Source organism: Pezoporus flaviventris, unplaced genomic scaffold (assembly GCF_033815535.1).
Source record: "Pezoporus flaviventris isolate CSIRO_AGI_PZ_B2104156 unplaced genomic scaffold, CSIRO_AGI_Pfla_v1 ptg000015l, whole genome shotgun sequence".
Taxonomy (NCBI): domain Eukaryota; kingdom Metazoa; phylum Chordata; class Aves; order Psittaciformes; family Psittacidae; genus Pezoporus; species Pezoporus flaviventris.
This window is the reverse complement of record NW_026892563.1, coordinates 11566074-11689911: the sequence shown is the minus strand read 5'-3', so window position 1 is coordinate 11689911 and position 123838 is coordinate 11566074. Positions and strand designations below refer to the sequence as shown.

At 40.9% G+C, this 123838-nt stretch overlaps 2 protein-coding genes across 3 annotated transcripts; one reads left to right on the top strand and one right to left on the bottom strand.

Annotated features, from left to right (window-relative positions):
- Positions 1-16352: 16352 nt before the first annotated feature.
- LOC133269308 (amine oxidase [flavin-containing] B-like) lies at positions 16353-70046 on the top strand. Of its 2 annotated transcripts, none has more exons than XM_061453423.1 (16): positions 16353-16598; positions 34509-34603; positions 35582-35719; positions 48026-48130; positions 48877-48968; positions 51744-51885; positions 53174-53323; positions 53991-54150; positions 56017-56113; positions 56906-56959; positions 61109-61166; positions 62222-62319; positions 63419-63530; positions 65272-65334; positions 65749-65909; positions 68627-70046. In XM_061453423.1, exons 1-15 carry the CDS (start codon positions 16553-16555, stop codon positions 65902-65904), a joined length of 1566 nt encoding a protein of 521 aa, XP_061309407.1. In that variant the 5' UTR covers positions 16353-16552; the 3' UTR covers positions 65905-65909; positions 68627-70046. The 2 variants fall into 2 exon arrangements, with proteins under 2 accessions (XP_061309407.1, XP_061309406.1); XM_061453422.1 differs by having other exon boundaries at positions 16447-16598; positions 68588-70046.
- Positions 70047-79399: 9353 nt separating this feature from the next.
- On the bottom strand, positions 79400-117398 carry LOC133269307 (amine oxidase [flavin-containing] A-like). The gene is made up of 15 exons (XM_061453420.1): positions 117252-117398; positions 105744-105838; positions 103421-103558; positions 96095-96199; positions 94710-94801; positions 91530-91671; positions 89744-89893; positions 88350-88509; positions 87058-87154; positions 85722-85775; positions 84730-84787; positions 84201-84298; positions 82638-82749; positions 81236-81298; positions 79400-80744 (listed from the first exon to the last, which is right to left on the bottom strand). Exons 1-15 carry the CDS (start codon positions 117328-117330, stop codon positions 80589-80591), a joined length of 1599 nt encoding a protein of 532 aa, XP_061309404.1. The 5' UTR covers positions 117331-117398; the 3' UTR covers positions 79400-80588.
- Positions 117399-123838: the final 6440 nt, after the last annotated feature.

Genomic DNA, 123838 nt, shown 5'->3' with positions numbered 1-123838 from the left:
TACCTGAAGGACAATGAATGACTGGAAATAATTGCAGTAGGTGGCTGTTAAGACATTTCTTTAGGCACCTTTAAGAACAGTTTAGATAAATGTTTAGGTATAGTCAATCCTACCTCAGACGGTGCAGTGAATTAGATTATCTCCTCAGCTGTCGTTCAGTGCCTCTGTGTGTAACAGTGCATCATGACCATTTTGTGACAGTATCTTTATCTTGGATAAGTTCATGATGCATGACCCCTAAGGAGAGGGTTAAAAAAATGTGCCACTAAGCTAAGCAGAGGAGGTCAAGGCATGTGTCCTCATTGAAGCAGCTGCCACAGAAAAATTATGTCAAAACGATTCTCTGATTGGGAAGCAGAAAAGGAGAGTCACTTGCAAGCTGCTGTTGAAACTGAACTAAAAAGACAGAAGAGCTGCAACATTCAGAAAAAGTAAATAGACCATGAATTTGTTTCACATAACAGGGCAGCCTGCACAGGCCTGGCAGCATTTGGCTTGCTAAGGTGTAGGCTAAGGTAGCCTATTTGGCCTGACTTTTCTTTGGCAAGAGGTAATCTAGCTTTAGCTTGCAGCTGTGAGCTTGAGCTCTTGGCACCCACTGCAAATACCTGTAGATCTGGGGTAAATTTAACATCAACAAGTCTTGAACATACCTCTATGCATCTGTTTTTACCCTTTCCCCCCCACACACACTTTTTCTCTCTGTGAATGACCTGATTCTTTTCCTCATGGTTTTCATTTTCTACTACTGTTCTTGCCTATACTCTGCACTTCCAAAGACCTTAAAACTCTTATAATGTAGCCAGGAGGCTTAGAAATCTCTTGAGGCTTGAAGTTAGGTCCTTGACACAGCCAGTATCAACATTAATCCTTCCTTACTATAATGCTCCAGCAATAAACAGATATGCCAGTGGTCTAAAGTACAGTATCAAGACCATAAGAAATAAGATATCATGGTTTTGAATAAAGGAAGGGAGAGGTTTAAGCTTTATAGCTGTGAAGGTCTACTAGAAAGGGGATGGGCAAAAGGCAGGGAAAAAAGTGTTTTGAAACCTCAGAAAACAGCCCAGGAGAAAGTATTTGAGGGTAGAAGGTAGTGGTAAGGCGTAGGAATATGACTTCCAACTGCAATTCAAAAAAAAAGATGCAAGTGCTGGTTCCACAGAGCTGCACTGTCTGTAAGAGCAGTCATCTCCTGGAGCCTCTGCTAACAGCAAAGAGCAAAGGTTAAGTGAAGTTGTGTGAGGAACTTCAGTCTTTCCAAAGCTTTGCCATGTGTACGCCTCTGCTAAAGCACCATAGCTCTGAGATACCAAGTCAGGAGGCTCCTGGGCAGGTTTGCAGACTGCTTGTAACACAGTATCACCTTTTACTAAACCCTGTTTTTCACTAGAACTGATCAAAGCAAGTACTTCCGCTGTTAAAAAGAGCTGATCATGCTTTTCTCCTATTTTCCACCTCCCTACCATACAACCCCAGCTAAAGAGGGAGTTATGTGTGTACCCCCTGCTTTTCTCCCTACTTATGGGTACTCTGGAAACAGCTTTCAACTGAAGCAACATTAAAATGCCCTCTCCTGTATTCACAGACAAGCTAGTGGGGAAAAAAGAAAGACCACAGAAACCACCAGGAAGGAGCAAGGCCCAATTCCTCATCCTTTGGATTCAGCAGAGCACTTCATCGTACAACATAAAGATGTGTCACACCATACTTTTTCTGGTTTTAAGGTCTGTGAGGTTTCTTTTCCCTGTCTGCATGGACAGATAGCAGCAAGAGCCTGCTGGACATTGGCTCCTCTGCTACCTTCCAACATGTGAGGCAAGGAGCAGATCCATGTTGCAGGAGGCTTGTGATACAAATTGTTCATCTTATGATATTCCTCTTGAGTATTTATTTGTTACAAATATTTACAAATAATTCCTCTTGTAGAGCACTAATAAAGTTGAAACACAACAAAAATTGCTACAGTCTACAATTAATATTAGTGCAGGATTGGATGGGACTAATGCTAACTGCAGAATATACACAGTGATGGCTTGCCTTTGAAATGAACTATATGATGCTGCATGTGGAATATATGACTTTTAAGCTATAGCTTATATCTTGAAGTGCTATAAGTATTTCTTCACAGTAAGACTTTCAAGACCTATACTGTTTCTAGTTGATAGAACTGAGATATGTATTTCATATCAGCCAAAGGCAGACATACATTTATGAAGAGAAAGGCTTTTTTTTTTTTAAAGCATCTCTAATAATTATCATAGAATGGTAGAATCACAGAATGGTGAATGGTTTGGGTTGTAAAGGATCTCAAGATCATCTAGTTCCAACCCCCCTGCCATGGGCAGGGACACCTAACACTAGACCATGTTGCCCAAAACTCTGCCCAGCCTGGCTTTGAACATTGCCAGGGATGGAACATTCACAACTTCTCTGGGCAGCCTGTTCAGTGCCTCACTACCCTCACAGTAAAGAACGTCTTCCTTATACCCAATCTAAACTTCCCCTGTTTAAGTTTGAACCCATAACCCCTTGTTGTATCAGTACAGACCCTGATGAAAAGTCCCTCTCCAGCATCCTTGTAGGCCCCCTTCAGAAACTGGAAGGCTGCTATGAGGTCTCCACGCAGCCTTCTCTTCTCCAGGCTGAACGGCCCCAACTTTCTCAGCCTATCTTCATACAGGAGGTGCTCCAGTCCCCTGATCATCCTCGTGGCCCTGCTCTGGACTTGTTTCAACAGTTCCATGTCCTTCTTATGTTGAAGACACCAGAACTGCACACAATACTCCAAGTGGGGCCTCAGGAGAGCAGAGTAGAGGGGCAGGATCACCTCCTTTGACCTGCTGGTCACACTCCTTTTGATGCAGCCCAGGATACGGTTGGCTTTCTGGGCTGCGAGTGCACACTGAAGCTGGCTCATGCTCAGTTTCTCTTCAACCAACACCCCCAAGTCCTTCTCCACAGGGCTGCTCTGAATCACTTCTCTGCCCAGCCTGTAGCTGTGCCCTGACCCAGGTATAGGACCTTGCACTTGTCTTGGTTGACCTTCATAATGTTGGCATCAGCCCACCTCTCAAGCATGTCCAGGTCCCTCTGGATGGCATTCCTTCCCTCCAGCATATCAACTGAACCACACAGCTTCATGTCATTGGCAAACTTGCTGAGGGCGCACTCAATCTCACTGTCCATGTCACGAAAAAAGATGTTGAACAGGATCAGTCCCAACACCAATCCCTGGGGGACACCACTGGTCTCCAGCTGGACATTGAGTTGTTAATTGCAACTATCTGCATGTGGCCATCCAGCCAGTTCTTTATCCATCGAGTGGTTCATCCATCAAATTTATGTCTCTGCAGTTTAGAGACAAGGATGGTGTGTGGGACAGTGTTGAATGCTGTGCACAAGTCCAGGTAGACGATGTCAACTGCTTTGCCTCTACACATCAGTTCTGTAGCTCCACCATAGAAGGCCACCAAATTGGTCAGGCCCAAGTTGCCCTTTGGGAAGCCATGTTGGCAGTCACCAAACACCTTGTTGTTTTTCATGTGCCTTAGCGTGGTTTCCAGGAGAACCTGCTCTGTGATCCTGCCAGGCACAGAGGTGAAGCTGACTGGTCTGTACTTCCCTCGGTCTACAAGAAATAATAAAACAATTCCTCTCAGAAACAATATTATTCCATACTTGGGAATTAATGTCATCATTTAAATCTGATGTTGTATCATTAAGCTGTCCCCAGACATTAATATTCATTTATATTTTATCTTCACTCCTCCATGACACCCAGAAATTATGGAGTCTGGCATTCTTTGCTTAGTGAATTCCAGATTTTTATCCTTCAGACCCATGTCACTTCTCAGAATTTCTGTAGGAAACCATGCATCTTCAGCACAGTTTTAACTGGGAATACTATGAAGGTGATGACAGCTGCATGATCATCTGCAGATCACTTGCCACAGTCTTACAGAACACTATGATTTCAAGACAAACAGTTCCTATGGACTCATTTATGGGGTACAAAGAATAATTTCCTTTAAAATTCGGAATAACATTATTTGGCGGATAATAAGTAACACCATTGTCTCTGGAACAGGCCCTTGTTCAGGATGCATTTTACAGGCAGTCAACGATGAAGACAAGCAGGCTATGAAGGTTGTAAACTGAAAGAAATTACACAGTTACTGCCCATGACATCATATTATCTAACCTCAGTCATTTGGGGAACGATGAATGCACAGTACCATCTAAATATACAAATCTCAGAGCCAGGTTACTATGTTCCCAAGTTTAAAAGGTCCTCAAATCTAACAGTGAGTGCCCTAGCCACATAAGACTTACTGTATGCCTGCAAAATTATACACAGAGGAACTGTGCTTGAGTCTGCAGAATCCTTGTGCTTACCTTTATTAGAGTGTGTCTTATTCACAGGTGCCATACCTGTTTCACTGGTCAGTCACTGGTCAACACTCATCTGGAGCTCAGGACACCTATCATAGCCTGTTTTCATGAATATTTTTCAGAGGGGACTGAAAACAAATTACTGCTATTCCTAATGAAGACATGAGTCAACATCAAACAGCTGTCATGACAATACTACATGTCTGGATTGATTAAATGTCAGTGCATGCTCTTCTCTACAGTACCTGTGCGTATACTTGAGCTACCTCCTGTCATCATAAAGTCCTTCATCTAAGCTTCCTTGTTTACTGTTCATTGCCAAAATCTTGCACATCTGCAGCTTCATTTTCAAGCATAGAAAACCGCTGTGAAAGTAGGTGCAGCAACAGTGCCAAGTCACAAGATGAGGAGATACAAAATTTCACAACACAGTTTAGAAGGCACGAACACTGTTTACTTTAAAAAGGCTTATGCAAAGGAAAACATGACATGAAAAATTGCAGGCATGATATTGGGAACAATAAATCAAACTTCTGAAAAAGCAAAGTTCCCTGGAAGGAGTCTGTGACTCATATCCCTTCATATTCAGAGTAGCTAGAAAGACTGTTCAAGTGAACAGCACCACTGCTTATTTTTCTGGGTTCCTCTACACCTTCTTAGGCCAAAGTCTCATTATTTCGTCACATGGATTGGCAACATGTTCAGTATCAGCACTGCCTGAAATAGTGTGAATGCAGCCTCCATCCTGGCTTCAGAACGTCTCTCTGGCCCTCCATCAACACCGAGCTCATGTGCAACCTGCGAGTTTATCTCTGACCTTTTGAACAACCTGAGTAAACACAGACACTACTGGCCAGCCCAGCTCTGCAACACAGTTTTGCAGTAGCACTGAACCTAGAAGACAGTTTTATGCATAGTGATCTCCTAGGGCTGTGAAAATGCTGCTGGCTTTCTCCAGGAGACAGCTCAAGGGGAGGACAGAGGGCTTTAAGAGTTTGACTCTCAGGTATATAATTCAGTGGCTACTGGCCACCTTTTGCAAGATCTCCCACCACTCACCATGGGACCAAGTCTATGGAGCCCAGACCCCAGCAGTTGTGCAATGAAGTGCTAATCCATGCTGTGCAACACCTTCTTCAGAGTAAAACCTATTCCTGTTTCTCAAGAGAATGAGATTTTAAAAGCCAGTATTCATGGGGATATGGCTACTAAGTGCTGGTTTAAAAGATACAGATACATCAGAGAACCTTACTTCAGAATACATTCCCTCATTAAGCAAGCCACAGGGTTATACAATGTTTACAATCCCATAATCTCCTATGAAAATGTCAAGATTTTTTTTCAGAAATACCACATATATTTGCTAATTAATCATAGTATGTTTACTTTGCTTATCTCTACTGTTTCTATTGGTCAGTTAATCCCAAACAAAATACCCTAATGAACTCAGGGTATTTCAAATCACTAACCAATATTCAAAAGGCCGTTTCTTTCTGTTATCGTCTATCTACACATACTCTCCAAGTATGAAAGTATGCAAATATACTTGGTTTATTAAAATCTTACATCAGTGCTAAGACATTTATGACTGTGAATTTATAAGACCTGACTGACAGACTTGCTTCAGTTGCTTTACTTGAGTGACATAACTTAAAAGTCACATTTATTTGCCAGAAGAATTACCAGATGAGATATTTCTTGTACCTTTGTCCAGATATCTCTTGACAGGCACCAGTTCCAGAAAAATGTGTGGCTTAGACAAAAGTCTGTCTAACATCAGTGAACTGCTTGCTTAAGTTAATGTTCTTTTTATCTAAAATTTCGCTTTTGTCCAAAACCCCAAGAATTTTAGAATAGCAATAAAAACCTTAATACAGGCTCTCAGAAAAGAGTCCCTGACACCAGTACAAATCTCTCCACCAACCTTGACAGTCACCAGGACAAAACCACAAAATACGTCAGTGATCAGCAATATACCAAGCAAAAAAAACAGTGTGGCAGAAGTTGCAGATGAACGTAGAGAAGAAGCAGCCCCTCACACCACCGTCTGTGATACTAAAAAATTTCAAACCATGAAATTTATTTTCTGACCTATCTCCAAACTGGTGGACATAGCTGATGGACCAACCTACAGCTAAACTAGACATATGCACAACATAAACAAGAGCAGTAAGCAGTGCTACTATATGCAGAAAGATGTCATAGCCATTTCCCTGACCACTATGCTTATATTGAAGATATATGCAAGTAACAGGAATAGAGACGAAGTTCAAGCTTATTCAGCAACAGTAGAGAATGCCAACAATGGGGAACCAGAAAAAAACAATGCAAAATAAGATAGTCCAAAAGGATGCTATGGAAGCAGGCAAGACTTCAGAATGATTACAAACTCAAATCAGTGCAGTCTGAACCCAGGGCATCATCTGGAGTTCTAATAGAGCATTTTAAATAATAGAATTCCTGTCTGAACCAACAAAGCAGCTGGAAATAGTCTTGCAGAGTACTCTGCTGCAAGTGCCTGCGTACAATGAGGTACAGAAGTCTGACACACCACCACTGGGTATCAAACGTTCCCCAGAAGGGCATGGGAGAAACCAAAGGCCGCTGCATACAGAAAGGAAGCAATCAGTCTAATGCACATGATGGCTCAGGACCAAGATTTTAATCCCAACAGAGAAAACACAGAAGGCTCACCTTGATTTTTTCTGCCATCTGCTATGAAATGATAATTGCCAAATGAAGGATCACTGCAGTTCTCCCAAGCATTCAGACATTAGGGTCAGGTATTTGAATGTTACAAGCTTCTGTTTTCATACCACAACCTAGATGGTTGGTGATATTCTAGATTCTAGATGATATTCTGATTCAAGAATCTAGTTCATTAAGGTAGATACAGGACTAGGTGAGGTCTTTAGGTAAAATAGTTAAAGTTGGTCTCAAACCTAACAATTCCATTCAATGTAGTCACCAGCAACAAGAAACTAAACTGGCATGGGACAGAGACAAGACCTCCTGGTGCTGTCCATCTGGTTGCTCATCTCTGTAGAGTAACAGCTTTTTTAAATATCCCATCTAGAAATGACCTCCTCTGAAATCCAACTTCTGTGAAATACAAGCCACAGTAATACTAACTACATGCTGGCTACCTCATGAAACAAAAATACTGATCACAAGACATGTGAGAGGACGTCAAATAATAATTTTATCTGAAAACTATTGTTCAGTATCTATATGTGACAGTTAAAATTCTGAGGTACCTAAACTCAAAATATTTTTATTTTGTTGAAACTAGAATATTGGCTTCTGTAGAAGATCTGTAAACATAAAGTGAATGCAGCAGGCTCATTTGGCAGAAAACAGAATTCTGACTGATCCTAGCTGTACTGTAGAGAAGTGCTAATATAAACATAACACCTTTGCAAGTTAGGCTTGTTAAAATAACCAAGCATTTCAAAATAAGCAGGCTATAAAATCAAAGACAATAAGTGAAGACAGACCTAAATACTTAGAGCAAAAAAATAGCATGGAAACAATATGAAAAGCCCTGCTCATTATTAGACCATATTCTACAGATACTTTTGGATTTTTTAGTTATCTATGTGTAGGAGGTTTATCTTTTACGGAAATGAGTTAAAGGAAGCATACAAGGAAAAGTTGTTAAGGAGCTGGACTTGGGAATTTATAGAGTAAGTAAAGCTTTTGGAAAAAGTTTAGGTCTGAAAAGAATGAAAACTGTGTATACAATGGAAAGGAAAAAGGAGTATGGAAAATCTACCCCAGTCCTCAAAGAACAGGATCAAGTTCTGATCCAGAGGATATCGCACAGAAAGACTCAGATTAAACTCAGAACTTTGCAATGCTGGTATTTTGAATGTTTAGAAAACACAGAGTGCAAAGGGCAATTATAAGATAAAGACTTGATTCCAATCCAGCACACAGCTAATGCTGTTTGTCTCTGTGGGTGATTAAAATCTGTGCTATGATGTTAATAATTATCAAGGTCCCATTCTTCCTATGTAAAGTGGTTTTCCATGGCCATTTAAGAATCTGTATCAGCTTTGCTTCAGGACACTGAGGGGCACTGATGAAAGGCACAAAGGATGAGCAGGACACACAGGCGTAATCCTAGCCTTGAGGGAACATCAAGGAGCCAATTCATCTTGAAGTCACAACCTTCTACTTCTCAGGAGGAAAGACAAGATTCTATGGTCTGTACAAAATAATCTGAGTGGTAAGTTTCCAGGGAAGATTTTTATTGGTTTCTCATTTTTTTCTAGGTAACAAGTATTAGCATTTTTGTCACCTTCACTGAAGAACAGCACGAGTAGCAATTTGCTCCCCAAGTACATACCTGGATTACGACTTAGTTCACTAGTTCTAATCATCTGAACATTGAACTAGATAAAGTTCAAGTCAATTAGTTAAGTGTCCTCGGAGAAAGCCAGGCATCTCAGGAGGAAAGTTATCCCACCTCTCTTGATTAACTATTGTATAAATCAGTCTACAGACCTACCTATTTCTTCCACTGCCCAGAGAAGGGATCTTCTTGGTCAGTGAAGATGGTCAACATAAGGAGAAATGAATCCCACCTGTAAAAGCTATAACCTCTTAACATTCTCCTCTTTAAATTTAGATTTTTCACTAGCAAGCATATTTCCCAAAGTTAATTATATTCAGGCTTTTCAATGGAACCACTTCAATTTATACAGGGCCAGCTTGGATAATAGAAGTGTGCACAGAAGTGTAAGCAATGCCCCCCCAGTAGTCACAGCAGCATTATCGTATACACACATAGTAATACATATATACATGAATAATAACCTCCTCAGTGATAGTAACCTCCGTATCAATACATGATAGCCCATTGTTCATTATATCAATTCTTTCCTAACTTTGCACTGTAGTAGCTTCCAGAGTAGCTTCCTGAATACTTTTCCCTGCAGAAGGACATGAACTTAGCTACTGATGTCAGTCTATTTCACCAAAGCTAACAATTAGAAAATGAGGCATTAGAAGAAGCATGGGGCAAAAGGCATAATAAGGAATCATAGGAATGCAAGCCTAGGAACTCCTTTTGACTCCACTTCAGGTGAAATAAGTTAGCAGCAAATTAATGAAGGTTGGCAGTGGCCAGACTGAGAGGGAGCTATCTTTCAAGTGACAGATGGAAACAATGTGCTGTGACTTCTATAGATGCAAAGCAGCAGGACCAGCACGCTTAAGAAAAAATAAAAGGTCACCTGCCTTATTCACTAAGAAAATATTTGACGTGGGTGAGAGGCATAACCTGTCTCTTCAGGAACTCTTCAGATTAGGCTATTGGTGAAGGACATGGCAGGTATTTTTGTTAAAAGGATGAAAGTGTTTTATCTCCTCGTGTGTTTTAAAGTATGCCAATGCATACTATACAAGCACTGTCTGTTTAGAGGTACAAGAAGGAATTTCACTGCTGTCATCTGCTTTGCATCTTTAGCCTTTGCTCATTTGCTTCAAGAAAAAAAAAAATCTCAAAGCTGAAACAGACTCTAAACAAGGATCCAGAATGAAAGAAAATAGGCATTACATAGTAAAAACTATTTTCAGTTTTCAGATTTTCAGTTCAGAACATATATCCTTTGGTCACTGCTTTAAAAATGTTGATTATTTTGGAACAATGCCCTTTGGCTGCAAATTTAAGTCTGCTCTGACTGAAGCAGAAAGATACTCACTTGGACTGCACTCTGCCATTTCAGGTCATGCTCTGCCTGGTTGTCAATTTTGTTACATTTAGGCTATAAGTGATCCGGAGGGCTTAGGAGCACCTCATTCAAACTCATTCTCCAACATGGACAATGGGGGATCCAGTGCTCCACCTTGCCATGATGCACACATGGAGCTCAGTTTAGCTGCTGCTGCTGAGATATTTTTTTTTTTCCATTTTCCATTTTTATTACCTTCTAAGGGATTTTAATTTTCTAACTCCTTTAAATATACTTAACACGTTTCTTTCCATTCTGTCTTTATCTTTTTCTGCCTGGGTTACCTGTGGACCTGTCTGCTAGTTTCCCTGCATGGCATGAACTGGCATTGCCTGTGAATGAATGCAAAGTCTCTTTAGAAACTGGTAGAACTCTACATCATAGATGCTATGGCAGTACCAGGCACTTGTGCCAGATATGCATGCTAATACCAATAGTAAACATCACTGCAAATTGGATGGTGAATTTCTTTTGGAGGCTACAAAAGGAAAAAGGTGTAGGAAACTGGACCAGCCTGAACTTCCAGCTAATACTGAGGAAGAGATTAGCATAACACAAGGATGAGTTTGATCCTGGTAAAAGAATTTATGCTGGGTTTTTTTCCCTGTTTTTATTGTATTTGCTATACTAATAAGTATGCACATACTTGTACGATTATCATAATTGTTATTAATCCCTGCAACAGATTAGTAAAAGCAGGCTTATTAAGAGTGGGAAAGGGAACTAGAAACTATGAAATAGGACTAGATGGAATGGTTTGAGACATCGCATTAACTTGCCTACACTCCTTGGGATTTCATGAATGGGTTCTCCATGAGATCTAATGTTCTCATCTGAATGAATGGGTTCTCCATGAGTTCTAATGAGGGAATATGTGATTGACTTATCGTTATGTTACAGCTTATATGTCTTTCCTCCACTGAGCTGGAGGCTGCCTCTGTATTCATTACAGATGCTTTTGGCCAGGAGGATCCTTAAGTCTAAATAGATGAAGAGCTAATAAGAAGAAAGTCAAGATTATTTGGTGTTACAGTGCCGTGGTCTAGAAACTTGTGCACTTGTGTTTAATAGTTATGGTATCGGCAGGGACCTAATTTTGCTGGTCTTTCTGATAAATCTGAAAATATGCAAAGCAGTTTTCACTCAACTTGAGGGCCCTGAAGTTACCATCAGCTCTGACTGCCTCTTGGAAGCTCCCCAGTGCTCCCCATATCTGTCAATGGCCCAGGACCCCATATCACCCCTCTGTGGCTGTCAGCCACTGCCCCAGGGACACCAGAGCTGGTCTCCAGCTCCTAACAGCCCTGCTCTACCTTGCCATAAACCCAGCTAAGCCAGGCCCATTTGCAGGACTACGGCCTTGCCCTGCCTCACTAGTCCCCATTCCACAGGGATGTGCCCTATGCCTGGGGCTGGGACTGCCTTGGTGCCCTCAGCTGCTCCAGGCTGGGGGTAGGATGGGGCTGCCAGGGCCTGCCCTGTTGCCATCCCATGGGGTCTCCCATGATCCCACCCTACGGCCTCAGGCAGCTGCTGGCCTGGCTGCACCATGGTACTCAGACCCTTGTTCTGTTCTTGCGCTAAGGCTCTGTGTGCTGAGGAGTAATGTGTTTACATTCACTCATTGCTTCCACTAATGGGCTTAATCTTGTAGGTTTTACATTTAATGATCAGTCCTACTTCGAATGGAATCTGACTGGTAAAATATTCAATTTTTGCTTATTAGCTCCAGATTAATGTCAGGCTGTTTCACGGATTAAAAATCTTGGCTATTAACATTTAACCTCTCCAGTTAACATTCACTGCTAATTAAGCTGATGCCACCACAGGGCAAAGGGACAGACTAGACAACCTCTGGAGACTCCTTCCAGCAGTTTTCCTTTATTGGAAAGCCTGGCATGGAGCTTATGCTCATCTAATTGTATGCTATTTCAATAGCACTGAGATGTGCTTTCAGGTTTTCTACACTGATTGCTTTAAAGAAAATTGAAATTATGTAAAATATATATTTTAAAAAATTATTGAACCCTGCCTGTTTTCTGTAACATCAGTATTCAGAAGACACAAAGGTACTAATCAGAAGAACAGCATGACCTGGCTGCAGACTAGAAGAAGCAAGCCATGTTCACCCTACCTTCAAGGGATTCTCCACCACAAACTAGTAATGAAGTACAAGTGCCAAATTCACTAAGTGCCTGAAAGCACTAGTCTCAGTGTACACTCCCTGCTAATGGAAGATGCAGCCTTGCTTTTAATGACCAATCTCTTTGTTATCTTTCTTTTTGCAGTTTCCCTGTATGTGATGGTGAAGGCCTAAGGTTGTGTCTAGACTTACCTGTACTCCTGAGCCTGAATCTCTGATCATCAAACAGCCTAAAACCTGTCAAGTCCTTGTGCCCTGAAGCAGTTACGAAGGTCTGGGACCCACTGCAGTGTACCATGGTATCCACCTAGCCTGTGCATCCAGGTTTTCCCCCTGTGCAGTAGGGGACAGTGGCAACGGCAGGGAAGGGCTGGAGGCAGGATGAATACCCAGGGTTCTGTGACATGGAGTTGGAGCTTTGGGAGTTTGCATCCAGACTGAGGAATTCAGGAGAATTCCTGGCTCTGATTATATCACTGTTGCTGAAGCACCTTAGTGATGCAGGTGCTAATATAGCTGGAGGAATCCATTCTGATGCTTTGAGTAAAGGTGATGTCAACATGTATAACCTGCCAGCAGGAAATTTCAGCAGTGAAAACTGGCTTGTCCTGAAGCAGAGGCTTTCCTACTGAATATAATGAAGAGGGACTGTAACATATAACAAAAAAACGAAAAGTGGGCTTATTAAATGCACTGCTATATAAGGAGCAGAAGCTGAGAGGACTTGTAATTTAAAATGCCACACTGTTTTTACCAGCCACTGGCCAGACATCCATGAATGATATGTCTAAATTCTACCTCTTAGTCTCTGTAAATTTGGAGATCTTTTGCTTTGACTCTGTGTCCATCAATTTCCCACTAATTTCTCAAAATTCAGCCCAGGGCCATCAGTACATTTTCTCCCAGACAGTATAGCTATTTATGCCATCTCATTGCCACAGTGTCTAAGTGCCTACCAGAATTTATGAAAACAATATACTTTGTCTCAGAAAAGTTCTCTTCCAAGGTGAGAAAATGCAGAGGCTCTCAGTTGCTCTGTTTTCTCAGAAAGTTTGCTCTGCTTTTAACATTTAACATTATATATTCAAAAGACAATGACCAAAATCCAGGCAGAAGACTCTTACTTGTTTAATTAGTTAGAGCAACATGAGATGAAAGAAGTAATGGGGCCATAAAAAACAGAAACAGAATCCTAATATGATTAGAGGTGAGGTTTCCAGATTAAAAAAAAAAAAAAAAAAGTAGTCAAATTTTATGCAATCAAAGAGGCTTTATTAGGATTATGTCTACTATTCTGGTCATAATTGTTGAGGATAGATATGTTTAGACAAATTCAGGTGTATAAAAGATCAGCATCAAATGCGTATCCCAATATGTGAGGATGCTGGTGTGCTTGACAAGCATCAACACTGCAAACAGAAAAGCAGAAAGAGGAATATAGTATATGTTTAAATGCATCATGGTGTAAACATTTTGGAAGCAGAAGCTACTGAGATGAGAAAAATGAACATTTGAAACAGACTTTTTGTGGGAGAGAGGAAGGAAAGACTACCTACCTGACTTTGGGTTTGGCCAGACTTTTGTATGACCTGCTCTAGACAGAGACAGATTGATTCATTAGAGAAATACACAATGTCTCCACGATGACAAAAACAGATTCAATGACACGGATGTTTGCTTTGTTATATATCAACAGCAGCCTTTTGAGGACTTTGTGCTCTCAGACACGTCCATGGACCTTCATGCGGCTCTAGGGCACAAACCATCTACCCTCAGTTGAAAGCAATACAGTTCTGTTCCAAACTCTCTCACTAAAAAAAGAAAAAAAAAAAATTATTCCTTAGCACCACAGGAGGGAGATAGGGACAAGAGGAATCCCAGGAATAAGTGTTACATATTGTGGACATTTGGCGTTAAGTATATAGATGTAACCATAGCTACCCTTGTGAACAGCCCAAATAAAATCATCTACTTCTGCTTTTGAAATAGCCTCCCCTAACTTTCAGTGGTTCATATGGGGTTTGAAATAATCTCTTAACTATTATTTCTGACAGCCATTGGATAATTATGTGTCTCCCACTATGAAGAGTTCTTGGAGTTTGGTTCATCCTTGAATCAGACAGGTTCTTTTAATCAGAGTGAGAATATGTATTTCTGAGTATTTTCTGGCTATTAATTCAGCCTCATCAGTCTCTCTGTAACTTTTTATTCCAGCTGTTTGGAAAGGCCTCTTTCTTCTTCACTAACCACATCTCTCAAAGAATACAGAATTTCTCCTTGCAAATGATCAACCATATACTGTTGCTTCAGGCAGACCAAGTATCACTGAGGAAAACTGTTTTGAGAGGAAGATACTTATGACACTTTTAATGAGGCAGAGGTTCTTGTCTTCACATATCTTCTAAGTAGAAACACAATAATAAAAGTAAAAATGTAGATACTTTCATTAGACTGCTTCCTTTTGTAGAATGTTAATACTTACACGGCCTCTACAAGAAAAAGATCACATCTGAAAGTACAAGAAAGGGTATTAAACAGCTAGGTAAAGATCTAGAGAACAGACCTTAGATGGAACAAGAAAAAAAGAGAAAATTGGGATAAGGAGCAATACTTCCTTCCTTTTCTTTTTTTTCTTTTCCCTACAAATTTTCATAATTTTTTAAAGCAAAAGATTAGTTTGATCAAAGCAGACTTCACCAGTGCAAAATAGAATTGAATGTCTAAAATAATCTGGAATTGCAGTTCCAGATACAGAACCTAATTGCAGTTACGATCTTTGTAACTACAGGGATGAAATGAGACCCAAATGTCATATACAGTAAAATATCCTAGATATTAAACATATTAGGTATGGCTGACCACCATCAAAAGGAATATGTGTACTAGCTAACTACTTAGGACTAGCACCCTCAGAAACAAATCCAGTTCAAGTTCTGAAGTATATTGGTTGATTTCTCACCTTCAGAAAATAATTAAAAGGAAATGAAAAAAAAAAAAAAAAGCACAGAGACAAATAAATCAGGGCTACTGCCCTCTCTTCTTCCTCTTTCACTCCTTTTCCTTCTCTCCTCCTACCAGAACCATCCTGAACTTCAGAAATATAAATGTAGCATTCTGATAACCATATAAAAAGCCCTAAAGATGACGGCTCAATCCCTGACACTGTGACATCCCTTGCACCTCTGGCATTTCTTCTCCCAGCCATCCCAGAAAATAGTCAACATCATGGGGGAATTTGGTTGCTGGGTATCACTACTGAAGTTATTAATCTGACAGTCACAAAGTAACATAGGTATCAGGTAAATCAAATGAAAATTTCATACTTCAGATACTGAGAACTGTGATAAACTAGTTTCAGTTAGATATTGTTCTTTCTCTATGTTTTGGGTTTTGTTGTTTGTTTGTTTCAATTTTCCCTTTAACCCAGACTTCCCCGTATGCTGGAATCATGGGCTTTATTTTGCTAGTTCTTCAGGTTTTGGGGCTTTCATCCTAAAAGCTGGACTTCATCTGTCAATTGGCACACAGCTTGGAGAAAGATGGGTGTGCAGGGGACCAGCCTAAAGGCTCCAGGTTAATTCGATGACACTGCTGACTCTGGATGAGCCAGTCCTCTTCCCTCCTGATGAGCCTCTCGGGAGTCTCGGCAGACCGCTCAGTGCCGCTATCTCTCTGGAGGAGCACTGACACATGCCACCGGCGCACAGCACAAACCGCGGCTGGCACAAGGTGTTGCGCATTTTGAGGGGCTCTCGAGGAAACCGCTAACTGGTCTTTCCAGAGTCCATACAGCCTCTGCAGCCACAGGTCCCTCCTGGTAGTTCCAGGGAGGCTGCAGAAGTACAATCCAATATTTCCATGGCTTTTGGGAAGCCGAGGGCAGCGAGCCCGCGGCTGCTCTGCCTCGAGGCCTGCGCTCCTCAGCCGGGGGCTGTGCTCCTCAAACAAGGGCACGCTCCCTCCCCAAACAGTCCGGGAGGTAGGAGGGAAAATAGCACCACAGGCGGCTCTCGCTGTGGGTGAGTGGAGCTAATGCGAGGAGCGCTCAGCCATCACCTAGAGAGTCGGCGGCCCCTCACTCAGCAGGAGCCCTCGTCAACCCCCCCCCGACGCACAGTCCCCGGTGCGTGTCACCGCCAGCCCTCGGCCCTCGCACGGGCGGCGTGAGGCGGCGCCCACCACCGGGGCGGGGCGGTGTCCGCCGGGGGACGCCAGAGCCGGGCTAGAGCTGCGGGAGGGAGGGAGCGAGCGAGCGGCCGGTACCCAGAGCAGTGACATGGCTCAGAAGTACGACGTGGTCGTGATCGGGGGGGGCATCTCAGGTGGGTCCGGCGGCACAGGGCGGCGGACGCTGTCAGCCCCTGGGGTACCGAGCCCGGGTGGGGTGGCGGCAGCAGCCGGGGCGCAGCCTGCTTGGGCACCGTCGCCCTGCGCCCCTCGCAGCCGTCGGCCCGCCCGGCCATCCAGACGGGGTAAGCGGCGGTACCGGTGTGGTGGGGGAGAAGCTGCGCTGTCTCTCGCCTCATCCACCTCCTCGGCCCTAAGCGGGAGGTGCGACCGCGTCCCGAGTGCCTCGTAAAGCTGGTGGAGTGGAGTCCCCGTAACTGGGGTTGAATGCCACATGGGGCAGGCAGTATTTTATTGGTTTTGATTTTCTTACACTTCATCTGATATCAATTAATATTAATTTTATTAATTTTTATTTAATCAAGTCTTAATGTTGTTAATTTTATCCCTTATTCTTAATTTGTTATTTCTTAGTAAAGTAAATTTTTTTTTAATTAATTTCCATTTATCGATTTTTAGTTTATTAATTTTAATATAATTTATTTTAATCTTATTATTTCTTGGGGTTTTTATTATTTTATTCTCTTTGTTTCATTATAGTACTATTTCTTAACAGATTTTTTTAATCTTTTTTTATAATTTGTATATTTTTGCTATATTATGATCACATTATTATTTTATTATTTTACAATTATTTAGATATTTTATTAGTTTATTAATATGTCTATTTTAAATGTATTATCATTTATTTACTTTATTTTTTCTGGTTTTTATATATAGAATACATGGACAGCAGGCCTGGAAAGCATCTTGCACTGAGTAGCAATCTGCTGTTCTTAACCTAATCCTGGCTAGAGCACCTCTGTGTCTGCCCAGAGTCAATCTGTCTCATGTTTTGTTCTGAGATACAAGTGCCCAATAAACTGTCTATGTGCAACAGTTTGGGTTTTTTTTTTTTTGTGCCTTTGACATGTCAAGCAGTTGTGTTTTGTTTTGTTTTTTTAGTGTTGGGAGGTATGTAGTGTGATAACTCCTGTGCTGTGTGTTAATCTCAGTGCATCTGAAAGGTCTTTTCCAACATAAATGATTCTATGATCCTGTACTGAGTATGCATGTGGCCACACATCCAAGTAGTATCTCTTGCCAAGCTACAAACAAATTACTCAAGATATGTGACAAAACATTATTTCATTAATCTTTTTTCTTTTTACATGGCTTTTAATTTTCACTACTTATTTCTATATAATTCTAGATGTCTGTTTAACCATTATATTAAAGCGTGCAGCGTACAGTTCAAATGAGATACAAAATGCAGTGAACAAAATCATTGGCATTACTTCCTAAGGATGATCCTCTGATAACAAACTGCTGAATAATTATTGAATTCAAGTATGTTTGTGTGATTAGCAGAAACTAACAATCGCTTTTCTATGAAGCAAGGTTGATTCTGTTATGGCGAATTTTAATTTGTGCTGTGTTTTGCAGCGAAAGTCAAGTATGAAAATTAACCAGTGGTAACTATCTAGCCATGCCTTCTTAGCAAAAACACTTCCAGTGGTATGTTTTTATGCAGAGTAGTGCTACCTTCCCTCTGTTGAATGAGTTGGAGTGAAGGAGTTAGTGTAACAGCTTTTAACATACCCTTATCTTTCATGGTTGCCATGGGAATATTTTCATGGCAGGTCTGCACAGCCCACATGTTTTTCTGAAGCAGCAGTGAGAGCAGAGAAGCAGCTCTATACCACATTACATCATGGGCTTCACTGTTTGCTACCTGCAGGCAGCAGCAAGTGGCAGGGGGAGTGTGAGGAACCAGTTTTCTATTTACTTCCTTTTACACTAAATCCTCACCAAATCACTAGTTTCATGCTGTTGCAACTTTTCTCCTACCTGGAGAAAGCCAGAAGAGGCCCCAGAGACTGGAAAATTTTACGCACATAAAAATTACTGTTGACTAAGCAGCTCTCTTCAGTCACTTTCACTACTCTGTACTGCTCCTGATTCACCTCTGCCTTCTGCCCACATGCTTCCCTGTGAATCATTGACCTTGCAGCCAGGTGCTGAAGCTATAGTTATGTATCTCCTTGCTCAGACTGAAAACTCCTCCTGATGTGCCAAACTGCTGCAGAGATCTCGTCTCCTGTCCACTGGAGAATGAAGTACATGATTTTTAAAATGGGTCGCTCCTCAGAGACCAGGTTGTTATTCCCCCAGATTTGATGATTATTCCTTCAGAAAGTCACTGGTTTTGAGCCTTTTGAGGTGCATCCAACCAAGACTCTACGATTACTGCCTTTAGGTGAGGAAGGCATCAGTCGGTGCACAGCTGTAAAACAGCAGAAAGTGCTCATAGCATTCAGGTGTGCTTGAGTTATCCACTACAGCCATAAGCAAAGCAGATAATTGCAGAAGAAATAAAAGAGTTTCTGTGCTGATGCGAGCAAACGTGTTGCACTCTCTCTGCTATTTCTTATTTATTTATTTAGGTTAATGCAAGCTGTCCCTTTGCTGACCCTCTTGGGCAGCAGTTCTGCCCATCTTTTTACCCAGATTTAATTAGTATGGCCTAAAATTTTAGGAGTAAGAAAACCTGATAATGGAATAGCAGTGCAGAGACCTTCACAACCCTGAGAATCACTGTTCTCTGAAGGGGCTGATGTATCTGAAGATACCACTTCCTTTGCTGAATCATTTCCAATGTCCTTTAATGCAGGTTTGTTGAAAAGCAAAGAATAAAACTAAAGAAGTGGCTAATTTAAGTGTTCTGTAATGAAAATCTTCTCTAATTAGTCTTTATTAATTTCTTTCAAGTAAAAAAAATGGTCTGTGGCTTCTCTGAAGATCTCAGATCATCTCAACAGAGCTGATAACCTCTGAGGAATGGAGAATTTACTGAGGAGTAGATTCTGTTGTATGAGTAAAACATCTGCTGAAGTCCTTGATTTTTTTTTGTGAATGATGTAGATTAAAGAGGAATACTTTAAAAGAAAAAATTCCTAACTTAAAAATGCATGTGTGAAAACACTGTGTAGCATGCCTAGTATTAAAGAGTGTTTAGATCACAAGCATAAAATGTCCTCATGGAGCTGGAACTTGCATTGTGACAGGTCCTTCTGTTTGCTCAGAGCTGACCCTTTTTCTTTGAAGGGCTCCTCAATGAAGAGGGTGGAAACGACTGTGAAAAAACTATGAGGTTATGTCATCAAACTTGCTTATCTTCTCAATTGAGACACCGGTAACAGAAATTTTCTTAAAATCAAATTTTGGAATCTGTTCAGAGGTTTCATTTAAATACTTCCTCCACTTGTTTTCAAAAGTGCCTTCCGGTCCCTGCTTTTGCTATGGGGACCTGTTTCCTTTTTTTGTTGTTAAAGAAGTTACCAGATTTTATCCTAATGTTAACACCACTCCTACCTGAGAAAATGCTGCTCTTAAATTCCTGGTGCACAGATTTTACAGTCAAAGTGAGGTTAACTGATTTTTTTTTTCCTTAATCTGAAAGGTGAAGCCTTTTCTTAATTATGGTGAACCAAAACCTACTTTAACATTTCAATAGAAATATTTTATCTATATCTAGTATTTAGATACCTGTTCATCTTGAAATACCCCTATACTCTCTACTCTTCTTCTTAAGCCTTGCTTTCTATTTATATGCTAATCTAATACTTTGTGTAATTACAGCAGCTCTCACTGCATCTGTGAGCCAGTTTCAAATTACTTTAAAAGAAAACAAAACAAAACAAAAACCCAAAACAGATCAGCTGCTCTGGGGGCTATTATCTGAAGATTTTCTATTTGTTTTAAAATAGACTGAAACTGAGGGCAAAATTGTTTTTCAAAACAAAACTAGGGGATATTGTAAGAAAAGTATACATGAGACATATAACCTCCCTAGTTACTTGTTTCTCTTTGCTTTCTAATAGTAATTTGCTGTGTCATAATACTCCTAATTTGAAAAGATAGTTTGCTAAACAAGCCACTGTTTTTGGAATCCTATATTAGACACCCACTTGGAGAAGAAAAAACCCCAGACCAAAACAAAATGTGACATGAATGTAATAGCTGTACGTAATGAAGTGGAATGGATCCATCTGTGGGAGTACTATGACCCTCACCATCAATTTCAGCCTCTCTGGGATGCATGCTGGCAAAGGGAATCCATGTCCCCATCAGTTGACGTGATGAAGCTCTTAATTCACGTTCTTGGTCATCTGTATCTGCCATCAGAGGGTACTTCCTTTTGTATTCAATTACTCTCATGGCTACTGCAAAGCAGTCTGAGGCAGTTTGGCAAAGCCAGCTGTTTGACTTCTAGATATTTCCTAAAACCACTTGGCAATTCACAGTGAACAGGACAGAAGGCAACTGCATAATGCTGTGAAATATTTTAGTAGCCTAGTCAGCAGGGACAGTACTTGCAGTTCACTGATTGTGATTCACTCCTAATTGGTCTGAAAGTTGATTTGATAAGAAGCTTTTGAGTCTACCTGCAGGAGCCATCCCATCTCCCAAGGCTCAGAGAAATGCATCATTAAGGAAAGCTTTTACATTAGCTTATTTAACCATTATGAAAAGGTAGTATTAGAGAAAGTTCATTCAGTCTGTTCAACAAAATGTGAAAACCACCCTGGAAAGAGCAGAAAAGGTAAGTTAGGGTGCCAAAACTTTGGGCAAGGGATTCCTTAGTGTTACGGAAATAACTGATGGAGAATCCAAGTTTGTGTGTAGAAGCTGATGTCGGGGTTGCAAACTGCACAGACCACAGGGTTCTATCCTGTATTGCTGAATTGCATAATTAAAAAAAAAATTGTTTTTTACAAACAAGATTAAACACAGGAGAGGCTGAAAGTTCTTTGTAGGGAAGTTCAGTGCATTGTTTACTTGGGAAACCACCTGCAGTGGTGCTTTATTTTGTTGGATTTTTCAGTCTAAACTAGCACTTGATTAGAACCTAATCACACTGCATATGGTGGAAGGTAGTCATCTGCATTAATGTATTGGTTTGGATTACGTGTGTACCTTGAGTAAATCTCCTGATTGATGCTACTTCCTGTGGTGTGCACCAAAGAGCAGGATCAGAGCATATGCATTGGACAACTTTTTGAATAAGACTGGAAGTTAAGACATGCTCTAGGAGCTCACCTTTTGAGCCTGTAAGACTATGCAAGAGGTTGTCTGAAATAAAGCCCCTTTCATGGATGTAGTAGGGATAGTGAGTATTCAGGGTAGAACTGTTACACTTGTCAGTTCTGCTCTTCTGCACTATTTGCTAACACAGACACTGCAAATTTTCTGTCTTGCGATACTTTTAGTTTTGAGGGTGAAAAGTAGTTATGTAGAAAGAGTAAGCATTTCAATTCTGTGCTCTTCTCCCATGAAGATACAGTTCAAAATAATTTACTTGGTCATCCTGACCACAGATACACGCCTGTGTCCTCTACATCTTCTTGCCTACTTTTTTCTTTTTTTTTTATTTTGCTTGTAATATCAAGAGATTGCCAAAAATTTACATTGTGTGCACTTGCTAATTTTGTTTTGCTCATATTACTCCTTGGCAGCATCAAGTACAGGGATAACTTTAAACCATGACAGGCACAATGCAGCACGCTTCCATTGCTGTAGCAAGTGACCAGAAGTGTCAGTCTCCAGCAAATAGGAAAATGTCAGTCACCACAGTGACACAAGTCTGGGTCAAAAGCTGGTGCCCACAGTCCAGAGGCTGTGAGGAGCAGCCCACTGATCTGGCTTCATCCTGGGAGCATTCAAGCTATCCAACAGGATCTCAGGAGTACATAAGGACTTAAGGACAAGTGATGAATGGAGGTGGTCTTATCAAAAGGTGGAGGGCTGTGGCAAAAAGCTAAGCAGGCACGTTTGTACTGCCTAAGTAGCCCACACTGCTCAGGCTGCTTTACACAGCCCTGATAGTCCCAGAGGTAAACTTCCAGCGCTGCTTGTGGTATCATAAACTAATAGTGAGTTTGCTTTATGTTTACGAATCTCACACGGCAGCTAATGACAATAAATAAGGTCTTATGCATAATTTAGTCAATTGAGAAGGCTTTTCTTCTTCTGAAGTTACTGTTCTGTATGTAAACAATCTGGGCGGTGTTGGCACATTTCCCTCTGGCACAGCTTCATTCTTTGTAGCACAAGGGACAACTGTGGCTAAGTAATTCTGTTATTTGAAGATAAAAAGCCATATTCTCAATGCCGTTTCCCAGAAGAGAGTGGCTTGCCTTTGTGTTTTTTCTCAGTTCTACAGCAGCTACTTCACAGAGTGCTCTGATACAATGGTGAAGTTTACCATGGTTATAAAAATTTGCTGAGCAATGCCATAGTGGATTGCAGACCTTCTTTTGGTTTTCCTTTACAGAGAATGTGTTATGATGCTATTAGAGCTCTCAGTTATGTTTCTTAAATCAGTCATCAGCCATAGAATCGCAGAATAGTTTAGGTTAGATGGCACCTTTAAAGATCATATAGTCCAATTCCCTTCTAATGAGCAGGGACATCTTCAACTAGATCAGGTTGCTCAGAGCCCCATCTAGCCTGACCTTGAATGCTTCCAGGGATGGGGCATCTACCACTTCCCTGGGCAACCTGTGCTAGTATTTCACCATCCTCATTGAAAAGAATTTCTTCTTTATAGCAAGTCTAAATCTGTCCTCTTTTACTTTAAAACCATTACCCCTTGTCCAATCATAACATGCCCCACTAAACATTTGTCCTCAAGACCTGGCTGCTATAAGGTCTTCCCAGAGCCTTCTCCAGTCTAAACAACCCAAACTCTTTCAGCCTGTTCTTACAGGTGTTCCACCCCTCTGATAATATTTGTGGCCCTCCTTTGTACGCACTCCAACAGGTCCATGTCTTTCCAATGCTGAGGGCTCCAGAGCTTCAGCTGGGCTTCAATCCCTGAGGAAATTCCATTAACCTCCTTACAGTTTAAATAATTTAATTTTTATGCAACCATTTTTGAACTTAACATGATTTTCTTTCTGGGCTGATAGCTATTTCATCTCTGTAAACTGAAGTTGGATGTAAAGGTTCCTGCTGCCTTGTGAGATGGTTTAAAAAGATGTGATTTTTCATCTGGCTGGCTTTATTTTCTTATGGACTGATTTGTGTCCAAGGTTTATGATTTTGTAATGTTGCATGATCCCCGTTTAAAGTATTTTTGCTGATTTCAGTGGTCAATGAGAGTGTACAACACCATGTTGGTATTTGAAACATTAATTTCTAGTATCCTTTTTAATAACCCACCCATGCACTTGTATTTTGTGCAACCTTTTCTGTCCTGAAAGTTTTTTGTTTGAACAGCTTGATTACCAGTAATGTCAGTGTGGAGTCCCATAGAAACTCTGCTCACTCCACGAATTGTTACTATGACCAGAAGACAAAGTAGTTCAGTCTAGAAAATTTGAGACTTCATGAGCTATTTCTGATAACTGGTGTAAATGGCACAACACATCATAGATGTGCTAATTTTTAACACTGACTTAACACTGAAGAGTCTGGCTATGATTCCTTAGAGCTTCTGGCATCTTACAGTTACAAGGCTTAGGTTATGGTGATGACCGCTGTTCGACACGTCATGTTTCAGGAGGTTGAAGAATTCCATAAAGTTTTAATTCATTTGAAACCTTTTCGTATTACAAATACTACTTTGTACTATTCAACTTCTTCACATTTTTCAGTTGCTACCATATAACTCAGTTGGGTGTGAGGGAGAGGGGGTAGAGGAAAGGTGCCTTTGTAGCCTCCTGCCTCCCAGCCAACTCATCTTTATTTTGGCGGTATAATTCATACGTGAAGCGTTGAATGCAGTCTATTTGGTTGACTGCACATGGCAACAGCTGATCAAACAGCCGCTGCATACTGTGCATCATGGTTACCTGGAGAGCTTGCATATAAACCTGCAAGCTGTATAGCTCTTTGTTTGAACATATTAAATACTGGAGCAACACACCTCTTTTGTTCCAATATGAGTTATTTTTCATAAGGCTAGTTTAGCCAGAGTCTGAATCAGTGAGTTATGCTAAATAGTGAGCACAAATGAGGAAAGAGTGTAAATTGCTGTATTTTACACCTTAGATACTTCTCTTTTCCTCACCTTTTTTCTTTTCCCTATGCATTTTATCAGAATGGTATAAATCTAACAGTAGCATTTTTTCTTTCCTTACACTAACCTTTTTATGAGCTGTCTGGCTCAGGCTTTTCCTGCCTGCATTTAGAGATGGAGGGAAGATAGGCACTTGAAAATCTTTTCATTTAGTTGTTCCCTTTTGGGCTTCTCTGGATGACACCTGTGTTCTCAGCCTTTGGTACCTCAGCCATGGAATGGTTCATCGAGAGATGAAGTGGGCTTTCAGCAAAGAGCTGGCTGAAATGAAAGGTGATTATACAGGATGCTGGAAAGTAGTAGCATTCATCTTCATTTTTCAGTTGCTCAAATAGATAAAATGTTCACAAATCCTTGTAAGCTTTACACGCTAGTAGTGTCTAGCCTGTGTGTGCATGTGTGTGTACACTTACCTTGTTGTATATGTGTGCTATGATGAAGACAGGAAGAGAGTCACTGGGACATGGCCTAATGGGTATTTGGAAGTGACACTGAGATAGGCTCAATATAAATCCCTAATTATTAGGTGTAACTGTGTGAAAATAGTTAGCTGAAGATCAAGGAAAACATGAAATAAAATGGATACACGTGGAATGAGGGCATGGTGCCTCTGCTGATGGCTTTGCTAGCTGCCATGAGAAGTGACTTTCTCTGGATGGATGCCTGTGAGTCACCAGATACTGAGAAATCTGGAAAATTACGTGTTATTCTTCAATGTCAAGATATGAGAATGATAATCTATTTATTTTTTTAAGTTCATGACTGCTACTTGATCATGTATTTTGAGCATTTACTTTTCTCAGGGGTCTAAAAATAATAATAAAAAAAACTTTGCTTGAGAACAGGCAAAATTTAGCAAAGCAGATAAGCATTTCTCTTTTGAGGCAACTGTTGCATAATTTTGCAAGATTTTCCAGATGTAGCTTTTTTTCCCACACTGCTGTGTATGGAAGGCAAAACTCTTCTTCAGGTTGGTTTTTTATTTATTTTTGTATCTCTTCATAATAGCAGTTCCTAAAAGGATACTTTTAGTAAACTATCTGTATAGTGCCTCAACCAGTTCATTGTGCTAAGTTTTGTTTATTCCAATAGTATGGTATGCTTGTTGTAGTGCTACCTTGTCTTTCAGTTCTCTTTATCTCCTTTGTTTCTTCCTTCTGTCATATTTAAAGGCAGCCTAGGTTGTAAATGGCAGAAAGGGATGATCTAAAGCAAAGGAGGAGCGGAGATTGAAAGTGTGGGGATAATACTGGAGTAGAGATTATAACTATAATAGTGCAATTAACTTTAACCTGTTAATATATCATAGAGCCATAACAAAGGACATGCAGAATGTGTTGTTGGGGGTTTTGTGGGGTTGGTTTGTTTGTTTTGGTTTGGTATGGTTTGTCAGGTTTTCTTTTTAAACCTGACTGTAGCCTAGAGACAGACTTCTGACTTTTCTTGTCAAAGTGTGAGATGGGCACTGAATGGGTGTACTGCTCTACGTGTAAAACATGACAAGTCCTTAAAAAGAGCAGAATAAAGAGTTAATGATTGATACTAGAAATACTCATCCTTTGAAATGCTGGAGTGCCCAGTTTTATCAATCTAAAGTTTCACTGGATGCTTCAAGTGTAAAAATGCAATGGAAACTAATGGGAAGCCATGGGCAAGGGCAGAACTGCTGTGGATTCAGCACTTGATCCTGGGTGCCAAAACACTGAAGGTGCTGGGTTTCCATGTGAATGCATGAAGCTGTCTTTATGCTGTGCTTGGCAGGGCTTGAGCTTAAGGTACCACTACTTTGGTGGTCTCACTTATAACTGGCTGTGGTTTATATCGTTGAACCAGGTGTGAAGCCTGGGACAAATGTAGACTTTGTTTGTAATGTTGGTTTTAAGAATTCTGCGTAATAAATGCTGCTCCCTGCACTGTGGATGAATCATCTAGGGGCACTGCCGGAGAGAAGAGTTCACACACAGAAAGCTGGGACTAGAGTTTATGCTCGAGTAAAGTCACTTTAACTCATGGAGACACACACAGTGACCTCAGTGACAAGGTTATAGAATCAGCACCACCACTCAGACAAGAAAATGTATTGCCTTGCCTTGGCTAGACAATGAAATACTAACAGAAATAAATCATATGTGCTCATGTAGTACCATATCCTAGGCAGAAATGTTTTGTCCTTTGTAGAAATACTTTAAGTAAATGTACATTTAAGCAGATACGCAGATGGGTATGTCTTCTTTTGATCCTGGGAACTTCTGAAACTAATTTTATTATTTTATGATTTTTTAAGTTCTCTAATGTTGGAGGTGAGTGATAGTTTGTGTTCATTGCTACACGGCGATACAGCTTAAGAAGAGGGAGTCTCTTCCCCCATGGTCAAAATACATCAAGAAAGAGTTGCTTTGGTAACCTTTCCCTGTACTGTTCAGCGCATGAAAGTGAGACATTGAGAATAACCAAGAGTGACAATTTAGAGACCTAGCTTTACCACGTTTTTAGGTTCTGAACTATATTTTTGTCTTTCTTCCATGAGATTGAGTCAGATATCTGAAGTACCTTTGCAACGGTGGCCCAAATTATTGAAGTTAAAAGATTACCTTCACCCTGAAAGCATATGACTGTAGGTGAAGGGCTAAGTTAATAAAAAATATTGTTGGTTTTTCACTATCTTGTTCCTATAGTCCTTTGTGTTTAAAAAGTATCGTCACCTAGACAATTCTTGGAGTAGTCTTGATGCTGTGTGCCTTGTTTTGCAGAGGACTAAGAAAACAATGAACCAGGAATACTAACTATTGTACATGTTCACTATTTTTGATAGCAGTGTGCCAGCCTGATGTGAATGGAGTTTCAGGGAGTGTGCAATTAGCTATCTCTGTTGTAGTGCTCCCATTGTAACTCTGAGCATGTCCCTTCAATTTATAAATAAAAACATAAGTTTATAAATTTATTTTTCTCCAGAGCAAAATCCCTTAACCTTTCCATAATGTGAAGTTACGAAAAATGCCTGTACCACTTTAACTCACCCAGACCTGAGCAAATATTGATTTTGCTTTTTTGTTGTTGTTTTCTTTTTTATTTTGTTTACAATCCTCATCTATAATGCCTTACAGGCATTATTGTCTTAAGCCATTATTTCAATAAAAACGACTTAGCTGCCTAATGATGAGTGACAAAGGTAAAGGTGACCAGTGCCAGGTTCAGTCTCTCAGTGGCAGAGCAGTAATCAGATTATGTTCATTAGAGCAACACAAACAAAAGCAATGCTATTAAATTGCAGTTTCTAACACAGTAATGTAATAAAGAAACCATGGAAGACTTGAAGAAGAAAACCCACCCGTGCAAAATAGCAGCTTAGCTGCAACATAGTAACATGCCTTTTCTCGGGTTCTGTCCTCCATCCCTTCAGTATTGCAACAGTAAGCAAACAGTATTACGCTAATGGCATTGAACTAACTGGATGGTTTTGTGATATCTCTTAAAATGAGGTCAGAGAACACTGAGTATAAAGAAAAAGGGGTTTTATTTGAATTTGAAAGTAATTTGGCGTAAGCAACATCAATTAGGATTCTTTTATTAACTTAGCTATTTATTAGATGCTAGGAACTGATCCAGAGAATATTCCTGGCCAAAGGAGTGTTTTTTCTGCTTCCCTCACAGTTTACCTCAACAGCTAGGGGTATATTCCTCTTTATTTCTTCTTATTTCTTTGGGTCAAACAATGCTACTGTGTTGACCACTAACAAAGGGGTTTTCCTCAAAAGTTCTGTAGTGTTAAGACAGATGGGTTTTGTTTCACTAGGAACAGTGCAGCAGTTTGGCCAAGCTCATTTATTTGCTCTATGCATTTTGTATGTATTTCTAAGCATCAGTGGTGGTAGGTAACGGTTACTGTGTGAAGGCATCTAATAATGGGGGAAGTTGTTTCACATGTGATTCCCCAGCAACGCCAGCTTCTGTAACTTTTTGTAGTTTCAGGCCAATTTGCTGTTTTGTTGAGTTTGGTGGGGTTTTTTTCAACATTTCTGCTACTTCAGGCTTTGTGATTTTTGTGAGACTCATCACTTTCTTTAAGAAATTAAATTCCTGATTCGTCTGGTCAAAATGAGACTAAGATCAAGGAGAATCTTGCAATTTCTAAAATAACAGCTTCAAGACGTTAAGGCAAAGGTGGTCTGACTAAAGTTCTTGAGTGCTTGCATTAAGAAATACTTGTTTTAATTTACCTTAGTGACCCTGAACTTAACCGTTACTTGCTTGCATATAATGAATTAGGGTATGTTTCCTTTTTTGTGCTATCAGTCTTGTGAAACATTTTTGCATGTCACAATTTCTCCATTAACCCCAGGGCAGAGGACTGTGCTTGTTCTGCAGCCTAAAGCATATGCCATTTCCAAAGTTCATTTTGTGCCGGATCCTCATGTTGAGCCTTGTGCTATGTTTGTTTACTGTCCTGGACCCCACTGCTGTGGTCAGGCTCAGACTTCAGTGCTGCAGGCTGTTCTACTCACTGCTCAGGGTAGAGAAGCATCTGCTACCTGATGTCTCTGTAGACAGGATTTACATGTGGATGAACAGGTTGAGAGCAAGGAAAAAGTCCTGAAGAAGCTTGTCAGTTTTGGCTTTATTTACAAGGTATAGTACAGCAGCCACTTCTCACGCAGGCATTGCTGACTGCATGGAGGATGACTGGCAGTGCAGCTGCTGCTCTTGCAAATACACTGGGAAAACAAGGTGTTAGCTCCTGCTTGAACACATGATATCAAGAGGGATGCTGTCAGCAGTTAACCGAGCCAGTATAGAGCTTGTTCACACCTGAACATTCAAGTTGTGAAGGCACAACAAAAGTAAAAATCAGTTCTGTACCTCTTTTAAGGGTTGGATGTTTCTAATCTACATGTATAGCCAATGTCTGTATGCAGAGCCCCACTGGAGGGCATCTGTTGCAAACACTAGAACTCCCCTGGGAAGTACTTCGTAAACATCTCTTTAGTGTAAAAATAAATAAATAAACAGGAGGGGAAATAAATACCAGCAAATTTCATACATCTAAGGAAGTCCAGGTGTGAGACATGTAAGTTCTGCAGTAAGACCAGCAAGTTAGCGTGGTATGATGGAGGCCTTTCTGCTTGTTCAAAATGAAAATTTTAGTTGGGGAGAAAAAAATTTAAGGTTATAAAGTAAATAATTTTTTGACAGCCATCTTGGAAGATGTTAAATGAACGCCAGCAGCTTAAAGGCTCTTTCTTTGCTCCCTACATGTATTAGAATTTAGAATTTGTAGATGATTTTTATGATTTCATATATACGAGAATTTTTCTTTTGTTCTTAAAAGGGAGTTAATAATTATGGGGGAACATGATAAAGTAATGAATAATACAGAGAAATTACATCAGGAACTGTGGGGAATTCCAGGTAATTGCCATCCAGAGAATGACAGAAATATCCTTGGAAAAAACAAACAAACAAAAAAAGGAAACCTAGGTGGAAGAAGACGCAAGTATTGTTTAGAGAAGTATCAGAGATATAACTTCCAATTGAGTCCTTCCTAGAGAAATCTTTGTGGAAATGCTAAGGTTAAAAGGGTATCTCAGTAAATTTGTTGATTCCAGGCAGAATCAGACTGGTGTTAAAAAAAACCTCTCAATCAGATTTTAAAAAATCTATTTTAAAATGTTTTTTTTAGGTAGTCAGATGTGTTTGGTTGGGAGGCTTCACTGAAGCAGGGAGTCAGATGAGAAACGTGACTCATCACATTTGTCAGTCCAAATGCGAATTTGAATTCTGCCCTAGCACAGAAATTTAAATTTTTTCTCTTTAAAAAAATATTAAAAAAATATGAATTATTTGTTCTCTTACTCCAAGAAAGCTGTTAATGGTAGGAAGTGATGTTGTAATGAAGCTGTTTAGTCAAATGATACAATTAAGGATGTTTAGCAGGTACAGAGTTACCAAACAAGAAAGAAGTTGGAACTGAAGGTGAACTCATTATTACGTATAGGTAAGATCTGTGTGAATGCAGAATGCTGCATGATGAAAAACTGATTTTCATGGCTTGAACTTGCATTATAAAATTCTGGGGGAGGCAATCTCTCACCAGCATCTCTGAGTGGCTGCGGCTGGGTACTGGGTTGCCATGGTAACAGATGAAGTCTTGCCTGGTTGAACATCCTCTAAGCACAATGGTATTTTCAGCCTAGGGCTTTAAATAAGACTTATCATCTTTGCTTCTTTGTTTGCATGAATTATCTGCACATATATATGTATGTGCCTCTCTGTTGCCCCTTGAAGAAGTCTTCCAGTGGAAACTGGACCCAATTACTGCAAAGTGGTGGCAAAAGTGATTGAGCCCCTATATTTCTGTTTAAAAGGTCTTGGGAAGGAAGTGAAAGTGCCACTTGGTGACAAAACATTATACACGAAATAGGCATCAGTCATGTTTTTTGAATGAACTTTATATTTGAATGTGACTGCTCACTTGTGAGGAATGGGACAATGTTGAAGATAAACCTTTTGGTAGGTGATGCGAAAGAGAGTGAGAGGTAAGCCCGTGGCAGTGCTGAAATGTGAAACTTGTGAAGGGTTAAACCTCTGAAGAGGAGATCTTACATCATGTATGAAAGATTTTTTCAGGCTTTGCTTCTCAGGCTTCGTGCATGCTCTGTGTATGACAATTGTAGTATTAAGTAGAGAGGGGACAGTCTGACCTTTGCCAAAAAAAGAGGTTGTGATTTGTAGGAGTTTCTTGCAGCAGTGTTTCATTTCTGAAAAGCAAACCTCAACCTAGAGCCCCAATATTCATGTGCTAGTATTCATTTCCATTTTAATATGTTTTTGTTACTGTTCCTGATGCCTTATATGTCCTTTTACCACTCGGCTTGAACTTTTCCTCCACAGCATCCAGTCATCTGGCTGTGTTTATCCAATAGCCCATCTGGGGTCTTGAGTCCAGCTCCAGGGAACAGGTACAGGGTGATGTGACAATACTGTGATTCCAAGTGTGCGAGATACCAAAACTAGCAACATTCCCACCTGTCAATATTGCACTGTAATGTGGTATCTGTGACCACAGTCTTGCCTTATCCTGTACTGTGCATGCTTTGAGACATAATCTGGTCCTTCGCTGTGTCATTTGACCCTATTGGGCCTCTGCCTTCCCTTAATCCACCTTTTTCTCCAGTTACATGTTTGTGATGAAGGAGAGGAGGAGCTAGAGATCGTCTGTATTCCCCATCTTTGTCAGCAATTATCTGTGTAAGTTCTCCAGAAAACTGTGTACAAGAACAGAGCTATCATGTAGGTGAGAGAAGGAGGTGGACCACCAGCCCTTGAAAAGAAGTGGTCAGGTGGCGCTTAGGTTGGGAACCCTCTAGACTGCAACTATGGAATCATGCTCCAGGGACACATCCCTCTGCCTACAGGGATCTGACCTGCTAGAGAATTGGCATAAGGCAACACTTGGTTGGATATTTATGTATTTGCATCAGGAAAGAGTAAACTATTATCCATCTCTAATGGGTGCATCTGCAAATCTTTGGGTGGGGATGGAGGGTGGGGGAAGGTGACACATGCCCCAAAATAAACAGCAGGGAGTAAATAGTGGGTTGATGCAGTAAGGTGCATGAAAGATACGTCAGGAAACAAGGAGATGGTATCTGGGCTGACCACTGAGCATCAGCTGTTTTTCAGCTGAGTCTAGAGTTATCCTTTCACAAGCTTCTCTGTTTATTCAGATCCTGGGAATAAACTGCCTTTGTTCCCAGATGTAGTGAAATGTTTATTCATTAGGTTTTAATAAAGAAAGTCAAATCTCATATTCCTTAATCAGTGTTGGTAACTGAATAATAGTAATTGATTAGTCAATATCTGTTAGCATGATAAGCCAATGGAAACCTGAGGTGACAACAGCTTTCAGATTATGTACTCCTTCTGTAATTTATTAATAACTACTATTGATCCTCTCCCAACTGATGAAATATTTGTCTTTTAAAAAAGAGAAGCTTCTTTCTTTTTTTCTTTTAATTTTCCTTTAAGTGGTAAGCTGTTTTGTTGTCTATTTTTCTTTCAGGAGACAATCTCTTTTTGCAGGTTGTTTGCAGGGATGGTCTGTGTTTGTGTAACATGACTGCTGTATCTTTTTCTTCCTTGATACCTTCAAATATTTGTGAGTGTAGTCAAGGCCATTGATCCAGCCAGATGTTTCTGCAATGCAATTTCCTTAATCAGGAAGTATGGAAGGACCTCTATCAGTGTCATTACTGGTTTTCTCACTAACACTTATGAAAACCCAGGATAAATAAACCCATGAAGCTAGAAATAAAATCAGGACAGTTGACCTTTTAATGGAAACATCTGCTAGACCTGGTTCTTCTATTCCCAAGTCACTAGTTGCTACAGAACATCCTGGTCATCACCTTTTGTAGCTCTCATTAATACTCTTTCTCTATCTAGGGCTGCTATTTGTTTTTCATTATCATTTCATTCAGTCCTGCCATGCTAGCTTTGGCCATCTGCTTTTCTTGCCAGCACTTTTGCTATTTCTTCCATGGCTGCCTTAGGCTTGGAACAATCTGCTTGGACAGCTCTTCCTCAAAAACTGCATGTACTAGGACACAGAATGGAAGCTGATCGCCTTCTGATGGTGACTAGGCAAAGAGCCAGAAAGGATAGCTAAGTTATGATATGTGAGTGTGGCTTCTAGCCTGGCTTGTCCTGAACTGTATTCAACACACCCCATCATTCCAAGAGGATGATGCAGCTCCCTAGAGTATAACTCTTGACGTCCCACCAGAAAATCACTCACATGGACAAAGTAAGAATCCCCGTTTATACAAACCTCAGTTTGGGTTTTGAAGTAAAAGGCAGAGATGATCATAAGAAATTGAGAGGTTGCATACTGTGTTCCCTCCATGCTGTGCACCTTTTCTAGTTCCCTTCATTCCAGTAGTGTCTTGACACACTTGCTGCAGTACCTGAGCTAATATTTTCCTCTGCAATTGTGGGGGTCTATGACATCAGAACTAAAATGAGATGTTCCCTCCTACATTCCCATTGTTCCTTCTCTTGGTGTCTCAGCTTCAAGAGTTGCAAGATGGAGATAAATCTGTATGAAGAAAATGGCCAAGGAATGAAATTTTTGAGGCAGACTTACCCATACATAAGTGCCTGTTATGTGTCTTCTGAATCAGACCATGTGCTCTTCTGGAGAAGAAACCTGTGAACTGACTGTGTGGGAACTTTGCTAATGTGCATCAAAATATTCAGAGCTGGAAAGCAAACACATACAGCAAGCTTCAGGAAAACATTTGACATTTAGGACAGTCCTAATAAAACTCCACTTCCTTTTCTTGTTTGAGTTATAAAAGATGATGTGCTGATGTTAGAAAACAGAAATTTAGGAAAGAAAAAAAGGAGCCAAATTTTCACCTGGCTGGAGGACTATCACAAGTGCTGGCGTATGCATCAGAAAAGCTGAGTATGTGGTGTAAAAGGTGCTCAGCACATGTAAAACTTGACCACAATTTTTTTAAATATATGACTTCAGTTCCATTTCCTGATTATTGCTTTGGTTTGGTTTTGTTTGGGGTGTTGGTTTTCTTTGTTTGATTGGGTTTTTTTGTTGTTTTGGTTTTTTGGTGGGTTGGTTTTTGTCTGGGGTTTTTGGTTTTTTTTTTTGGTTATACCATCTTCATCTCACCCCCTGGCAAAGTGCTTGAATGAAATATTCAGGATTTGGATGGGCAGTTGTGTGAGTTTACATGTAAAGTCACAAAAGCCATGGGGTGCATGTACAGAAGTATCGTCTAATTGTTTTTCTTTTATCTTTTAGGTCTCTCAGCAGCCAAACTGCTGACTGAGTCAGGCTTGAATGTGGTGTTGCTGGAAGCCAATGACAGGGTTGGTGGAAGAACTTTCACTGTAAGGGTAACTATCTCCAAACCCATTTATATTACATATGCATACATAAAGGATATATCATATGTACATATAGTGTACACATGTATGATGTAGGTATATATATGTATACTATAGTATAGTATATGAGTAGTGTACATAAATGTATTTGTCTTTACAGCTAGAGCACCTACTTGAGGGAAAATTTCTAGAGCACTAGGAGGTGGGAAATTTACTGATGTTGTACCAGCAAGAGTAGGGAAAGACTGGCATGATGGTGGGGACAGAATACTTCCATGTGATCTGCAGGCTCTGGCATCATCAGTTCTTTCCTCTGGGAAAGAGAACATTATTAGCTAAGTTTCAAAATAATTTGCCAGAGAGCAGCACTGGAGAAATCTCTATGAGAGAAACACCCCTAAGGCCAACCACGCCGTGAAGAGCCTTCAGCAAAATTGTAACAAGCAATGCAAGGCATCATGTAGGCTAAAGGAATGGCAAGGGTGGCTGGGAACTAGTACCAGCATGACTTCCTTCACTTCTTTACTTTCTGCCCTAACGTTACCTGGGATACCCCCTTCCTCTCTGCTCGTTAGAATATCTTACCTGTGCTACTTCCTAGTACGGTCTGTTTTGAACTAGTTGTTGCTGTGATGCCTGAGTAGGAACTGCGCAGATTTCTCTGATCCTCTTCTTCTCTCTCTGCCTGTCAGACTCTTTCCTATCATTTTTGTTAAGGCTGTAATGTAATACCAGGCTAACTGAGATGGTTATGATCCTTACCCAAGATTCTCAGTTATTGCCAAATCAGAACTCTACCAAAGGATTAAAGTTTTCCATGGGGAGAGGAATCTTGCTAAAATGCTCTGGTAGTGTTTAATTTAAAGAATTATTTTTTATTGCTTTTTTAGCTTGTGTGCTGTTTACAAAGGGCTTATATATTTTTTTTTTTCTAATCCTTCCCCCACATTTTTTTTCACCTCTTGTGTGTTGTCTGTGATAAACTAGAATAAGCAAGTTAAATATGTGGACCTTGGAGGAGCTTATGTGGGACCAACACAAAATCGTCTCCTGCGGTTATCTAAAGAATTAGGAATAGAGACGTATAAAGTGAACGAAGTGGAGCACCTGATACATCATGTCAAGGTAAGATGCTCTCAAGCATGCTGCTGAAAACAGGCAACTTGTAGCGATCTCCTTTCTCATTGCTTTTCATCCATGCTACAGTGGAGCATACATATTTAAGTATGCATTGAAAAAATTCTGTACAATGAGGGTGGTAAAATACTCATACAGGTTGCCCAGAGAGGTGGTAGATGCACCATCCCTCGAGACATTCAAAGCCAGGCTGGATGTGGTTCTGGGCTGCCTGATCTAGGTGAAGATGTCTCTGCTTATTGCAAGGGGTTGGACTAGATGACCTCTGAAGATCCCTTCCAACCCAAGCTATTCTATGACTCTATGACTCTATGCTGGTAATGAAGAACTCATACAGATTACTATATGCATGCACATCTATGCATGTACCCTGTAGATACATCCTGTTTGCTGAAGCCTTGGTTCGGGTCTGAGCTCTTATATAAAAGCTTTCAAAAATATTAACTGTTTATGAACAGTACAACTGAGACTCTTCTGTACAGGTCAGCTCTCAAATATACTGCCTGAAGTTTCTGAAAGTCTGTTTCAGAAGTCCCAAAAGTGTCTTTAATCAAGCTGAAAGTTTTGCAGGATGGGCCTCCTAAACCAGTGACAAGTACTATTCTTACTGAAAGAAGCATGAGAGTTTAAGTCTGTTTTTGCTGATGGGGAACATCATGCAGAGTAGGAAAAGGTATTGTGATAGTAATTGCAAAAGACTACCGGAAGCAAGCAGTCTTGTGGGGACAGAGCGAAACAATCTGTTTATGATCTGAAACAGGACAGCTATGGTGGAGCTGTTAAAAAGCCCACTAATTCTCAGCATTAGTACTGTACTTTCTCCAAAAGAGCATCCCTTCTCCTTTTCTGATAGAGAGCAGTGTTGCATTCCCTCAGGAGGGAAACTTTCTAAGTTAGTCCTGAGGAAATTAATATTGAGTTTCCTTCTACTCAGCTCTCGTGAGACCTCACTTGGAGTACTGCGTGCAGTTCTGGTGTCCTCAACATAAAAAGGACATGGAACTGTTGGAACAAATCCATAGGAGGGCCTCGAGGACGATCAGGGGACTGGAGCACCTCCCGTATGAAGATAGGCTGAGAAAGTTGGGGTTGTTCAGCCTGGAGAAGAGAAGGCTGCGTGGAGACCTCCTAGCAGCTTTCCAGTAACTGAAAGGGGCCTATAGGGATGCTGGGGAGGGACTCTTCATTAGGGACTGTAGTGATAGGACAAGGGGTAACGGGTTAAAACTTAAACAGGGGAAGTTTAGATTGGATATAAGGAAGAAGTTCTTTACTGTAAGAGTGGTGAGGCACTGGAATGGGTTTCCCAGGGAAGCTGTGAATGCTCCATCCCTGACAGCGTTCAAGGCCAGGTTGGACAGAGCCTTGGGTGATATGGTTTAGTGTGAGGTGTCCCTGCCCATGGCAGGGGGGTTGTAAGTAGGTGATCTCAAGGTCCTTTCCAACCCTAACTATTCTATGATTATATGCTTGTGAAAAGCCATTGTGCAATGACTGGCAAAATATTTGCCAGATGGTAGTTGTTGTTTGATCAAAGGTTAAAGAAAATGTAGACAGATTTAAAAATAGCAATAGAGAAAAGATTGCTCTGTCATATGTTTTCCAATATTTTTTCCACTCAATTGTTATGAAAAAGATGTTCTCAAAGTGTTTTGCTGTGCTGACTGTCCACAACTACTTCTGCTGTGGTAGAACTGGTGGTACATCCATGCTGTTCTGTTTTGTATACCTTTGATACCACCCTCAAAGCCAGATATTTTGCTTGTTCACACTATTAACCTTCAGAGTCTTCTCAGTAGCAATAGGAGGTCATGCCATGAGGGAAAACCTCAATGGTAGAAGACAGTTGACATGGCCAGTCAGTGTGACCAGCTTTCAGTACAACCTTACTATCCTAGCATGGGAGCAATCCAAAATGCTATCAGAAGTCACTGAAGCCAAAGGTGAAGCTGACATGTGGGCCTGCCTTATTTTCAGCAGCCAGTCAAGCATGCTGCTTGTTTGGTAAGCCAGACCTCACTTTCTTTTAGGATCTCTAAGAGCCAGCTTATGGGGAAATACTGGTATTACTATGCTGGTTGAAATAGTCTTTTGTTTTGCTGTAGGCATTTACAGTGAGGAAAATGGAGAATGCCACAGGAGTTTGGGTTCTTGCCAAGGGCAATCTGTCCCTCCCTTGACCACAGGTGTCTTATTGAATGAGTTGCCAGAGGTGGGGAGTCGAGGCTCTCAGCTTTCCTCTCTACCCAGCACTGATAGGACTTGCTGGCATTCAGGGTCATATCCCAGGCTGGGAGAGGGGCATGTCTGTATGCTGGGTGTATAAACAGCCTTGAACTGGGACACTAAGGCATTAGGGGATAAGTCCAGGGAATGCAGTAATGTGACTTGTATCCAGAAATCCAGAGGTAGGTGAAACCACTCTGCTCCTGGAGGCATTCTGGCCATCCAAGCCTGAAGATACTGAGTGCTTGCTACTTCGGTTAATGTCTGCATCTGTGAAAGAGATCCCGGGGTAGCTGTGAGGAAGGTTGGGGGCTTGGACTTGCTACAGCACTCATAGGCCTGTGGTAAGACCTATTGAGAAATGCTCATAGATATGCCAGAGGAATGGAGCATCTGTAGCAATTTGATACAGGCAAATGGATTGGTCTGAGTGCTGGCAGGCATGTGTGAGATTGGCACTACACGTTACATGGAAAAAGTTGCCCTTGGAGGCTCCTACTCCACCCTGGTCTTGGAGCAGTGTCTACCTCATAGTTAGATCATGTTCCCTGGGGCCATTCCCAATCAAGTGTGGAAAGTCTCCAAGGAGAGAGATGCTGGCTGAGGTGCTCCCAAGGCATGCAAAGAGCCTGCAGGTTGGATTCAGGCAGAGCTTGTAGCCTCAGGCTCCCAGTGTGGCAAACTGCCTGTAGGAGAGCTCCTGAAGAGAGGAGGGAGAGGGGTGAGTGACAGCAGGACTCCCTGGTAACCAAGCAGGCAGTAAAGAAGGGTTATATTCCAGTCAGTAGAATCTCCTTTGACTTTCCTAATTGCATTAATTTTAAAACTTTTACTTCCTTTTTTTTTTTCTTATCTGTTTCTGCAACTGTGGAAAATAATCAATATAGTCGAAGTTAAAATACAGTATTGGACCATGAGCACTGTGTAGCAGACATATGCATAGTTGTGTGGCCAGTTTAGCATAATAATCTTTTGCCTTTTGTATTTCACATATCTGTAATACATTCCTTACAGGTCTCTCAGCCATGGGGCTTGTCTGTACTTTACCTGCAAATTGACAATGCTCTTTTGTGCTCCCTGAAATCTAAGTGGTACTCTCAAGTCATGGCTTGCAAACCAGACTCTAAAATAGGCAAAGGTTTGTTGCCACTGTGTGAGTTTGAATTCACATGCTAACCCAAGCTTTGTGACTATGGCCAAATATAATTAAATTCTGGACCACAAAATTCTCTGAACTCAGAGGCAGTGAAATCTGAAGGTTTTAATTCTTCTCTTGCTATATAAGCAGGCATCACAGTGCATCTTGTAAAATTGGCTGCTGTTTTTACATATACCCAAAGGCAAAATCAAGCCTTTCATAGTTAATTAAATTCATTTTAGAGGCTTTTTAATACAAGTAATATATGCAGCTTCTTTATACTACAAAATGAAAAGAATGCATTTTGCTGATCTCTGGGTGGGTCTCTGCTAATTAGGCTTTACCCACTTGATTGGGTTGTGTGTTTTTTTTCCCCCCCTTTAATCTTTTTTAATGTCAGGTTCTATTTTGAGATTATTTTTGGTCTCACTTATATTGTGTGTGATATCTTCACAGAAACTCAAAATTATATTTCTTACCCTACACTTTTTTTTTCCTCCACTTATTAAGCAGCCTTTTTCATGGTCTTTGAAAGGAGATCAGTATGTTCTTTTCATTTGTATAAATACTGGTTCATCAGCCTCTAGTGAGAGAATTAGTATAGCTCTGCAAGTAGTATTTGGGTAAATTGCTGTCTGAACGCCATTGCTTTTCAGTAACATAACTGAAGTTAGGTTCATCATCCAGATTTAAGAAGCAAAAGCAGAACTATCTGAGAAGTCATCATCTTATACCAGTGTTTCCATTGGACTGGTAGGTAGAAGTAAAACATTGCTTAAAATAAGGTAACTTTTCCTTAGCTGCCCAAGAGAGGATTCAGGACCCTACCTTAGATAGGTAGATTTCAAATTTTGACTGGTGATGTTTGCTTTCCTCACCAAAACAACAGCTTTTGGTTCAGAAAAACAAGCCACAGTATAGTCTAGGTAATTTAGTCTAAATATAGTCTAGGTAATTTTTACCTATGCCACACAATAGGCCCTGGAAAGAAGTTTTGAAATATGAAAGCAGGTAGATTGTTTTGAGGCTTTAATTATCAACTTTTCTTTCTTTTTTTTTTTTTTTTTTTTGTTAATTAAAATTGCAATTCACTTTTGTGCATCCCAATAGCCATGGAAAGTTCCTGCCTTTTAAAACACAAACTTGCCGATGTTAGCCAATGTTATAAAATGTAACACAGATTCCTTTGCTAAGTAAGATAACTGTAGAACTGGTTTACTCTGCTACCCTAAATCTATGTAAACAAACATTTCTTTGTGTGACTGGTTTGCCAAATTCACCTTTTTAGAGCTTGATTCCTTCATATGCATGGAGGGTGATCCACTCTTTGTCCTGCTGTGGTGCAGGGCAAAGAGCTAAACATCCTCTTATCCCATTTTCGATGATGGAGAGCTTGCATGAAAACCCAGGACCATAGACTGCAACAAGAGTCCTCCCTGGCTACATTCAACCAACAAAGCTTGTTTCTCAAAATATAGTAATAAATCTATTGTAGATCCCCCCCACTGCCATCAATCCTCCTTGTAATTTTTCTACAGATGTTTTTCCCACTAGAACTTTCTACGGGGTGATGCCATGATCCATCTTGGAATTTCACCAGATTTCTGGAATTTCTAGCATCATTGCTAGAAAGTGGTAACAACACTTACTCCTTTTAATCTGTGTGTTGTCCTAGTGCAGACTGCAGACAGTGCTAACAGCTGGCTTAGGTAGCCAGCTATGCTCATAATGTTGCATCTGAAACATTCCTCATGTGGTTATAACTGAGATAAGTCCTGCTAGTTTCCTTAGCTCCAAAAGGCACACTTGGCACATCCAGGGGGGTCTTCCAAGTTTAAATGCTGGTTGAAACATGAAGCATTCCCTCCTGAGTCACTAGACAAGCTCTTCATAGTAACTTGCCAGTACCTCATTACCTCAATTAAGTTCCCCTTAGGAGGATGAAGTTCCCTCACACTCATTCATCTCCCAGCAGCACTGGCTGGAGATATCTGAATGCCTGTCATGGCCCCTTCAATTTTAGCACCACTTTCATGCAATTGGCATCTCTGGGAAGAATGTTAATGTGAACCCTGCCTGCAACACATCACTGAAGGTGAATGTTTAGTCTTACACGTGCAGTACTTTTAACTAGGTCCACAAATCTGCACTAATTTTGCCAGGTTACCTACTGATCTACAACAGATCTGCAGAAAAAAATTTTACAGCCCTCTTGGGTGTCATTCATTTTCAGCACTACTATGCTTATTAAAATGCAGTTTGCTGTGGTCTTTCTTGTTCATGAATTAAAAATGTGATGGTCGTGTTGTATTGGGATTTAATTAGCAGCTGGACAAGTGACTGCTGTATCTAAAATTATAAAATTTAGTTGTATTTCTTCAGTGATATCAGTGATACATGCACTGAAGCTAAGCAATATGATTTATTTAAGCTTTTGACCTGCTTTTCTGCAAATCTATGGGCAGTTATGTCCTGGCATAGTCTGTAGTATAGAGTGTAACAGCTTAAATGGATTTTTGAATGAGTAGATAAAAATGCCTTCATTTTTCTTTGCATATCTTAATTAGAGTGCAGTCAGAGAATGAAAAGTCTGTGAGACTCTTGGTTGCCATCAATTTAAGCAAGGCAAAATGGCATGATATATTTTGTTTTTTTCTCCTTTTTGCTGATAATTTGTAAGCTAGAACTTGGGGAGCTGAAAAGAAGACATCTGAATCTTTAAGAAGCTGGGCATTTGGTGTCTTTAAAAGGAGGCTAAGTAAATTAAAAGATGCTTAAATTGCTACTGGGCCTTGGTAGATTCACAAGACATTGTTGGACTGCACACTCATTTTGACTCTTTCTAGATATGAGGATGCAGGCATTCCTGTCACAAGGTGCTGTATCATTTATCACACTCACTGGTAGCCTCAAAAGTGAGTCTGAGGATTGAATAGTCTGAGGTTGGTGAAAGCATCTTCCAGATTCTCACAAGGGGTCTCCTCCATGCTTTAAATGAAGAGCAGTTATTTGTAGGAGTATAGGAAAGGCTTGTTTCAGTGTTATTGGACGTGCCCTGTAAATAAAGGGCCATTTTCCTTTTTCTGTGCCAGCCACCTAGCAGTAATTACAAGAAGGAGACTCATAATTAGGACTTTTAAAGTAAAAGATTGATAGTATTTGTATTACAGCAGCTTAAAAGAATCAAGATTATGTACAGTAAATCTGGGAAGTGATTTCTGTCAAAGGGGGCTGTAAAACAAGGTCTTGTTGATCAAGAAGATTGACTGGTAAACTGGCAGGTGTGACCTAATGGTAGCATGAAAATGAAAGCAGTAAGAAAAATGAACTGGAAAGAAAGTGTGTTTCTTAATTAAATTTGAATAGAAAGAGGCTTCCTTGGTCTTAACTGTTCCAGACCCCAGGGTCTGTTCCCTAGGAGATAAGGAAGAGGACCAGTGCTTCCACCTAGCTTGTTTAATTCAGGCTGCTGGGAGAAAAGCTTCAATTGCATCTGATTGTAAGAACCAATTATTGTTTCCCTTGAGAAGCTAATTGAGGTCTATAGAAAAAGAGAATTAGAGAAATCGGTATTTCATACAGGAGCAGCTGGTTGAGCATACTGGGTTTCATGCATCTCTAACATTTTATGTAAGGTTTGATTTTTTTTTTAGGTAAGAAATTTAATAACCTGGAGTATCTCAGGAACAAAGCAAGTGAGTCCAACATTATCTTCTGCTTTAAATAGAATGTTTTAGTTATGAGAGAGCTTGTGTACCCTGTCTGCTTGGTTATGTTATAGGCAGATGCTCATTTGATGGCTTTCTCCCAAATGAAACTCTTCTCCTGTTTTTATTTATTTCATTTATTTATTCATATTTGGGAGGAGAAGAAGGTTTGTTTCAAGACTAATTCTAGAAATACTGAAAAGTTTTCTTACTGCTTTTATCCACTTTGTTGGCAGGTTTAATTTAGGTGTTGAAAATACATGCAGGCCCGGTTTCAAAGAGTATTTAGAAAAAAAGTGTCTAAATATGTGCTTCATAAATCACCTGAATGCTTTTTAGTGACCAAAAAAAGAAAACATCCTGCTCTTGCAGGGAGGAGATTTAGTTAACTGTTTTCTTAGTGGATTAGAACAAATAGATATATTCCCTTTCAAATTCAGGGCAGATCCTCAATTTCCCTTTCTAAATCACTTCAGTGTTGTTGGTTTTCTCATTCTTCTTTTTTTTGGGGGGGGGGTAAGACACATATTCAAGGGATTGCATGACTTATAGATCAGAGTGAAGATGGGCTTTATTTCTACAATATGGCAGGAACAAGTCATTCCCAATGAGTTTCTTTCCTTTTCAGGATGTATGTTTCAAGCCAATGTGTCTGTCTATGCTACACTTAAAATAGAATTACTTTTGCTGACAAAATTTCATAAAACACTCGCATTCACAGCTGATGATCTCACATCAAATATTGAAAGATATCTAGAGGATATTCTATTGTGTCTTAATATTGTGGGTTTGCACCATTAGTTATCCAGATTTTCTTGTGCTGCATTTATGTTTTCTAACCTATGTATCTTTTTACTTATAGGATATCTGTCAGTATAGTAACCAGCTGAGTGTATGAGCTTCTGAACAGTTTCTCAAAGAAGGAAACTTTAATGAAGCTTGACACTCTTACAGTTTTCTAAGCAGGCTTATGTACCTCTCTTGGCTTGGTCCAGTTAATTGCCATCTTTTATTGAGACTTGTGATTACACAGGAGGCTTAGTCCCAAAACCGTATTTTTTTAGATGCTGTGGATTAAAAAACTCATCCCCCACAAACCAAACCAAAAGCATAGTTTTCCACAAAAGAAGAGAAACTGAATATCAAAGACAGGTACAGAGTTACCGGAGTTACAACCTGAAGTGATGCTTTCCTGTTTCTTGTTTTCCTTCTCACAGTTCTGCATCTTACCATTTCTGTGCTTTAAATAATGACAATACTAGGATTTTTAGTTGAGAGAACAAGGTGTTTGTGATGTACCGTAGTTGTGAATCAGCAGAGGGCACTACGTGTCCTGTGTAACTCTGAATTAACATGCAGAGTGACATCTTGGTGAAGTTAGCGTCAGTTACTGCAATGTTCAGATGATTTAGCTGGGAGAATATCTGTGCTCATTCAATGATGCAGAGAATGCACCACACCATCTTGTTTCTTCCAATGAAAGCTGACTATATTTATAAGATGTTTATACCACACTATAAAAAATGCATGGATCATTGGCACCAGGGGCTTCAGTTCGCCATTATTGCATCCCACTCAGAGGCTACCTGGCTACATAATGTTTAGGGCACCGTGAAGTTGTCTTGTACCTGTAAAAGCAGCCTTTATCCTGAGATCCCACTGTGCATTGAGATACTGATGATGTTTCCTGGCAGAGCTAGCCATTCACTTACTGTCAACCTCACAGGAGGAGGCATGTGGCATCCAGTCCCTGCGCTCTCTGAAGTGCTGGGATTGATATTCAAGGGGCTACTAATATTAAGTTGCTGTGCTGTGGGGCTTTTTTCTCCCTGTAAAAACCCACTTATGTCAGCTATTTGACCTGAGACAGAGCTCATATATGCAGATAGTTTATTTCTATACCACGTATATTGCATGGGTCCAGTGTAACTAAGCCAAATGTCACTTGATCTGAAGCAGATGGATGAGAAAAATCTATTGGGAATTGCAATATTTGTGACAAGCACTGGATTTCTCATTTCCCTGTTTGTTTATTCCTGAGACAGCTGGGGTACATGAGTTTCCTCCTTACAGTTTCAGCTTCTTCACTATGCTTTAGCCCATACTGCAGCAGCAGCCTTTGTAAGCATCAAGTGACCCATAAAACAGCAGGTAGACCTCCAACTGCTGACGCTGGTGTTCTGCTTTTAGAGGCATTGCAAGTGGCATCATGAAACCGTTTCTAATAAAAATATATGCCTATATTAAATCCCACTAAGCCCTAGGAAAAAAATAAAAAAAAAAAATAATCCTTCTGAGCATTATAGTACTGGTCTTGAAATATGCCAAATGATCAGAAGGTGGGGTTATAATAGCTGGTTTTATACTGCTCTGATTTAAGTATTTGAAAAGGAAATGTTTAGTGGATTTCAGGGCATATTTTTCATCTGCATCTTGTTTTTGTTTAGAGATGATACAGCACCAGGAAGCAAGGAGAATGCTATTCTTCAGTGTGTTCTTCAGTGATAGGAATAGGCAAATTTGCCTAAATATCACAAAGGTTGTTGTGTTTGCAAAGGTGCAAATTCATCAGAAGTAGAGCTGAAATCTTTCAGTTTGTTGGAAACTAAGAGCTATGTGCAGTCTTTGGTGCTGCTATTTTTGTTTCTTTGTAGAGCCTAGTCTTGCCGTTTCTTCTCAAAATTCTGATTGACAGCTGTTGGAGTTTTGTTTGTGTAGGAAATAAGAATCAGGCCTTAGGTAATGTCATAGGAGCTTTTCAAAGTAACTTTCATAGGAGACTCCTTAACGTTGATTTTTTTTCCATTTTTCCAGGTTGAAGTTTTTTCTTGTGCTTTAAGAGGCTTGTCACCCCAGATTTCTGCACAAGAGACATACCCAAGATTTCCCTTTCAGCAGTTCAAACACAGTGAAATAGGAGAATAATAAAACAAAGATATGTTTTGTGTGTCTCTTAGCAGTGCACTCATGAGGAAGCACCATGGGGAATGTGTGGGATGTGAGTTAACTCAGAGGGGATAACTCAGTTAGGATTGCCTCTGGCAGAAGCAGGAAGCTCGGAACAAAATCAGTAATTGGAATAACCCATTCTGATGCTGCCCCGGTTTTCTTGAGCACAGCAGTATGCTGTTTCATAAACCTAAATCTAGGAAATACCAGGTACTTAAAAGCAAGCTGATATGCTCTGTCTTTGGAATACCTATGCAGTGTTTAAACTAGTGAAGGCTGTCTCCAGTGTTAAGAAGAAAACATGGTAAAACTTACTTCTTTCTGCCATAATAGTTAGTTATGGAATTTTAATGTGCCCCCAAAAAGCTAAAATGTAATTACCAACATGGTTCAGATGTTACTACCTGGGGCGGGAAAGTAATGAGTCTGGGAGGTTTTGCTCTTCTGTTATAGCCCTTTGTCAGCAGAGTATGAAGGTGTGCCCCAGTTCAAATGTATTTCAGTTTAAGAGACTGCGTATAATACCCAGATGTCCATGTTGGAACCAAATGCTTCTGATGAAACAAACTCATTGAGTTTGTATCCATCTACAGGGATGTTTTCTTGATTGCAGTATTTTCATATAATTCGAATTAGAAGTCCTCAAAGTTATTAGCCAGCATTTTTCAAGGTTGTATCTTGTTTTGTTATTTGTGGACCAAGTTTTAAGTCTTTCAAGGTGCTTTTGTTCCCCTTTTGCCGTCTCTTCTGGTGCTTGCGAACATCTGCAGATTTGAATAATGACCATTCTTTCACATTATTAATAAAGAAGCTAAATCAAAGGTAGCCTGTTGCTTCTTTGTGTAAGTGGTGTTTGGCTAGTTCTCCTCAACAGGACACTGTGCTGTTGTTACCTGGTTCTAAATATTAAATCTTGATGCAGTATTTCTTTTGAAGCCAGTGTAAATATTTTTTTTAGTGATGAGTTGGTGTGGGACTGCATCAACTATTTATTAAAATTTAGTGCTTCTACCAATTGATGCTCATGCTGATGCAGTCACCGCTTAAATGCATAACTTTTGAAAATCAGCTGTAGCAAACAATATGGCCTTTATTATTCATCTACTTTATGGAGTCAAGAATGGATTGTGAAAAAATGAGTAACCATGTAATGCTAATGAGCATTTCTTTCTGAATTTTTAAAGCTGTTATGCTGCCATCCATATAGTCAGCCAAGAAAATTCCATGTAAATAAAATATCTCTACAAATTACCTGTTGTCTACCACTCTTGGTTAAGCTAGACTTTCTGAATGTCTAATAGTGGAGATATGGGACATTTGTGTCGGCCACATTATCGCTCTCAGGAATTTATAGCCAGGGGTGTTGGACTGGAAAAATGACTTTTTAGTGGTAAATGCTGAATTTTCTGTAAGGCTGGAGATTTTTATGTTAACCAAAACTATTTTCTTCCAGAAGGTCTCTGAGCTATTATTTTAGTGTATAACAAAACTCATCATAGCTGCTTTTGTCTGATTTTGAAAGGGGAAATAATGAAGCAAAACACTAAATACAATTATCAGCAGTTTTTCAGAAACAGAACAAAAAAGAAAAAAGTAACGTTTCTGTTTTTCGTTAGCAAACAGCCAATTTTTCATCTCAGTTGAGCTTTGTTGTTTCATCTCTTTATTTGGGTTTTTTGGCTTTTTTTTTTTTTGTCTGATTTAGTGATTCCACTGAAGGGTGTTAGATTTATTTCCCAAAAATGCCCACTATAAAGCTTTAAAGATACAAAGCAGTATCAGTTCTGCACACAAGTGACTGAATTCTATGATAATTCAATTAACTATGATAATTCCATTTTCTCTCACACTTAAGTTGCACATGCAAAATAACAGGATAGCCAAATGTTTGAGATAGGACAGGACCTCTGGAGGTCACCTTGTCTACCCACCCTGCTCAAGCAGGGCCACCTAGAGCTAGCAGGTGGCTCAGGACCATGTTCAGGCTGCTTTAGAATATCTTTGAGGATGAAGACTCCACAGCATCCTGGGCAGCCTGTGCCAGTGCTTGGTCACCGTCACAGTTGAAAAGCAATTCCTGATATTCAGAAGGAACATCCTGTGTTTCAGTTCCTCTTGTACAATCTGGCAGAAGCTGTAACATGTATTGATTAAATTTGTGCTTTTTTTTTCCAGTGGACACTTAACCATTTGGTGCAGCTTCATGCACACAGAAGCCATGATTATGTTTGTACTTAGGTTTTATGATGTTTTTGTTTGGTTTTCATCTTGTAGGGTAAGTCTTATCCCTTTAAAGGTCCATTCCCTCCTATGTGGAATCCATTGGCCTACCTGGACTACAACAACTTGTGGAGGACCATGGATGAAATGGGAAAGGAGGTATAGTATGAAGAATTGCAGCTGACTGTCTCAGCTCAGCTTTGCCTCCAGGAAGGGCAGACTAAAGATGTAACTGTAATGCAGATAGGCAAAGCTGCTCTAGCTTGAACAAACCTGGTGCTGGCAAGAGCAGCATCACACCATGTATTTTGGCACCCACTGATGTTCAGTGCATTTGTACAAGTGGCATCTTGGCAAGCTCTTCTTGAAGGTCACGCTGATGCAGTCTTACCTTCATATTTCTGAATATATGAACATTAATGTTTATGCATGTGATTTTTAGCACTTTGCCTGATGATTACTTAAGTGGTATTTAAAGAAGCTTGTACAACTCAAATGTATGCCCTTCTCCACCTTTAAGTTCAACTTCTGCATTTTAATTTGTTATCAGTAGTGTATGTTTTCCACCGACTGAGCTACAGGACTTGGGAAGAGATTACTCTTACCTGGTGTATGAGAGAGATACGAGATATTCCCCAGCACTTCGCCTTTCTAGGCAAAGGTCATAGCTCTTAAAAGTATTCTCTATTCTTCAATCTTAAAAAAAATAATAATAAAAAAAATATATGTCTTAAGCAAACAAACAACAGAAAACCTAAAAGCATCGCATCCTCTGTTGTTTGCTGTGTTACCAACAAGAATTTACAAGATAAATTACCATGTAAAGATGAGGGGTTTTTTGTGTTTGTTGTCTTTCTCATGCCACTCATTCATCTGCTGATGAGCACTCTTTTATGTCTCCTTAGATTCCCAGTGAAGCCCCATGGAAGGCTCCACATGCAGAAGAATGGGACAAAATGACTATGCAAGATTTCATAAATAAAATTTGCTGGACAAGGTAAGAAACTATGAAATATAATAGCTTATATTTATATACCTTACAGCTCCAAATAAACATCACTGCTTTGCAAACAGATATAACTACCACTAGAATACAGCTATTCTAAAGAAATCAGGTGAGAAAATCTTGTAATAATGGACCACACCACCTGTCAGCACACACAGTAGATTCTGTTATTTTTCCGTAACTTTTTAGACTAAAATAAAGACAAAGGAAAATGTATTCGGGGCGGGTTACTTCTGAAGACATGGGTAGTACCTTCATCTGTTATGTGCACTTTCCCTCTCCTTACTGCGTGTTTAACCTTTAAGAGAAAAAATGCCCTGGCTACAGTAGGTTTTGAATCAAACTTTTGATGGAGCAACACACTTTTATTTTGTGCTGGACGACCTGATCTTATCAAAGTACTATAAAAAATAACACTTGTCTTGAAATAGCACTAAATTACTCTAATACTCATCATTCTATTTAACTGCTGCACTATATATTACCCACGGAAACTGAAAATGCTTCCTGTTTTTATGTGTACATCAAAGCAATTTTCTTTAGTTGCCACTCAACAACAGTTTGATTGGCTTTCTTTGCACCCAAGAAAAAATAAAATCCATTGATTCTGCCTTGCTGTGGGGCAGGTTGATTCTTGTAGCCACCTCTTCAGTATTGCTAAGCACCCAAGACAAGGCTGCCCTGAGCCTTCATGAGTTTGGTGCAGAAGGCTGCTAGCACCCACTCAAGCTGACACTGTCATTGACAGGGGCATTTTTTCATGGTTTCAGCCAGCCTCTAGAAAGCAACAAGATTATTGTTAATGGACAGAAGGCTCTTATCCAAAAACTTTTAAACTTCTGGTTGTTTTGCTTTGCGTGACAATTGCATGAAAGGATATAGAAAGCTTTTCTTGTTTGTATGTTCATGTTCAGTAAAACCAAGTAGAAATGTCTGCTGGCAGTTCTGCTGGCGATCTGACCCTCTGATTTGGTAAGGAACTATAAAAGTTAGCAAACTGCTGAGCATTGGTAGTCATTCAATATCCAATAGCTCATGTGACTACAGTCATGTTTTTCAAACTCTGATGGAATAAGACTTGACATTTTACCTGAATATTGGCATAACTGTCAGCCTCCCTCAATTTCAAGATGCTTTTCAGATTTTATATGTTCATCTCAGCTTGATTTGCCCACTGTGTTCAAAATTTAGGTAACATGCCGTAGAAACTTCCCACCCTGGAAAGTAATGATCCAGAAAAGGAATATTCTGCTTTTTACTCTCTGTCATCTAACAGACCATACAGATTTGCTCTTAGCTACAGTTGCATGCTAGAAATACCTGAGTGCTCTTGGTTGAAATCATACTGCCATTTCTAGGTAGAATACCAGGGGAAAGTGGGGAACTGCAATGCTGAAAAGCAGAGGGAGAAGGTGGCAGAAACTAAGAGAATTTACCATCTAACAGCTTTTGCTTATGAAATTTTAATAAATACGTACATTAATTCTTGACTAATGTCAAGAATGAAACCAGAATGCACCCATATTTCAGAAAATGGATCAGCCTTTTGCTTCAGTGGGACTTTGAATTTTAGAAAGAACAGAATGTGCCTTTCTTCTATGTAGACCTACAGCTGTTTGAATTAGTATGTTTGACCTATGCTTTTCACTTTTTCCCTTTTTTGTCCAAGTTCAAAGACTGAAAAGAGAGAGGAGCAACTGAAATTGGGTCCTGTACTGGCTTGGGAAGTTACTGATTGCCTAATCCATTACATATGAAATAACTACAGAATCTCAGTACCTGTCAATCACAATGCAGTTAAGCTGAGCACTTCCTGGTCCTCTCCATGTCCTTTTAAACTCCTCCTGAGAGTGAGGCAGAGGAAGTATTTACTTCTAGCAGGATGAATGTTTCCCTAAGCCTTAATTAACTCCTGTCTTGGTGCACCCCCAAAAACCTTGTGCAGGTTTATACAGTAATTTTCAGAAAAGCTGTTATGAAAGCACCAACTAGAGGACTTCTTTTGAGACACAGGCCAGATTTCCCCTTCAATGTTCATTACCACTGGCTACCAGACCACTGTTTAAAATACTAAGTTGAGGAACCAAAAGTATCCCTTCCCTTTTTGTTGCCAAGACTTTTACATGAATGTGTATATACTGTTTCTTCACTATGGCTTTCTATTCACATTTCTTTCCTCGTTGTGTTCCAGCTGCATCACCCTCCCTGAGCGCAGCAGAGGAGCAGGCAGTAGGGGGATGCTGACTAATCCAGAGTGTTTAGATAATTAGCTTAGACAATATCCCTAACTTTTTTTATGAGAAGTGTTGGATAACCTCCATGCTGTGTGTTTGAGGGACAGGAATGGAGCAGGTGCAAACAGAGCTGCAGATTCTGTATGTAACCCAGGAAGAGTAGGAAGACATGGTAGTTTTACAGTCCAGTGAAGGCAGGAAGGCTTGCTTCCCTTAGTCCTGAATCTAGAATGAGAATCTAACTTTGCATTAGTAACATAAACTGACATAAGATTTCATGGGCTTTTGTATCTCCTGGAGCCCAAATTTGGCTGGATTACAGCAGTGCTTGATTAGTTTTTTTTTCTTGCAGGGTTACTTGAAAAATGTTGCATAAAACGAATAGATATTTTCCTACTTTGACTGAAATTAAGGAGTCCTTTGCTCACAGTGGAAGAAGAGGTTGCCAAAGACAGTCTCTCCTGTACTCGAGAGCAGTCTTGTCACCCTTCTTGGGTTTTTAAATTAACATACTTTATTACCTTTGCTGCAGTGCTGCCAAGAGTTTTGCAACTCTGTTTGTGAACGTGGATGTTACTTCTGAGCCCCATGAGGTCTCTGCCCTCTGGTTTTTGTGGTATGTGAAACAGTGTGGGGGGACAACAAGGATATTCTCAACGACCAATGGAGGCCAGGTACTGTTACCCATCACTTTCTGCGACTCATGACAGGCCCTGTTTTAACTTCATTCTTCTGCTTGAATATTTTAATTCAGAGGGCCAACTGAGAAATCCATGGTTGTGAGCCAGTAGCACACTGATAATTAGTTCTATTAATTAGCACATTAATCTGGATCTTGCAAAAGTAGTGTTGAAGGCTGTTCCTGTGCTAATGTCATTGGTCCAAGGATCAGTTGGTTTATATCTGTTCCTGACACTGGCTTCCTTTTGGGCTCTGGTTACAGCACACACTTTGATTATCCATGTTGGAAAAATGGAAGGTTTACTTATTCTTATTTCTGTCACGAGGCTGAAGCAAGCCTTACCACTTCAGAAGCACTTAATGGAGATGGCAGTGCTAGCTGCATGAATGTGGAGAGCACTCCAAATTAATATTGAAAATGTAGCCCAGAGCTGGGTTCCTAAAGATGCAAGCTTCAAAGGATTCAAACTGTTAAGATTTTAAAATTAGTCTGAGGAGAAACGAACACCCCTTCTTAAATATGATATTGCTCTGAATTTTTTTGAAATCTGGTGTATTAGTGCTGCTTCTGCATTCCAAGAAAGTATAGATGCTATTAATGGTCTTCTTAGAAATGCAGATTTTGCTAATTGTATGACAAATTATATTTTTTGAAATGCAAAGTGTTTAATCATTAATAAATACAATACAAATACATTAAAACATGATAAAATACATAAATATGCATAAACATGCAAGAATTATAGATAATTTAACTGTAAATGCATCAAATAAAATATTATTTGTTTTAAGTTAAAGGTGATTTGAGTTTAAATTGGGTTAGATTATATACTGCAGGAGACATTTTGATGTGAGCTACATCACTTCTTATACCTTGTTATTTACTATGACGATTGGGATTCCTGCTTCTGATACACAGACCTTTACAGGGATAAGACTGAAATCGGAGAAAGGTTTAAAAGTTTAAGCACTTTTCAATAGTCTTGCTGATTCACACAGGTCTGTGAAATCCATTTGGAGACCACATGGTAAGGGGTTTTCTCATGAGGTCGCTACTAGTTTTGGCTGGTGGTCAAACATGGGAAGGGTTTGAGTAGCTCACTAAGATATCCACTGATGTTGATAATTTTTCCAGATGAAATTCTGCCAGATTTCCCAGAAATGTTTTGATAACAACAGAATGGGGTTTGTCTTGAACACCAAGCAAAATGTTTGTATTGATACTCTTCACAAGCACTGCTCTGCTGAGTCCACTTTGCCAAGTTACTTTCTGTGTTTCAGGAGAGGAAGTTTGTTGGAGGCAGTAGCCAGATCAGTGAGAAAATAATGGAGCGCCTGGGAGGCCGGGTGAGGCTGAGGAAGCCAGTAATCCGTATTGACCAATCGGGTGAAAGTGTTGTAGTGGAAACCTTAGATCATGAATTATATGAGGTAATGAAATCTGTAACATTTAAGCAACTGTTTGTGTGGCATGGCTAGAAAACCTTTCTCTTTTCCCTTCTGACTTCTCAAAAATCCTGTACAAAATAGCAGAGATGTGACTGTGACAGAAAGTTGCACTTTCTGACTGCCCCAAAGTAAGAGTAGTGATAAAGCATTAAAATGATGCCTGAAAATCAAAGTGTATATTCAAACTCATCCTTTGCTAGCATCCCTTCTTTGTGTTCAGTTACCTTCCAAAATAAAGGATAATTGTAAAGTGAACACAAAAACGTAGCTTAGTAATAAACTGTCTGTGCTTGCTTATCAACACAATGTCTTCTGTGAAAGACATTGCAAGTGTTGCTTCCAAGTTGTACCAGAGGAGTCCAGATGGAAGGGAGACCAATGGACTCTTACAACACAGTGCTTTTTTTTTAAGTGCTGGGGAAAGAGCAGTGCCCATCATCCAAACAGATGGATGCCTATATAATGCTTGCTATTTTAACAAGCAGGTTTTTGTGAGAGTTCAGTTTTGCAATTCTTATGCTAGATGCTAACATTGCTTCAGAAGATACACCCTGCAGTCTCCCCAGATGTCTGCCAGTCTTGTTAGAGCAATATACTTACAATGAAGTAGTGGAGAAAATATTTGGCTTATATATAATTTCTTTTCCAGGGCAAGTATGTGATCACTGCCATTCCCCCAGCTCTTGGTTTGAAGATTCATTTCAACCCACCTTTGCCCCCAATGAGAAACCAGCTCATCAACCGAATCCCTATGGGCTCAGTCATCAAGTGTATTGTGTACTATAAGGAAACTTTCTGGAGGAAGAAGGGTATTACATTTTAATTGAAGGGAGTAGTGGTGACACAGAGAGGGAAGAGAGTACATGGTAATGGAGTAGATTTTGTGTTTAGAGGATGCTGGAACTTAGAAGGAGACTTCATACACTTCTGTGCCGTTTTTGCCTTCCCCTGTTTGAGAAACTTGAGAGATTGTTTGGGAAAATAGAGGGATGGGAAAATAAAAAGAAGGAAGTAGGCATGGAGGCATAACTCATACCTGTTGCTTATTGCCTTCATTGTTCTTTGTTGTCCTCCTTTTTCTTCAGTGGCACCTGGCTGTGAGCCTCTCCCGCTTGTACAGTAACTAAAGGTACAAGTGATGTGTGATGGAAAGAGGTCTTATCCCATCAGTTGTGAGCCTACAAAAGTTCTGCCTTCTGTACGCACTGAGCAAGATTAATTGAAGGTGTCTTCACACCTGCCATGAGCAGGGACACCTCCCACTAGATCAGGTGGCTCGAAGCCCTGTCCAGTCTGGCCTTGAATGTTTCCAGGGATGGGGCAGCTACAACTTCCCTGGGCAACCTGTGCCAGTGTCTCACCACCCTCACTGTAAAGAAATTCTTCCTAACATCTAATCTAAACCTACCTTTTTGCAGTTTAAAGCCATTCCCCCTTGTCCTATTACTACCTGCTCTTATAAAAAGTCCCTCTCCAGATTTCTTGTAGGCTCACTTTAGGTACTGGAAGGCTGCTCTATGGTCTCCCAGAATCTTCTCTTCTCCAGGCTAAACAAGCCTCTCTCAGCCTGTCTTCATAGCAGAGGTGCCCCAGCCATCTGATCATCTTCATGGCCCTCCTCTGGACTTGCTTGAGCATGTCCATGTCCCTGTTGTGTTAGAGGCCTGAATGAACTGAATGAAGTACTCCAGTTAGGGTCTCACAAGAGCATAGTAGAGGGGGAGAATCACTTCCTAGGACCTGCTTGGCCATGCTGCTCGTAATGCAGCCCAGTGGCTGGCTTACACTTCAAGCGCACACTGCTGACTCATGTAGAGCTTCTCATCAGCTAACACTGCCAAGTTCTTCTCCTCAGAGCTGCTCACAATCCATTCTCCACCTGGCCTGTACTTGGGATTGCCCTGACCCAGGTGCAAGACTTTGCACTTGCCCTCATGAGGGTTTGCACTAGTCCACCTCTCGAGCCTGTCAAGGTCCCTTTGGATGGCATTCCTTCCCTCCAGAGTGTCGACCATACCACACAGTTTCGTGTCGTTGGCAAACTTGCTGAGGTGTACTCAGTCCCACTGTCCATGTGGCTGACAAAGACATGAAACAGCACTAGTCCCAGTACTGAGCCCTGAGGAGCGTCACTCGTCACTGATCTCCACTTGGACATCGAGCCATTGACCACAATTCTGAGTGTGAACATCCAGCTTTATTTTTTATCATGAATTCAACAATAAGAGATTCCTTTATTGACTTTCTGTTTTAAAGATGATTGAAAAGGATTTGTTATTTGTCAGAACATCTCAGATCTAAACTTTCTCTCCTAGAGAGGAAAAACCACCTGTCTCATTCAAGCACTAGAACGGCTCTAGAAGACAAGGTTTAGATCTGGGATGTGTGCTAATCTCTGTCACTTAATGGGAGTCATGGTACTTTTTTAAAAAATTGTCTCTGTTCTCCTTTCTTTTATCTTCATATCTCCCTGTATTACAACCAGAAAATGATAGAGATTAGGAGGAACCTCTGAATGTCATCAAGTCTCATGCCTTACTCAAAGCACAGTGAATTAGAGCAGGTTGTTTAGGGCTTTTTCTAGTCCAGTCTTGAGTATTTCACAATTTCTTGAAAGCTCCTTCCTGTGTCTGGATACATGGATCCTAACTTTTTTTTCACCTTGTGCTTAACAGGCTATTGTGGTACCATGATCATTGAAGATGAGGATGCTGCAATTGGCTTAACACTTGATGATACTAAGCCTGATGGCAGCTTTCCTGCCATAATAGGGTAAATGATAAAGAAAATGTCTAGATTTTTCTGTTTATTTGGTGGGGTCTTTTGATTTGTTATGTTTTGTTTGTTTGTTGTTGTTTGGCTGGTTGTTGGTTTTGGGTTTTTTTGTTTTGTTTTGTCTTAGAGGCAACAATTGAAATGGGAAACTGCTGCTTTTGAAGGGAAATACTTCAAAATAGTTGAAGGGTTTAGTTTCTCAAGGGTGGTGAATATGTTCTATGATCTTTTTTCCTTTCAAATAAAGTTCTCTCTTATTTAATTGCTAATTGAAAAAAAAATCTGCTTATTCTCAGTGTTATCTTTTGCCTTTTCATGTGGCAAAGTAAAAAATGGGAGAAGAGGAAAGGAATGAGGAGAAAAAAAAAGAGTGATTGCAGAAATGTAAAGTTTTCTCCAAATATTTTGCCTTCCCCAAATTTTCCAGTTCTTTAAATGAAAGTTTGTTTTCTGGAATTATATTTTGTTTTGTTTTATGTTTTATAACAGCCAGAGGCTTCACCTGTGGTTGTCATGTGCCTGCCCCCACTGCTGTGTAAAATTAAGGTTATTGGGAAACGGCTCATACAGATATTCTAACCTGAATCTCAGGTGGTTCTTTCCACACACTGAGTCCTACAAGCAGAAAGCAGAAATATAACATTATCCAAAATACCCATTTCCCCTCTCTGCACAGAGTCCCAAAAGCTAATACTGTGAATCACAGCATCCCATCATAAGGTATCAGCATTTTAAATAATTCAGGGAATGTAACATAATGGAAGTAAATTTTTTGTGGTCTTCCTACAGCTTCATTCTTGCTCGGAAGTGTAGAAGACTGACAGGTCTCACAAAAGAAGAAAGGTAAGTACAAATGCTGGAGATCTGTGTTGACTATGTGTCAAAATGTTGTTATAAATGACCAGAGCAGGAATAAAATGCCCCAATTTGAAGGAAGTTGTCTGTAACCTTCTGACAGTAGGCACACATACCACTAAGCAAGAAAGTACCTTAGCTGGTTTTGGATTAAGTTCTGGTTCTCACTTTTCAGCATGGGTTCTCTCTTTATGTGACTCTAGCAGAAGAATGGTTCAAAGCTGCTGAATTTGAAAGCAGTGTAGATACTCTGCTGTCCTCATGGGAAAGCGTCCAGGGCCAGCCCCTTTCTACCCCAGTGCTGCCTCTCTGGCTTTCTGCAAGTGTACTGAGTACTTGAAAGCTTATCAGAAGGGACATGTTTGGCCACTGTGCTTGTTTTCTTTTCTGATCACCCTTGAGGGTCCTTTCAGCATCTGTAATGTAGCGCAACCTTGAGGCTGCTATAGCTGCCATGAATGAGATCTCAGCATTGTGAAGGGGTCAAAAAGCCATCTCCATCTCTCCACCTGTAGTTTGGGGAAAAAAATGCCCTTCAGACACAGATGAAGGTCTTTTTTACTGTCTTCTTGAAACAAATCTCTGCATACACTAGTGCTTTTTGGTTTATTACTGAAATGGAATTTACAAAGTAATGAGATTTTTCCATCACACTGATTCACAGTATCTGATGAAATTAAAGCTACAAATAGAGAGTGTGGATATGAGGAGAGCCTTATTTGGACATGGAGAAAATAAATTCGTTTCTAAAACCACAAGGAATACCATGTCCAAGTAAACATTATTACAGTAATAACTAGTCTAACTAGAGAAGATGTAGTCATCTCAGATTAACTTTGCAGGTAGTCTGGCAGCCTGTGGATAATGAGTCTAAATGGGGCTGTTAATGTCCCAGTCTTTTCAAATGACAGCCTGGTACCACAGAGCACTTTTAATTTTGGCAGGAATGGACAAGGCAGCCTTTTCCTCAGCACTCGGGTTTTGAGACAGACCCCCAGCAGGTGACCAATGACAAAAATAGTGTAGTAATCTGAAATTCAGTGTGCCCATCATAAACATCAAATGGTGTCTTAATGTGTGTGTCAATGCACTAGATGTAACCGAGCATTTGCAGTATTTGAGAATGACTTCTCTTTTCTGAAATGAAGTGCTGTCCTGATTGTTTGTGAGGCATCATGAAGGAAAGGTTGCTTTTCTCTAGACATTAAAAGTATTAGCACAATTATCTGGCTCTGCTGCTGCCTACAGCCAAGTTTTAAACAAAAAGAGTTTAAACTCTTTGTCTTTGGGAGAATAAACTTCAGACTAGGAAAGACTTTGCTTTGGTAAAGAATGGTTATAAAATATGCTTGGGTTGGTACCTGATAGATGGTACCTTGGTGCAGGGGTACCTCTCTGATTCCTGCAGTCTTGGCCACAGCCAATCAAGTCAGGAACCTTGTGGGCTGCACTGCAGCTCCTTTCCTGCACATGAGCACAAGTCTCCTTCAGTGGTAAATCAGGGTCCAGGAGAAGGCATAACCTGAACCTGGACCTTCTGCCAGCATACATGCAGGGTGTAGCCAGCTTGTATTGTTTATACTGGGACTATGGTGTTCACAAAGGAGGGATCTCTTCTGAGGACAGGCTTCTTGTGGCATGCTATAGAGGGTGCATCTTGCTGAGATGCTGTGCTCACCTATCAACACAAGTTGGGCTCTCCTTTTATCACATTGAAGACAGGGTAAGCTTTTTGGAAATCCTTGGATATGAAGAATAGGGTGTAGAGTCCACGGCAACTATCCTAAATCATGACTGAGAATGGCTGTTCTGGGAGGGAATGAAAGATGTTTTAGAGCCTAAACCAGACTGAAAGGAGTAAAACTCACTGTTGCCTTCCATCTGGTCTTCCCAGGCCAGGTGCCAATGAGCATTTTCAGTGGTTAGATTGTGCCCTACCTGTGCAACGAAGGTGGTGGCATCACACACTGCCATGGAATAAGAGACCAGGTTGAAGAACAGAGTGTCTGTCCGCATGTGCATTTCTTCCACACCAGGCACAGTGTAACTCTCAACAGGACCTACCTAGGTAGCTCCAGGCATAACATTCTTCTTACTTAGTGCTGGTGGCAATTTCACAGCTGAGCGTGGAGTCAAGAAATAAGGATTTAACTTCTGTGTATTCCATATGTTCCATGCTAGCATTAATCATAAATGCATAAATAAGTATTTATTTAAACTGTTCTAGGACAAATAGCGCAGATGCTGCAGAGACCCCAGCTCGTCTACAAGGATTTTTCTTGTTAGGGGGAATGTCCTCAGTGATAGATTATTGTTGGTACGATTCAATCCTTTAGATACTGCTTTTCTGTATTGTTTTTCTTTTTTCCTTTTTCTTTTTTTTCCTTATCTTTTAATTATTTTTTTCTGTTAAATAATACCTTATTGATGAATATTTTTTTCAAGGTTGAAATTTCTTAAAAGTCTGAAGATGCCCTTGACCTGAAGCTTAACATTTTCTTTTGCACTGCTATCTTTATGTGAGCAACGTGCTCACCAAACAGTGGTGCATTTGCACCTTCTTAGAGTCCTGCAGTTGGCTGTACATGAGAATCCCTACCAGCCTCTGGTATGCCATTTCCAGGCTCCCTGGAAGGTCTGCAAGTCACGTGTGGAAAAAGGGCAGAGCACAGGCAGATCTAGAGGGATCCATCTCACCCCTGTTGTGGTGCTGGGAGGAGAAGAAGTATATGGTCCCAAGGTGATAACCCGCTTTCCTGCGGAGCCCTGTGGTGTTACTGACCTGCCTGAAAGCAGGAGCTGGTGGGCATTTTGGAGAGGTGGTAGGCAGACCTCAGCAGAGGCTTTGCTAACTCGTGCTATTAAAGCTGCTTTAGTCTGTTCAGACACTGCGTGATCAGTGCTGGTAGTTTGCAGGGTGCGGTGGTCAACATCGAAAGATGGAGGAAATGTTCCCTTTTATGATGGCTGTTGCTGGATTCATGTCACCCCTGACTGAAGAGGGATGTTAATATATATGTTCATACATATAGATCAAATATATGTTCATATATATAGATCCTGCAACTCTCAGAGCCTGCCTGGCCAGTCACTATGTCACCATGCATTTCTGCTTCTGGAGCACGCTGACCCTTGTCCTCTGCCTCTGGGCAGAAGGAAGGAGCTGCTTCCTTCCACTCTGCCTCTGCTGGGCTTGACATATGCCAGCAGTAAAATCATCCCAGGGCCATGGCTTTTCCTGAATTGTACCAGTCTTTGTCTTCTTGCTCAAGCCCCTACCTGCACAGGAGGACCTTCAGGTCTTCCTGGTTTGGTTGTTTGGTTTTATTTTTGACCCTTATCCCTTTTCTATAGCACTCTTTTGAGTTCAGCTGCTCATGGGTGTAACTGGCCTCCTGTAGTGCTGGGTTGTTTCGTACTGCTGTATAGATATGGCTTCCTCATATACTGATATAGCTGCAAATGTAGCTCATACAGTTACAGAGGTGAGACTGCTCTATTTCTCTGCGCAGCATGGCTATCTGTGGAGCACAGGATTTGCTTCCAGAAGTAAACTTCTTTACAGCATTGTGTTTGCATGTTTGATTCTCATAATTAACTTTCATTTCATCTTGGTCTTCTCATGTTTGGTATTTGGTGCAGTGCAGTAAAAGAGTAAGACCCGAAAATCTTGTAGGAAAAACTTAATCGCACTTGGGATTTGCTACAGAATAAAGTATATTTGTGGGTTTATAGACTCATAAACAAAAACAGCAGGAAATTTTCTACATACAGAAATAAAGTACTGATACCCTGAAAGCCTCAGTCTGTCAATACCTGCATCTTTGTAGGAGCAGACCGTACGTTAGACTATGTGCCAAGACAGAAAAGTGTAATGCCTTACTACTTCCTTCTCCTTACAGCCTGGAGGACCTTTGGATAATGATTGGATTTAAGGGAACAGCTTGCATTATAGCTAGTAAGCAGCAGAGGAGTTTGAGTGTGTTATTTCTAGTGATCCAAAGGCTTACCAATTAAGATAGATACCAAAAAGTTCAAGCAGATATTAATATTTGTCCTCTTGCAACTAGAATGTATTAGAAGTGGTTGGTTTTGTCTTTCCTCACACAGAAGTCTTCTGCTGCTTTTCTTTTGCAGGAAGACGAGGCTTTGTGAGCTCTATGCAAAGGTTCTGGGATCAGAGGAAGCTCTACATGTAAGTACAAAATCTAAACCACGGTGTCAGAGTCCTTGAGGTAGGGGAGGGCAGAATAAAACTGAATACAGCAGTGTCCTTGAGCAGTCCTGTGTAGTGTTTTGGAAAAGATGCCTGCTATGGGAGTACTTGCTACACCATATAGAGGAATGGGGAGAAGGTTATGGCAAGCCTTGGGTTGTGTTTGATGAGGAGGATAACAATGAGCTTATGAAACAGTTAAAAGGCAGGTACATTCTTGTCCAGCTTCATCAGTGTCATTCAGTGCTTACCACCATACATCTCAACTGTTTTCAGATGTGGCAGGCTTGCCTTTCCCTCAGTCTATGTTGAGCATAATGTTTCTTCTCTCTTACTAGTTGCTAAGATCCATTCCTGCATGAGGTGTTTGTTTTTTGTGTTGGCTTTTTTTTTTCGTTTGGATGGTTGGTTTTGCTTGTTTTGGGTTTTGTTTGGTTTTTGGTTTTTTTTCCCCCTTGTCTTCTCTTCCGTGTAACGGTAAATATAAACAACTGATAGGATTCGTGTGAACACTTGTTTTATGTGACCAATGTCATTTTTCCTTTAAGAGCAGTTTTACACAAGTTAAATGTTGTAGACACCAATCTCAAGCTTACATTATTTAAAACACAAATATATTGTATGTACAACCATACAAATGCCATTCATGTAATTTTTAACAGTATATATTTATATCCAGTGTACATATTACAAGTATTATACCTTTGTATGCAAGAGCTTAATTTTGCTTTACATGTCTCAAAGCATAAATTTGTTCTCAAAGCATACATTCACACTGACAGATTAAGAGAATTATGTTCTACAGTAGCCAAATTGGCTAGCTTTTTTAAAAAAATAGCTAGCAGTGTCTGAAATTAAGGCTTTTTTGTGTTGAATCTGTTGCATTAAAAGATTTGTTAAATGTGCTCCTCCTCTTCTCAGACATTGACACGCAACAAATCATAAGCTATTTTTCTCTGCTGTCTCCTCAGTTCTTTTATTAGCTTCCTCAGGACTTTGTCCTTTCTTTGAGTGACTTAATCTCTGTTTTACAGCCAGTGCACTATGAAGAGAAGAACTGGTGTGAAGAGCAGTATTCTGGGGGTTGCTACACAGCCTACTTCCCACCAGGCATAATGACTCAGTATGGAAGGTAGTGTCTATTTATAGTGGGCTTTGGAGTAGTAAGATAACACCAAGTTAATAAATATCCTCAGAAAGGGTCATAAATCCTCTGTCACTGTTCACTTTATACCTTTAAGATCACTGGGGAATATTTTAAATAGATACTATAGTCACTTGTGTCAGTAGGGCTTTATGATGGATGAGTACAGTATCATTAGGGGTTTTATTCACTTCTGTTTACTCAGTGAATACAGATGAGTAGGAAGAGAGCTAGAAAGCTTTCACAATCTGCTTACAAAACTAGTTTTGGATATTTGAGATTAGTATTACTATTTTTCGCATACCTTTAGTTGTATTTTATAAATACTGACAGTTAATTCTTGCCAACATTTACAGTAACGAGTGATTTCTTTAGACTGTTCCTTTCCTGTTAGTAGTCAAGGCTTATTATAATAATCTGTGTGCCATTGTATACAGTCCTCTCTGACATAATTTTTTACATGAAAATAAGATTTACCAAAAAAAAAAAAAAAAAGGCTTACTGGTCAGACTGGTTATAGGGTTCAGATACATAGCTTTTAATGTGATGACCTAGCCCTACTTTTGAGGTATAAGTTTGCACAATTTAAAAAGAACTGAAAGTAATAAAGCAGTTGTAATGAAGAACATATGGAGGCCTTAGTATTTAAAGTAATTGCAAATTCTTGCAAAAATAGAGAAAAAAAAAACAAAACAGTAACAAACACCTTGTTTAATTGATTACTTATTTAAATATTATTTCCTTATTGCTTTTAGATATTGTGGGGATGTATTTCAGAGTGCTACACTGTGCCACTAATGCCTAGCATTAGTATTTATGATGCTGGCTAAAATTAAGAGCTAGAATAAGTCTCAAACTAGTTGTCCTTTACACATATGAACAGTGTAAATGTTTAGGAAATACAAACACTGCCGTGTTTATTGTAAGAAATGAAATGCAACACAGACTCCTCCTCCAGCTCAACTCACCCAAAGTTACTCTAAGTGCTTGCTGTTACTTAAAACACTTTTATTCTAATATTAACCCATGGATTTCAGTTATCTTTCCTGATAATGGCTGATATGGCTTACTGCTTGTCCCCCTCCAGGATTATTCGGCAGCCAGTTGGTAGGATCTATTTTGCTGGCACAGAGACCGCCACAGAGTGGAGTGGATACATGGAAGGGGCTGTGCAGGCTGGAGAAAGAGCAGCCAGAGAGGTACAAAAGCAAGCATAAACCAGGGGAAACTGTCAAATATCTAATGGAAAATGAAAGATCTTCTGGTTGGAGGTGAAATGGGAGATGAATATTGACAGACTCAGGTGTTCTGAAATTTTGATGCAAATCCTTGTGAAGGGGTCAGACTCAGGTTTTCCTGAGTGCAAATCGGTGATTTGGAATGCTTAAGAAGGGCTTTGGTTGTTTCATCAAACACTTTTCTGCTTCCAGAGATTAAATCTTTCTTTAACAGAACAGTCCCAAATTCTCACTGAGTCATTTTTTTTCTTTTTTTTTTTCCCCAAAATGGGCACTTTGTTAGTCACTGTATTGAGACATCATGGCTCTTAGCCTCATTAGAAGCAGCTCAGTTCTGCAGCTCTGCACACCATGATAGTCCCTTCCTCAATTGTTTCCAACAATACCATTGACAGTGACAGCCTTGCATAAAGTCATCAAACAAGGACTTAAATATTTTGCTTCTGAGAAAATGTCAATTCCTCAAGTATTCTCAGGAATATTACAGTTTATGGTTCAGCAAAAGAAATTTCATCTTTGTTTTATGAAGTGAAGGGAATCTTGTGGCTAAAAAGCTACAATAGTGGAACAGAAATTAGCCTGAAAGGGACCTGGAGAGTATGTCTAGCCTATACCCCTGCCCCAAAAGACAGGGATCAATTGTCCCACATGTGAAGGTACCTAACCTGTCCCTGAAACCTCCAGAGGTAGTGCTTCTTGACCTCTCTAATGTGCAGACATTACAGCAGAACCTCCATAGGCCTCAGAAGAGAAGTTGGCAAGTGAACTTGGTTGCTAAAAATATTTTCCTTTCCTCAGTTACTTGTGAAAGGAAAATATTTTTAAAATCTGGTGCAAGGGTGTTTCTCACTCTCTTGTATTGAAAAGTTGAGGGGGCCCATGAATCTTGTCTAGAATAAAAACATATCATGAAAGATGGCAAATTGTAAATCTACAAGTGCCTGGAGTAGGAAAAACAGTATTTCATAAATCTCCATTTTATTTTACTGCAGAAGAAGTTAATTTTGCTGTCTTCTATAATTCAGATAATCCTTGCTATTCTACTGCTCTCTGGTATCTTTGATACTTTGAATGTTCAATTTTCAATTGTGAAAGTTCTCTTTTTAGTCTTGCTCTTCTCTGAATGAAAGTGGTAGTCTGTTGTCACTCATAGGCTTCTGTTCCTCTTCATACATCATGGTGAAATTTGTAAAACAAGCTAATCCTGTTTATATAGCTTGCCCATGCTGTAGCTGGTTTATGCATGGTCAGGTTGGATGGGGCTTTGTGCAGCCTGGTCTAATGGAAGGTGACCCTGACCATGGCAGGGAGGTTAGAACTGGATGATCTTTAAAGTCCCTTTCAATCCTAGCCATTCTATGATTCTACGTTCTATGTCTCACTTTACCGTGAGTATATACTTAACTCCCAGTCACTAGCTCTCTGTGGGACTAGTCAAGTTCCAATATCTTGCGTAGACTAATAGTGAGATTTTTTGGTTGCTGTTTCTATTTTCCACTAGGAGGAATGTCTTATTAAATATCAGGCCTCACCACAAATGAGTTGTACAAAGGTTGAGTCTTCTTCTAAAATTTGAGTACACAGTGATGTTTGTGCTCAATTGTTCTCTTCATCTTGCCATTTTAAAATAAAAATTGAAGCCAGCTCTTTTTCCCTTTCAGAATATGAATGGTACTTACTAGGGAATGTTATTTATTTGCAGATACTGTTTTCTATGAGGAAAATCCCAGAGAGCGAAATTTGGAAGCCAGAACCTGAATCAATTGTAAGTCTTTCTGTAGATTAAATGGATTATTTTTTCATGCAGTTTTTGCTGATGAGATAAAATTTTGATGGCCATTTTTATTTAATTTCACTGTATCAAAGCCACCATAAACTTCTATTTACTCATCAAAACTGCCCTTCCCTAAACAGGAGCATACTAGAAACTAAGACAAGGGCGCCCATTAGACAACTCTGTAACATGAGATTGGGAAGAACTACACTTTTAACCAGGCTATGAAACCTTTCCGTGTGTCTCCTCTTCTTCCCTTTAACTGAGCAGAAAATTTTGATACAGCATACTTCTTGATAAACATGAACTACCTCAATCCAGTTCTGTTTCTGCCACAAGAATCTCTGCACCTTGCCTCTCACAGTGGACATACTGCTATGTTGATAATGGATGCTCTTCCCACAGGATGTTCCAGCTTTGCCCATCACTACAACCTTCTGGGAGAGGAACTTGCCATCTGTGCCAGGACTGCTAAAGCTGATTGGATTTTCCACTTTCTTTGCCTTTGTGACTGCAGCTGGGTTATTTGCCTGTAAAAAGGGACTTCTAGTTCGAAACTGAAAAAGGTGCCAGTGCAAAGCCTCACACTTGAGCAGTTTTGTTTTTTTTTTCAGAGGGTGGTTTTTTTTTTTTGGCATGTACTTCCCTGTCTACAAAATCAGATCAGGACGGGGGAAAAGAAGGCAGTAGAGGGAAGAAGCTGGGGGGAAGGGATAAAGCAAAGGGATAAAGGAAAGGGATTGAAAAAGAGCCCCTTGAATTCAGGCCTACTTCTAGCAGCTCCTTTTTGCTTGTTGAATTTGTAGGATATCGTGTCAAGTGCTATCACCTTGAGGTTTTTATCCACATCTCAGAACAGAAGGGACAAAAATCTTCTCTAAAGCCTGTTCTGGTGAGACTTACAGTTGTTTTTACACTTATACCTGAATCAGACCCTGAACTCCAAGTCTTCACAGGCCCTTCCATCTCTAGTTGTAAACAAAGGATTTCTGCCTTCCTATGTGGTAGACTGAGAAAAAAAATTCAGAGCTTAAAGAATAATTAACTAGTTCATGCAAATTGCATGGATCTTTTGTAAGGATCTTTTTAATGTTTTTATTTTTCACCCCGATGTCCAGAGCCCAGGCAGCACCTAACAGACAGGTGAGGCTAAATTTATCCATCCAAACTATTCAAGTGTGGCCATAGGTTGTTGGCGTATCCGGTGACATGTTGACTTCAACAACACTTTTACTGCCTTTAGCAACGTGGTTGAGTTTTAGGCTCCGCAGCTTTGTTCATAGTGCTTGGAACATCAGAGTTCATCCACCCTGTGCAGGATTGAATCTCTTCTGCCTAACAAATTGGCAGGCTTCACACAACAGCTGATATGTTCAGCAGTATGACAGACCTGAGAGTGCCAATGAGAGCAGTATGTTGGACCTCAGAGTGCCAATGTACAGATACAACCTTTCAAATCTTTTTTGCCCTGTCTGATATCTCTTTGCTACCAGGGTCCTCTTTTTAGCTCCCTAAGTTGCTGCAAGATAACAAGAGAACAATTTAACCTCTGCCTACCCCAAGAAGTTGTAAAGATCTCCATTAAAAGCCTCTTTTACATATTTGTTTTCTTACCACCTTCCTTTCTTTTGTCTACTGAAATTTACACTTTGAACACCTCGAGCCTGTCTCTTGCCTGGTAGGACACAATGGACTTGAAAATCTAGTGTGAGCATTAAAACAATCCAACAAAAACCTCAACTTCACTGCTACTCAACACTTGCTTCATGCTGGACACTGCTTAGCTGATTCAGAGCTTCAGTCTCTCCTAACAACCATATTGATGGGATTAGCACTTCCACTTCTGCCTGCCGTGCTGTGTTGTGCTGACTCTGCACTTCTGGCAACTAATGAAAGATATAAATGATAGAGAGATCAGAGAACCACGGAAAGGATAGTCACATGCAAATGCACAAGTACATCTGACAACAGGATTGGGTGCACATGAAGTCTGAGATGTCTGGAATTTCTCTGAGCCTGTTTGCTGCACTTCTCCCTTCAATCAGTGCTGATTTTTATGTAAAATATTACATTGTAGTAGAAAGCCATGGAGCAATTAGTGTGAGCAGAAGGTAGAGGAACTGTATCACCAGTCTCAGGCAGACTTTTTGGGCTACCATCAAGTCTTTGCTTGTGCAGAATGGTACTTCATTCTCCAAATAGTCCCATGGAAATCACTGAACCATTAGAAAGCTGTAATATTTCTTAGCAGCACATCGGTTTCTGGCCCCTATGTTTCCTTCTTTTTAACTTGATGTGCCATTTAAAAATGTTCTTGTAGCAGCAGCTTGGATTTTATCACAAATGAATATCCTCATAACAGCCTTTTAAAATGCATAGGGGAACTTTTCAGACATAAAGATCTTTAAGACAGAAGAACAGTGCAGCAGTGTACATATGGCCTTTCTCATTGTCACATAGAGCAGTAATTGGCTGGGACATTTGCCTACCACAAAGCACTTCTATATGGCTTTCTCTCTGTGATTTATTTATTAAATGAATTAGGAACTGAAAGCTGAATGGGTAAGTTCAGAGCTTTTGTAACTCAGATAATTCTCTGGCAAAAAATAAACATAGGAACCTAAATTTGGGAAGATAGTTTTAAAGTGTTGGGCCAATATTTGTAAGTGCTAGACAGTGAATACATACTTAACATATAAAGAACTGCTGCATTTGCAGATGATTTCTCTGCCAAAACTGTTCGGAATTCAAGTCGTGCTTCTGCCCTAGAAATAGTCTCTAAAGGGGAGCAAATCCATGAATGTAATGAGGATAAACTGGTTTTATTCATGTCTGATATATGTAATTCTTTTCTTTGCTCCTGAATCTGGCAGAGGTTTTTCCCAGTCTAACAAGACAATGTTGTGTGTCATAAGGGCAGAAAAGCCAAGGAAAAAAAGAAGTTAATTATAGTTAGAACTGAACTTGATCACAACCAAAGCTTTTAATGAGAAATAAAATGTATATAAACCTTTCTTAATCTTAGTTTCAAAGTGAAACAAAAATAGAAAACAAAACAAAAACCAAAAACCAAAACACAAAACATTTCTTCTGTTATTCTGCTGCAATTAAAAGTATGTGCAGCTTAAAATCTCAAATTAAATTTGGATTCCCTGAGGTTTCTGGCCAAATCAGATGGAGCTGGGAGTTCTGAATTGCAGCACCTGTATTAGCACTCAAAAGTCTCTGTCCTCCTTCATTCCAGACTGCCAAAGCCTTAGGAATACTCTCTTTGTATTTACAGCTGTGTCTTGCTGTGATGATGCTGAGGAGCTTATCGCCACCATGGGATTAAAAAGAAGAATTTGCTGCTGTTTTCTTGACATCTTCCACATAAAAGGAATATGTGGCACTTTGTGTATGTGGATGCCAGCGTGATGAGAACATTGACAAATGTGTGTAGAGAATCAAGATGCTTCCCCATGGGTGGAGGGAAGTGTTAGCACTGGCTTACATTTTTAAAATTCCCTTCAAAGAGAGGAATGAAGTCTGGTTTAATGGGTCATAATATATTATTAATTTCTTAACATGTTTGATGAGAAATCTGCTGTCATGAAAGTTCCAGCAGTTTACCAGCTTCATAAAATGTATTATAGAACAACCATGGAAATAATCGTATTGTCTCTTATGAACCGATTTGTGTTATCATGCATATTTTGTAAGGCTCTTAAGAGTTCCGATAGCAACTGTATATTACAAGGAATGTTGGGTAATGGCATGAAAATCTGTGTTAACCAAAGTGCTTGAAAGCTAACTGTATAAACTACAATAACAAGGAGGTGAGAGATCTGAGGCAGCCCCTTGTCTTTCCTTTAACTACTGTGATTTTTTTCTCAATGCTGATTTTGACTCCAAATAGCACATCTACTGTCAGTACAACAGTAGATGTTTGTAAAAGATGTATTAATCACAATTAGGTATATGCCTGAGCATTGTCCATCACTGAAAACCAAGGCCTGGAGTCGCTTTTGTGGGACTGTTTTTTCACTGAGGTAAACTTTACAAAAGTGCAGAAATTTTAAGTTTTGGGTTTTTTTTTTTTTTGAGACATAAAAGAAAAATATTTTTGAGAAAGAAGAAATTGCATGTCCTTCAAAAGTATTTGGGTGCAAAAGGAAGCCAGGGTGAAATGACAACAGATCTGCCCCTGCTCTCAGGCAAGAAATAAAGCCACTTAAATTGCAGATTGCAAATGCTCACAAATAAACCTGACCCGCATTTAAATGAACTAACATTGCGTCTCCCATCTCCACGACCTTATGGTCACCTTGATCTTACAATCTGTTGTTCAATAGAGGTAAAAATGTGATGGCCAAAGCAGTCTTGCTTTCCAAGTATCTCTGCAGTCAAGTTGTTTAGGCGTTGTCATAGGCTGCCACTTATAGCATGTCTCCTGTGGTCATGTACAGGTTAGTGTTCAGTGATGCTTGCCTCTGTGTTTTGGAAAAAAGAGAGTGACTTCACTGTGCAGGAATATATATACTGTGTGTGTGATGAATTTTGTGCCTTTTATAACTGTAGCATATTCTCAAGTGCCTCTGTGGTGACTGTCTCCCTTGGTTTCCTTCTTAAGCTCCCTTTTCAATAGACTGCAGATATTTTTATCCGACAGCTGTGAACTTTTTTTAACCTTAATTAGAATCAATAAATATTGTCATGTCACACTTACTGTTTGAGGGTTTTCTTTTGTACAAGTCCCTTTTGACTCGGTTGTGATGGTTATTACTTAGTAACCCAACATCCTGAGTTTCATGCTGAAGCCAGTGTGGTACCTTCAGCTTTTCTCATTTAGGACAGCACTTTAAAGAAGGACAGAAGGATTAAACAAACCAAATACCCCCCCCCCCCAATAAAAATAGTAAAAAAACCCAAAACCCAACAACCCCCCAATAATAATTCTTCCTAATGTGTAGATGACCAACTGTCTTACGCTTAAAACTGGGTTTTATTGCTGTAGATGGATTTGAAGTGTCCCTAGCATGAATACCCCTCTCACAGCACCTTGTTTACCAGAACACATATGGGCAGGGACACGTTTTCTGGCTGCTCATAAGAGTCAAGGGCAGGTGGTATTGGCTGTAGCTGAACATGGGAAGAAACAGATCATGTACCAAATACTGTGTGGTGTAAACATAAAATAAAATGAAAAACTAAGCATACAAAAATCACTGGCTTAATTTCATCCAGCAGCTCAGTGTCAGTGATAGATAATGTAACTGAAGGACAAATTCAGCTTTGGGAATGGACCTGTGTTTCACAAAAATATAGTCTATGAATACTGGAAAAAGCATAACCATCCATGTGAAAAATGCATCAAAAGCATGTGATGTTCTTTGTATAGGCTTAACTTTCAGTATTACTTACAAGTTATAAAGGAGCACAAATACCATGAGAGCAAATATCCTCAGCTAATCCTTTGCATGCTCTGTAAAGCATCCGTTTCCTAAGAAACCTATCGGAACCAGCAACACATTTCACAGGCCTTCAAAGCAGCTCACAAATGGTTATGACTCTTAAACATTGCTGCCTTGGGTCAGATTTGAACTACCTCTTTAACCCTTTCTTCAGACGTACCCTCTGGCATCCCAGAGGAGGTACTGAAATAGTAGTAACAGTAGTAGTTATTTATTTATTTACAAAGCTTTCAGTGTGCAGAGACTATGTCAGCCAGGGGGCACTTCATTATTTCCAGCAGTCCAGTGTACAGAAAATTAATTTGGACAGATTAATACAGGAGAAATGCATTCTGTAGAACATCTATAGAAGGTAGTGGTATGATTTCCTGAGAAACTAATTAGAAATGCCACTCATTGTTTAGGGGAGGATTGGTTGTGTTTCCAAATTATTTGGCTAATCCATACAAAACTCATTTCTAGTATGAGAATTGAGGATTACTTATTCCTCTCACCTTGTATAATTACACCAATCTACCGATCTGAAGCAAATGCTGAACATTTGAGGGACTAATGAGTTGTTTTGCTCTCTGGTTTAAGGCAGGATAAATTCCCAATGGGCCTCAGAAAAAAATCATCCACAACTGAAAGGCAAAACTGGCCTCACATTGTACAGAACCAAGATACAGTTTGGCGTCTTTCTCAAAACAAGGAGAGGCTGATTAATTTAGACCAGTGCATTAAGGTCCAAGTTTTTGCTTCCTCATTTGAGATACTTTGGTCAGCAGGGTTACTGAGACACAGTTCTTGTCTGGCTGGTCCTCCTCTGTTGGTGAGCAGGGAAAGAGGAGCTCCAAGCCTCAGGGTTCAGCCCATGCAGGACTGAAGGAGTCCTACAGACACATCCTTCTCTCTTGGTCTCTGTGTGGGAGGATACCTAAAATTGACGGGGTTTCTGACTTCAGCACCTTAGTTATGTGTTTCAGATTCATGGGATTAACTGAACTTTAATGCATGTGTTCCACTTGTTCTACAAAGACACTGATAGCAAGGTTAGATGTTTTCAAAGAGCATGTGATGCCTACCTTGAGACCAATTCAGGGGCCAAAACACAGTTGCTTTGTGCCTCTTGGACATCTGAGGGCCCCCGTCCAGCCTCCAGCTGCTGCTACAAAGGGTGGCAACACGTACAGAGGTGATATGTCCTAAACCAGCCCTGCGGAGATGGCAAAGATGCTCTTTGGATATTGAATTAGGCAGTTTCTACCTCCTACCATCTGCTGATGGCAATTAGGTACTTAAATGTTTCCTTGGGGTATTCAACCATGGAGAAATACAAATACTGATAATGTAGGCCCTGTGAATCTAAAGTGATGCAAGTTAATAAATTGCATGTCAATAAGTAGCTGTTCTTTGTGCAGGCAGGCTATACAATGATTTTGTTAGTCATTGATTTTGTTGGTCATTGAAAAGAAAAAGGTGTGACATTCTAGTCAGAATATTAGTAGTGTTTGTTAGAAAAGCCTTCAAATAACAGCTGAGGGCCAAGTTAAGCTGTAAAAAAATACAGTAAGAGCGTTTATAAGTTGATTTTAGTTTGCACTATTTGTAAAGTCAGTAGAAATAAGCTGTTTTGAAAGTAGGCTAGAATAGACTCAAAAATGAATTGTAAATAGCTGTGATTGATAAGCTGTGGAACACACACTAAGGATCTTGTCCACTGGGTCTTTATCCAGTATCCCAGTTTTCCATTCTTCCTAGCTTTGCTGAAAAGGCAAACAAAGGTGGTTTGAGATTTTACATCCATTGTAGGTCAAAGACAGTCTCATTCTGTGGCACACATTGGCAGAATGTGAGAGATATCTTTTCTAATTTAGAAGTAAAATTGTATTAGCTTTCACCCAGGGTTGTTTTTTGCTATGTGTACAGGGAAATTTCTGTTAGCAATATTTACAATCCCTCCTTAGCAGTATTGCCCTCGCAAAATAATCAATATCCATCCAGCTCCATTTATCCAAGGCATCTACAGGCTCTGTAGGCTCCCTCCCTCCACCTCACAACTCGGGGGGGAGAGAGGAAAGCCTCATAAAGCCTCATACATATTCAAGTGATCTGTTTATCTGATCTATAGCAGAAGTGGTCTGAGCAAACACAGACCAGCCTCACCTGCCCAGGGGTGTAAAGCCATTGAAGGCCATTAGTAACTTTAGGGGAGGATTCTCATTGAGTGCCATTTCCCTGCAGCAGCAGAGACTTGTTGAAGAAGCACTTGAGGAAGCTGCACCCAACAGAAACACCAGCCTTTGGCTGATTGGATTTGTCAAATGACTCCTGAACCACTATCTAATGGGAATCAGCATTGCACTTGAGTATGCTCTGATGCTTGGAGGGGAAGGAGGGGAGAAAAGGAAGCATATTAATAACGCACTGAGGCATCCTTGTCAGCTCTCAGGCTGTTCACTCCCAATTTGCATATGCTCCAAGTTGTAAGAAAACACTTTGCACAGCAGTGTTGCATTTAGCAGAAATTACATTAGAATTTCAGATGTGGAAACTTCTATTTCAGGTCTGAGGCTGTGAGATGTCCCATCAGGCTCTGCAGTCATTATCTTCAACAATTGAAATGCATGCTCACACTTGGTCAAAATCAAGAGAAGTTACTCCAGCCTTCACTTGCCAATTCAGCTCGAAGTAGAACAAGAGGATAAATTAGAAACTTTGTTATTTCCCAGTAATTTCTCTAGGAATTGGAGTTTGTCCAAAGTGCTTTTTCAGAGGTTGTGTAGTTGAGCCAATACCTCTATCTAGCTTTGTAAAGCAAAATACCCCCAAAGAAGCCCCTTTCTCAGAGAAGGGGAGTTTTCAGGTGCATTTAGGATCTGCGCTTACACTTTTGTTCCAGCTCCTGCATGCTGCTAAGCAGCAGAAAAGCCTTCAGCTGCCCTTCAGAGGAAGTCTTGCAGTACAGACAGAGGGGTACTGCAGCAGCCAGTTCATTGTCCTGATTTCTGCCAGGGACTGGCTGGTGTCGTGAATCAGGGGCTGCAGGGGTGGACCCTGCCTTTCTCTGCTTCCTCCAGTGTGGCATACTGGAGCTTAGAGATGGGTGAAAACTGGGGATTGAAGCTGGGAAATTGCATCCCTTTCCTTTAGTGTGTTTCTATTCCAGAGTCTGATATTTTGGGTACCCATAGGGAATGATAAACACCGGTGCAACAATACCCACCCAGACCTTTCTGCAAATCACTGTTAAGCTTCTGTCACATTTTTGTTTGCTGAATGACGAAGTACTACTATTACGTAACCAGAAGATGGCAGCCTTTATTTTAGCCTGCTCCTTCTTTGCAACAGATCTACACCAGCCATACTTCAGTACAGCTGTTTGCAGCTGGCATCTACTAACAGTAGCCTCCCCTTAATGCTAGGCTCTGACTTTCATAATTCAGCAGGACATCCTGGATTTATCCAAAGTTTTGACGAAAATAATGGTGCTCAGGCTATAATCCAAAGAGTTTTAGAGTGAATGGTCTGGCCATGTGTTGTGATTTAACCCCAGCTGGCAACTAAGTACCACACAGCCACTTGCTTACTCCCCCCGGTGGGATGGGGAGGATAATACTAATATTAATACTAATTTTAATATAATAGGAGAAAGAGAGGGAGGGAAAAAAACAAAGAAAGACAAGTGATGCACAATGCAACTGCTCACCACCCACTGACCAATATCCAGCCCAGCCAAGCACTGACTGGTCCCTTCCAGGTAACTCCCCTCAGTTTATATACTGGGCATGACATGCTGTGTTATGGAATACCCCTTTTGCTAGTTTGGGTCAGGTGTCCTGTCTCTGTTTCCTCATAGCTGCTTATGCCCCTCGTCACTGGCAGAGCGTGAGACTGAAAAGTCTTTGATCAGGGTAAGCATTACTTAGCAACAACTAAAACATGGGTCTGTTATTAGCGTTGTTCTCAGGCTAAAGACAAAACACAGCACTGCACCAGCTACTAGGAAGAAAATTAACTCTATCCCAGCTGAAACCAGAACACCAATGTCCAATGGAAATCCAAGGCCAAAACAAGCAGTAATTATGTCCTTGGCTTCATTTTCAACCCCATGTCAAGTGGAAGCTGTCTTCTTGTACCATGAGTAGCAGTGGAGCTCACAGTTACATTTCATAGAGTAACAGCAGGAAGATAGAGGTAGCAAAGGGCATCTGCCTTGTCTTGTGCTTAGTAAGGTCATAGGCAGTGCATTCATGACCCATTCATGGTTATAGGCTGGGGCATATCACATCTCCTGGGACACTTGGAAGAGGAGTGAAAAGCAATATGCCTTGTTTACTGATGGGTTCTGCCATGTTGTGGGAAAGCATCGGAGATGGAAGGCAGCTGTATGGAGTCCTGGATGACAAGTTGCAGAAACTGCTGACGGAGAGGGTGAATCGAGTCAGTTTGCCGAGGTGAAAGCCATCCAGCTGGCCCTGGACATTGCTGAGCAAGAAAAGTGGCCAGTACTTTATCTCTATACTGACTCATGGATGGTGGCAAATGCCCTGTGGGGGTGGTTGAAGCAATGGAAGCAGAGCAACTGGCAACGCAGAGGTAAACCCATCTGGGCTGCTGCACTGTGGAAAGATATTGCTGCCAGGGTGCAGAACCTGGTGGTGAAGGTACGTCATGTAGATGCCCATGTACCCAAGAGTCGGGCCACTGAGGAACACCAGAACAACCAACAAGTGGATAAAGCTGCTAGGATTGAAGTGGCTCAGATGGACTTAGATTGGCAACATAAAGGTGAATTATTTTTGGCCCGGTGGGCCCATGACACTTCAGGCCATCAGGGCAGAGATGCAACATATAGATGGGCTCGTGATCGAGGGGTGGACTTAACAATGGACACTATTGCCCAGGTTATTCATGAGTGTGAAACATGTGCTGCAATTAAGCAAGCTAACGGTTAAAGCCTCTTTGGTATGGAGGAATGATGGCTGAAGTACAAACATGGGGAGGCCTGGCTCGTATTTTATCTCTCTTTTCCCAACTGAAAGCTGCCAGCATTTCTCTGCTAAAGCTTTCTTTCCTCTCATAAGTAAAGCACTCCTGCTGAGGAAACTTTTCTCCCTGCTCCTTCTATGTGCCCTGGGTTATTCTGTCTGTACTGTGCAAGATGAGGCTAAAAAAGCTCAAGGAGAGCAAGAAGCAAGGAACAGAAACTGGGAAGCCAAGCGCTACAAAGAAAAAAAGCAGAACAGGAACTGCAACTGGAGCCTGAAGCATTGATTGCCAAGTGCAGAAGCTAAGTGGGAAAAGAAAAAGTTACAGTTCAATAACAAAGACCACACTTATTTTCCCCTTCTGGATCTTCACCAAGATGAAATTTGCTTTCTCTGTGTGTGTGGAAAGCAACTGTTGCAGGGAACATTAACAAAGCAAAATAGTTTCCAACTGATCCTGGAAGAGAAAGAGTCCAAACGGGAAAGAAGGAAACTGATGAAAATAATGTTTCCACAGAAGAGGACTTTCAGAATTTGACCACTTTCATACTTCTTGACACTGCTGTCAGGACCTGGGAGTTGAACTCTGTGCAGAGAACCTAAGGACAGTCACCACCTTGTTCCCAGCTTGGTTTCTGGCTGGGGAAAACCCTTGCTGCCAGGCAGCAGAACCTGGTCAATAGAACGCGGGAACCCACTGATGGGAAGCCTGCACATTATGGCCTGTCCGACTGCAGTGTTGGCACATCAACAGTGGGTGGCATATTTGTCAAATATATAATGCTAATTTGTGCTAATGTCTGGGGGTATATTTGATCCTGGAAATGAGATCAAACGTAAAACCAGGAGCTGGACCAAATATGGACTGGAAAGTATTGCTGGTGAACAGCTATCAGAGAGACCAAGTACAGCTGCACCTGCTTGCTCAGAGTGTATCTTGAGCCTAGATGTGCCTTTAGCACAACCCAGGTGAATGTGATCAGACCTAGTCCTTGCCTCCATGCTAGAGCATGGCTGGAGGGATGTTGCCTTACCTGGGGGATGCTGATGTCCACTGCACCAAAGCATGCAGACCCTGCAACCTGGCACTTTGTCCTCATGACCTCTCACACGGTGGGTTTCCAACCAGAGGAGTTGGGGTTGTCAGTTCCCATGCTGGGCATTTTGGAGGTTGCGTGATGGGCAGGTTGTGAGGGAAGAAAAGCCTTCCTGGGCCAATGACACCGAACAGCCAGCCAGCAGCTCTGATCCCGCACCTCCTGCCCATCCAGCTCCTGGTAGCCCAGCAGCCTGTCTTGTTCCAAGGTCCCCATCCCCACGGGGCTGGCTGATGGCAGCCACGTCATCCTGCAGGCGCAGGAACTGCAGCCAAGGGTAAAGGGGCAGAAAGGCGATGGGAAGCGTGAGAGTCTCACAGAAGTGTTTGTTTTTCCATCCCTGATGCTGATTTCTGTGGCTCTCAAAGGTGTTGACAGGCTAATTATGTGACCTGCTGTGAGGAGCTTGGGCACGGCTGCTGTCATATCTGTAAGAAAACCCAGCAATTTAATTAAAAAAGAGGCAGGTTCTCTCATGTGCATCATCTCCACCTGATCTATCTTCTCTGTGGTGCTTATTTCACTGCTAGCATGGAGCATTAGTCTTTTATTTTTCCTTTTTTTGTTATTTTTCCCCTCTTTCCCCTCCATTGCTCCTTCTGGCAGTGCTTGCTCTGATCTTTGCTTTATTTCCAAGCATCAAAAAGCAGCCTTTTTACCTGAGGCTTTTCCATTTCTCAGACATGTCAATGCAATTCTCTTCCCCCCTCCCCCCCCCCCCCCCCCGCTGAGGGATTTGGGGTGGACTTTGGCTTCTGCCATCTCACCCCATACTCTGAGAGGACAGAACATCTCCCACCTTTGCCAAGGGAGTGCAGGGCTCTTCCTTCAAAAACTAGGGCACTAAGCACCTCTACTCAGGGAAGGTCACCAAAGGTTGTCTCACTCCAGGGTGAGGACCCTGCTTGGTCTCCAGCAGAAACAGGTGTTTCCACAGTGCTTCAGACGCATGGTTTTAATAGCAGCAGCAGCTTGCTTTGAGACTTGTCAGCAGTGATAAACTTAGTCCCATTCTGTTTCAAAATTGGTTTAAGAAAGATGCCAGGTTGTTAATATTTAAGCTAAATGTTCAATGTTTAAACACGGAAATTGTTCTGATTGTCAGAAAGAGCATTAAAACAGGATGGAAACTGGTCTATAATCGCTGACAAACGCTGCTCGTTCTCTGCAGCAGAGTGGTGTCTGGGAGCTGCAGGAGTTTCAGAAATGACAATTTTAATCAACTTCTTTTATTTCATTTGCCACTTACCACTCCCACAGCAGTGAGACGTGCTTTTTCCCTGCTAAGTGGGGAACATTGTACCTGGCCCTGTTTAACAGTTTGAGGTTAGTTCAGCTGAATTGAACTTGCAATATTGCAATAGAAATGTGCATGGAAAAAATGAGACTGGATTGTGTCAGCTGATGCATGTATTCCAGATGATTTGGGGTCCCTTTAGCATGTGCACACAAAAGCTATGAAATTCAAATGTCAAGTTTGAAGTCAGCACAAAAATGAATGGCTCTGATTGCCACAAATACAAGTATAGATGAATATTTTTTAACAGATATGGACAGTGTTTTTTTTCAGGTGATGGAAATACCCACTTGGGGGACGTATGTAAGGGTGCAGAACCATTTCGTGCCACAAAAGGCTTGTCAAGAGCAAGCGCAAGCTCCCTCCCCAGCCCCTCAGGCAGGCTTTGTGGTTGTGCCAGGTTACATGACTGGATAGTCCCAGCACACAGGAACTTCTGCTCAGGAATAGCTGAAGCTGGGGAGAACATATTCAGCAGGGAGTGCTCGAGTCAAACAGCAATGCACATTAGTCACTTTCCCCCCCTTAAAATGTTCCTAAGGTGGATGCTAAACTGACCTGTCGAACAATCTGTCAAAAACCCTTTAAACGAGCATTTAATACTACAGTTTAGGGTGTTCAAAATTCAACATTGCTGCTTCCGACCAAGACTATTCGCTCCTTTCCAGTGAGGGTAATTTGAAGTTCATGCAAAATTAAAGGTAGATGGGAAATGTGAAGCTGAAAATGTAGACAGTTTTCTTATCAATAATCTGTTCAGGCTTTTTTTTTTTCCCTAGAAAAACCAGTAGTGGCTCGCTGATTCTCACACAGAATAGCTGTGAACAGTGAACAAAGTAGCTCAGGAGACATGCACTGTCTGTATGGCCGTTTCTGTGTGATACTTAACACTGGCACCGGGAGCACTCACATCTGATGACACAGGGCCACCTGAAGCACTCTTTCCCTTAGGAAATGGCTTCTGGTTCAGAGTCCACCATCACCTAGGCTGTAATTGGTCTGCACTTGCATTGTCTACAAGGCTTTTGTACAAAAAAAGTGAGAGGACATACAAATGCGGTTAAAGTGGAGGTTAGGAGTGAAGTCATCTTGGGTAGGTAGGTATTTCTGCAGGTGTATATGTATGGATCATGTCGAGCAGAGCCAGAGGTTGGTGGCTGCTGCATGTGATGTGCGCAGTGACTTAACACAGTAGAGAAACACCATCTTCCACAAACTCACAAAAAACAAGGCAAGAAAGAATCTGAAGAAAAGTTTATAGAAGAGCTCCTCTTATCAAGGTTTCAGGACCATTGAAAGGCACATTTCACCCGTGTTGAGTGACAGATGAGTCCATGGACACACACAATGCTCACATTTCAAGGCAAAAAGACTGCAGAATGGTAGTATGCTGTGAAACATATATTCCAGACTTCAGTTCAACACTAAAGTGATTATTTTAAGTGTATCATGTACAGAATAAGAGCAGAACAGGCAGATGCATTCAATTACTGTAATTTACAAGGCAGTAATTCAAGCCCCAAATATATTCCTCCTTATTGGAGGAAGGCAGTACAGATTACAAGCAAAATGAGGGGCAGCGAATTGACAGGGAGCCAGGAAGCTGCTGCCATTTGGAAAACAGCTAGCACCTGCTGCCATCTGAAGGGGCTTTAACTTTGCTAATTCATTTCACTCTGCTTTAACAGCAAATGTCTGGGCTGGATTGGGTGCTCTTGGGCCAGGAAGTAAGCCAGAACCACACCATGGCAGTGCCACACAGATGCAGACATACTTCAGAATAGGTAAGCATAGCTATTTGCTAGAAAGTGGGCAGAATAAAGTCCACTCATGCTTCCTCTTGCTGTTTAGAGAGCTGCTTCCTGCTAATTACCTCTTTTCATCCAGCTCATGGTAAAGTTTCACATTGTGATGATTAATAATTAATCAAAGGCATTTGAAAATTAATTTGGCAATTCTACATCTGATTGGCATGCTAATCTATTCTGTAAAGCAGGGAATAACCTCAGATATTCTGAGCTGCTAACCAAGGTGAATACATAAAGGCATTTATTACCTTGTGTGGTAAAAAATTAAGTGGTGAGTGATAATGAATGCATTCTCCAAGGCCCATTTGCCTTTTGACAAAGGCGTGATTTGCATTTTGCTTTGCCTGCATCAGGAATATGCCATCAATATTATCATGTCCAATCAAAACAAATGGACAAGGAAAAGGCATATTTAAAAAACACCTCCACAGCTGACTTTTTTCTGGTTAGCCAGTAGCAATGGCAGGAGATTTGATACCTTAATTGTGGTACTAAAAAGAAAAATCACAAGAACATTTGCCCTTTCCAGCTGTCCATGCCACTTCTCTCCAAAAATAGCACTCATCTGGTAAAAGGGAAGAAGAAAGAGTATGCAGCTTTCACCAGACACGCGGTCTCTGCTAGTTTCGAACTAGTAGTCCTTTTTTATAGGCAAACAGCCCTGCAGCAGCCACAGAGGTGAAACACATGGTTGAGCTAAGCAGGCACAGCAGTCCCGGCACAGAGGGCAGGTTCCTCTCCCAGAAGCTGGTGGTGAACGGTAGGGCTGGGACATCCTGGGGGAGAGAGGAGATGGTTACCCTCCCTCACTGCTTGAGCAAGGAGGCGGCAAACGTCCCATGCCAGGTTGGAGAGGTCACAGGTTTACCCCAAGGACCAGACCGAGGGAAAGGAGTGCCACAGCTATGGAACACCTATTTTCTGTCATCCTAAAAAGCCACAAGGCAGTGAAGGTGGAGTTACTTGTGACAAGAAAGAGGTTACATTTGGCTTAAAACCATGGCCTGAGACAGGGCAGAACTAGGCTGATTTCCTGCATTTTGCAGTCCCCGTGGCTCGAAATCTTTGTCCCTGGCTCTTTGCCATCCACATCCACCTCTAACAGGAGTAACCATATTCCTCAGACAAAAAGAATTAATCCCATCAGCATGGGAGGTAACCAAAACCTTGCATGGGGTCAGGCCCCACAGAAGTCACTGAAGCAGGGACTGCAGCCTTATTGAGGGGTGTGTGCCTGGTCAGGTAACAATGAAAAAGTCTGGCTTACCTTTGACTCTGGCTCTGGCATCCAAATTTCATTCTCTGAGATCCTCCCCATTCTGTGCAATATCTACAAGAATTTTTTTTTTTTTTCCACCAGAGAGAAAAAAAAAATTCCAGTTTTGGAAAAGGAGAGAAGGTCAGAACAAAGTGACATTGTTAAAAGGCATAACTATGATCACCTGAAAGCGCTTTGAAACAGAATATGTATTGTGATTTCAGAGAGTAATTTCTAAAAATTAGGACTCAGAAATCCCCATGAACTGCAACTTCTCCAGATGCTTATTTCCATTTTTTTCCTGAGTACAAATATAAATGTTTTTTCATGTCACAGTTTGAGAATGGAAAGGTGAGATTACCACCATGCACTCAAGATGCAAAGCCTATTAGGGGTGATCACAAACTAGAAAAAAGAGAAATACAACTCTGAAGCTTTCAAAGCATACATCATGAAGTTATCTCTTGGCAGTACAAAGCTCATAAAGGATTTTTCTTGAGAATAAACTGATTGTAACAATCATGGAGGTTCTTGAGGGCAAATGAGTGTCTCCAGAAGAGACAGCTCACCGACTTTGAAGCTACTGCTCACTGGCATGGAAAATAGAAAAGACAAATTAGGTGACTTGAAGTAAAGCAAGTAATGATGATTATAAGATAAATATGATGGTCTGTCAAACGGAAGCAAAGGGCTGATTTTTCCCTTAAATAACAGTTCTGTGGCTCTGCCGTACAGCAGATGTAACTGTAATGTATACCCTTTAATGTGTTTTTTTACCCTTCCTTCCAGACTGCTGTAAAGGGATTTCACTGTGACTGGGAAGCTAGCCCAGTGTGTGTCATTGTGAGGAGTTTTAGCCCTTATCAGAGCTGCCCATTACAAATTCATAAAGGAGAGCTAACTGTACTCTCTCGCAAAAGGAGAAGCAGACGGGACTGATCAAAAATGAGAACAATGCTCAGATTTACAAATTGCTGAATAGGAAACAGCTGCAAGTATTTATAATGACTTAAATTACTTTTAAAGCATACTGTGATTAACTTGTTAGACACTGTGGTAGTATATCTAAGGGCAGCAGCAGGTTGTAGGTTTTTTTCCCTCTAGACATGGGGTACAGGGCATGAGCTTCATTTTGAGTCTCCAGCACAGCAACACACTGCATAATGTGAGATTCTCGGTTTCACTTTATTCAATAACAAACTAAGTAACGTTGTTTGTTCTGTTTGTTCATTTTAAAAAAAAAAAAAAAAAAAGGGGTTGGTTCATATCCTTTTCTGGGATTCTTCCTCATCAACTCTAGCAGCTTCTACACAATTACAGGTTGTGATGCACAAAATCAGACCCTCCAAGCTGTACTTAATCCTTTTTAGCCTTTTAATAGAGATGTTGAAAGCAAACCAACGGTATGTACCTCTCTGGCTGCTCTCTCTCCTGCCTGTACGGCTCCTTCCATGTATCCACTCCATTGGGTAGCTGTCTCCGTGCCAGCAAAGTAGATTCTGTCAATGGGCTGGCGAATGATCCTTCAAAACAAGTGGAGAATGTAAGATGAAAAGTAACAGGAAGGTGATGATCTTTCTAAAAGCAACTTATGGACTTTGATGGGGCTCTCAGTTATCCAGAATTCCTGCAGACCTGGGCTGGGGAGCATGGTGCAATAAGCCGTCCCTGCAGGAGCACGTATTTGCTTCTATATACAACACTCAAGATCTGAGAAAGCGAAAAACTAAGGCATAAATCAGTGTGGCCAGCTTCTGTCCAAAATAGTATGAGACTTATTTTAGTGCTGGGATAAAGGATAATCCGAACAGCCTCCAGAAATACAGTGCAGCTGATAGATTTATGTTTTCTGCATGGCAGCTTTGTTGTTATCCTGTCATTACAATGGGATGTGAATGATGTTTTTGCAGTGGTGGGTCACTAATACCAGCTTCCATTTGGAGGCTAGACTTGCTTGACTGCTCATCCTGCCAAAAGGGGATGGCAGCTGAAGGCCTTATCATTCAGAAAGTTGCATTTGCCCTGCAGGGTCATATAAGCCAGCCCCTCAGCTGTGCAAAGCTGCACAAGCATCCCAGTTAACCCAGCCCTAGGTGATAAGCTCCCTTTCCCATAGAAAGATGTGCTTGCTCTATGGACTCCCACTTAACCCCCAGTTAGGTTTTTCCTGTCTGCCTGACACCAGCTTTCCCAGGTCAGAGACATCACCCATCAAGTGTTCAGATAAATTACAGCAGAAGAGTCTATGCACAAGATGACTTCTTCCCACATGCATCTTGGCATAGAGACAGGAAGTAACTCCATGATGGACATCCTATGCAGCTCATGCTGCCATGTACTGCATCGTTTGTCTGGTCTTTGATTATGGATACAAGACTTGTCTGGTTGTTCCTGTTAGTGCTGAGCCATGCCTTCCACAAACTTTTCAGGAATATACCTAATATTAATCAGTATTATCTACTGCATTTCTTCAGGAATACAACAATTCTGCATGGGGAGGGCATGGGAGGCTTTGCTGGGTGGAGGAGCAAATAAGTTTTCATGTAAGGGAAATGTATGTCTTCCCCTTGTGATGTGACTCAACCAGCTTTATCAGAACCTCATGCTCCACCTACAGTCAGTGACGACTTTTCATCTGTCCAAGATGTGTGCCCTCAAGGTCTTAGAAAGCATTAAAGGGATCTGCTGAAAATATTGGGTAGCAGCAAATACTGTAAGTAGCCTAGTGGGGAAAGGTTTTGTGGTTCTAACAGGTCCCCTTGTGACCGTGTCTTCTTTCCTTGAAAGTCACAAGAGAACCACTGCTGTTATTAAAGTCAGTAGTAAGATCCTTATTAGCTGAAGAGCAGGGAAGAAGGATGAGGGTTGGCATTCCTCCAGTATGCTACATATGCCATAAGTTTGTTGCATAAGTTGTATAATTGCACACGAGCTAAGGAATGTATAATAGAAAGCAAAGAATTCTGTGTTTTACCTTCCATAAGAATACATTATGCCTGGTGGGAAGTAGGCTGTGTAACAACCCCCTGAATATTGTTCCATGCTCCAGTTCTTTTCTTCATAGTGAACAGGCTGTAAGTATTAGCAAACATTAGAGAGTGAGACAGTGACAGAGAAATTGGAAATAAAAATCCAAATTTCCTTTTAAGAGGGGAAAACCAGGCTAAGGATACCTGTCAAAGGACCATCCTGTCATCTGGCTAATGCTATCCATCTGCACAAAATGAATCTTTTCACTCTTACAGAAGCACTAGCCTCCCATGGGGAAAGGACAGGACAAATTAAACCATGCACTGCCTTCTCCTTTCTGTAAAGAGTGATACTGGCAGCTCTTTTCTTCCTGTACTAGATGCTGCTGCCCTCCCTTTGAGAGTATGGGTTGTATGGAACAATATGCAATTTCAGGCACACAATTTAGGTACCAAGAATTTTGGCTCCCTCTTTCAGAACAAAGGAGGAACATTACTGTACAACAGAGGTGAAAACAGGCATTCATTCCTTACATGTAAAGCCTCTTCCATCCCCATTGCCTTGGCATATGCCTCACAGATCTTCGTCTTCCTATATGAAAATAAAATCAGAGTCACGGTAAAAAAAAAAAAAAAAGGGAAGGCAGAAAAAATTTCTCCGCTGCTGCTTTTGTTATATAAAAACATCACATTTACTACAATATACTGGACAGAAAGCTGAATTTGGCTTTGGTTTTAAGTCTGATTTCATGTTCTTATCTCAACATAAATATTTCAAATGCTGATGCCTAAATGTGACATCCAAAATGGACCTAGGGAATGTGAAATGAAGGTTGATTTTGGCAATGAGCTCTAAAAAATAAATCTTTGTACAGTTATTTTAGTATGCAGAGCCAATTCATTCTCATGTTCACTGGTGTAAGACCAGAAGAGAAGCAACATAAATCAGCAAAATCTCTACAGATTTACTATAGCTCTCAACAAAATATGATCTGGAGAATACCATTCACACTCCTAAGCAGAGCTCTTTTTTCATTTGCATGTGTACCCAAAATCCCTTTTAGAGAGTACTGCTTGCTTGTTTCACAGGCTAAAGGAAAACCCATGCTGTTGTAAACATGGAGGTTTAAAAAGTTTGTCGCCTGGTGTGAATGTGGAGGACACCAGAAACTATGTATGTCAGTGCTCCCTATATCCCTAGGGTGAAGCACCATTCAGCCGGGATGCAGCCTGGGAATGTGGTAGGAAATATCTCTTCAGTTCACATAAAGACGCAGAGATGCTCTGTCATAACATAGAAGAGTGGGCAGGACTTGGAGACTCATCCCTACCTGGATGACTATTAGCATTTGTGTCTTGGCCTGTTTATGCTAGAAGCTCAATCTTTGCCCCAGTTTCCATATTAGTAGTTGCGCTGAGAATGTGTATACATGAGTATGCACACACATATTCACACACATTCCTGTGGGGAACTATTCCAGAGAACTGACTGGCTTCTGAAATGTTTGCAGTTTCTGAACTCTTACCTCTCTTCCTTACTGAGATGGGCCAGTTTAACAGCTTTTCTGGTAAGGATGAAACTGAAAAGAAAAATATGGCATGTAAATATCACTCAGTGTCAGCACCCTGGCTGATTTGCAAGGTCTTCCTAGAAATTAATCCAAATTTTTTTTCGTCATACCTCATTACTTAATAATTACAAGTTACCAGCCTGCACTGCCTACCCTCTTACAGCTAGGTCTTATCCAAAAGGATGGAGACCCTGAGTTTTCTTAAGCTTTTGAAGACTTGCAGACAGCTGGCCAAACCGCTGCCCATGTCATTTGGTGTTAGCAGGTGATGGGAATCTGCTGCTCTGACAAGCACTGCACAGTGTCATGGACCAGTCCTGTTAAGAACTGGGATTGATATTTATTCAGCTTGAAGGAAACATGTTTGGCAATTAGTTCATCTGACCTTAGTGGAGATACTTGTGTGATGATGTTCCTGCACTCTTTTAGAAAGCTGCATAAATCCACAGGGAGAAAGCAGGAAACTATCTGCCGTATGGGGTTTGGGGGAGGCTTATTGCTCTCAAGCCATGGAAGTTTTTAAGCCTTGAACATGGCCATAAACATGCACAGTTCAGTAGAAGTGGTAAGCTTTCCTTGCCAGATACTTAAGGAGTAGTTGCCTGACATTTATATTGGCCATTTTTGGCAGTCTCACTCAACAGTGGAAACACTTGTAAAGATTGTTTGCTCACACTGGCTCAACCTATTTTAAAAGCTAGCTATTCCGTATATTTCATACCTGTTTGTCCAAACTACAACTTTTTTACTTGGCAGTTTCTTCAGAGTTCCCATTTCTACACTGCACAGCTGCTGTCCCACTCAATCACCAGCTGATGTTCATTGTCTTGCCTCAGCACAATGGGGAAAGGAGGCAAATTAGGATTTCTTGGACAGCTGTACTTTCATTTTGGCCCAGGCACTAAACACAAGGCCCAACATAAGCCAAACACAGGCTCATAAAGCTAGGTGAGAAAGGGATTTATTTCTATATCTGCTCCACAACAACAAAAAAATCCTTACCTGAATGGTTAAAATGAATGAACTTACATGAATGAACTACAGCTGATTTCAGCCAATCTTTCCCAGCCAACTCCTTTGTACTAGGCTATTTGTAACAGAAGCTTCACCTAAAAAGTTACATGGACTAGAGAGGCATAAGATGCTTGTCAGAAGTACTCTCCTGTATCTATGAAGACTGTGGGACTGAGTACCACTGAGGTAACCTGGCCATTTCCCCTCTTCCTTCTCCTCCCACTCCTTCATACAAAACTGAATACACATCTGTGAGTGTAGGCTAGAGACTCTTAACCCCATAATGGCAGGGAAAGATCCATCAGGTTTCGTGTCATCTATAGTTATTCCAATTGGAGACTCTTCATCCTCAATGACGAAAGAACCACAATAACCTAAGGGAGGGAAAGAAATGAAAATTATTTCCAGAGAAACTTGTTGATCATTATTTTTGATAGCAATGAGCAAGGAAGATTATCCAAAAAGGAGCTGCACAGTAATTCCTTTGTCACCAATAATACCTACATGTCTGAAGTGGTTTTGTAACAGGCTTTCTCCTCTCTTCCCTCTGGCTCCGGGAATTTTTTTACACAGACTCATAAAAGTCATATTTAAATTCCAGTATTACTTAGCAAAGAATCTCTTTGGATTATTGCAGGTCCCTCTGGCTCTCTATACTGAGGGCAATAAACATTAAAATAAACAGATCTAGTAAAAACTATGAGTAACTTTGGCCAAAACAACAGCAGCAACAAAACCCAGTGTAATTGCATGTGGTCACAGTGGGCTCAAATTTACACCATGTATTGATTTTGCTAATGATAAGACTGTCAGCATTGGTGTCCCATAACACCATTGTAGCAGAAGCATGGGCCACCTAATCTGGTGTCACATCAGTACATGGTTCAGATGAACATGTAAAAATTCCCATATAGATAACAGTGTATAAACCTGCCTACATTTCTTTCTAATCCCAATGGCTGGTTTATACCCTGGAACATGCAAACTTATACTCTTTTGATTAAGAAATATTCTCACCCAGTACAACTCTCAGTATCATTACACAGGAAGTGGAAACTGATCTGCTCATACAAATAGTTCTCGAAATTATATCAGTTAAAGCTGAGAAACACAAGATGTTGCAGCACGGGGAAAAAATATCTTGAGTTAAACAAAAAGCTAACCTATATTTTCCAGCCCTCTGAGACAATCAAGTCTATAGAACAGAGGATTAAAACCAGGGAAAGGTCTTGCTTACACCTTAAGCTTCCTTTGTCATCTGCTATAAACTCTCTTTCGCTGCACTAACTGTCCCTGGCAGGGAGAAGCAGGGACCTGCTGCTGCAGCTTTCAGCAATGCTTCCCAGGGAAATCATGCTTGTTCTCTAAGTCATCCCTCCTCAGCAAGCAACAATGATTCTGTTTGGTTCTGGCCCCATCTCTGGGACATGGTGCGCACTCAAGCTTGGAGGAAGACCTCTCCTTTGTAAGAGCTTTACCTTTCACTTTTCTGCGTGTTTAGTTTTGGTGTTTTGCACCTTTAACCCCCCATTGGATTTATTTCCCAAGTCTTTCATTTTCCCCACATACCTTTCCTCTCCCAGAAGGCTTCCCTGTAGTACATCATGCATTTTATGACACATCCCATAGGCAAACGCTGAATTAACTGGTTTCTCTTTGGTGGCAGCTCTGGTTTGTAATGAATCTTTGTTGTCAGGATTGGGGGAATAGCACTGATCACATACTTGCCCTGAAATGTAGAACACAGTCAGTACAGACAAGGCACTGCCTCTCACTGAGCTCACCCTGCAGGACACATTTGAAAGATGATCTTGTTAGCTGTTAAACAGATTTCCCACACCTGACTCTACTACTTAGTTTTCCCACACTGATATTTCTAAGTGACCAAAATAATTCTGCCATTTCAGAGAAAGGAGATGGGAAAAGCATATTTTTTTGTAGGTAGATGATTCTTGACAGCTTTCCAGACACTACAGGACCAGAGCCGAAACTTGGCTGGAGACAAATGAGAAATAGAGCAAGACAGATCTTATTGCATAGGTAAAATTGCCTTTTATCATGGCCAGAAAAATCTGAACCACATTTGTCCATTATAAGCTGTTACAACAGCTTATAATTTGTACATTATAAGCTGTTACAGCAACAACAAAAAAATCCCATACTCTATCCCTCTTGCAGGTACTGTGTGTGATTGGAGCAATGAAGGACACTGTTTCAGGGCTCAGGGTGACACTGTGTAACAACTGACGCTTCCGCCATCAGGTGCTGTCATGCAGGAATCCTGCCTCCTCTAACTTGGCTCTCAGCCAGCCGGCATGGAGGGAAAAGCAAGAGGTTTTACTCTGAGGTTAAAAACTTGCAGGTGAGTGAGATTCCCTCCTCCAGGACATCATTAGACCAGCTTCTCTTTCAAACAGCCCCTTCCCTTTCTGCTAACATTTTCTAAATATCCCAGGAACACTGCCATCAGTGAGATGGAGATCTTGCAGACCCTGGTAGTCCTGCACAAACCTCTGTGGTCAGAAGGGAGTTGCCACCCTATGTGTCCACTGCAGGTAATCATTTACTGACGGAGAATTTCACAGCACCACTGCACAGAGGCCAGATCTTACTAAAGGTGTTTGAAATGTCTTTTTTTGTTGTTCTGCAAACCAGAAACTTCTATATGAAGAGAAACATTATTTTTTCTTTCTTTGAAATGGTCTCAATGCAGAACTAAAATGTAAAAATAAATAATCACAGAAAATGTGATTAAGACAGAGTAATGACAGAAGCTAATTAGCAGCACACCAAGAAGAGACCCAGTCATAAACAAATCTGTAAAGCAGGCTTCACAGAGTGTCAGCATTGTCCGAGAAATGGACACACACAACTGGGTACTTCCTAATTACATCTGTCTAAGAGCTACAGCAGATGTATTCCCCCACTAAATGCATACTCTACTTTTATTCTGATCAAATTACCTCATATATCTCATGGTTTAGAGTCTCCACAATGACATTATCACCTGTCTGATCGATACGGACCACAGGTCTCTCGAGTCTGACTCTGCCTTTGAGGCGTTCCATTATTTTCTCTGATATCTGACCAGAGCCCCCTTTAAACTTCCTCTCCTAAAAAATAAACAGAAAAGAAACAGAAACAAAAATATCACCAGCATTAATCATGATGACATTCAATAAGACTTCTGCTTATAATAAAGAAACTCCAGGCCAGATCTGCAAGTCCTAAGGTGCATAAAGTGGCACAGACTTTTAGAAGAGCAAAGGCATAAGCCTGAGCCTCTGTGGGGATTTCTGTCTAAGCCATATTTGCAATGGTTTCCTCAATTTGCTGGAGTAAAGACTCTTGAAGCCCAGTGAACAAACACATACAATGCAGGTATTCCAGCTAGTATAAACATATCACCTCATTAAAACATGTTTTGAGTGTTTTACACATCACTGTGCTACCAAAGCCCTCTCGTGTGACAAAGACACCAGCTTGCATCCATACAGTAAGCCTGCACCAGTGCAGGAGTAAGACAGATCTTTAGCTGCGTCTGGCCTCAAGTGCAGCAGACAATGAGCTTTATCTCTCCCTGGAAGGCATGAAGACATGCTGTCTGGAAAAAAAGCACAACCTGTGACACATATTTCCTTGCAATGTCTGTGCAGATGCTCAGGGGAAGCAGTAGCACTCTTTTATCTACTAGCCGTTAGCATTATATCAAGCAGCTCACGTCTACATATAAGATGCTGGTCTTGGCAGCATCTGCTGAAAGACTGAAATGGCTGTCTGAAGAAGTCTTGTAAGACTCGTAATGGCCACCAAGTCAGAAACTCTTAGCATTTTTGTTCAACGGGTTTGTACTGGGGTGAGGGGAAAGTGAGGGATGGTAGAAACCAAGACAGATTGCCCCATCTGGCCATGAAGAAATGGAAGTGCTCTTCCCAGGCTGGCTTTCCCTTCTCCAGGTCTTGTTTAGATACAAGTATCTTGGGATTAATTTTATTTCTAATTCTTGTTGCAATGTCTAGCAGTTGCTGACGTGGCTGCAATGTTGCAAATGAGGAGTTCCTGGGGAGGAAGGCTCTCAGGTCTTGCTCCTACTCCAGGGCAGCTCTACTTGTATCCTTGACACAGAGTTGCCTCTTCTTACTCTTCTTACTCCAGCTTCCCTTAATGTCTCCCTATCCTGGCACACTTGGAAGGGTGTGACGCTGTTGCTGGTTTTGCTGTTGGTAGCTGAAGTTTGAAATGCTACATGTGCTTTCTGAAAGTGAGAAACACTGAAGTAGCTCATAAAACATGCTGCCATGCGAGCTGTCCCAAGAAGGAAGGGTCTTTCACTACTTAATTCCAATTCTTGTCATTAGAGGCTTCAATGCCAAAAAAAAACACATTGCACTTGAAGTACACTTGCTTTGAAGTCTTGAAAACATTCAAATGTGCTAAGTAACTCATAGAAAACAAATTGGCAAAAAAACCCAACAAAATAGCAACAGAAGAACTTTGTTGAAGTGAATGCAGGAAAGAACTATTGACTAAATTGTCCCAGCTTATCCCAAAACCTAGCTAATAAAATTCCTCATTGTACAGAGTTAGCCAAGAGGGCTGTTCCAGTTCATGGGAACACAACTGTCTCCAGTGCCACATGCACTTGGTGTTTTGCCCTCTTTTCATTAACTGCAGGGCTTCGACAAGTATAATACTCCACTTGTTTTTTATGGTTTCAAGGGAGGAGGAAGAATATGAGACATTTTATACCTGGCCTCCATTGGTAATAGAAAAAATCCTGGCTGTGCCCCCACACTGCCTCACGTACCACAGGAACCAGAGAGCGGAGACTTCCTGAGGCTCAGACGTGACGTTGACATTCACAAAGAAGGTGGCAAATTCTCTAACAGCTCTGCATGAGACACAAAAGCAGAAGCAGCCAGTGAGTAAACATGAGTTTCTGACTGCTTATAGGTTTTTCTTTGTTATTCTCAGCAATGGCTGCTTTTCCAAAGTCAGAAAAACCAAGGTGATTTTTGTGTGTGTCACTTTAATTTGTAGCAAGTCTGTTTCAGTGGTTTTATGTCAGCACCCCTCTCTGCCCCAAAACATTTACCCATTCAGTAAGAAATTCTGCTGATTTCACCTTAGTTCTTTCTTTAGTTTCCCAGCTGCTATTCCTTTCATGAGAACAAGTATTTTTCTCAACATAAGAATGCATTTGGTAACCTATTAGTGAAACTCTTTTGCATTTCATCTCCATGGGGAGCCCATCGACCACATCATTTCCAAGGTCTGATGGGTCCTGAGGGACTCAACTAGCCAAGACATTTTCATCTCCTATGTAACACTGATACACAGACTTTTTGTGAAACCAAGAACCAGACATAGTAAATAACTCAGAGAAACCAAACTGGCAATCATTGTCATAAACATAAGGAGAGGACCAGCTGTCTACCACAATGAATGTAAACAGAGTTCCAGCAGCAGGACATGAGGACCTATCTATTCACATTTCTTTCATTTGTGGCTACAGATTGCTAAAAGAATTGAGATCATTTTGCAAAGAAGATGAAATGTCTTTGATTTCAATAAAGTTTCATAAAACAACATGAATTTATCATCATCTTAAAGGAAGGAATTTTGAAGGTTATCTAGGCTAAAAGACGTAACATATAAACTTCCATAACTTCATTTCCCTGGGTATTAAGTCAAGTCACCTCTATTTCTTAAACCAGGGTATGAAAACATTCTGCATGCAAGAACCCTCTGCTGCAATCCTGAAAACATCAACACACTAAACAGCTGTAACACGTTCACACCTAAGAAATATGAAGAGAATCTCCAGGATCAGAAGATGCTGATCTGTGACACATGACAAGCAAATTTTCTTTTATAATCTTGTCCCAAGTCAGAGAGAAAATGCTGCAGAAGAGCTTTTTTTTTTTTTTTTTTTTTTTAATTTTAGGGTGCTTTGGTTTTTAACTACTTGCAGAAAAATCTGCCTTGGCTTAAAGATCTAAAATGACTTCTTACTGAGTTTTTAAACATGTTTCAGCTGAGCTTATCCATTAAAACTGAAGTTTCACAAAACCATCAGTAGTAGAAGCAGTCTTGCAGAGAAGTGTGTTAGAGGAGAGGTCACTATAATCTGTAAGTTCTGCTTTTATTCCACTGGCTCCCTGACTAAGAGGAACAGTAAAAACTGGAAGAGAAAAAGCCAGAGCACTTGCAACAGGAAGGATAGTTCAAAGTAACTGAGTTTGCAGGCAAATGGCTCATAAAACTAATGGTAAAGCAAACCACAATGCCATAGAGAGCAAGAGCAAGAGCAATTCCAAACAGCTGTACCCTATATCACATGGAGCTGGAGCAAGATTTAAGCTAGCAAAACAAATTGCAAATGGAAAGTTTTGATCAGGAAGCTGCAGGCATAGGGCTAAAGCACAGTCAGAATGAAAGAGCAAACAGCACAGCTGCACACATAAAAGTCACTGAATACAAGGGGAGGAGAGTGTTACAGAATAGCACAGCGGACGGCACAGAGAGAGGGGACACGAGCTTACATGAGCACACTTCTCTTTGCCTTATAAAAAGAATTAATTGAAAAAGAAAAGGAAGAAAAGTGTATTTCCAGTTGTTATCACCTCTTATTGAACATTGTTTGGTATTTTTATTCATACAGTTTGGTCCCTCAGAGCCATATAAAAAACACAGGCCATTTTCTAGGTGATACAACAACTTGGACCCTCTTCCTGCCAACTAGGGTTGATGCTCTCTTGGACCTGCTACTCACAACAAGAAAGACCTGTTGGATGAGGCAAAGGTGAAGGGCAGCCTTGGATACAGTGGCCATTGGACTGTGGAGTTCAAAATCCTGAAAGTAGTAAAACAAACAGCAGAATAGCAGCCCTGGACTTTGGAAGAGCTGATTTTATGCTCCTTAAGGACCTGCTTGGCACCGTCTCATGGGAAAATACCCTGTAGGACAAAGAGCCAGGAGAGCTGGCTGTCATTCAAGGACAGCTTCCCAGGAGCAGAGGGAGGGTGCACTACAATGGGCAGAGCTGAGCAAGCGCAGCAACAGGCTTGCTGGGATGAACACAGAGCACTCAACAGGATAAGGCACAAACCAGCCACGGAAGGGAAAGGAAACAAAAAAGGTTTCATCAGCTGCCTTGTTTCTCTCTAAGGGTTTTGGTGGCCCAGCAGGCACTACTGCTGAAACAAGGAGCAGCATCTGAACTTTTCCGGAGTTTCCAGAGCCAACAGCTGCTCACTTCCCACTCTTCAGGTCTCACACTGCCCTATCCATTGAGTGACCACTGGAGAGCTGCTGCCCTCTGGTACAGCATGCTGCTCTGCCATTTGCCAGCAGCATCTCCCCGCTGCTTGGTACATGTGATGCAGGTCACACAATAAACTCCATTTGACGTATACGATAACAATGAAGGAGAGGACCTAGCCAACAGTCAGGGAACATCACTCCTCAACTCCTAGCTCACTGTGGGGCTGGGGAAGCCCCCTCACCTCCTTCTGTCTCCATTTTTATGCCTGCAAGTGGCTTTTATTCATGCCTATAAAGTGGAGTTTTATTTAAATGGTTCTTTCCTAAAGACAAAGGCCCATGCTCTCTAACTGTGTGAAGTGAAAGCATGGTGGGAAGAGCCCACACTGTCACTCCTGTGTGCATGGGCCTCCTGAGGCAAACCCCATGTTTCTTCAGTACCTTAATCCCACCTGCCAGCCAAACCAAGCTCTGTCATACCACCTTACCCTTTACAGGCCACCAACCCCTCAACAGCGCATCACAAAGACCAGCCTCATCTCAGATACTTCCTGCTCTCTCATCACCTGTACCCCTATTGTACTCAGCTGTACCCCAGAATTTGCCACTGTTATTCTAGATAGATAGTAGCTAGATTTCAAAGTGAATGAAGAGTTATGTACTTGGTCCAGCAAATCTTATTTATCAGCTCTTTCATGGTCATTTTGTCCCATTCTTCAGCATGTGGAGCATCCCATGGTGCTTCTAAAGGAATCTGGAGAGAGAGGTGAAATACCCAAGAAGTTACTTAGTACTATGTCATTGCCTGGTCGTAGCTAGTTAGTAACACAGAGCTGACTGACATATTGACCAGAAGTTCCTTTTGTCCCCCTGTAAATTTGGAATAAAGTAACTAAATGGAATAGTTTCCACTCACAGCTTTGGGCATGAATTGTACTGTGACCACCAAATCTGGCTTTGGCTGACCAATGAACTACATCCTTATGTTGGGACTCATCTGGCCTTTAGTTGTCCAGAAGCAAGGTGTCTGTTCTAATTCAGTTGTCCTGATATCCTCTCATAGCTGAGGGAAAAATTTCTCCAGTCAAAGATTCAGTCAGATGGGTATTCAAAGGCCCCTATGTCTCACTGTCAACTACAGAGGGAGCAGAAATCCCTAAATACTATTCAATTCTTTTTAGACAGTTAAATTCTTAATAATAATCCATTGCATCAAAGTACCATGACATGTGATGACACTAACACATATCTGAATCTGTAAAGAATATGTATTATTTTATAAAAAAATTGTAGCATCATGGACAAACTTGATTCTGCAAAACCACATAAACCAAATGAACTTTGCAGGAATATTGTTAACTATGCTTGAAGTTTGTTGTAGGGTAGGGCCCCTGGTTTGAAGCCAGATTATAAGGCAACTGGTAAATATTTGGAAGACAGCATGATGTTCCAGGCTAATTTTTGTGCACAGAAAGCTTTGCGGCTGTACTGCTTTAATTTTGAAGGCATTTACTGTGTAAGAATTTTAGAAATAAAATTTTAGACATTAAATAAAATAAAGCAAATTTTTAGACATCTACAAAAAAAAAAAAACCAAACCAAAACCCAAAAACAAAATACCCCACAAAAAAAAAAACCCAAAAAACAACACCCCCCCCCCCCCCAAATCATTGTTACTCAAATAGGCTGTCACAAGGGAAGGGGAAATACCCTTCTCATTTCCCAGCTCATGGAATGGTTTTCCTTGGCATGAGAAAATACATATACTGAGGTTCAACCTCATCTTCTTCAGATATCTTAGACATCTTTGGACTTTTTTGTATCCTCTCACGGAGTCATAGAATGGTTTGGGTTGGAAGGCACCTTGGAAGCCCTGTTATTCCTGATACTTCCCGGGCAACACAGGTATTTTTCCTGATGGATATTTCTTTTCTTTTTTGTAATAAGAAGCAATAAAAATGCCTGCCAGATACAAAACAAACCAAAACCAGATTTGCTAAAGGTGACGTGAACATTTTAAGAAACAGATATAATTTACACAGCCTACCTCTTTTCCCAGCTTGTCCATGGTCCTCCAGAAGTTATTGCAGTCCAAGTAAACTAAGGGATTCCATGTTGGAGGGGAAATACCTGTGAAACAGCATGACTTCCCCTAAAATACACATAAGAATGTAAGCAACTGAAATAGAATAGAGCATATCTTCATTGCACAAGAACACAGCTCTCGAAGTCATCACATGGTTGACCTTTTGTGTTTTGGTGTCTAAGCACTTTTATGGTACACGTCACCTATAAAAGCAAACATGCCTCTTTATTATTCCAAGTACCCTGGTAGAAACCTGCCAAAAAGGGGTTTTAACTTTAGGAAGAAAAAAATCTATACAGTTTCAAAAGTGGTATCAGTACTTACAATGTGTATAAAACATAACTGCAACAGATAATTATCTCTCAGATGATCCTGTGATATCATGATAAGCAAAACTGTCTAACAGCAGATGGTTCTTTGTGATAACTTTAATCTGAAATAACTGAATGAGCAGGCAACATTTTCTCATAATAAATTGCTTGGAACCTTCCCCTATATAAATCAACAGCAAATTTCTCATCAGAGCTCTTTAACTGTTTTTATTCTTCCAGGTGTGTCAAAAGTTTGCATGAGGTCACGTGGCAGGATGCAGCAAACATACTGGATGAAGACAGGTAGGAGCTGCAGTGCTAAGAGGTGTGCAACGTGCTTTTCAGTGCAGTGCATACCATGCCAGCACATCACACCTGGCAGGTGGGAGTCACAGACCAAGTGAGAGGCTGCAAATGCATGAGATGGTGACCCAGGGACAGAGGGACTCTAAGCAAGAGCCAAATGCGCCTTCCCCACGCTTAGTGAAAGAGAATTTATAGGTCTTCCCCACTGGTAATGGTGTATGTGTGTGTAAATACAAATGGATTTCTGATATTCTTCAGAACATTTTTCTGCAAAGATCTTAAGGAAGATAAATGGTGCAAATGAAACTCAGAGACCACGGTGAGCTTCCAAACTTGGAAAAAGCAGCAAAAAAAAATCCAAATTCCCACATTTTGGTCGATGTTTGCCAGCCCCAGGGCAGGTACAATGGAGGAGACAACAGTACATGGGTAAGGGAGAGTAAAATTGCTGTGGCCAATACTGCTTGGTTCTTCTCTCCCCGGAAGACGGCTGCAGTGGTAGCCGAACCCTGGGGTCCATGTGGGCCCATGGTGTACCTCCTCCTCATTTTCAGTGAGTGCATCTGCAGATATGCTCTCCTGTTCAGTCTAGACACAGTAATCTCTGCTCTGGGCCAAGCAAAGAGCAATCTCACTACTTAGTTCAGTTTGAGATCCAAGTGCTTAAAGGCTTTTGTTAAATACCAAACAAATCTTGAGTTTTCAGTTCACCAGGATGATTCTGGAGGTGGTTGGTTACCTCTGGATTTCTGTGTATGTAATCTTAATCTTGTGTACAACTTTTTTTTTTTTTTGGTTTGGTGGGTTTGTTTTTTTTGTTTGTTTGTTTGTGTTTTTTTTTTTTGTTTTGTTTCTTTTATCCCCATTTCATTCTGGTTTAGGGAGTTATGTTGGAGGAAGGTGGGCAGGGAATGCTGCTCCAGCCTTCTCCAAGTGCATGTGTGTATGCGAAACACAATCCTGCCATGGCAAGGGCAGAGAAAATTCTCATATGAACTACCAGCAAGGGAATCCTCTGCATGACTTTGCATCTTTGTTTTCCAGAGTACAATTTCTCACTGCCAGTTTGGAGCACTGTGTGTTCAGCCACAGAAAAATGGACAAAAAACACATGCAAAACGATATACTGCATGCTACGGCTTTTACTGTCATAAACCCGTGCTGTATCAAACAAGGAAATTGCTGCACAAAGCAGTAATATATTGCTAATAATTGTCTTCTTATAGTACAACACTTTGTTTTCGCAAAAGATCATCAAATACTGCTCCTTCAAAGTTAATTTGTTGCTAGACTTCTTATTCTGGTTAGAATGCAGGTGCCATCAATGTGTCTTCCTTCACATGCTTTAACATCAATAATCCTGCCCTTAGACAGAGGTGAGGTACAAAGCTGTCAGGCTATCTAACAACAGGTGAAGATAAGTTATTACTGCAGCTCTGCCATGTCAGTACTGCAAGGGACAAAGGGAAAAGATAAGCCTGCCATTCAGGAGTTGCATGAAAACTTTCCAGTTTTTCACTGTTGAGTGATACCTCTTTTCAACAGACTTTCTGATAAGTGACTGTGTTTGTACTGGGTGGTGTAACTTGCAAACACCACTCCTATCCTCAGCTTGCTTAACTCTAAAAAGAAAGTAAAAAAAACCCAGTAAAATAACTTCTTCTAAAGTTCCTCTCCTCCTTTTGTTTTCAGCCAATCTTACTCCTTATATTGCTGGAAACAACACCCCAAGAAAAGTCTCTCCCAGAAACTCTATGATGAGCTTTGCACCAAAGCAACTTTCCCAACCCTCAGCATTAACTTTACTGTGCTCAACAGCTACAGGCTGAGAAACTCCTGAACTATCTGGATTGCTTCAGACGGGGCAATCAGCGAGTGAACACTCCCACTGGCTGGCTGATATTTTCCTCCAACTTTTCCACCTCTGTGCTAGCTTTAGACCACCAGAACCACAAATTGCTGAGGACTGACCAAGAATATGACACATATCACACTGGATATTCACTTACCTGCTATTTGAAAAAATAACTATCCTTTCATTACCTATCTGAAAACACTATTAACCTCACATCTTTGGTCAATGGGAGATTGGCCCAGGGAGATTGATGGGAAAACATATTTTATCCCCTGAAAACTAGGAAATGCCAACTTAACAGTCTAAACATAACAGTCTAAACATACATAAGAGTTTAAAGCTACATTACTTGTTGCTCTCCTCTGCATGCAAAAAAAACCCATAACTTCAGTAAGACTGGAAACCAAGGGCAGGAAAAGCTGGAAAAATACAACAGTCCAACAGACTTTAAAGAGCTTGGGACTGAATTCAGAGAGCCTGAAATAGTTCATAGATACACTAACTCCTTATGCAGGGGTGGTTGAACACATAAGAGGAAAGCCCAATTCTAACAAATTCCAGGAGAGAAATTCCCATTACTCACCAGAGAGCACATGACAAACATCCTTAGCAACATCGGTTTTTCAACTCTTTCTCTCTTGCACAAGTATCTCCACAGCAGGGAATAAATCTAGCCCAAATGACCTGGAGCTGGTAAGTTATTCATTTGGTTTTAATATTGCCTCCCTACGAGGCAAAGCAGCTCTGGCTACGTATTTCACAGAGGAGATCACTGCAAGCAAGCAAGGTCTTGCAATATTCCATTTTAAACAAGTTTACAGTGTTCTGGGTGTATTATTTTGAGAACAACTGTTTTCTTAGCTGGAAGGCAAATAACCTACTGGCTTTGCCCCCATGCTAACACAAGGCTGCCTGCCTGACCACAGGGTTTATCTGTTTTTTTTTTATTATTTTTTTTTAATTTCATTTCCTGGCCTGTTGAATGCTTTCCTGCAGACCTCAGATTTGGGTCCTACTGCCTGCCTGGATTAGTTACCCCACACCAATCCAAAGGAAATAATATACCTAAGAACCATACTTCAGTGGTTGGAAAGGCAGCAGAGCTGTGCTCTGCAAGGTGTCTCTTCCCTGCCCAGGGCCACATTGTGGCTTGTAGCCATAACTACAGGAATTAAGCCCAAACTGCCCCAGCTGTGGCACCGCTCCAAGTTTAAAGTTGTGCAAGAGGAGAAGACAATTTTGGCAGTCTGATAATCTGTCTCCTGCCTGCTGTGCTGAGGAAATGCTGCATAGGAGGAAGTACAGGAGGAACATCCCTTGTGCACCAGAGCAGGGTTTGCTATTGCCCTTGGGCCACCCATAGTGCATACACCTACAGCAGCAGCTTACTATGGTGTGAGCCCTGAGGTAGACATCCTTTACTGCACAGTAATGCTCATCTTTTGTCAAGTATTACCTTGCTCTCAAAATCATAAGCAAACAAATAAGCAAGATCTGTCCTTATTTACTAATGTTGTGTATACTGGAGCTTGGTGTTGCTGCAAGATATTAGAGGACTGCAGTTATATGAAAAGTTTAATATTGCACCAAGACCCTAATGCCTTTACTTTCTAGGGTCTTATACTAAAGAGAAAGTGAAAACAGAACATAGCCTGGTCTTCAAGGACCTCTGTAAAAATAAAAAGCTGTCTGTATCATCTGAGAAAGAAGAACTCCACCACATCTGCCTTTTCTCAGTCCTAAAGCATTCTTGATGAATTAAAGGACAGTAGTCACAGAGCCATTTGGCTGGAAGGAAAATCTAGGGCTCATATCAAAATCTACAGTTTGAAGTTACAGATTTACAATGACAGGTTACAAGCAAATTCCCAATTGACATCAAAGCAGTCCATGTTACCGTGCTGAGGTAAAAGAATTAACAAAGAAAATTAAAAAGATAAACAATAGTTATATATTTGGATTTCTTCAATAAACTTTAACTACAAAGGGAACCTGTCCACATGGAACAACATATTTTTAAAGCTTGCAATATGTGGAATTTTTCCACACTCATATGGGAAAAATTCCTTACAGAGCAAAGAAGCTCATGAAATCCCTCTGGGGATCTTCACTTTCCCTTGGCTGCTTCCGCTGCTAGGGTTAAACATTTCCCCACTTTCTCCTAACTCAGTCCAAGCAGTATCCTGGAAATCTTCAGGAAAAGCCAGGCTGAAACAATTAGTATGGTACACAAAAGAACAAAAATCTTCTAATCTGGGGGTGCTGCAGATTATATGCAATTGTCTGACTTGCAACAAAATCTAAAGACATAGAATCATAGAATCATAGGATTGGAAAGGACCTTAAGATCATCTAGTTCCAACCCTCCTGCCATGGGCAGGGACACCTCACACTAAATCATCTCACCCAAGGCTTCGTCCAACCTGGGCTTGAACACTGCCAGGGATGGAGCATTCACAACCTCCCTGGGCAACCTATTCCAGTGCCTCATCACCCTAACAGGAAAGAATTTCCTCCTTATATATACATGTTTAGTCATTCCTCAAAGCACTGTCCCTCTTGCCTCAGACAAAACTGCACAGCATTGTAGACTTTGGAGAAATGCCCTTGGGAAGAGAACTTCCTGTCCGTCCCCAGCTACATGCTCCCTGGCAGCCATCAGATGACAGAAATAGCAGATGAGATGCAAGGAGAAAAGTTTCAGTCAAACTTTTCAAACCTGAAAGGCAGCAGATGGCCCAAGGCTGACAACATATTAGCCCAAGAAACTGAACATATCCATATTTCTGTTTAATATCTAATTTCTGGGGCAACGATCCTTTAATATCTCTTTGCTAACATTTTCTATCTAGGAGATACCATGGGTGCTCGGGTTCCTGGAGCATCTTTAATGAATATGAGGGGGTGTAACTGTAGCCAGGAGAGCACAAATCCCTGCCTGGCCAACTCACCATCATCACAGCGCGGTAACAGGGTAGGTAAAATGTACAAGCCCTTACGGCCCTGAGCATTCACCAACCCAGCCAATAGCCAGGACCACACAGATGGTTTTCAATAGGCTTCTTGTAGAAGTGGGATGTAAGAAAGGATTCAACAGCAGATACCTGAAACAAAGGGCATGGTGACTACATGGTGTCTCAAGGAAAGGGTATGGAGAAGAAGCTGTGGAAAACCTTAGGTAAAAGAAAACAAAAAACCTGCAATTCATGGGAAGATGATGTGGGAGAAATGAGACCTACTGGAGAAAAAGCATCATTATTTCTTCAGTGCTCAAGTCTGTCTGCACTGGGAGACCTTAAACCCCCTTTGCAGTCACCCTGGTCCAACAACTATGTCTCCTTTGGGGACCTCAGTTAGCTTGGTAGGACCACAATACAACTGATCCACAGCCTGTGATCCAGCTGAATAGCTCATAATGCTGCCTCTTGCTTAGAAACATGCTTTTACTTCAAAGAAAATTTACAAAATTACAAGATCATTAGCAAGGACATGCATAATGTAACATGGAACAAAAAAAAAAAAAAAGCTGCAGCTTCATTGCTAAAATGGATTAAGGGCTGAAATCATGTAACCCATTAGAGCCTTTTATTTTACACACATAAGTGCCATTAGGATGCTAAGAGATCCATGTCTGAGCTTAAATAAAATAGAGGGGGCCAAACATTCAGCTGGTACAAATCAGCCCAGCCCTTTTGCTGTTGAATTATTTTAGAATTATAGACTAGCTATGCACTTATTTAAGATGTGACTATTTTATGAGCATGACATGAATCTGCCCAATAAGGAGAGGTTACAGAACCAGATGATGACACTTTGCAGCATGAGCACATTGGTCTAATTCTTGGATGAAAAAGTGGAAAGATAATAGAAATGAAGCCACTTAAAATTCCATCACTTAGGCCTGTTTCTATCAAGTATGTCAACTCTGAGTCATACAGGCTTCAAGCCTTTTACCAGAGTCTGGGAAGTACCAAAACTAAAGGATATTAAAAAATATAAGAAGTTATGGTCTTTGGGAAGTGTAGTTTGTGAGTTATGGAGATAGACAGTTGTACCTCATACCTATGAATCTTAGACCTCTGTTGCTCTCCCTACTGCTCTCCCTTTGTATTTGTTTTGGCAATAGGACCTGTCTGAGACCTGAGCAAAAATCTGGTGGGCTAAAGATCTAAGACAAGGGCTGGAAACCTGCTCTGAAGACAGGCTTCGTTCTAATTCACTTCAACCACGCTACCTACTCAAGAGTGGCCATCTGTACTCCCACTGCCCTACATCTCAAACATGAAGCTTACAGCAAGACTTGGAAGGGGCTTGTTTCTCACCATTAGCTACAGAGGGAATCTCAATGAGTCTCATAATAGATGTCCAGCTTCTAAACATCCATTTGTAAGTAAGACAAATCCCATGCTACAGGACTGGGAGGGATCTTACATGAATCTAGTTACGTAAGTGGGGCAAAAATGTTATACTTACTCCCATACTAGTCTCATATAATGTTGCCCAGTATTATCATTCAATAGCATCCAACAGTTTTAAATTTTTTTCTTATTTATATTTGGCCTTTATTTGGCCTTTATTTTGGCCTTTATCCACAAGAAAATTCATCAGAGGATATGATTCAAAGACAATCAGGCGCCAAATGTATCCCAAATTTTTTAACTGCTGTCAGTCCCATTTTTTTAAACACTTTACAAAAGAAAACAAGAACCACTGGTCACACTCTCAGTAAGTTAAAATAGAATAACAACAGTTCAAACAGCTGCTTATTGGATGACTAAATTTGAGGTACCTCAACATGAAAAATGCAATACTTGCCCCCTTATAATGGATCATATTGCCATCGAATTTCACTTTGTAGGTCTCAATACCCAGCTCTTTTGCCAGTCTGAGAATCCGGTTTTGGGTAGGTCCCACATATGCTCCACCAACATCTACGTAATTAACCTGATTGTTCTGTTAAAAGAAAGAATACAGGAATCAAAAGCTGCACAGGATGCTCTTCAATACAAATGTAGAAGTAGAAAGAATAATTCCATACTGATTAACACTGCAACTACATGCACATGTAATCACAGACACGCAGAAATCACAGTGTCTTCACTCTATCACACACATGTGCAATTTGGTTTAACTCTTGTTTAAATTCCCCTGTAGTTTTTAGCATTGGCTTTTAGGTCTCACAAAAGATATGAGAACCTGAAGAAATATCCAACCAAAACATTGCAAACCATTTGTTGAAACCACCTCCAGCACCAACGCTTGTTTTCTCTGTAGATAACTGCTTAGCAGTGGATGCTGAGCACTGCACTGCAGTATTCATGGAGAGTAATCTCCTTTCCAACACTGCACAACTTGGCTCCAGCCTGATGTGCCCTGGCTAGCAGCTCCCAGCAATGCTTGCCACCAAAGGTGCTCCATGCATCCCTCAGATCAGCATTATGCTCACTTGGGAAGCAGAAAGAAAGCCAAAGGTTTCAGGAATGAATACTATTACAAGCAGGCTGATTTTCCAAGATGGTAACTCTTTTTAACACTGTTTATAGGGAGCATTTTAAGCTAGGCATTCTCAGTGTCACAGAAGAATGGTGTTTATGCTTCATGTTTCATACACAATGATTTCTGCTGAAACACCACTGTTTATCTCTGGTTCCCCAGGAATGGCATCTGACATATTTTAAACTTCCCTTATTTTCAGGGTGGGGAGCAGAAGTAATGTCTGTATTACATTGTCCTGTGTCATAGGTGACTCCTTATTTCTCTCATTTTCTTTTTAATGGCAGCCAAGGCATGGTCCATTTTTAGAAGCATGAGTATTATTTCAGATAATTTAGCTGTGTTAAAATGTATGTCTGAGCTGTAATGATGTTTGGCTCTGCTCAGGCTACTTCTTATAGGGCTCTTAGTTACCATGTCTGTTATAGTATGCAAAGGGAGATGGGAATGACAGGAGAAATGCTTTCATACTCTTGGTCTCAAGATGATAGTTTTCCTCTGTAATGTTAAAGACAGAGCAGATACTGCCATGGACAAAGGGTATGGACTACATGGGTGCAACTCAATTACCTTAATATGGATGTTTAACACAATTTTAGGCAGCCCAAGGTACCCAAGCTGAGCAAGGCTGACAAATTTGTCTCATGACCCATGGAAGACCTGCAGCTGGATACCAGGCAAGGTATCCTAGGGCAGCTGAAATGGTACTACATGCTTCTGGTTAGGTATCCAAGTCCCATTCAACGGCTCTCAGAATTGCTTCCAGTCCAATCTTAAAGCACCTCCTGTCAAGAGAAGCCCACTGGCACGTATTGCAGTGCAACCTCTTCAAACACAGCTCTATTACTTGACAGAAGTGATGGCAAATTGGGACAGCTGTCTGCTTTGGGAACTCGTACTCCCCTTTTTCTCCCTGGCAAAAGTCAAACCCAACAGTATCACAGAATGGTTGAGGTCAGAAGGGACCTCAGGAGGCCATCTGGTCCAACGCTCCCTGTCTGGTAAGGTCTCCTAGTGCAGGTTGGCCAGGACTGCATGCAGACAGCTTTTGAGTATCATCTCCCTGCTCTCTCAGACTTTCCTCATCAGAAAGAAGCTACAGTTCCCTCATCATCCAGATCATTAATGAAAATGCTGAACAGGACTGGACCCAGTATTGACCCTTGGGGCACACCTCAAGTTACCGGCCTCCAACTAGACTTAGTGTCACAGATCACCATCCTGTGGAACAGGCTGTTCAGCCAGTTGTCAGTCATCTCACTGGCTGCTCAAACAGTACATACTTCATCAGCTTGTCTATGAGGATCTTACGGGAGACAGTGTTGAATTACTGAAGTCCTAGTAGATAATACCCAGTTTTCTCCTCATCTACTAAGCCAGTTGTTTTATGATAGAAGGCTATTGGGCTGGTCAAGCATAACTTCCTCTTGGTGAATTCATGCTGACCGATGACTTTCTAGTCCTATATGTGCCTGGAAATGGTGTCCAGGATTAGTTGCTCTATCCCTTTCGCAGGGACTGAGTTCAGGCTGACTGGCCTGTAATTCCCTGATTCCTCCTTCTTGCTCTTCTGGAAGACAGGAGTGACATTTGCCACACTGTAGATCAGCACAAGTGGGAGTCCAGCATCTCATGAAGTACTTACCCTAACAGTGAATGTCCTTCCTCCAACTCTATCCCGGGCCTCAAGAACCACCACGTTGACCCCAGACTCAGACAGCAATTTGGCAGCTGACAAACCTACCAGAAAAAGACAAAGTGCTTTAAAGCAATGGTCAAAAACTGAACCAAAGCTTCAAGGTCAGAGATTTCCATACTGTTTTCAAAAATTCCTGAGAGAAGTCAGAAACTTTTCATGTCTTACCACAGAAATCATGTGGCTGCTGCTGCTTAGTTGCATGTTATAACCATATCTGTAAGCAGCATTCACAGACTGAAGTTTTCCTCCTTCCAGTTAGTATTTTTGCATTTTAAAACCAGTAAAATCTCAATTATTAAGGGACAAAAATGCTACTCTTCATTTGCACAGTACCTAGAAAGGCAGAACCAGCTTGAGGGGCTTGGACTGCCATAGAGATAGAAATAATAATATACTAAGTAGGCATGTTACAGCAAGGTAGGCTTCCAACTTCTTCTCTCGCTCATCAACTCTTCATTCTACTGCTATCCACTGTCCTCATTTACATGCAGGAAGAAAGACTGCTTCACTGTCAAGTTTAATTTTAAGCAATGAAGTTTGACCATGGCAATCAAACACAGATACTTTATAAAAGGAATTATGGTCACAGCAAAAATTATCTAATTATGGGACTTTGTGATGGAGGCAGTACAGACAACTGAAAATTGGACAGGACAGGAGTCCTCTTTGCTTTTGACAAATGTGAGCTGAAATTGTAAAAAGCAATTATGAGTTTGTGAAATCAGATTATCCCACTGCCCTGCAGGCCAATTTAGCACTAAGGCATTGGTTCTTTGGAGTCGTTTCCCCTCCTTAAGTATAGAAAGCCAGCCGTATTGATCGGAACTTCCAAGATAGCCCAAAGTAAAGAATAATAATATTATATTCATGTTTATTACACTACCTCAAAATGTGATTAAAAGCAACCGTTCATGAGCCAACAAAGAATGCATGTCTGAAAAGACCAGAGGAGAGGAATTGTTCTGGGTAGCATTAAGTGTACTTTCTTATTCTGAGGACAATACAGGAAACCCATAAACTTCTGTGCACGTAATCTTTTAATGGGGAAGTGGAATACCACACACTGGAAATCAGAACTGAGGAAGTTCAAATGGCTTACATTGACAAAAATTATACATACAATTTCCATTCTCATCTAAAAATAAATTTACATCCTTGCACTACATTCTTTTGATTACTGCAGCAGAAGAAGTATACTTGATTCTTCTATTTTTTTAGTTTTCTAATTTTCAAAAATGGAAGCAATTTTTCAGTAGAGTGAACATCTTCTAAATTGATCTCATTTATTTCAGCAGTATTTGATCATTTTTTTCCTGCATGAAAGTCTATAGAGAGCATTTAATTTTTTTGTTTTTTTATTTTTAATATTGAATTCTGCAATACTTTTGTGATGGCATTCTCTTCTTCCCCAACATAAGCGTAGAAGACACAAGTCTATAATGCTGGGAATACAAACTGAAGTATTTTCTTACAAATATTTTTTTAAATGAGGAAAACATATTAAAAAAAAAAGATTTCTTACATATATAAAGTAAAATAAGTTGAATTTCTCTATTCTGCATAAATATTACTTGGACATTCAGGCATGAGTGCATAATTCTTATTTAAGCATTACAAAATTATGAATTTCTCTTGTAAGAAAGTCTGCCACAGATATACAAGTCTTGAAAAAATGGACAGTGTATTCATGTGTTATCCTATCCTACATGAAGCAGACAAAAATCTGGCCTAGGTATGAAAAAAACAAACCCACAACCATTGTATGTGAATACTTAGTGCCTAACACCATCACTCCATGCTGTATTATGACAGCTATATTCATGCCATAGATGTGTAGGAAGAATAATGGTTGCACTGGACTGGGTTGGAAGTTAAGCTTGCTACTGGTTTATAGCTTAATTAGATGATATGTCCAAATAAAGAAGGACTGTTGAAGGATGAAGAATATGCGGCAGTAAGACTGAGGTTCTCTAACTTGTTTGCTTGTTAAACTGTAATTCCTGCATTCTGGCCTTACAGGTTTTTAGTGTCATTATTGTTTATCAAGTGTCACCTTAGACACTGATCAGAAGAAAAAAAAAGTCTTCATAGATACACAGAGTGGGAATGGGCAAGAGATACATTGGGACAGCAATGGCTTACTGGCAACTGCCAGAGGGCTCAACTCAGAAATCAAAACAGTGCAAAGTATGTTAATTAAAGAGTGTTACTACGTATTTATTTGTTTAAACCATGGAAACAATTTTCTTTGAAAATGGAAGACTACAATCAACACCCACACATGGGGTATTACTATGTAGCTGCCTATGGAGCCCAACTCTTCAGCTTCATTCTGGTGTAACCAAAGTGCACCAGATACAGCATCACAATCATGAAGCCTACCTGTTTTTGATACACAATTAGCCTCTGAATAGATTGCGTATTTTCCCTTTATCTTCTCCATAACTTGAATTTTCAAGGCTTTTGTTGCTGTTCCAGTACCCTCTACAGGACTGGATGCCAGAGAGTGACCATCTGTTTCTGTTTGTTTGATGAGGAGAGAATAAGAGAGAGGAAGAAATGAGACCTTTTCCAGCTGCTTGCCCCACCTCTGCCTGCTCAGCTCCCCTTGGGCCACACAGATGTAGTCTTCACCTCCTCTCCAACATCCCCATTACTTCCCCAGAGGACACTGCATGCCTTCCAGGAGCTGGCAAGGGGGAGAGCAGGACCTTCACACCACAAGAGCCTCCCACAACATGAGTATTCCCCTAGAGCCGTGGCCCTCCAGCACACATGGGCTCTGACACCACAATGTCCTGGGATATTGTGGATGTCCACAGTGCCCTGGGCAAAGCCAGGCACTGGGCTGTGACCTCTCAGGCTGCAGCCAGGGCTCAGGTGAGGTATTTTAAAAATCACCGGAGTATGCCTGTATGACTGCAGTAGGGACATGCCCGTCATAACCAAGGCCACTGCTGTGCCCCATTGCCACCTCCACCTTCTCCAAGTAAACCACACCAAATCACTGGCTGCACTCCTTCCAGATATCACTCTATGAATTAGAAAGAAAGTACTTGCCCCAGAAAGATGAAAAAGACCTGCCAAAACCATGCCTCATTTGAAGTATCTGGCTGTAGAAAGTGACTTGTTATTATATGAGAATAAATAAGGAGAGACGGCTTATACATCCTCCACAAGGGTTTCTATGGCAATCTCACAAGAAGATATTCCCCCCTTCCCCCCCATCTAAAGAAGCCATGTGGTAAAGCCCCGTTTCTATTGATTCTGCAGCACTATTAAGAACTCAGAATTGCTGCTGCCACCAGAGATCATACTGCTGCTATTTTCCTTTCAGAAAACTGTCATAATTCTATCAAGCAAAGCAGTTTCAAGTGCATCAAAACACCAGATATACAGTTAAAAAATAAATAAGTAAAAGCAAGCAAGATGAATTCAAGCCAATCTGCAGACAAGACATACACCATGTCTGAAACACAGAGATGCTGAACAAAACTGGATTTTGCATGTAGGCTCATGGAAAATACAACAAAGCATGCCTCTACCTCATAGGAAAGAGAGGTTCAACTCTACATGTAGCGCACAAGACTGGGGCTTAAGAGACCTGAGTTTGATTCCCAAGTGAGCCCCACAATGTAGGAAATATTTGCCTTTTTTTGTATGGAAGCGGTTATAAGGGTAGCATTTCTGAGAATAGTTCCAAGTTGCCTCAACACTGGAGTTGATACAGAGCATATGAACAGATAGAGGTTCTGTAGCACAAATAGTGGGTGTTTTTAAAAAGTTACTTTATTGAAATGTGATAGTAATTCTACAGTAATAGTAAAGTAATTCTACTTTTCAAAATCTAGGCTCTGTAACCCACAGCATCAAACAGATTCACTGATACACCATGATGAGAAGCAAAAACCACCAGCATCTTTTCCAGAGACAGCATACTTCCTACGCAATGCATGCTGAACATCTCCAATCCACAGAAGGGCAGTGAAGGGACACCAACCTTTTAACCTTTCAAACTGAGGCCACTACATATGTGCTGTATTGAGCACACCAAAACAAAGGCAGAAGTTAGCTATTAATACTGAAAAGGTAAATTTCTGCTGGTTTTCTGGACACATTGTTTGCCTACTTGCTAGCTGCTTTGAAAAAGTGTGTTTGCTTTTATGGATCCTCCACTGGGTTAAAAGTTTAAAAAACCCAACCTAATACAGTATTCCTTCATAAAATCCTTGTTAATCCACCCTGCTTTAGAGGAGTGGGATAATTACACTGTGTGAAAGACTAATAAGCCATTACTGTAGTGTTCTAACCGAGCAGGCTTTAACTGAGTACTGCACAGAAAAAAGCTTTCTGGAAAATCTCTACATTTTTCTGATCTTAAGCAGGGGAATAATTTTAAACTTTTTTTCCCACATTATGCTAATATACACCATTAAAGTAAGACAATTGACACTATATCCTTGTGAAAGTTCCACTGTAACAGCATGCTAATGCTGGGATTATTTTTACCATTTCACTGGAGAAAAACTTAACTTTTTCCAGATGCAACTGGGTAATTATATCTGCCAGTGCCCACCTTAGAATAAGCTCTCACTATTCAGCTAGAAGTTTCTTTGGCAAGTACATAAACCTGTCAATAAGAGATGAAAACCTTTCTGCCATGACCCAGGGTAATATCTCGCTTCCTTACCTCTTTCTTTACCTTGCTTTGGTTTGTTGTTTTTCTTTTGTTTTGTTCGGGTTTTGTTTGTTTGTTTTGTTGTGCGCACCATTTTATGCAAATAAGTTTTACGATATAGTTAAAATGTACTCATTTATATCAGGCTGAGCAGAGAAATCACACATGGGCAGCAACATATAGAAGGCTGAGAAGAAAGAACTGTTTTCTTTCACATACTAAGGATCTGAAGATTTAAAACTGCCAACCCAACCAAAAATATTAAATTACAGCCCCTTAAATTTGCACAAAACAGTAGGAATACACATTGTGAATCATAAGTCTACATTAATTTCTTCTTCCATGTTGCCTAAATCCATAACATTACTAACTCTCTGTTTGTCACAAGTTGTATTTTATCTTTCCACATGTTATTTCACAATCCTTGATGTAGAATACTTGATTCTGGGGCTAAGGCTGTGTTTATTTATTTTGTCATTTTCAGGTAAATGTTTTTCACTTCTTTTTCATCAATTCTTTTCTTCCCCTCAAGCAAAAATAATCCAGTTGATTCAGCGAAGGTTTCAACTAGAAGAGAACAAATACTTTCTGTTACAGAGTGCATTGTTCAGCTGAGACCAGCCACTCTGACTGGTTTCAGTGGCACTACTGTGTAAATGCTTTCATCGGATGCAAGCCATATTCTGAATGGTACAAAGGCAGTTTCTCATGGCAAGTGTTAATAGAAACACAGTAAGCAGGGACAGGGAATTATGTCCTGAGGATGAATCCACTCCTCCATACACACCCACTGGTATTTTCAAGTCCAAAGCCCATTGCAGTAAACGTCTCTTCCCCAGAAAAATGCATTCCCCCTAAAGACAGAAAAAAGTTAACTAATATAAGCGTGCAGTTAGAAATTAACACCACCAGGTAAGATGATGATGATGGTTTGATACTATCCAGTTAATGGAAACATCTAATGTAATTACACATATTTTCTAACTACTGCTAATCGTTTTGCTCAGTAGGCAGAATAAATTCCTGATGGCTAAATGGTGACCTTCAGCTAAATAGGTATGTGAAAAAATGTTGTTTCTAAACTGTGATCAGTGTCATTGACACAAATATCAAGAACATAGGTATTCCCAGAAAAGACATAATGCCTGTCCCATGCTGTTCTTATTATGCTAGGATATTGAGAGACCTGTTCTAACTAATTGGATATATATTTTGCTTATTGGAGTAAATAACACTCTTAAGACTTCAGACCTACCTAGCTAACACAAACACTCTTTCTGACCTTTCAATACCTTTCACCTAAGCAAATAATGCAAAATCTGTTCCTCAAGGACAAGCCATATGTTTCCAATGCTCTCTCAAGAGCTCTGAATTTGCTAACCTATGAATCATGCTGGTTTTGCCAGAAAGAAACCTAATACATTCTTCATCCAGGGGCAGAACCTGCTGTGACTACTCAAGTTACATCCTGGGTTAGACAATGTTTAGAAATGATGCATTTACCATAGAAAAGATAACAAATATTATGAAAGATAAAGAAAATAATAATATTTTTACATCTGATTATATAATGAACACATCACAACCATATTTTGACTGAAACTAAATATCTGGTACTAAGCATAACACAAAGGAAGGAGTGTCTTAAACAAAACCCATGCTCTACATCATAGGACTTTGTGTCTTTAGCAGTAAAACTTTAGAACACATTATGAAGGAGGCAAATGGAAACATATTTCTACTTATTTGCAACTATTGTATAGAATATCTATGACACTTTATACAGGGCCCTGTTAGTTTTGTCCCTGCTGTAGACTTTTCTCATAATGACAGTCAGCCAGTCAGCTTCCTAGCAGTTCATGGGGAACCAAGAGCTCTGTGAAACATTACTATTTATTTCTTCATCCCCCTAAATGTAGGAATTTCTGGTTCTCAGTGACAACAATATCACTGATTACCAGCTTTCCTGTTGGATCCAGTAAGAAAGCAGTAAGGAATCAGGCAGCCAGAGTCCAGGACAGGGCAGATGTAAAGAGACAAACACAGGATTGATTTTAGGAACCAGCTGTTGCATTTCTACAGGTCAAATTCTGGGTAAATTTAGAAGTAACAATGCAAAAAAAAAACAACAAACCAAACAAACAAAAAAAAAACCAAAAAACAAAACAAACCAAAAGAAAAATCTACTGAAATCTGATCCAGATTTGCACAGGTGGGACTGATTGTATCTTCTACCAATAACTGTGTATTTGACAGTTTATCTGACACCACCACCCCCTAGCAGCACAGCATGCTGTCAAAACAAACAAAGTGGTATACAACATAAGTTGTGCTGCCATTAGAGCAGCCATTATAGCAAGCAAGGAAAATCTGCATTTCCTTGTTTTTCACTCTTTCACTCAGAGACCTCAGCCAATGTGTGAGTAGCTCAAGTGGTAAGGTTCTCAATCATCTCACATCCCATCAATCTCACATCATGGAGCAGGAGATGCAACACATAGTGACCTTCCTTGGAGAGAAAAAAAAAAAAAAACCAAAAAAAAAAAACAACCCAAAAACACAACTGTAATAGGGTGTTATACGGTTTATTTCAGCATAAGACTAATTGTTACTATTTTTACATCCCAGCTTCTCCTACAATTTGTGGCATTTGGACTCCTTAAGTGCAACAGAAAACAGTGCTGTTTCCTGCATGTGGCTGGCAAATTTAAGCATTGTTTTGTTGAGCCATGAGATCTCCTTGCTTCTAACTAAGAGCAAATGTGGTTTTATGTGGAAATGAAATCTGTCCATATCAAAGAATTATAATCTTCAGCATAAGTTTCAGTGATGAATGTGTTTCCCTAGTGCTTTGTGCTTGTTTCATGATGTGCTGAAATGTCTTCCAAGAGATATTTGTATACAAGTTTTCTTGGGCTTGTCTGCTTCTGGACATTGTTCTCCATTTGTAATATGTCTCTGTTTTGCATTATGTAGACAAACATTCTTAACGTCTCTTGCCTTCTTTTGATAAACTTGGCTCCCAGTATCCCAAATTCATGTGTAAGGTGAGGCTGGTGCACAAATATAGCCCAAACTTTCCACTGAAACAAATTAGGGTATTTTGCTTCCACTCTATTTTTGCAAGGTTTTGAATTATTTAAGACAGACTTTTCAGGGTGTGTTTTTCAGGCTGATTCTTTTTTTTTTGCTGGAAAATCTTAGTCAAAATTGGCTATTTCTAAACCTTCAAGAAACAAACATTTTTTTGATTTTCTAAACTCATGTCTTTATTTTATTCCTATTTTGGAAGTTCTAGCAGCAACTTAAAATTTGGCAAGGAGATAGCCTTTGAGTCATCATAGCGCATTTTGTTATCCATGTGAAAATATGCTGCAATAGGGTCAGTTACAAAGTTGTGAGGAATTGCAGATCACATACAGGCAGCAGCCACTTCCTAGATCTGAAAAGCTGAAATATCTAAGGTTTCTGTCAAACTCTCTGAGCACTTAATGCTGACGAGTCATTAACAATCAATCCCCGAGGAGTGACTGAGCATCCTGGACCTTGTAACTGATTTCAGATCTCAGAGCTTTTGTGCACACTGCATCGTAGGGCTATGGAGCCAAAATATAAATCTCCCTGTAACCATGGCCTTAGATTCAGGTGCAGGTGACAGCTGAGATGCAGACAATGTGTCAGAAGAATTATAGCAGTGATCTGCTGCATAAAAGGGACAACTTCTGAAAGCCATCCATACAGTAGTTAGTCAACATAGAGGATGACAATGTCCTAGTCCTCAATTAGTGTAGCCCCTTAACCCAAGCAGCAGAGGATTCTCTGATGGGATGTCAGGGTTATGATCCTGCTGATTAAGCAGACACACACGCATGGCACACCATGCACTGTCAGCTTGCTGTGTTTAACAAATGAGGGAATTTAATAGCCTAAACCAAACTATACAAGCAAAAGGTCAAAATCAATCCAAACCAGAATACCCTCTTCAGCTCAGTAGAAAACCCTATAGGTAGAAAATGGGAGAAATATTCAAGGCATACAGGTAATAATTCCCTGTGGGTATTGGGAAAGTCTTAAACTTCAAGCTTCAGTTTCTTTCATATGCTACTGTATAAAACATTATAACTAATATTAACTGTATTACAGGGGACATTATCCATTACAAACAATACAAATGTGCCTGGGGCCTTTCCTGGCCATGATCCACATTTTCAACATGTGCGCCCATGTGAGAAGAGGAATCTAGCCCAAATTCTGCAGCTCCCTCTCTGAAGGGGTCCAAATGTAGTTGCTAATGAAGTGTGGGCTGTTTGAACATGATTCCATGGAGTACAACAGGAAAATATCAGCAGTAGAGTCTACTAGAAATGAGTTCTTCTTCCAAGGGCTTCCCCACTCTGAAGCACACTTTGCAGAAGCTTCCTCCACCCCTAGAGTGCAGCTTCCTACAGGCAGACTTGATTCTGTGTCGCTGTGAGTGACAGATGTGTGCATACAGAGGAGAGGAGCACAGATGAGTGTGTTAGGTTGTACAGAAATTTGTTCTCAAGGACACGCTTCGTGTTGAGGAATAGATATTTCCAGAGATGCCAGTCATGATTTGAGCTTTATTTTGCAAATAATGTACAACTATTTTTTAAAGCCACAATCTCACTGCTAGGAAGTTCACACTTAATATATTAACAAGCACCTTGTTTATACCTGATGCAGATTTCATGTATTTCTAGTAAATAACTAGATTATCCCAAAGTTTTCCATTCTTTCTTGCAAACATCAGGTGAGGAGTATTTAAAATACAGCAGAAGGAGAGAAGGTAGTAATCTTAGCAGATATAAGACAACTTCAAGTAGATCTTCAAGGAAATAAGCAGTAGCAAGTCAAGACTGGAGTCAGAGACATGTTAAGGGGAAACCCTGTCCATACTGGAGCATGGTTTTTATCTCACCAGTCACAAAGTTCTGGATACAGATTACATTTTTTAAGACCAGAAAGCAGTGCTGTATAACCTCTTACAGAACTGAGGTGTAGGTACATTGGTACAGGAACAGTGGAGACAGAGAAGCTGTGTAAAAAGCAAAACAAACCAGGAGCTGGTAGCAATTATAGTGCCCAGCTATGAATGGTATTATATATTGAAGATAGATTAATTATGAAATAAGGCATTTATAGTCCATTTTTCTAAGGCTGTTTTCTTCAAATGATGCCAGTTGTAATTCATAACGGTCAAACACCAATTTTTATGTTACTGGAGTGACGTAAGGGTTTCCACTGGTAAGAAAAATGTTCCTGTACCCCAAGAGTGCTATGACATGTTTATTTGTGTTCCTAATGCCACTGACGAATTTTCAGAGACTGCAACGCCTTGGAATTTCCTGGTTGGCTACATTTCGGACTCCACACCAGGCTTTAGTCCAAGGCATAAGTGTTCTGAAGAAACTTCCTAATTCTTGTACTAGTGAAGCAAGATACCACTTAGAAATGCTCGATGTGTTTTCCAAATCACTGCTACAGTTTGAAAAGCTGGAGAAGCAAGAGAAAAAGAGCTTCTCAGAGCCCTAAAAACCACATTAAGCTCACACCACCATCAGCTGCACACAGTACAGGGTGATAATTTCCTAAGGGCACTCTGTTTGTTACATGAACCTTAAGCATGAAGACCCAATGACTCATGATAGCAGAAAAATACCCAGGCATTTGATAAAAGAAAAACGCAAGCAAACCTATGTCCAAACTCTTTCTTTCTACAGCTTTTTAAATAATTACGTTGTCACAAATAATAAACAATTAATATCATTTTACCAAATTATATAATGTAATTAAGTAAACTGTTTGCTGTTTTATGCATTAATTCACTGTAGATTAAAGAAAGGAAAACTCCTCAATTCTAATAAAAACTCATTTTACCTATAGCCATAATGGTTGTAGTATCACTGAAGTGACATAACTCACAGTTATCATTAGTGAAGTAAAGACTCTCTGAAAACTGAATCTTGGCCAAAGCTGCTAACACAGTACTTACGCAACTGACAAACGAAACACATTTTCTCCATCATAGCGCCATTCTCATTCTAGGCACAGTTAAGTGCCATAAGAATAATTATTTCTGGGGTGGGGGGTGAGGGCATGTTAAGCATGAGAATCAGCGGTCACAATGTACCTTGCCAGTGTTAAAAGTAGATCTGAAGAGCGTTTGGAAAAGTATTTCCTAGCAAAGTGTGAAGAGTCCATCGCACTGGGAGAATTTAGCTGGCTGTAGCCCAGCTCTTGCCACAGTAACAAAGCCTAACGTGTTTTTACAGCTATTCCAGATGTCCTTCTGCAGCATTTATCAAAAGAATACAGTTGCCAGTGCTGCAAGAGCAACCTAAAACCCCACAATTTCAAAACACCATCTTCCTCGGGATGCAAAAATCCCAGCCTGTATCCTTGCATTCTCCCGCACCTGTGGACAGTTTTCCTGCAGACTCTCTTCTGATGAGCACGAAGTACAAACCAGCGCAGGCAGCAACAAACACGTGATAAAATAACAACCGGGATATTTTCCCCCCCTTTGTTTCATGTTTTTATTTCCCCAAATGTAGCTGACGCCCCTGGGGACCTGACACCCTGTATAGTCATCGCCTAAACCTTACAGCTAGCCGTGGGAGTGAGCCACCCCTGCCCCACCGCTCTCCGGCCCCGCGCCGTCCCGCCGAGATGGGTCCGACCCCGAGCACTGGAGTGGTGCCCCTATGAAGGCCGGAGGATGCCCGGGGACCGCGCCGCCCCCCCGAACCCACCTGAGATGCCGCCCCCGACCACGACCACGTCGTATCTCCCGGCCATGTCGCTGCGCCCTGCCCTCTCCCCTGTCTCCATCCCGCCCTTCCGCGGCGGCAGCAAAAGCTCCTGCTGGGCTGTGGCGGGCGGACAGCACCCCGCCGTCCCGCCCGCCCCTGGGCGGGAACCCGAGGCACCTCCACCAATGGTCTCTGGTTTGGGGGGGAAGGTAGGAGGGGTAACCCTTAGCCACGCCTCTCCGGAGCTGTCCCGCTCGCCCAGCCCAGCCCGGCCCAGCCCGACGGGGCGGTGAGAGACCCCTGCGGTGGCGGAGGGCGGCTGAACGCTGCTTCCGAGTGCACGTTTTGTCTGTGCCCGGCTGGGTACCGGTCTGTCACGGGTGCACGGGAAAGTGACAGGATGCGGAGGGGTGGCAAAAGATGCCTGTTGCAGGGTGCGGCAGACCTAGCAGCCTGCACTCGCCAACCCTTGTTTATTTACTGAAATTTATAAAACGTGCTAGCAATGAGTGTGCAAGAGGAGCAGACACATGGAGCTAGTGTGTCAATGGCTATAGCAATACAGAAGCTCCACCTTGCACTAGAATCAAGTTGCATTCTGTCCATGAGCTGGGAAATGAAGGGCTAGCCTTTGCATGAAAGTATCTTCCCAAAGATGATGCCTGAAATAATAACTGGTTGCCAAATACCAATTTTGGTTGTACTTAGCTACTATTACTGCTCTGAAATACATGAAATATATTAAGATACGCTTCTTGAAGAACTAAGGCCTTGATAGAATCATAGAATGCTTTGGGTTCAAAGGAACCTTTAAGATCTCCTAGTTCCAATGTCCTGCCATGAACAGGGACACCTTCCGCTAGACCAGGCTGTTCAATACATGGTATACATGGTGGTTCTGACTTTTCTTCCTTTTCCTGCATTTTACAGCTCATGCAGTTTTTATTGCCAAAGTGTAAATGTCATCTCTGTGAAGCGAAGCAGAAAAAATAGAGAGCCTGTCCATTCCCTTCCAAGTAAGCACAGAAGACCTTTACAATTTACACAGTTACAGAAAATCCTAATGCCACTTCATGTTAAATATTGATACAAACTCTGAGAGTTGCCCAATTCTGCAATCATATTCCATACCTGTTGTGGGCTTCAGAAATGCCTTGGCTTTCTTACAGTGGGAAAAATTAGGGCTTCTGGTGTGTGCTAATTGTGACAAATGAGCAAGGCTCATTGGAGTGGGTCCAGAGGAGGGACGCAAATATTATCAGAAGGATGGAGCACCTCTCCTATGAGGACAGGCTGAGAGCTGGGGTTGTTCATCCTGGACAATAGAATGCTCCAAGGAGACCTTATTGCAGAGTTTCAGTACTTAAAGGGGGCTTATAAAAAAGATGAGGAGAGACTTTTTGATTGGGTCTGTAGCAACAGGACAAGGATTAATGTTTTTAAACTAAAAGAGGGTATGTTCAGACTAAATATAAGGAAGATATTTTTTTTTACAATGAGGGTGGTGAAATACTGAGACAGATTGACCAGACAGGTGGTATATTTCCCATCCTTGGAAGTGTCCAAGGTCATCCTTGGGGCTTTGGTCATCCTGATCTAGTAGAAGGTGTCCCTGCTCACTGCAGGGAAGTTGAGCTAGATGACCATTAAAGGTCCCTTCCAACCCAACCCATTCTATGATTCTAGGACAACAGTGACTGAATATAGAAACATCTATGGAATCACTAAGCAACAGTATGAGAGCCAGAATAATCAATCTTCCTCCAAAACCAAGCAGGTACTTTATAAAGTAAGGTATGTGTGCAGTGCTAATTAAGTGTGTTGTGCTAGCTGCAAACATACAAGTGCCAGGTGCTATAGCAAATAAAAAGAACAAGATCCTTACTGCTCTGAGAGATTGTCTGCTGACACAGAGGCTCATTATCACTGAGATTGCTGCTACGTGCATGCTAAAGTGATGTCCTGGGTTCAGCAGTAGCAGTCATTTTTCTCCTTCTTTGTAGCTGGTGCAGTGCTGTGTTTTGACTTTCAGCTCGGAAACAGAGCTGATAACAATGATGTTTTGGTTTGGCCAAGGACTTTGTGAGCCTCATGCTCTGCCAGGGAGGAGGGGAACCCAAACTGACCAAAGAGGTATTCCATACCACAACACGTCATGCCCAGGAGGTAACTGGGAGTTACCCGGAAGGGCTGGGAGACTGCAGGGTTGGAGGAGGTATCGATCGGTGCTTGGTCGGGCTGGGGGGGGGGGGGGGGTGTTATCGGTTGGCTGGTGGTGAGGTGTTGTATTCTCTTCCCTTGTTATTTCCCTTACCATTATTATTATTGGTGGTAGCAGTAGTGATTTGTGTTATACCTTAGTTACTAAACTGTTCTTATCTCAACCCGTGGGAGTTGCATTCTTTTTGATTCTCCTCTCTGTCCCTCCGGGAGTAGGGGGAGGGCAAGAAGGGGGGAAGTGAGTGAACAAGCTGTCTGGCTGGGTTTAAACCACGACAAGTGAGCAAAAAGGGGCCACTCCAAGACTGTGAGAGGGATACATATTCTGAAACAGAAAATGTAATGTACCAACTGCTATTTGTGCTTATTTGGCATAAAAAAAAGTCTTTGCTTCTTGAAGCTGGTGAGGATACCTGCTCCCACACCTCTGCTGGCGCCAGTGAGCAGGCCACAGGGAATCCGATGAATAAAAGGCTTCACCAATAGGCACCTCTCTGTCCTGGGTTCAGCTGTAACATTTAAATGTTACAACATAAAGTTACAATATATGTTACAATATAATGTTACAACAAACGTTACAATAAATGTTACAAATGTTACAAAGATGCTACAATATAAATGTTACAAAATAAAGCTGTTATTTTTCTCAGCAGCTGGTGCAGTGCTGTTTTTTTGCCTTTAGTCTGAGAGCAGCACTTAAACGGCGACGCTCCCTCATGATCCAGATGCCAAGTTTAGAGGAAAATAACAAAAACATCCTCTGTGATAGCAACAGGAAACTTGTGTGTGTCTAGATAACTTGCTGATAGGTAAACTTGCAAAAAAATCTCTAGTGCTAAAAGGAGCTGCCACAGGCTCATTAAAAAGCAATGGAGATTGAAGTAATTTTGCCTAAAGCAGCTTTAACAATGACAGATGACATCAAAAGATGAATTGTACACATTGTGGTTGCCTCAAAACTTGGAGTAAAGACCACAAAAATACCTAAGGGGTTACCAAGGATTATCTTGGGCATTAGCATCCTTCAGGGTAGCAATGCCTGTCAGAACTGCGCAATTGCTAAGCCTTTAGCAGCTGTATGTACAAATAAGAGACCTCAGAATAATTCTGTCTTAGCTCATATGGATCTGCAGACACGTAGGATTTGGGAAAAAAAACAAACAAACAACAAAAAACCACAACCAAGCAGATGCTGAATCCTCGCTTAAGACCAATGGGAAGAATCCAATGGGAGATGATCATGGAGATTTTGTCAACGTCTCAGCTGGGTCTACCAGGGTTTTTGCTAAGGACTTGCTGAAAGTGCAAGAAGAAGGGAAGGAAGAAAGTGATGTGTCATATTGACAGTGATCCTCCTTTTCTAAATGTTATGACTGCATTTTAAAAGAGAAATTTGAATTGTGTTCAGAAATCAACAGAAGATAAACGGGTGTCAATCTTTACAGCAAAGGAAACTTTATTCCAAATAGATACTTTTTATTTGGAAAGAAATTAATTGATGCTCAGAACAGAGAGTTGAATAAGAAATGCTCACTAATGGGTCCTTATCTTTATGCACTATAAAAAACCCAGGGGCAACACTGAAGGGTGAACATCAGAAGCTACTGTTGCTGAAACCATTACCCAGCATCCTGTCTAGCTGATTTATGTCTGATTCAGTGAATGCATTGTAGTAATAATTTGCTGAGCTTGCAAAATGTGTAAGATTATTAATGTGAAGGTATAGAAAGTCACAAGACTGACATGGACTTTTGCATTTATCAGGGAAAAAAACAATGAAAATTGCTGAGAAATGTGGTGGAACACTCCAAACAAAGCTTTCACTTGAGATGACAGCTACGTCAGCAGCAATGATTTTTTTCCAAGAATGGGCAAAAAACCATCAATTTCTTGATCATAGAATGTGAAGAAAAATATCCAAAGATGTCACCACTGAGTTCTTCATTGTATTACAAGTGGTTTCTTTCATTTTTGCCAACTACTGATGCGAAGAAGTCAAACTTCACAGGTCATCTCACCAGTAGTCGCAGTTATGTGTTATTGTATGTCTGCTCAGTACCCTAAATGCTGAGTGAAACTGGTCATAATCATGGTGGAAGGCAAAAATGTTTTCCATCTTGTCCTGATTTCACTGTTTTCCCAATGCACCTAAAAACTGGAATACAAACATATGGAAAACCTCTGACATTAAAATAAAAAATTTTTGTTAAAATAAAAAAAAAAAAAATGCCTCTTGCATATTTTTGTGTACAGTATAAACTTTTAGTTTAGTTTTTTTTTTTTATGAATGCATTTTGACAAATAGCTAGAACCTAAGTGTTGTAAAGCAAGAATACATTATCACTAGCAGACTGATTTTCATTATTAAGGCCATAATTATAATCACCTAGCAACCTCTAAAGTCACATAATTCTTGTATTTTAAGGATATCAACAGAGCTTATCTGAAATATCCTAGAACATGTGCATTCTTAAGTGCTACCATCAGCTGAAATCTCTGCCATTAACTCATCATCTGTGTTGATTAGCACTCCACTGTTCAGGCACAAAGATGAGCTTTCAAGAGAATATCAAAGCCTTTTGCAAAGTTTGATTCACATAAATTTACATTCACACACACATTGGTTAGTACTCTGGGTTACATTAAGTTGAAATACAAAAAAACTGTGAAAAACAAGCCAAACCCTCCCAAACATCAAACTCAGTAGCTCTGTTGGAAGTCCATTTGTTGGCCAGCAGTGTGCATGATATGGAGTAAATTCAAACCTCAGCTGTAGGTGGAGCTTTAATTAAATAAATCCGTCAGGATGCTTATTTCTACTAATAGTTTCAGCTCCAATATATGCTTCAATGTGAAGTCAGTATGTGGGAGAGACTGCAAGGAAGGTCCAGAAGGAGGGCTCAAAGTTTTGCTCAGTCTTCTGGAGCTCCTTCCTTCTATCTTCATGGGGGAAGACCTTGCCAGGCCACATGTGTGGTGCTTTCATTGCACAACAGAAGGAGCAAGCTGGAGGCAAAGTGGCCATGCAAACTGTTCAGAGCATGGGGCAGGTTCAAAAGGAATCTTAGAATCACAGAATAGTTAGAGCTGGAAGAGATCTTAAAGACCACCCAGCTCCAATCCCCCTGCCATGGGCAGGGACACTTTCCGCTAGACCAAGTTGCATGAAACACCATTCAACCTGGCCTTGAACACTTCCAGGGGTGGGGCAGCCACAGCTCCTCTGGGTAGCCTGTTCCAGTGTCTCATCAAAGAATTTCTTCCTAATGTCTAATCTAAATCTACCTTCTTTCAGTTTAAAGCCATTCCCGCTTGTTCTATCACTACTTGCCCTTGTAAAATTTCTTTCTCCTGACTTTTTGTAGGCCTCTTTTAGGTACTGGGAGACTGTTATAAGGTCTTCCCTGAGCATTCTCTTCTCTAGGCTGAAAACCCCCAGCTTGCTCAGCCTGTCTTCATATAATAGGTTCTCCAGGCCTCTGGTCATCTCTAGTCTCAGTCCAACAGATCCACATCCCTCTTGTGCTGGGTGCCCCAGAGATGAATCCAGTACTCCAGGTGGGGTCTCATGACAGCAGAGTAGACAGGAAGAATCACCTCCCTTGACCTGCTGGTCATGCTCCTTTTGATGCAGGCCAGCATACAACACTGGCCCGCCTCTCAAGCCAGTCAAGGATGGCATCCCTTCCCTCCAGCACGTTAACTGCACCACACAGCTTGGTGTTGTCAGCAGACCTGCTGAGAGTGCACTCAATCCCACTGTCCATACCACCAACAAACATGTTGAACAGCGCCAGTCTCAATACCAACCCCTGAGCTGCCCTTATAGCTGCCAGTGGGAGCTGTGTTCAGGAGTCTTGGCCAAAAGACATGCAAAGACCCCAGGCAGATGTGTAGGTGCCAGTGAGGGGCAGCCCTTAGTGGAGGTGCCTTCACCTCTGAAAACAGGGAGAAATTTCTGAGTATTTCCTCCTGGACTCAGCCCCTCAGCAGGCATGGGTTTAACATTCAGCCTCTGTATTTTAGGTCTCTGATTCTGTCACTGTGTACCAGACTTACACTACTGTATTTCTGAGGGAGTATTAAATTGACTTTATTCCATTCTTAGCTTAGGAGCTCCTGGTGATTTGTCCAGCCTCACTTTTCAGGCTTTAGATACCATGTGAATGCAAGTTCCCTCTGACCTTTGGAGGGGAGACTGCTGGTATTGCACAATGTATGCTCCAGCTCGTGGACAGGACTTTATGTAATGATCTGAACCTTGCTCATGTTCTTTAAAGCATGTGAGAGAGATTTACACTGTGCAGTGTCATTGCTGCTATCAATTATTCTATACGCCCTTCGCCACACTCACATGATCAGATAAT

Coding starts and splice junctions, on each gene's coding strand:
- LOC133269308 (XM_061453423.1), top strand. CDS start 16,553: ATGGCTCAGAAGTACGACGTGGTCGTGATCGGGGGGGGCATCTCAG. Junction 53,324..53,990: donor TAGATCATGAATTATATGAG/GTAATGAAATCT, acceptor TTTCTTTTCCAG/GGCAAGTATGTGATCACTGC. Junction 54,151..56,016: donor AACTTTCTGGAGGAAGAAGG/GTATTACATTTT, acceptor TGTGCTTAACAG/GCTATTGTGGTACCATGATC.
- LOC133269307 (XM_061453420.1), bottom strand. CDS start 117,330: ATGGAGACAGGGGAGAGGGCAGGGCGCAGCGACATGGCCGGGAGATAC. Junction 94,802..96,094: donor TGGACAAGCTGGGAAAAGAG/GTAGGCTGTGTA, acceptor CTCTCTCTCCAG/ATTCCTTTAGAAGCACCATG. Junction 87,155..88,349: donor AGCCTTCTGGGAGAGGAAAG/GTATGTGGGGAA, acceptor TCCCTCCCTTAG/GTTATTGTGGTTCTTTCGTC.